The sequence below is a fragment of the Pecten maximus genome, chromosome 5, assembly GCF_902652985.1.
Source record: "Pecten maximus chromosome 5, xPecMax1.1, whole genome shotgun sequence".
NCBI classification, from domain to species: Eukaryota; Metazoa; Mollusca; class Bivalvia; order Pectinida; family Pectinidae; genus Pecten; species Pecten maximus.
The window spans coordinates 7,196,559-7,340,737 of NC_047019.1; the positions used below are offsets into that span (position 1 = coordinate 7,196,559).

Genomic DNA, 144,179 nt, shown 5'->3' on the forward strand with positions numbered 1-144,179 from the left:
ACAACTCCAGCATTAACAGTGACATGGACAACTCCTGTATTGACATTAACAGGGACATGGGCAACTCCTGTATTGACATTAACAGTGACATGGACAACTCCAGCATTGACATTAACAGGGACATGGATAACTCCAGCATTGACATAAACGGACATGGACAACTCCTGTATTGACATAACAGGGACATGGACAACTCCTGCAGCATTGACATAAACAACTCCTATATTGACATTTAACAGGGACATGGACAACTCCTGTATTGACATTAACATGGACATGGAAAACTCCTGTATTGACATAACAGGGACATGGACAACTCAAGCATTGACATTAACAGGGACATGGACAACTCCTGTATTGACATAACAGGGACATGGACAACTCCTGTATTGACATAACATGGACATGGACAACTCCTGTATTGACATAACAGGGACATGGACAACTCCTGCAGCATTGACATAAACGGACATGGACAACTCCTATATTGACATTTAACATGGACATGGACAACTCCTGTATTGACATTAACATGGACATGGAAAACTCCTGTATTGACATAACAGGGACATGGACAACTCAAGCATTGACATTAACAGGGACATGGACAACTCCTGTATTGACATAACAGGGACATGGACAACTCCTGTATTGACATAACAGGGACATGGGCAACTCCTGTACTGACATTAACAGGGGCATGGACAACTCCTGTATTGACATAAACAGAGACATGGACAACTCCTGTATTGATATTAACAGTGACATGGACAATTCCTGTATTGACATTAACATGGACATGGACAACTCCTGTATTGACATTAACAGTGACATGGACAACTCCTATATTGACATTTAACAGGGACATGGACAACTCCTATATTGACATTAACAGGGACATGGACAACTCCAGCATTGACATAAACAACTCCTGTATTGACATTAACAGTGACATGGACAACTCCAGCATTGACATTAACAGGGACATGGATAACTCCAGCATTGACATAAACGGACATGGACAACTCCTGTATTGACATAACAGGGACATGGACGCATTGACATAAACAGACATGGACAACTGTATTGACATTAACAGGGATATGGACAACTCCAGCATTGACATTAACAGTGACATGGACAACTCCAGCATTAACAGTGACATGGACAACTCCTGTATTGACATTAACAGGGACATGGGCAACTCCTGTATTGACATTAACAGTGACATGGACAACTCCAGCATTGACATTAACAGGGACATGGATAACTCCAGCATTGACATAAACGGACATGGACAACTCCTGTATTGACATAACAGGGACATGGACAACTCCTGCAGCATTGACATAAACAACTCCTATATTGACATTTAACAGGGACATGGACAACTCCTGTATTGACATTAACATGGACATGGAAAACTCCTGTATTGACATAACAGGGACATGGACAACTCAAGCATTGACATTAACAGGGACATGGACAACTCCTGTATTGACATAACAGGGACATGGACAACTCCTGTATTGACATAACATGGACATGGACAACTCCTGTATTGACATTAACAGGGACATGGACAACTCCTGCAGCATTGACATAAACGGACATGGACAACTCCTATATTGACATTTAACATGGACATGGACAACTCCTGTATTGACATTAACATGGACATGGAAAACTCCTGTATTGACATAACAGGGACATGGACAACTCAAGCATTGACATTAACAGGGACATGGACAACTCCTGTATTGACATAACAGGGACATGGACAACTCCTGTATTGACATAACAGGGACATGGACAACTCCTGTATTGACATTAACAGGGACATGGACAACTCCAGCATTGACATTAACAGTGACATGGACAACTCCAGCATTGACATTAACAGGGACATGGACAACTCCAGCATTGACATTAACAGAGACATGGACAACTCCTGTGTTGACATTAACAGTGACATGGACAACTCCAGCATTGACATTAACAGTGACATGGACAACTCCTGTATTGACATTAACATGGACATGGACAAATCCTGTATTGACATTAACAGGGACATGGACAACTCCTGTATTGAAATTAACAGGGACATGGACAATTCCTGTATTGACATTAACATGGACATGGACAACTCCTGTATTGACATTAACAGGGACATGGACAACTCCTGTATTGACATTAACAGGGACATAAACAACTCCTGTATTGACATTAACAGGGACATGGACAACTCCTGTATTGACATTAACAGGGACATGGACAACTCCTATATTGACATTAACAGGGACATGGACAACTCCAGCATTGACATTAACAGGGACATGGACAACTCCAGCATTGACATAAACAACTCCTGTATTGACATTAACAGGGACATGGACAACTCCTGTATTGACATTAACAGGGACATGGACAACTCCTGCAGCATTGACATAAGCAGGGACACGTATCTCCAGGGGAATCCCCTTCCCACTTTGTAGGAGATCTGATAAACAGTACAGTCCACCAAGTCAAACAAATGCAAAAATAACTCCAGATGGCTCAACTTCTTGGAAACAATATTTTATTGTTTTAAATATTAACTGATTAATTTGTCACATTACATAAGATATGGCTTTGTTTCATTAATTGACACAGAAAATTATGGAACAAATTTTTGTTTTAACATACATTTTAATCGGATGCTCCAAGAGATAAATATTAAGACATTTGATGTTCTTGCATCACAGGAGACCTAACTGAAAAGCTTCATCATGGCTAGGCAAGTCTACCAGGCAAGTCTACCATAATATTATGAATGAATAACTCTCTACAGACATTAAACCTCATGGTTTATATTTAGCTATCTTTTGTTATTCTACCCGAATTTGAATCTGAATTTTCATATGCCGGAAAAGAAAAAAGGACAAGGAACGAAGGACACTTACGAAAAATACCCACTCAATTTAGATATTAATTGGGTATAATTTTGTTTGTGTTAAGTATTAAAACAGCAAATGTTAAATATCCAAACTTCCCCAAGATCTGTTTCTGTTTCATATGTTATCAGTTTACCAGTTGTTACCACACATCAGAATATTGGCATGATAATGCAACATATTGCATGCTGCTTGGGCATTTTCGATGCATTCTACAGCACTCTAATATCCGAACATCATTTTCTTTTTGTCAACAATTACCTGTACAGCACATGGCTACTTAAACCAGTTTAAGATTGATTAACTCAAAAATCTTTATTTCTTTACAATAAAATTGTTTTAATTGATATAACTTTATTATGTGTAATGAACATACAAGACTTTTTTTTATCTTGAATATATAATCCGAGAACTGTGATCTTGTATATTGAAAATCAGTAAGTATTATCTGTGTGATAATCATGAGCTTGTGGAAAAACAATAATATCTCCTTAATTTGATCATAATGGTGAAAACAAAACAATGTAAGGTATTTTTAAAATTCATTTATTCAACTTGAGAGTCATTTCCCTGAAAACTGGACATTTATTTTTGACGTGAATATCGTAGATCCTATGACTTTAAAAGATTAAAAAGTTAAAAAGAAACCTGGGTAGGGTCAGAAGCTATTGCATATATATATAAAGTTATTCTCAATCTGGTTTTATTTGTTCTCTTTGTACTATCAAACATCCATCAATCACAGTACTGTCACATGACAATCATGTGATGTTACAAAAATCATACAATTTTTAAATTAATATACATAAATTAACACATTTTACTAAAAAGTATCACAGTATTGATTTTAAAACACAGAAAAAGCATAAAATGCATGTGAATCGTTAAAGATATGACTTTTGAACCAAACATTATAGCAGGTTGAAGATTTGTCAAAACAATGATATGTTGATTCAAGTACTAATTAAAGGAATTTGATTTCTGTCAAATTCATTCTTCAAATTTATAGATATCAGTAATTAAATGTTCAAGTTGACTATGTAGTGATGGCAACAATGATCAAACAACAATAGCTTACAGAGGAATTAATGGGGAAAGTATAAGATGCAGATAACTTATATTATTTCTGAATGAATTGTAAATATAGCATATCATTTTATAATTGATTTTCAAAATTCAGAAGAAAACTCAAAAATCAAAGTATGGTTCTGATTTAAAGGCTAGAATACAACTTGATATCAGATCTTATTTCTTTTCATTAGTGGAAAATAGTAGTGTAATACATGAAATTCCCCTTGAACAATACAAAATGGCATAACTCTATTCAGTATAGCTACATTCACAAGAGATGCAGAAAAAACTTGATAATACAGTCATATTTTCTTTGTGTACCCACATTAGCTTCCTATCTACCATTTCGAATCATCAAAATCCGTTAAGAAATGTAGGTAGAGCTGTTTTACGATATCAAAATCTATACATGTACATTGTAATGCGTAAAACTTGCAAAAACAGTCAAACCCACAATTACTTACTCCACATACATCTACCCACCATTATCATCCTTTTTATCAACTTTCACTGAAATCCACAAAGAAATGATGGAGTTATATTCAAAGGGCTTACAGACCGTAAAACTCTCACAAAATTAGATAAAACCAAGTTGTTCCTTCATTCATATCTACCTACAATGATGGTGTTCATTTGTACCAACTTTTGTCAAAACCCATCAAGAAGTGACAAAGGAGTTGCATTCACAAAGAATAATGGACAGACAGACATCGGCTGTTTGGCAGAGGGGCAAAATGAATTTTCGAAATAAATCTTATCTAAGCTATGATTTTCAGCACATTTTCATCATATCACTTCTGTTGCATGGGTAATAGTGATGATCTTGTATTGTAGAATATCTAGGACAAGGGGAGATAACTATTTGTCAATGGAAAATAACTAAATGAAAAAGCTGGCAAGGACAGCATACTTTACAGTTAATTTCACACAGCTAATATGTGGCAGTTGACTAGTTGGCACAATACGAATAAATTTCGTTTAATACCGCTTAACAAATTTTGCTGTCATGACATGGATTCTTTTGTTCAGTCAGTGGCCCTGTTTAGGGGCAGTCTAGAAGTGGGATGTACAGGCGAGTATTGTCATCATTTAATAATACGTACATAATCTGAAAGTGAATTGTTTTAGTGATGGCTATTGCAGCAAACTTGGTAGGGTAGATGGTAGTTTTTCATATCAAGATGGCAGTAGGAACAGCTGGTTAAAATTGGGTTGACTTGGTGTGGTCAACACTGTCATTGCCATGGTTACCATATAAAACATTGTTTACAGAATGATGAACATGGTTAATTTCCAATGGGTGCAAGTTTCGAACACCTTCGAAAATCAAAATAAATATGCAGCAAATACAAATCCTACAATCCTGAAAATTGTATGAAAATCACAAGATAGCCAGTGGAAATGGCCCAACCCGGGGCAGCAAGAATAGAAAGAAAGATCTGCGCAATGTATTGAAAAAAGATTTCCATGTTCTCCAAATAATAAATGTAAAACATCATCTCCTGAACGAATGTTAAATTAGGGCTAAATATAATCTTGTGAGAAAGTTCATTAGACAGTTATGGGAATCGGCTTTTGTGGTCAATACTCAAAACTTATAATTAGCAATAGCAAACGATTGTTAAAGGAAACAGGGGTCCTGTAGCATTGAACAAAGATTAGGCCAAATCTCATATGCTACGCATGGGACTTTCAAAGCGAAAAAGCAACAAAAAAATGCAAAATACCTGATAACTTATGAGAGGTAATCAAACTCATATAAAAAAGGTTATAGAGGATCGTGAAATCCAGATTAGTTAGTAATTAAACGGGACCAGACTGGAGCGAACATAATTTCCTATGGCAACTGGGCAATGGCTAAAACAGGAAAATACCAATTGTAAATTATGTACATGTATATGATAATGCATGTTAACTTATCCCATAAATTTTTTAATAATGTCCATTGAATATCATTAATGCAAGGTATACCCCAGAAAAAAAGTCTCTGGTAAATGGTAATAATCAGGGCAGACAGAATCTATTTTTAGCATCAGTGACTTAATTTGTTTATATTCAATAGAGTTCTGCGAATTGGGTTACAACCACCATACCAAGTCAGTGTTAAAATTGTGTGACGATGTGCTATTGAGATACATGACAAAACCTTTTTTTAGCAACGATGACCTTGACTTTTAGCTGACCTTGACCCAAATACCTTAGGGGAAGCCACACACAAAGCTCAAACTCCATCTGACAATTAATTTGCAAGTTATCATTTGGCAAACTAAATTCCAATTTTGGGTAACGGTGGCCTTGACCTTTGGCTGACTACGCTCCAAATCAATATTGATTTGCTCTGTTCCTAAGTTTTAAGTATCGTTTCTGAAGTTATCACCCAGACAAGTTTAGTCTCAGTAAGAGTGACCTTGACATTTGGCTGACCAAAGCACCAACTCTTAAGTGTTCTTTTAAACTAGTTAATTACCCAGGGGGAAGCCACCCACCAAGTCTAAACTTCATTCGAATATCAATTCTCAAGCTAATACATGACCAGAAATGGACAAACGACCAGCAACATTCCTGGTGGCAATTATATCGTCCAAATTATGTTTTTCTGGAAATAAAAAACTTGCTTTATTGAGCAGCCTGCTTTATGCTAGTCTGTTTGTCAAAACCAATTTTCTCTTAAAGCCGAGACAAAGTCAAAGAGATGTCATTCTGAAGTTGGAACAAAACTTCTGAGTACCATGGACCTGTGGTGTGACAGTTTGGCAAATCTGGGATGTCCTAAATAAGCTACATATATATATATTATCAAACATTTCTCTTAGTGACTGCACCCTTCTTGCATATCAACATACCACCTACTGGATTGTTTAAGTCAAAAATACATTTATTTTTTAAATACATTTTAATTTACCCAAATAAGATAAACAAGACATTTTAATTATTCCTTATGAAATTAATTGCATTACAGCGAAAGCATATTATCACACATTTTCCCATACAATCTAATTTAATTTAAAATATAACTCTGCTAACACTATCATATTAATTAATGGTTGAAATACCATAACAAAATAATTAAATTAAAATAGTTAGGACAATAGGAAAATCTAATTTTTCATATAAAAACCAAAACATAACAAATAATAATTCTACAGGGGCAGCCATCAGAGAGGTGGATGGTCCATGTGTCGATAGTCTGGAAATACTGGGATGGCTTGGCTTAAGGGAAGGAAGGACATGATGATGCTACACAGGGCCATGAAGAAGACGAGACCAGCTAACATCATCCGTAGCCGCTTGCCTGCTATCTCCCACTCCGGGACCATTTCCCATAATTTCTCCATCACAACTTCCTTGAATGCCCTATAAAAACAAAAGGCTTGTATGAACGTTCAATCTAGAATGACATGGAAAATGGAAAACATGGTGGGTTCACAAACATGTCACAAGAAATAGTGCTGAGAAAATGTGTTAAGTATACAAATTAACAAGACTTCATATCTTAAACAACAACACTGCATGACCTCGGTGTGTTTGTTTATTATTCAATAAGTTTAAAGCTCTGTCAGAAGTGTTACAAGGCATCACTGAACGATTCTTGTCTCTCAATTTTTGATTTTGTTACTATACTAAATCTGGTAGGTGGGAATTTCTCTTTAGCTTTATAAAGGGTTTCCACATTGAGCGCAATATGTTGCCAGTATGCGCAGAACAATTTTTCATTTCTCCATCCTATGACATACCTGTATGTTTAAATCAACCATATCGTTTACAATAGAAATGCAGTTGTATAGTGAATGGATGTGTTATCTACCGCACGGGGGAAGTAGTGATTTCTTGAATATCAAATCACCAACATGTGCTTTTATGGAACAAATGTGTTGAGATGTTACAAATATTTTTGACCCCTGACCTTTCCTCTTCCTCCGGTGGACTGTCATAAGTGTCCATAAGTTCCTCCAGGTTCTGGTTGATGGAGTTCTGGTGTTCCCGTAAGGATGAAAGCTCGCGTCCCATCTGTGCCTTGTAACCTTGCTTGAACCTGCATTGTACAATATCAGCATGATGTCAACAATTCTCCCACTTAATCTCAACCAGTAACCAGCAGAGAAAAAACAAGAGCTGTTGGAGAACAGCATAGCTCGTCTCCCAAATATTTGTCAATAAATATTTAAAATATATTAATTGGAATTGTTTCGCAAATTGCATTAGAAATATTTATATTATTTATTTGATCAGATTGTGTATTGTGTATTCATGCAATTTTCAAAACCATTTCCAATTTATATTTATATGCAAACTATTAAATTAAGCTATGCTGTTGTAGATAGAATTAATATATGAAATAATTGCTTTTGGTCCTATTTCTTCAATTTTTTGATAAAATATTATCCTAATGCGAGTTGTCTCCCTTGACAAATGTGGAACGGTATAAATTGTCTAATGTTAGCATTTTCACATTGTTTTTTTGTAGTTTTACTCCAGAGGAACTATATTGCCAAATATCAACACCCTAGTACAATTATAAAGTGATGCATTAAAACCTTTACTTGCTTTACTTAAAGCAGAAATATTATAAGTCCAAAAATTTAAAAAATCTGGTTTTAAAAAAAAAATCTTTTAGTTTAAATCTGGCAAGGGATAGTTTAACCCTCACAGGGACCATATTACCCTAAATTACTATGCCTTTCAACACTTGCACCAAAAACTTAACATTTGAAAAACCAATGCCGACGCCGAAGTGACAACATAAGGTCTCCCTCTTCTCCGAAGAAACAAGCTAAAAATTAATCCACACTTAAAATCTCCCTCTTCGCCGAAGAAACAAGCTAAAAATTAATCCACACTTATCAATAAATTCAGATTTTAAAGAAAAAATTCTTCTGCTTCTATCACACTCTTCATTTAGCTGTCCATTTATAATTACTTACTGAGTACACTCCTGCACACTTACATGGCAAGAGGCCCATGGGATTGTAGATTCAAAGTCTTTCAGCTAATCATAAGATGTTGCTTAAGAAGTATCTTAACAAAATTTGAACTCCTTTTAAGTCCATAAGTTTAGGTCAAGGCCTTTGCTTTTCACAATCTTTGTCAGGAATCATCCTGGGAACCTACTGGACAAATATCTTTAGTGTTTTAACAAATTTAACCCCTGCAACTTTGAAAATGGGTCAAGGTCACTTCTTTTTGTGAAATTTTTGGGTGTCATCCCAGGAACTCACTTGCTATTATCTTGACCACTATGACCTTGAAAGTAGGTCAAGGTTGTTCATTTGAGCAAACTTAGTATCCATCCATTCCAGCATAGTACTGGCCCAATATCAAAACCCTGGACCTCTTGGTTATTAAGATGTTGAAAATGTCAAACGTTGAAGAATGGACGGTGCACAAAAATCGACAAAAAGATATTGCAATAGGTCGCTTGAGACTTGGTCACAGGTAACCTTAAAAGCAATTCTACAAACACTCACCCCTTTTGGAAGGCTTCCTCCTCTTTAGAATTCTGCTTACTTGGTGATTTGTCCTGAACCTCTTTGCTTGAAATGAGAACAACGGTAGTAAATTTGTATGGATTGTCAATGAAGGCAGTCAATTGACATTTTCACCGAATAAGTGATGAAAGTTACTCTTAAACTTCTAAGTTACTATTCTCAGAATAAATTGACAGGAGTTCTGGTTGTTCCTAATACACATTCTTGAATAAACAAAATATACTTTGAGTACACAGGATTTTCCAATGCAGTTTTTATGATCAGTGAAAATGGAGTAAAAGCTAATTGCATAGTAAAGATCATTGAATATCTTATTTATCACCAGCTCGACACAATCTTTGAACCAAAACCAGGGAAAGGCTAATTGTAGGACCATAAATACTTCATTTTAAAGCATTTTTACTAAACTGAAATAAATATGGATGGGCTTATTGTCTAACAAAACTATTTGTGTTGTTTTTTTGTATTCATGTCACAAATCTGACCTATTCATGACAACAGACCACTGACCATGACTGTGGTCATTCTGACCCTTTACACATACTGACCTTTCCGTTGAGTTCTCACGGGATTTCGGAGGTGTGCCACTGACAGAGGCCTGCTTCCCCAGGGTGGCAGAACCTCGACGAAAAGTGTCTGTAACAGCGTTTTTCATGGCCATAGATGCCACAGCACACTGGAATCGGGATTTGGCATCCTGGACATCAAATAATTATTGTTGTAAGCATTAAATGATATCAAAATTGATTGGTTTGGTTTATTTTGTTAAACCTCCTATGTTAAACGTACTATTAACAGCCAGGGTCATTAAAGGACATGCCAGGTTTTTGAGGTGGAGGAAAGTCGGAGTATCTGGAGAAAAAACACCAGCCTACGGTCAGTACCTGGCAACTGCCCCACGTGGGTTTCGAACTCACAACCCAGAGGTGGAGGGCTAGTGATAAAGTGTTGGGACACCTTAACCACTCAGCCACCGAGTCCCTTATAACAATGGAAACAGAATGGCACACCATCCTACCTGTGGATATTTTGGTGAGCTTCTTTTAAACCAATATTTGAGAAATATTTGAACATGTACTAGTTAACAACAGGAAAGTTTAATGTGGCATTTGGTATGTAAGGCTGTTTAAATTCAAGTTAATAAAAAAAATTGATGTCCATTTTAACTGTAGGATTTAAAACAGATAAAATGAACATAAAACTTTCATTAGTCTTGTTTTAATTCATCATAAATGTACATGGTGAAGACCCTTTTACTTATGTCATGGTATGGCAAAAAAATCGGCACATGGAAACAAGATCATCACTCGATAAGGAACACAGGACATTGGATTGTGTTGACTGTTAACAAGTGATACACATTCTACAAGTTTTAAAACAAAAGTTGTGCATATTTTTTTCATTTTTTTTACTAGGTCAAAATATTACACATACATGTATGATTTATTTAATATCTAAAATCATTATCATATCTATAACACATCATTTTCATACAGTTGTTTATAGATAAAAAATACCATTACAATACGTGTATATCATATAAGGGGTATATCAGCAATATTGATGGTACGGACCATCTTCATATGGTTCCTAATATTCCTGTGTTATAAATTTCATTTCAACTGGTTCACAATAGAAGTAGCCTGAACAAGATTCATCCAAATAGAGGGTTTCTTTTGGTTACCATGACAACCTAATATTCATGTGCCATAAGTTTCATTTCAACAGTTTCATAGCAGTGTCAAAATTAATAAACCGTACATAAATAAATAATGAGGATTCAGAAACAAGAACTGGTACCTTTCGGAAGGTGAGCTAGCAAGAGGCCCAATGGGAAGACTACTGAACATCAAATTATGTGTAATACAATTTCTCTTTTTCAGTAACTCATGTATTATGTCAAATATCATGACCATCACTTTAAATATTAGTACTTTTGTTCCTTGTGACATCAAGCATTAAGTTTTATCACTTTCAACAAATTTGATAAACCTTCATCTAAGCATGATTTTAGAAAACTTGAAAATTTCTGTAAGACGTAAATGTCCCCCGCTGCCACTTGACACCCTGAAACATAGTTTGGTGAGAATAACATCAGCCGTTCCTGAGATAAGATAGTTAAATTGCATTGGGACGGGATGGGATGGGACGGACATGGGTTACACTATATTTCATGGCGGGGGCATAAATATCATGACCCTTAGCATTTTGGATATTTGGAAAAAGTAATTAAAAAATAAGATTTTAAACCATTTTATTCCTGTGATATTGAAAGTAAGTCAAGGTTATATATTTCAACAACATAATACTACTTTGTAGCCCGACATTCTAGCATGTTACTTGCCAAATATTTTGACCCTGTGATTCTTGGTCATTGATCATAACAAGAGGCCCAGGGGCCTTAACGGTCATCTGACTCTAAATTAAAACCCTTATATTATTGTAGTATGCATTCTCTGTAGCAAGTATATAGTGGCACTGTTGGCTATGGTAGCCATCTTGGAATTCTGACCGACCCAATAAATAACAACACTTGGTCTGGACCATCTAAGGATAATTTCTGGTAAGTTAGAGCTGAATCCCACTGGTGGAATTTGAGAAGAAGTTTGAAATAGGTGTTGTTCAGGAAAAGCATGATTGCGCAATCATGTTACAAAATGGCCGCCATTGCTGCCATGTCAAAGTTTTTACGAGACCGAAAAAATAACAACACTTTGTTGGCCCTCCTTCCTTAACATCCTCACCAATTTCCAGCTCAATGGCACCAGTGGAACTGGAGAAGAAGTTTAAAATGTGTTTTTCAAGATGGCTACCATGGCGGCCATCTTGGATTTCAGACCAATCTAAAAAATAACAACACTTGGTCGGGATCATCTCAGGAACATTTCAGGTAAGTTTCAGCCCAACAGCACTGGTGGAACTTGAGAAGAAGTTTAAAATGTGTTTTTCAAGATGGCGGCCTCAGCGGCCATCTTGGATTACCGACCGACCGGAAAAATAACTACACTTGGTCGAGATCATATCAGGATCATTTCAGGCAAGTTTCAGCTCAATAGCACTGGTGGAACTTGAGAAGAAGTTTAAAACGTGTTTTTCAAGATGGCGGCTATGGCGGCCATCTTGGATTTCAGACCTATCTAAAAAATAACTACACTTGGTCGGGATCATATCAGGATCATTTCAGGCAAGTTTCAGCTCAATAGCACTGGTGGAACTTGAGAAGAAGTTTAAAATGTGTTTTTCAAGATGGCGGCTTAGCGGCCATCTTGGATTTCGGACCGACCCGAAAAATAACAACACTTGGTCGGGATCATATCAGGATCATTTCAGGCAAGTTTCAGCTCAATAGCACTGGTGGAACTTGAGAAGAAGTTTAAAATGCGTTTTTCAAGATGTCGGCTATGGTGGCCATCTTGTATTTTGGACCGACCCGAAAAATAACAACACTTGGTCGGGATCATATCAGGATCATTTCAGGCAAGTTTCAGCTCAATAGCACTGGTGAAACTTGAGAAGAAGTTTTAAATGTGTTTTTCAAGATGGCGGCTATGGCGGCCATCTTGGATTTCGGACCGACCCGAAAAATAACAACACTTGGTCGGGATCATTTCAGGATCATTTCTGGCAAGTTTCAGCCCAACAGCACTGGTGGAACTTGAGAAGAAGTTTAAAATGTGTTTTCAAAATGGCGGCTTTGGCGGCCATCTTGGATTTCGGACCAACCCGAAAAATAACAACACTTGGTCAGGACCATCACAGGATCATTTCTGGCAAGTTTCATCTTAATCCCACTGGTGGAACTTGAGAAGAAGATTGAAATGTGAAAAGTTTACGGACGGCGGACGGCGGACGGCGCACGATGCACGGCGCATGGCGCACGGCGGACGACGACGGACGAAGCATGATGGCTATAGGTCATCCTGACCCTTCGGGTCAGATGACCTAAAAAGCCATTGAAATATTGAACACATTTGAACCCTGTGATCTTGAAAATAAGTTGGCATGATTCATTTGAACAAACTTAGTAGCCTTTAATTCCATCATGCTACTGGGCCAATATCATGACCCTTGACCTCTTGGCCTCTTGGTTATTGAGATGTTGTTCAAAGGGCTGCCGGCCAACCAGAAGAAGGATAACTTCCTTCCCGTTTTATTTTCTAGGGAAATGCTCTGCTGAAGTAGGAATATCTGCATTGAGAATTGTAACTTTATCATCTCATTTACATATGATATAGCCTTCTCCAAGGTCACACCAAAGTTTTACTGTATGCATATCGTACCATTTTGTATACGGTTAACCTTTGGTCAGCTCGAACAAAATTAAATATATATTGATGAAATTATATAAAAATTATGCCTCAGAAAATAAGCGTTAGTTCAAAGTATCAGAGTCAATATCAACAAAAATCTCAGCACCATATACCATTTTCTTTCTCATACCAGAAGTGAAGACACTAAGCACCGGAAATTTTTCTATGATTTCCCAGGGGCATACAACATTGAGGATATTATCCTTTTACAGATGGACAAAAGCTGGGGAAGCTGGTAAAATCATGTCCAGCACATAAGGCCTAAAAAAAGGTTTAGTTTCCGGTAACCCGCCACTCCCTATTTTTAAACCCCTGACCCCGTAGTTTTTATTGACTAAAATACATAAAGAATCAATCCGGTCCGGAAATCAAGATCCTATTTGAGAGATTTAGACAATTAAAGTTAAAGTATCACCTGTACGCTTTACTTGTAAAAAACGGCCCATATGCGATTCGAGTGTCTTTAGTTACTTAGAATGTGTAAAACAATCATGGCGGGATGCTGTCTAAATATAAATATAAAATGTAGATTTACATGTTACTTTATGCACATATGGATCATATTCCAGTGTTTAATTAATCAAATTAAAGATATGAAAAATAAAGAAAGAAACGACAAACAGAATAAAAAGCTTTTCCGACCTACCTACCCCCTTTTTTTTTGGGGGGGGGGCTAAGTATCATTATTTGTTTTGTTCCCTGACCTGACTATCTAAGGATCTTTCCTTCGACAATCTATATCAATAACATAAATCCGATGAATGAATCACCTCACACAACACAGCCTAGTTGTCCATGATGGCCTTGTCTTTTCCGTTTTGCCTTGGGGTTGTAAATTTTGTTTGAGTTGATTAAAACTATATTAAAAGTTATGTAACACCTTTAAATATTTTGAATAGTTATATTCATGCAGCATTTTCAGTGAAACAAGCTAAACCATTTCTGCCATTCGATAAATAAATCATGGTTTATTTCAAACTACAAAATGCCCTGCATTCATGCACTCTTTGTGGTACACGTCTTTTCTTTATTATTTATCTTTTGGTAATTGACAATCAGTCAATGGGGAGTGCATGGAATTCTCACCTCCGTGTCTGGCGAGTCTTTCCTGGGCCATGTTGGTTGCTTGCATTCCAGAGACAGAGTAGAAGCATCCTATCGAGACATGCCAAGATTATATACATTACTAGAGCTAGCAGTGTGAGAGATCTGGCCAAAGCTGACAGTTGTGTCCCCTTAATCTCAGATGTGTAGGCCATATTAACCAATAAGCCACTCCCACTCCTCCTCCAGTTGATTTCCCTATTTGTGACCCCTACCCCTTGGGACCTCACCTGACCCCTACCCCTTGGGACCTCTCCCGACCCCTACCCCTGTCCCCAGGGTCAGACCAACTTATTTACAAATTTTAGAATTGACTGCCCTTCAAAGCGATGTTGCAGACTGGTTGGAATCAGTTATTTTTTTACATTGGGGCTTTGCTTGGCCTTTTGTCAGGGGTTATTGAACCAGTCCTATTATTCACTTTTAAGGACTTTACAGTAGCATTTTAAAGAAAATGTGGAGAAATGCTGGACGCTACACCATGGCTTAAAGCTCATTGGTATGAATCTGACCTTTTAGACCAATGTTATGAGTGATATAGGATGTTGGATAGCCATAACAACACTCCTCCCCCACCCATCTGAGGCACAGAGGTGATGCTGAATTTGTTTAAAGAGCAAAACCGAGGTTTTTATTTATTTAGCCATAAAGGACAAGTTATCAATAACAGAGAAGTGACCAATCCAAGACAAGGATAGAGAGAAGTGACCAAACACAGACAAGAATACAGAGAAGTGACCAATCACAGACAAGGAGACAACAACTACAACAGCTTTGGTACAGGAAGAGGTCAAAGTTCACAGAAATATATTTACATGAGCTTATATAAAAATATATATTTGCATTGATATAGTGTATATGAAAAAATAAATATAAATAAATGCATATTCTAACAGACAATGAAATACTAGCAATGATGTTTGATGAGGAATTTTGATAAATTGTCTGAAACTTGTATCTACAATATAATATAGTCTACTGAAATAGGATGAATCATGCTGAAGCTGCCGCTCGAAACAGCCATATATAAATATCTTCAAATGAATATTTTGTAAACCGTGACCTCTTATAAACAAAATTAGTGAGATTAAAAAAAAAAAAAAAAACAACACTGTGTCATTGAAAACTTTAAATGTTGAGTCAAAAATAATAATTAATGTGCAAAAAATACATAGAAAAATGGTAAATATTTTCAAAATGTTATGCAATCATTAGACAATTCATAAATCAGAGCCAGTTGTATATATCACAAGCAAGGTGCATGTGGCTGGTCTCTGCCTAGTAAAATTTTGCAAAATCTGACTATATGGCTACAAAATTGTACATTAAGAGAAAGAATATCCCGATGTGTTAGATAATTATAATGACTGATTAAGCTGAAGATTATACCATGGACGATGAGTGGGTGAAAGTTGGAACGCCTGTCCCTCCCAGTGCCCGAGGGATCGCTACCTCACTGACACGACGACCCTTCATCTGAAAAAAAAAAAAAAACATTTTTCAAAGGTCATTTCAAATATGATTTTTAAATGTTGAATTATATTGTAGGACACAGAACTATTTAACAATCAAGGAAACATGTCCTTTGTACAAAATGATGACGTAAAGTCTGAATGTACTCTGAATCTTGGCTCTATTTTCAGCAACATTTGACCTTGACAACTTTCTAAACCCCTTATTGCATATCTGAAAATGAGTGTATCATCCTGTGCTATTCAGAAAGTGTGGCATTCCATAAAGGCTTCTTAAGCTGTATTTTGACAGTTCTATTTATAGTAACAGCTACATGATCATTTACAACTTTATAAACCCCTATTACTGCATTTCACCACTCGTCATCATGTGAAATTTCTGAAAGCTTGGCCCTCTGCAAAAGTGTCAGATGATATATTTTTGATAGCATATTCTCGGCTCTAGTTTTAGTAATAGCGACCTTGAAATTTGGAACTTCTTAAGTCCCTACCGCACAACCTCACATCACAGAGTAAAACAGAAAGTTTTACCTTTCAGATTTGGCGATAATCTCTGGAAATAGGAAGTGCTGACAGATGGACACCATGATTATCATAGCCCACCCACCTTGCAAAGGTGTGACGATTTAAATAACAAAGAGCTATAAGCCTGCATGGTTGTAGTGCTTTTCTGTGACTGGAAACTCTACTTCGCTGGGAGATAGACAATGACTACTTACTCATGACTTGACCTTGACTGGAGACCTTGACCTTGCTGGGAGAGGGACAATGATCGCTTACTAATGACTTGCCATGACTGGAGACCTTGTTGGCAGAGGGGCAATGATCATCATTCTATTGTGACTTACCCTTGACTGGAGACCTTGACCTTGCTGGGAGAGGGACAATGATCACTCATGACTTACCCTTGACTGGAGACCTTGACCTTGCTGGCAGAGGGGCAATGATCATTCTATTGTGACTTACCTTTGATCGGAGACCTTGACCTTGCTGGGAGAGGGACAATGATCACTCATGACTTACTCTTGACTGGAGACCTTGACCTTGCTGGGAGAGGGACAATGATCACTCATGACTTACCCTTGACTGGAGACCTTGACCTTGCTGGGAGAGGGACAATGATCACTCATGACTTACCCTTGACTGGAGACCTTGACCTTGTTGGGAGAGGGACAATGATCACTTACGAGTTACCCTTGACTGGAGACCTTGACCTTGCTGGGAGAGGGACAATGATCACTCATGACTTACCCTTGACTGGAGACCTTGACCTTGTTGGGAGAGGGACATAGACCGCTTACTCATGTGTGGAAAATCACCTGCAAAATCATGAACCAAATATTAAGCTTAAGCTATAGTGGATTTTCTTCTAATGACATTTGAAATTATATATAAAACACGGACAGAGTAGAATTTGGGAAAAAAAAACTGTTCCATGGAATCATACAGTATTTTTAGCAATGCTAGCTTTGACTCATTGAAAAGAACATATCTGAGTCTGGAGAAGAAACTTGTTAAAGTTTCACTGGATTTTGCTCATTTTGGCTTCAGCTATCTGGTTCGCAGGAGGTTAGCCATGATCAATATTGTGCATACATCAACCACCATCTCACATTATTAATTCAAAGCAAGACTGGTTTAATTCCAAAGGAAATTGAACAAATCACAGTAAAAGAATATGATTAATATTTGATATAGCCATTCAGGACAAGTAGCATTTTTAGCAAATATTTGAAGGATGGATAGCAGATGGATGAAGGATAGGCTGCCAGGGTTAACTATAAGATAAATATGACGTCTTGATATATCAAGAAAACAGCATTCCATATTTACACAAGAACACAAGTTCAACTTACCTATATCTAAACCCGCACTTCCAAATGGACGACTGTCTTGTATAAGTTTTCTGGAAAAACAGTTTTAAATTATAGCTTGGAAAGAAGAAACTATTAATAACTGAACTTTGCCATGAAGTACATATCAATTTTAGGATGTACGCGAATTAAATTTGATAGGAAAAAAAAATAAAGTTAGAAAGAATTCACATATTGCGAGTATTTGTACATACAGTTATTGGCAGAAATCTGTAATTGTCTCTATTAGCATTAAAATCTATGGTGAAATTTCATACATTTTCGATTTTATAATATTTATAATTTTTTGAAAGAAGATGATGACGATGTTGCTGAATTAATTTATAATATTCAATAAAATTTTTGAATGTTAATGACGATGTTGCTGAATCAATTTATGATTTTCAATTAAATTTTTGAATGTTTGAATATCAAAATTGTAAGAGAAGGTGACGGAGAAGAGTGTTGATCCTCACCTAGCTTCCTCAAGTTCTGCGTTGACACGCTCATGGACCATACGTATAGTATCTACATGTGTTATCATTATCTCTATTGCCTTGCTCATCCTCTTCTCCTACAAAATATCAAAACACACATACTGTTTTCTTAGATTTCACAAAGGATGCCTTGGGACTTGTATTTGTGAAGAATATAGTAAAACTTAATTATCATGTACCAGACGTGCTCTACATATCGAGATCTCTAGTGCCCAAGTTTGTTATGGAATCAATGAAGGAATTTGTTTGAATAATTCCGACTAAAATGGAAATTTAATAGCAAAGAGGTCTAGTTTGATCTCTGCAAATTTGTAATGCATACAAAAAATTTCAATGATGGGAGCATTTTCAGCTGATTAAAACATAAATTATATTGATACTTAATATTTTGAAGGTTAGGAAAGGAGGGAACAAATTTTTCACCAGATAAATAATGCATACACTTTGAAATATTTTCATGCAAATGAATTACCTAGTACTTATTATTCAAATAATTTTGTTGAATGAATTAATTCCATGGGCTGGTGTGCTTATTTTTAGATCAGAATGTCACTTTCTTTGTACTGTATATAAGTTCTTCCCAATATCATATTTACCTGTTGTACTGCCCCGAATACCTCCGCCCGACTCGACACTCGGGCTGCAGCTTGTTCGAGGATGTCTAGGTGTGCCTGTATTTTCTTGAGGACATCTCGTACCTGTGAGTCTGTACATAACTGGTTCAGCGTCTGTAGGACAGGCAGAAACCTAATATAAGTACAGTTATCACTTACCAATAATTCCAATACTATAGTAATTAAGACCTCAATCTGATAATATGATTACAAAGCAATTGAGCAATCAAGAGTATTTGTATACAGCTTATATTGGTCTAAAGATGAAGATTGAGGAAATGCTAATCTTACCATTTTGGGCTGCATCCCTCAGCCCCTTGTAGTCTAGAAATTATCAAAGTATTAAACTGTTTTCACAGAGTAATAATTAATCAAGTTTTAATTATTTTCTATCCAAAAGTATCATTCCCTTGGATAAACTATATATAGTAAACTTCATCCCCACCCAAGGGCAATCATGAAGCCCAGGAGTATATAGTAACATAAGGCGATTTGAATAGCCCACCATCTGATGATGGCCTTTGGGTCAGCTGAGCTAACTACATTAAGATTTTTCCCTTCCTACCTCCAGATTTTCCTTGAGTCCTTTTAGTTCCGTGTCCACGTTTTGTTCTGCTATATCCCGTGACCTTTCCTGTATTTCCAGACGTTTTTCCAAAGTTAACTTGTCAGTTTTGAATGCCAAGGACAGGCTGGTGAATTTTTTCTAAAGTAAAATCAAACAAAAGTTCACTTTAATTGAACAAACAAACAGACCACAAGTTTGTTAGAAACTTGAACTGTAACCAGTGGCTAACTAACTCATACGCTACCAATCATTTTAATAAAACAATTGTTAGGAGTATCAAATTCATAGATACATACGGTTGTTAATACAAAAACCTGTGTATATTGACAAGGCTACTATGACAAAAGGACAACCAAAAAGGCCTATGGACAGATGGACAGGGGCAGACAAAGTGATTTCAGCATACCCACTTCATATCAGTAGGTTATGATAACCAAAATGTAATAATTGTAGTTTATTTGTTTTTGCTCAACGTCCTATTAACAGCCGGGGTCATTTAAGGACGTGCCAGGTTTTGGAGGTGGAGGAAAGCCGGAGTACCCAGAGAAAACCACTGGCCTACAGTCAGTACCTGGCAACTACCTAACGTAGGTTTCGAACACACAACCCAGAGGTGGAGGGCTAGTGATAAAGTGTCGGGACACCTTAACCACACGGCCACCGCGGCCCCTCAATAGTTGTAGTTTAAAAGTAACAAAACAAGGGCGAAAGATTAACTATGTTGAAAAAACAACACAGAATGCCCTTGTTAACAGGCAATTGTAATTCTAACTCAAATAAAAAAAATAAGATTTGAATGAGGACCATTGAAAGAGGAGAAAAGACCAGATGATCCAAAAGTGTAAACGTCTCCTGTGTCATCCACGACAACGCCATACAAATACATTATGTATGCAGTTGTTCAAATTCTGGTGAAGTCAAAATTTTAAACTGAGAACTTAAGTTGGTGACAATTTAACCACTAGGCATATAAGCATCAAACACGTCAAACTTCATATCGTGAAAGAGTTTATTTTCCAATTAGGTCATGATGTCCATGAAACGTCGCCATTCATTATAAGTTTGTCCGTAAAAAGGTTTATATCTAGATGGATCAAAGAAATTATGATATTGGTCTAGAGCTTTTGCAGTTCAGTCATTCCAACCTATTGGGTCCCGTTTTATTTAGTCCCAAAGGAGCCAGCCCTTCATTTATACAACATTTGAACTCTTTCAACCAATTGTGTTCCAGATCATTTGTTAGAAATAAATTCAATCAGAGAGGGTAATTAGCGATTTAAAGGATTTACCTCTATTTCCCCTATTTTGGCTCTGCCCTTTTGGCACCAAGGGAGTCAATCACAACTTCCCTTCAAGCGGGGCATATTAATTGTACCTCCTTTCCCTATTTATAAACAACTTCTTCTTCCTAGTGTCTCCTTTGACTGACACTGCCTCACTTTTGGCCTTTAGTTGAAAGTTAGCCTCTGTGAGAAAGTAAAGTGTGTAATGAGGGGGTAACATGTCTAGTACCTGCCCTGGGTGACAGGTAATCTATAGTATGATTCTATCTTCCTTGCTGCGATTAAGATGTATTATCCTAGATGTAAGACATTGCAGAATGTTGATATAAATATAGGGTTAGACACAGCTTGAAGCCTCAGACATTGTCGCTCAATGCGCAGCATGCATAGCTGTTAGAGGCCCAAAGAAGGGGAATAATTTACTGTTACAGGGACCAAACAGACTTCAGACCTGGGACAATAAGTGTAGAGGTATCAACCTATTTTTTATGTAATTCAAATTTGACCTTTGAGTGACCTATACACTGACTTTTGCATAAATTTATATAATTACAAGATATACCAATGGAAGGTATACTCTAATGGTAATTGATTACCAATATGACCGTTGACCTTTGGTGACCTATATTTTGACCTAGGACATAACATATGACAATAGAATCTACAAGGTTTATCATCAAGAATAAATGATGACCAGTTTGACCTGTGAGACCTTTGACCACCTATCTATTGACCTTTAAAATTGATATCAATAAGAAATGGTCAAGAATGTTTTTCAGCCAAGACCACCTCATATTTGGCCTCCATACACAGTTAACCTGTCAGACATTTTGTTTTCTTGATCAGACTAAAACATAAAAGGGCAAAACTAGGGACCAAGGGGAACCTGAACATGCAAAGTTTGAGAAATATCCCTTTTGTACTTCTCAAGAAATATTGATAACAAGGACTGTTTACGGATGGACAAACAGCAATTTAAATACCCTATCATCACCAAAATTCAGAAAACACCTCATTTTGAAGAAAATCTATACACATGTAGTTATTAGAAATTATATAATAATAACTACTCATTGTTTCAACTACCTTCAGCTCTCAATTCAGCAGTGTTTAAAACAATATGGCATGTCTCCAGGTGTATTTTACTTTACTTAATATTTTTAAAGTGTGATGTAGATATGACAGCCTTATTATATTATCTTAAAGATTCAACATCTACATACCTCAATTTCCAGTTCACTAGCTTGCTCTGACCTGAAACATACAAAACAAAAAATAAATTTTCTGCAGCTTTGTTGGGTAAGAAAAGCATACTCATACAACACCACATTAGTCTCAAACAATCCACGTCCCTCTAAGGTGATAATGCAGATATCAGTTTTTACTCAACCAAAATCAACCCCCCCCCGCCCCCCAAAGTGATGATACAGATGTACTTTGATTCTATCTAATATAATAATAGATAATAAAATCTTTTATTTAGACAGGGTAATATTATTTAGACTAAACTTGATTTATTTTAAAACAATTGCGAAACAAGTTATATCAACTTTATAAATTACTCTTGTTGACCTGGATTGAAAGGTACAAGGGGTTTCAGTGTAGGAGGAAGTGTGTGAGGGGTTTCAGTGTAGGAGGAAGTGTGTGAGGGGTCTTAGGTGTGGGGGGAAGTGTGTGGGGGTCTTAGTGTGGGGGAAGTGTGTGAGGGGTTATGGTGTGGGGGGGGGAAGTGTGTGAGGGGTCTTGGTGTGGGGGGGAAGTGTGTGAGGGGTCTTGGGTGGGGGGGAAGTGGTGTGGAGGGGTGCTTGGGTGGGTGGAAGTGTGGAGGGTCTTGGTGTGGGGGGAAGTGTGTGAGGGGTCTCTGGTGGTGGGAGGAAGTGTGTGAGGGTCTTGTGTGGGGGGAATTGTGTGATGGTTCTTGTGTGGTGGGGAAGTGTGTGAGGGGTCGTGGTTGGGGAAGTGTGTGAGAGGGGTCTTGGTGTGGGGGAAGTGTGTGAGGGGTCTTGGTATGGGAGTGTGTGAGGGGTCTTGGTGTGGGGGGAAGTGTGTGAGGGGTCTTGGTGTGGGGGGAAGTGTGTGAGGGTCTTGGTGTGGGGGGAAGTGTGTGGGGGTCTTGGTGTGGGGGGAAGTGTGCGAGGGGTCTTGGTGTGGGTGGAAGTGTGCGAGGGGTCTTGGTGTGGGGGAAGTGTGCGAGGGATCTTGGTGTGGGGGAAGGGGAGGGGGTGGGGGGGAGGTGTGGGGGGGGTCTTGGTGTGGGGGGAAAGTGGGGGTGGTGGGGGGGTTGGGGGTTGTGGGGGGAAGTGTGCGAGGGGTCTTGGTGTGGGGGAAGTGTGGCAGGGTCTTGGTGTGGGGGAAGTGTGGCGAGGGGGTCTGTGGGGGGGGGGAAGGGTGGGGCGAGGGAATTGGTGGGTGGTGGGGGGGGAAGTGGTGGGGGGGGTTTGGGTGGGGGGTGTGGTGGGGGTCTTGGTGGGGGGAAGGTGTGAGGGGTCTGTGGGGGGTGTGTGAGGGGTCTTGGTGGGGGGAAGTGTGGAGGGGTCTTGGTGTGGGAGAGGTGGAGGTGGGGTCTTGGTGTGGGGGGAAGTGTGGAGGGTTTAGTGTGTGGGGGGGGGGAAGTGTGTGAGGGGTCTTAGTGTGTGTGGGGGGGGAAGTGTGTGAGGGGTCTTAGTGTGGGGGGGAAGTGTGTGAGGGGTCTCAGTGTGGGGGGGAAGTGTGTGAGGGGTCTTAGTGTGGGGGGGAAGTGTGTGAGGGGTCTTAGTGTGGGGGGGAAGTGTGCGAGGGGTCTTGGTGTGGGGGGAAGTGTGTGAGGGGTCTTGGTGTGGGGGGGAAGTGTGTGAGGGGTCTTAGTGTGGGGGGGAAGTGTGTGAGGGGTCTCAGTGTGGGGGGGAAGTGTGTGAGGGGTCTTAGTGTGGGGGGGAAGTGTGTGAGGGGTCTTGGTGTGGGGGGGGAAGTGTGTGAGGGGTCTCAGTGTGGGGGGGAAGTGTGTGAGGGGTCTTAGTGTGGGGGGGAAGTGTGCGAGGGGTCTTGGTGTGGGGGGGAAGTGTGCGAGGGGTCTTGGTGTGGGGGGAAGTGTGCGTGGGGTCTTAGTGTAAGAGGAGCTGGAGTATCCAGGGAAATCCCACATAGTCAGGCAGGTGACCCTAAATTTCATGTTTGATTAAGGAATCTAACACGGTTGCCTAGGTGAAAGGCAAGTGTATTTCTCACTGTGGCACCTAATCATATTGACACATTTTTAAATTTCACACAACAACACTTACATGGAAACGAACTATGTAAACAAAGCCTTTTTATGCTGACCAATACATCAGGTTGTCTTTATGTTATACAAACATTGAGGAACAATAGTTCATTAGTCAAATATACATTGCACTGTTGTTTACTTTGGTGCCATATATCACAGTTACCCAGGTATATATTAGTAAAATACATGTACATCAGATATAAAGCCGGTGTCCGGGATCAATCTTAAATAGGGATCGGTCACAAATAAAACATAGGGATGGTAAAACTATAAGTTAAAGACAGAGTATGATTAAAGCGTACAGACAAGAGAACAGGTGGTTGTGACAGCCCCTACCTAACAAGCTCTCTTGCTGTAGTCCATAATTTATGGTAAAAGGTGGTTTCCTGGTTGTTATGGATAACATTTTTTCTACGAGATTAAACCTAATACTTTACATCCTTCTTTCCAAGTGTTGGGCCACTCCCTACCAATCTGATCAATATGTCATCACTATGGTATTCTCAACTATAACATATCAATGAAATCAAGTCATGGACAAATGGTAGTATCAGTTTTTTGAAAATGAGTTTAATTGGGAAAGATATCTACTGGCTTTTATGTCTCTCATTAGATTTAGATATGAAAAACTGGCCTAAACCTGATACTGATCTTCAGGATTATAAAGCATATGTTATAATGAATCCCTCCATTTACTGTTGAAGAACTCTGTAGACATAACACACATTCTGTAATTCTTTCCTTGAAGTGAAATCTTCTTCTTCTTTTTTGTGAAATCATAAAATGTTCCCGATCCTGCTTCTGTTAGGGAAAGCTTGTAATTTTTTACTGTGCTGGTTGACTCAATGTCTGGAATGTTCATTATGCTGATTGACTCAATGTCTGGAATGTTCACTGTGCTGGTTGACTCAATGTCTGGAATGTTCATTATGCTGATTGACTCAATGTCTGGAATGTTCATTATGCTTGTTGACTCAATGTTTCCAATGTTCACTGAGCTGGTTGACTCAATGTCTGGAATGTTCATTATGCTGATTGACTCAATGTCTGGAATGTTCACTGTGCTGGTTGACTCAATGTCTGGAATGTTCATTATGCTGATTGACTCAATGTCTGGAATGTTCATTATGCTTGTTGACTCAATGTTTCCAATGTTCACTGAGCTGGTTGACTCAATGTTTCCAATGTTCACTGAGCTGGTTGACTCAATGTCTCCAACTTCGACTCAATGTCTCCAACTTCAAGTACATTACACTATTTACTTCTTGCTACAAATTTACCTTGTCACATATCTTCATTATCAGCATTAAATAAAACATACTTCATTAACAATGGACTTGCAACACAAAAAAACTCTTTGCATAATCAATCGCCCATAAACAAGACATGTATATTACATATTTATAATAATTGCACTTTACAGCTCGTTTTAAAACCACTTATCTTCATCATTTGCATTACATAACTACAAGATATTTACATTCCGGATACTTATTGTTCATGTTGCATTTTTGATCATCTGCACAATACAAACAAAAGGCTTATAGGCATAAACGCCAACCTGACTGGGTTATTATAACTAAATTATGTGCTCATTATAAGTAATTATGTACAGATCTGAAATTTCCTTTAAATAATTGAGATCTATTTACATAATCCTTTCTATACTTCGTTCCATTCCCTATGACCCAGGCAAACAACAGAAATGTATGCCAAATATTAATACGCCATATAAAGGTCAAAGGTGAAATTGGTCATCAATTCTCATAAATGTGGTACATTTTTCATTTTAATATCATAAAACACTTGCACCAATGGTCAATATGTAGGTCACCAAAGGTCACTGGTTAATCTATTCATCAATTCTCATCAATGTGGTACATTTTTCATTTGCATATCTTATAACAATGACAGGTTATGCCAAAGATCAATATATAGGTCACCAAAGTTCATAGGTCAGATTGCTCATCCAATATGATCATGTGACATACTTTTCATTTGCCTATGTTGTAGCATTTTAAGTTATACTAAAGTTCAATATTTAGGTCACCAAAGGTCATAGGTCAAATTGATCAGCAACAATGACCATTTGGAATACTTTTCATTTGCATACGTTAAAGTGTTTTAAGCTATGCCAAAGGTCAATATCTAGGTCACAAAGGTCTTAAGTCAAATCAATCAACAATAATACACCATAACTGTAAATTAAAATGTTTAAAAATTACCTTAATGTTACCTGTGTTACCACTTTGCTAGCTATGACAAATACCAGGCGGCCATAATTCATAAAGTACACCCAGTGTTACAGAGGTGTCTCCAAAGGGAAATGGGGGTCACCACAGGTATATATCACACCCTCAATGACAATATATAAAGCTTCCTATCAGTATCTCATACATTTAGGTGACAGCCTTTTGGAAAAAAGTAAATGAATAAATAATTGCTATTATAAACAACACACATAGCAAGTGATAAAATATACCAGTCCTGTGACACTGATTCTTCTACACACTGCTCTTAATTTCATTTTTTTACCCTGTTGCAAAGAAATTCCAAAACATATTAGTCATGCACACTTAAACAAATTTTGCTGGGCATCTGCTGATAAATCTACTGCATGGATCCCTTAGGGTTATAACCGATACTTATAATGTAAAGATTGCTGTAATGATCTAAGGATAAGATTTAAATAAATCCATGGCCTTAAGTCAACACTGTACACTTTCAATTCAAACTGCAATATTCATGATTTAAAACAGTTGTTTAGGTGTAGCTTTCTGAAAAACAAAAGCACCTGTAGCATATGTCTTGTCTCTTCAGTTAGAAAGGTCAATGTTGTTTATAAGAGTAAACCTTACAACAGTAAGTCTGCCCTTTTAACTCAGCCACAGGCCCGGTATCATGACCCTAGACCTTATTGAGAAAAAGTTATTTTAAAGATTTTAACACATTTGACCACTGTGACCTTGAAAATAGTTCAAGGTCATTGGTATGAGTAACCTTCATGGCACTTATAGCAGGAACCTACTAACCAACATAAGCACCCTTGATATTTTAGAATTTGAGAACAAGATTCTTTAAAGTTTTAACACATGTAGCAATGAAAACATCTTGCTGATCCTGTGTAGTGTAACAGTCACATATTTCATATTTCACAATAGTAACCTTGAAAATAGGCCAAGGTCATTTGTATGGCATATCCTTATAACACCCAATCCTAGTAACCTGCCATCTAAATATCAGACATATGGTTCTTCTGGAAAATCCTTAACGTTGTTAACATATCTGACCACTGTGACTTTGAAAACAGGTCAAGGTCATTGGTATGAGAAAACTAGCTCCCAATAGCAGGTACCTACAGGCCAAAGGTCAGAACCCTGGACAAACTTTAACTTTGTGGCCCTTGTGACCTTGAAAATAGGTCCATGTCATTCATATGAGAAAACTTCACACCAATTTGTCGTAGGTACCTTCAGGCAAAATATCTAGCCTCGGAGCCTGCTAGAACTTGAGAATTTGATTCTTGATGTTTTTAACATATTTGACCCCTATGACCTTGTGAAAAGGTCAAGGTCTTTCATGTCAGGAAACTTCAATGTACTTTTCCCTTAGCAGTGTAAGGAAATGTGGAATAATTATTTGTTTACATCCTTTATAGAAGCTAGGGACATTAGGTTTCAGCAATATATTTTAAAGATTGGTTTCAATTGATTAAATCTGAGGGTTTAGATTTTAGATTAGAGACAAGGGGATCTCAACCCAAGGGGGAAGATGCTCAAGTTGCTAAACACGAGGTTTGCCGAGAGTTTGGCAGCTTCATTATCCTACCCCGATGGTTGAGATTCCCCAGTCTCACTTCCATGGGGGTGAATGATTATTTTTCTCTTACCCTTTTACCCTCTTATAAATCTAATATTGATGTTACATCAATGCAAGGGAATGTTGACGTGACGTGATTGAATTGTCGATGTGACGTCATGGTACTGTTGCAGTGACGTCATGGTATTGTTGACGTGATGAAATACAATTGTTGAGAATGTGAGAAGAGCATGTGTAACTTGTCTTTTCCCTAGGGTGAGATAAGAAAATCTCACCCCGGTAAAACTGCAAAATAAAATCTCAAACCGGTAAAATTAAGGATATCCCTGTACAGGGTAAGAGAATAAATTGATCACCACCAGGTGTTCCCAGGACACATGTGACATTCTATCGAATGACTTTGGCTATAAATCTCCATTAAACATGATATGACCTATTGTGGGTTTGGTTACAGTTGTAATAAATATTTCTAATATTTCATTGTAATTAGATAACCCAGTATTATATAAACATTACCTTTTGTCTGCAAGTAAATCCCACACTAGATTTGTAAACACGGTTTGGCCATCCTTATGATAACATGTACAAACTTTTCTGTCTCACCAAATTATTTAAAGATTTCCACATCACTCGATTTCCAAGTTATTCCAGCATTTGTCCATCAGTTATAATCCACAATTATAAAGATATTCAAATGACAATGGATTATACAACTGAAGAAAATCCAAGGTATTCAAAGATTCTTGCCTTTGGCAGGAAACTGATCAAGTGTAGCAAGCAAATAAAAGACAGCAAGCCAGTCTTTACCAGACTCGCACATTACACCACACTTGCCACCCAAACAATTCAATTTCCACTTTCCTCTATATCTAATTAGCATATTTCCAAGTCATGGACAAACGGTTGTACAAAAACGTTGAAAAATTTCCATGTAACATCACTGCTCAGAGACGGAAACCGATTCCAAGGTGTAAGTAAGTTAGTAATTCATCGCCAAGTTAAATCATTTGTCCATTAGGTATCTCCATCCAAGTTAGTCTCAATCTCCACTGTACACATATAAAGCTAGAGGTGATCTGGATACCTGCTCTATCAACCAACCATGCACTTTTATCATCTGTGGTGTATGTACTACAATTAAGGTAACGTGGGAGTCAATCTGAAAAAAGAAAAAAATCTGGCAACTTGCCAACAAGCTAAATCAGCAGGGACAGATAAAATCCCTAATAGGGCTAGGGGAATTAACTGGGCCCTGGCTGGTCATTATAATGTCGGACAAATCACCAGGTCCAGCCTTTTATCATCAAAGTCTGTGGTCACTTCCATTAAATCACAACATCGTGTTACTAGAGATTAATATATCAGTATTTTATCAGGGGCCAAGTTTATTTAAGGAATTTGTACAAGTTTCTATTTCTATCCAAATAGCTTTAAAGTATAGGCCTTGATAAAAAAAAAAAAGAGATGTGTTTCAAATGTTTGGCATTTTGACTGTCCGTAAATGCATATTAAATGATGTTTCACAATAGCTGGGGACGACAGGTAAAAGTTTTCTATAACAGTTGGTAACCAGACAATGAAGTAAAATTTCTCAGTCTTGAGATGTTCTTATCAATATTTATAAATCTATTATGCAGAACATTTATTCTCTTGGCCTTAAAACACTTGCTTTATTCATACTGACAGACACTGAATACATTGTACTTTGATTCTAACGCGTTCCTTCATATATTAGGAAACATTAAATGTTTTATCTGTAATTGTTGTGACAGATGGGAACATATCAAATTTATAACAAGCTATATATCGTTATTTTCCATTCAGATAAGATATTGGCTTAATTCATGTAAACAATAATGCCCAATCATTTTCCTTAGTTCTAAGAAACAGTCTTTGTTCAATTTTTACCCCAATTTATACAGGTACTGCACAGCTTTTTGACGGTTCAAACTTTGAGTTTTATTACATTTTTGAAGCTAAACATTTTTTTTCGCTATACAATATTAAGTCAGTAGAATACTTGTGTTTGATAAGTAAGTAAATTTACATAATGGAGGAAAAAACAGAGGAATCTGGTTCTGAAGACCTTGAAAAGGCAAAATAGAAATAAGAGAATAAAAGCAGACATCTGTTCTGTGTTCTTGTAGGAAATGTTTATTTTGAAGTTCGAGGTATTCTCATACTTGACCATCATATAAATTTTCATCAAAATCTGTTTAAAAATGAAGTTTCCAGAGTGCTGAGGAAGATTTTCTATAAATAGTAAAAGTGACCTTGTACTTGACCTTGGGAACTCTGAAATATGAACTCTTTCAAGGTTTTAATACTCATACTTGATGACTATGTGAAATTTGAGAAAGTGTTTTAAAATGAAGTCGATAGACCAATGGAAAAGGTAAACAAACAGAATGTTTTATCGCTTCCCTGCATGACTTTATCGCAAGAGAATGATGATAGTGATGCAAGTGTAGTTAAGATATATCTTTGTATGTTGAGGATTTTGATGCTATTTTCTGGGGGGGGGGGGGGGGGGGGGGGGGACAAAAAAATACAGCAATTGGAAATAGTAAAATGCATAAAACATCCATTAATTATATATATCTGTGTAGTTCAAAGGTTTAATATGGCATATAATATTTTAAGGTTACAGATTGACAAAAATATTAGAATTATAGAAACAAGCACATTATTTTCATTCATGTACAATTTTTTGACAGGGCCAGTTTAGACCTTTCATGGCCCTACCCCTTTATAGCCTGTCATAAGGGCATATCGGCCAACATTAATCTAAATCGATGAAGGGGTGCCTCTATGGCAAGAACAAGACCCCATCAGGTCAATATAATGTAAACCTTAACCATGAAATTACATGAAAACTTCCGAATCAAACATCCTCCCATTACCAACTGTTTTGAAAAAAAAAACCCAACTCATTCTTACCTTTTGGCTGATAGGAGATTCCAAACAATATCCGGCATAGAAGGCTTACTCATCCTTGTATATTGATGGCACACTATAGCAATACAGTGCTTCCAACAAGCAAGTAGCCTTTGTTATGGTAGTGGACACAAGCCTACAAGGATTCTAGGATAATAACATCCTTGACCACTTGTTGTAGGATAACAATAGAGCTTTGACCAGTGGTATTCCAGAATAATAGAATCTTGACTGTCGGTATAGACTCTCACAAGCATAATAGATCTCTGTTAGTGAAAGTCTTGTGTTAACCCCAAAATCTATAATTGAAGACTGTTACAAGTCCAGCCATGACATTTGCCCCATGCTGTGAGAGGCACTGATGCAGACAGATGCCACAAAAGACTTTAGAAGTAGAATATGAAATGGCCAGGCCACCACCAAAGTTGTATACACAGGCCAGTTTATTTGCATCCTTGTCCACAATACTTCAGTTTAAATAATATTAAGTCCATTATAATGGCCCTTATACTTGCTACCCGAGGCACTTCAAAGTGAGCGGAACTACTCAATCCAGGGGTCCAGGTGAGGAAATATCAAGAATCCAAACACATTCATGGAGGAATGACAGCTGGCGCTGCTAGTTGTCAACAAGACGTCCAAACCAGTGAAACCTATCTAATTTAATATTCATTTGTTTTTCGTAACAATGTTATTTCAGCTAACGAAAATGTTCCTGTGTTGCATTCAATGTTGTAGTGGTGAAGTAAGTCGTGTAGTTGTGACAATTTTCAGTGATGAGAGTCATACAAAATACATTTATCCGTGACAAAATCTCGTTGAAAAATGCAGCCGAAGTGTTGTTAACGATTTCAGTAACCAGAAACTCTTACACTTGTAGGAAGTTATTTGATACTTTCCACCAAAGAAAATGACACATATCTAAAATATAAAGATTAGATAGAAACTTCATGCACTGTCATCATACTGTTTGAAGTTTATAATCCAATCTGAGAAATCGCCATGACAACTTGACAACAACAAAGTTGGGGATGTCGAAAAAAAAATCTTTCAGCATCTAACACGATCAATTAGCACCAATGTTTTATTCCTCTTCCAGCAATGTTACAGCTTACTAGATTGAATTTTACAGGTAAATTCAAAGCTAGTTACGAGATTCTCACCTACACCTACCTCTAACTATATACATGCATGTCTACCCTGTGGGCGTCCGATAGGGAATTACTTTCTCAAGTTATCATGAATAAGCCACCATGGTATACTCAAGTATCATACTGCTTGGGTGTATTCAACCAGATTCTCCAGCTAAGATGTAATAAACACTTACATTTTAGATGTTTAAACAGGTATAGGTTACAGCTGTCGTGAATCCATGAATATCCTACTTTCTATTGAAGTCATCATATATACCTTCGTATAGATGTTCCATTTCTTGTTGTCATGATAAGATATTGTCTATAAGTTACAGGAGCTTGTGTGTAAGTAAATACTTCCTGGTCAGGAAATAATGAACCAATTATCATGAAAATTGACATGAGTGATCTTTGCTCCACCATTTGCTTTGTTGTAATTAAAACCTACTATGCCTTTTCGTGCAAGTTTTCTTGATATAGAGATATTGAAATTAAACATGCAAAGGAAAATAGAGATATTGAAATAAAACATGCAATGTTTCATTAAAAGCAATGTTTGACATTTGATCAGAAATCTTTTATTTTGGGAGAAAGCATTTTATGAGTTTTCTAACAGAAGGAACTTCAGCATTCCTTTTGAAAGGTGAGCTAATTATTATAAGATTATATATCTGGGGTTAATCCTAATTCTCTACAATATTTAGTGACTCTATCGGAACCTTTTATAAAATACCATCGCCACAACATATATAGCTAGACATGTTTGTGATATTTTTCCAGCTATAATTGTTACATTGCCATATCATATAACAGTGTAAAACTATTCAAGCACAAATCACCTAAAAAATAACTTATTGAAAAATATTTATCAAAATTTATCTTTATATTAGTTATAGCTAGATTTGTCTAATTTACAATTAACATGTTACAATAATTAATATCTTGATTTTGGATACAAAGAAACTGCATTGTGGACAGACACAGTGTATTAATTAAACGACCAGCATTCAATTTTTATTTCCCTTTCAGTATATCCCTCAAACTTAACAGGAAACCACCATACTGTACACAAATTTCTGTTGTACAATACCAGTGTATACTGTCACCAACACAACCATTAACAATAGTTATCAAGGGTTACCAGGTATACGTTATGAAACAGAGGTCATGCAGAGGTCACTGACTTCTCAAACAATGAGTCAACAAGGGACTGATACCTTTCTTGAATATTATTTATCCAGAGAGTGGAAGTAAAACGCCCTGAAGACAACTGTTACTTGAGAATTTAGATTACATTTAAATGTACATTCAATTGACACAGGAACGCTAGATGGTTCTCCACACACAGCTGATCAGACAGAATGCTTAAGTACAATGAATATGCTTTCTTACTTCTCAATTTGGAATTCAATTCCCATGATTGGCTTGAATTTAGAGAAAAACAATAAATTTTCACTAGAAAAACAAAAACTTCTCAAGTTAGGGTTATAATGCCTGATGTGGAAACATCTTAGAAAAAAATAAAGATAAGAACATGAATTTGGCCTGAAGACTTTTAAGATTATTGCTCAGGGAAAGCAATTTTCTACCTTTTGTTTCACTTCATACGAAAATTCAAGGACATCCAACACAAAGTTTTTCAAAATCCAATTTACCCGCGATAAAGATAAATCGACTACCAGGGTTAGAGAGGCTTGAAGTCAGACCCAAGGTCAGTTTGTGTCCTTACACAGGAAGACTTTATCTAGGACAGTTTGTGTCCTCACTGAGGAGGGCTCTCAAGCCTATCATTCAACACTCTGCCCGAGTTGGAGAGGCCTGAAGTCAGTCCCTAAGACAATTTGTGTCCTAACACAGGAGGTTATCACTCAACACCCTGCCAGGATTGGAGAGGCCCGAAGTCAGCCCCTAAGACAGTTTATGTCCTTACAGAAGAGGGTTATCAAGCCTATCATTCAACACTCTGCCCGAGTTGGAGAGGCCTGGAGTCAGCCCTTAAGACAATTTGTGTCCTAACACAGGAGGTTATCATCCAATGCTCTTTCAGGGTTAGAGAGGCGTGAAGTCGTCCACTTAGGACAGTTTGTGTCCTTACACAGGAAGACTTGATCTAGGACAGTTTTTGTCCTCACAGAGGTGGACTCTCAAGCTTATCGTTCAACACCCTGCCAGGGTTGGAGAGGCCTGAAGTCAGCCACTAAGATAATTTGTGTCCTTACAGAGGAGGGCCATCAAGCCTAAGGCCTGAAGTCAGGCCCTAAGACAGTTTGTGTCCTTACAGAGGAGGGCTATCATTTAACACTCTGACACTATTTTAACTTCTACAGATTTAGTCTGAAATGTTTCCACTTTGTAGCCCTTGAATCATTTCTGTAAATTATTTAACTGTCAGTAGTATTAACATCAAAAAGAGAACATCTATTATTTTAAAACGTGTCATTGAGAAAGATCTCGCTTACATACCAGTTGCTAGGATTCAATACTGTACTTATGCTCTGAAAATCAAGCAATTTCATTATCTACAGTTTTTATCAACAAAAAATTGATACACAGCATGATGCCATGGCAACAATCCAAACAGTTACATATGATGGTGTCATTTGATTGATTGACTAGAGGAATATGGCCACTATATTAAACTTGGTACAGACGGCTACTATATCAAACTACAGACAAAGATATCAATGTTTCCCTTATAAAAACATATGCAGTTTTTTTTGGCAAGGTAGGAGTTTCGTGTTTAAGTTTAATTTCAAGACATTATTGCAGTTTCTCTTGAAAACAAGAGGCCCAATGGGCCTGTATCGCTCACCTGGCTCTACAGCAACTTTTAAGTTGATTGAGGTCATGTCTAAAGATACTATGTTGATTACCTCTTTATTCAAATATCATTGTAAGCTAGTTTTATTCATATCAAAAATTTTCTAGTCCTTCATTCCAGCATTCTATTGGCCTAATATCAGGTCTTGGAGGCTCTTGGCTATCGCAAAATTATTGTTTACATATTTAAGCCGATTTCACCCCTGTGACCTTGAATGTAGGTCAAGGTCATTTATTTGAACAAAATTGGTAGCCCTTCACCCCAGCATGCTACAGGCCCAATATCAAGTCCCTGGGCCTCTTGGTTATGGTTAAGAAGTCGTTTGAAGACTATAGCCTATTTGACCCATGTGACCTTGAATGAAGGTCAAGGTCATTTATTTGAACAAACTTTGTAGCCCTTCACCCCAGCATGCTACAGGCCAAATATCAAGTCCCTGGGCCTCTTGGTTATTGAGAAAAATTCGTTTGAAGATTATAGCCTATTTGACCCATGTGACCTTGAATGAAGGCCAAGGTTATTTATTTGAACAAACTTTGTAGCCCTTCACCCCAGCATGCCACAGGCCAAATATCAAGTCCCTGGGCCTCTTGGTTATTGAGAAGAAGTCGTTTGAAGATTATAGCCTATTTGACCCATGTGACCTTGAATGAAGGTCAAGGTCATTTATTTGAACAAACTTTGTAGCCCTTCACCCCAGCATGCTACAGGCCCAATATCAAGTCCCTGTGCCTCTTGGTTATTGAGAAGAAGTTGTTTGAAGATTATAGCCTATTTGACCCATGTCCAAGGTCATTTATTTGAACAAACTTTGTAGCCCTTCACACCAGCATGCTACAGGCCCAATATCAAGTCCCTGGGCCTCTTGGTTTTTGAGAAGAAGTCGTTTGAAGATTATAGCCTATTTGACCCATGTGACCTTGAATGAAGGCCAAGGTCATTTATTTGAACAAACTTTGTAGCCCTTCACCCCAGCATGCTACATGCCCAATATCAAGTCCCTGGGCCTCTTGATTATTGAGAAGAATTCGTTTGAAGATTATAGCCTATTTGACCCATGTGACCTTGAATGAAGGTCAAGGTCATTTATTTGAACAAACTTTGTAGCCCTTCACCCCAGCATGCTACAGGTCCAATATCAAGTCACTGGGCCTCTTGGTTATTGAGAAGAAGTTGTTTGAATGAAAAAGTTGACTTTGGGCAGGTGAGCTAAAAATTGGAAGAATCGTTCAAATAAACTTGACTTTCAGAAATATGTGTCATCAGGTTGACAAAAGTTCCAAGCATAACTTTCATCGAGATCTGTTTAAAACAATGTCAGAACTCAAGACAAGATTAAACTACAGATAGAATGCTGACACGTCAACGAGAGGCCTGCAACGTGTCTGACTCTAAACCTTTAACAGAATGTTACTGGTATGCTTCGAATATACAAATTACAACATTTGGCTTTTTTTAAGACTTTACATGACACTTTTTTGGCAGTATATTTCTGGTTCTATTTTCATGAACAATGGCCTTGATCTTAAGGCTTTTATCATTTAATGCACATCTGCATTTCAAATTGGATCATCATGTTAATTTGCAGAAAGTTTGAAGTATTTTGTAGGTAGAACCTTGACCTAGTTTGTTTATGAATGGACCAACGATAGAACATGGATGAAGAGCAATTTTTTAAACAGATAGTGGGCTAAAAACCACACCCATGAAAAATTATCAATATCGTGTCATACTTCTGAAATAAAAGTTTAAATAACTATTCTGTATAAGAGGATATACTGTGGTTCTGACAGGCAAACTTACAAAATAGATAACTTCATATATTTATCCTAAAATAAGCACTCCCTCCCCCCCCCCCCCCCCCCCCCTAGTGTCAAAGTTTGAGGAAGGCTTTTTTGTGAACCATTTTCATCTTACCATTATGAAGGTAGGGGTTTATTTGTGGGCAGGGGTTTATTTGTGGGCAGGGGTTTATTTGCGGTTAAATACGGTATAAAGTGAAGACCCAGCTGATGGACAGATACTGGGGTTTCCTTCAGAGTCATCCTGCAGTAAATCCTGGCTCTTGTCAATAAACCATTATCCCATGGCTTGATCACACCAAGAGAGAAATTGCAGGTCGATGGAGGAAAGGGGAAAGGTCACAAGTTGCAGACTAGGCATATCAATCTTTCATGCTTCCTCTTCTCTATTTCAGGATCTTGAATTTATCTTAATTACACTAAAACATCTCCCTTCGCTTCTTTTTTTTCCCCATTTTTTTTCATTTTTTTTTTTTTAATTTGAATCAGTACTTTCCTGTATCTCGAGCATTAGTTCTATCTTGTGTACATGTATATATGGCCAAAGATACCTTTTATAGATTTTTACAGGACAATTACTTTTGGTTACAGAAATATTACCAAAAATGAAATTTACCGTAAATAATTCATTAAAATACATAATTAACTGTCTTCTTACATTAATAAAATTTACAACCCATTAAAAATGTGGTGGATTTATATAATATTACATAACTTTATATTTAAGTTGATACAAGGAATTGTCAACATGAGAAAAGTGATATTGTGACCACAATTATATATATGTTTAAGAGTGTCAAACAAAATGTGTTTTCAATACCAAGACTGTATAGGAATCCTTCTCACACAAACTAACGATACTTTAAAGTTCATTATAATTACAACCGTGACTTTTTCATTTTTGTCTTTTTAAATGTAAATCTATGGCATGTCAAAAAATGTAACATGCTAGTGCGACTGTAATGATCTGAACATGTCTGTGCACCTTGTGTATAGACATTACCTGTTACGTTCCTGATCTGCAAAAGTTTTGTTAATTGAATCACACAACTGTCGAAATTCTTCCATAGGTAAATCCCGCATTTCCGATATAAGACTGTCCAAGAGTAAGTAAAATTATAAAACCATATTAACAACAGCGATCAGCTGTTAGAATCACCAAAGCTGATAACCTCAAGACCTGTGAACAATTGGTCAATATTCTACTGATGATCCTAGACCAGGAAGCTTGTCAGTTCTTTTATCAAATTGAATCGAATCCAGGCATGATCCAATGGTGTACCTGTACAGGCCACCCAGTGATTGAAGATTAGGAAGCCTGTACATATATATATATATATATATATATACATTCAAAAGGTCCCTCTTACCTGTGTAACGTTGATATATCTACCTCAACTATCAACACCTGTTAATATTGCAACACTTTCCACCCCGAAAATGGATAATGGATTGTCTGTTCCTATTGATCTGGACTGACTGATCTTTTCTACAGGGAATAACAGTAGCCAGGTTTTTAATTTTTATCAAAGTTAACTGTTTGATTTAGCGGTCTTGAAAGTCCAATATTGACTTGATGCACGATTTGCACACTGTATGTTGAAGTGGAGACTTGAAAAGTTCTCAGACATGAACAGCGTACCAGTAGGCCTACGCGTGTATATTGATTTACAAGTCTTCAAACATCACCAATACAACCCAACTGAATTCTTTGAACACATTTGATCATATCAATTTGTTATTTATTTGACTATTAAAGTCGTTTATGATTGGTCCTGTATTACAGCCCTATCGTCAGAAAAACCCTTAAACACATGGTGATAAATTACAATTGGAATCCTCTGTTATCAATAACATTGTTTTCTTAATATGTACAACAAAATGAAAAGTTAGTCCGATAGATATTGAGATATGACCAAGGCCAAAAACTAACATTTAAAAAAAAAAAAAATAAATTAAACCTCATTTATCCAAGACTTTAGCTTTAAGACTTTATGATATAACTTTGAACAGAATTGGGTTGCTATGGGAAACTGAGATAAATGCGACTTTATAATGTTGAAGTGCACACTCATTCAATCTGTAGATACAAAGGCAGTCATACTATCCATGTATATTTTTTTTGGATGAATAGTAGTTGTAGAAAACCCATGTGGCCGGCAAAACATGGATGAAGTGTACAACTTGCCAAAATTTTACAGATATATAAGGAAAATGTATTCTCAAAATACTGAATTCAATATTAATACTAAAACTTAATATCCATACTTGAATAATTCTCAGCATCCCTAATTTCCAGAGTCATTGGACCATAAATTCTGGATGATATTTTATAAATGAGGACTAATGTACTAACCAAGCTTGGTTAACGTTGAACTTTACTTGTAAAGTAACACCAAAGTCTCATTTCAACAAGACTTCAGGCAGGATGGAAAATCTAAGCTAAACAAGTATTCTGGTAATGCTAATGCAATACATGTCCCCTACCGACCCCTACTAAAAGTAGTAACTGTGACCTTGACCCCGAAATCACTGAAACTCGAACTTTTAAAAATGTTATGGTCCTTTATCATTGTATTGTGTAAAGTTTGATAAAAATCTCTCAAAGAATGAAGCCACTTGTGGGCAGACAAACTTTTATATTGGTACTGTAACCCCCCCTTCCTTCCAATGGTTTCATGGGACTATTATGTCAGCAGCCTCAGTAAATATGTTCACACTTAACCAAGCATAGAAGTTGAGATAGACATGAATACCAATTACCAATTAACACCAATCTAGTTTTACCTAAATGTGATAATTAATTAGTTCAGTTGATATATAGAAATATATTTGTACAAAATTAAAAAGATAGCCTCTGGCATTAATAATGAATTCCAGTTCAAACTGAAAACCATAATTGGGAATTCTTTATTAAGACTTTCAATTCGAAAATTTTGTGAAAATCAAAGAATTTGATAGAGAGGATGTCATATAACAACCTTTGTTCAAGCACTTTAGGAAATCAAACAACAGGTGGCCATATCGTTCATTGTTATTGCAGAAGTTTGAAACAATTGGTTTAATAACAACGGAAAAACCAAAGACGATTCTTTGAAATTTAAATATATTGGTCAAATGTGAATATTTACCCATCGTCGTCTCCATTGACAGTGTCCGAGTTGAGCTTGAGATTATGTAGGAATGCGTTGGATATGCTAGGGAAGGCTGGCTGGTTGGAGGGTGGCGGAGGATGGATCACCCCTCCATTGCTCTCTGGTTTCATAGTTCCGTTTAAACTGCCGACTTCCTGTGTCTCCATCAGTTCTGGCATTTTCACATGTTTCATCTGCTCTCGTTTCTTATTCAGGTGATCCTGTGAACCGAAACAAAGATTTTACACTACAGAGATCAATCTACCAAGTTTTACATCCACGCAGTGTAAGCTAACACAGCCTAATGGATGATGATGTGTTACAAACGATTAACACCATCCACTTAATGGAGTCACACACCTTAACACTAACCGTGTAATTATTTTCAAAGTGAAAGTAATTACACAAGATGCATGACAAGTTAGTAAGGATACTGAAGATGTACCAATTTTAGTGTAACCAAATTTTAGCGCATTATCAAACTTTCACAAGTATATGCAATGATGAATTTGTACACCTGCGTAATTTGCTATTAGCATATAGAAAGTGTAATCAACACAATTATACTTACCGTGATGCTTTTAGTGAGAAAATCGTTAAATAACTATACTACTAATATATGTACACCTGCAGTATAAACTTTTCTTACAGTGATCAAAATTGTCTTTAGTAGATTATATATTGTGGCAAACTAGCATTATCTAACAAGTCAGGTCTATGCTTGTTTGAGATTGATATTAAATATTACTGAAGATAAAGTTCATTGACATAAAAATGTATAAACAAAATTCAGTGTTCAGTTGAAACATATTAAAAGCGATTATGCTAGAGTCTTCTTTTCTTTTAATGAAATTTTCTAATCAGTTTTTTTTTCACATGACAATTTATGTATTTAAAAAAAAATTTTGATAAAAAATGAAAAATAAATTTAAACATGACATGATTTGTATGCACACTCTCATTCGAATCTAACCCAAGTATTGTTGACATCTTAACTCTATCAACAGATGCTCTTTTTTGTATTCTAGTAACAGCACATGTCTATAAAACACACTATATCAACATATTTCTAAGGACAGAATCATATTAATCAATTTATGATACTGTTTTTGACTCCTTCTGTGCATTGTAATAAACCTCCTGTCCTAACAATAGGTGTGTGACCTCTCCTCCCGTCCTACCTACAGTTATAACAATAGGTGTGTAACCTCTCCTGTCCTACCTCCAGTTATAACAATAGGTGTGTAACCTCTCCCGTCCTACCTCCAGTTATAACAATAGGTGTGTAACCTCTCCTCCTGTCCTACCTCCAGTTATAACAATAGGTGTGTAACCTCTCCACCTGTCCTACCTCCAGTTATAACAATAGGTGTGTAACCTCTCCTCCTGTCCTACCTACAGTTATAACAATAGGTGTGTAACCTCTCCTCCTGTCCTACCTCCAGTTATAACAATAGGTGTGTAACCTCTCCTCCTGTCCTACCTACAGTTATAACAATAGGTGTGTAACCTCTCCTCCCATCCTACCTCCAGTTATAACAATAGGTGTGTAACCTCTCCTCCTGACCTACCTCCAGTTATAACAATAGGTGTGTAACCTCTCGTCCTGTCCTACCTAGTTATAACAATAGGTGTGTAACCTCTCCTCCCATCCTACCTACAGTTATAGCAATAGGTGTGTAACCTCTCCTGTCCTACCTACAGTTATAACAATAGGTGTGTAACCTCTCCTGTCCTACCTCCAGTTATAACAATAGGTGTGTAACCTCTCCTCCTGTCCTACCTCCAGTTATAACAATAGGTGTGTAACCTCTCCTCCTGTCCTACCTAGTTATAACAATAGGTGTGTAACCTCTCCTCCCGTCCTACCTCCAGTTATAACAATAGGTGTGTAACCTCTCCGGTCCTACCTACAGTTATAACAATAGGTGTGTAACCTCTCCTCCTGTCCTACCTACAGTTATAACAATAGGTGTGTAACCTCTCCTCCCGTCCTACCTACAGTTATAACAATAGGTGTGTAACCTCTCCTCCTGTCCTACCTACAGTTATAACAATAGGTGTGTAACCTCTCCTCCCGTCCTACCTACAGTTATAACAATAGGTGTGTAACCTCTCCTCCCGTCCTACCTCCAGTTATAACAATAGGTGTGTAACCTCTCCTCCCGTCCTACCTACAGTTATAACAATAGGTGTGTAACCTCTCCTCCCATCCTACCTCCAGTTATAACAATAGGTGTGTAACCTCTCCTCCTGTCCTACCTCCAGTTATAACAATAGGTGTGTAACCTCTCCTCCTGTCCTACCTCCAGTTATAACAATAGGTGTGTAACCTCTCCTTCTGTCCTACCTACAGTTATAACAATAGGTGTGTAACCTCTCCTTCTGTCCTACCTACAGTTATAACAATAGGTGTGTAACCTCTCCTCCTGTCCTACCTCCAGTTATAACAATAGGTGTGTAACCTCTCTTGTCCTACCTCCAGTTATAACAATAGGTGTGTAACCTCTCTTGTCCTACCTCCAGTTATAACAATAGGTGTGTAACCTCTCCTCCTGTCCTACCTCCAGTTATAACAATAGGTGTGTAACCTCTCCTCCCGTCCTACCTCCAGTTATAACAATAGGTGTGTAACCTCTCCTCCTGTCCTACCTCCAGTTATAACAATAGGTGTGTAACCACTACCTCCAGTTATAACAATAGGTGTGTAACCTCTCCTCCTGTCCTACCTCCAGTTATAACAATAGGTGTGTAACCTCTCCTGTCATCCTACCTCCAGTTATAACAATAGGTGTGTAACCTCTCCTCCCGTCCTACCTCCAGTTATAACAATAGGTGAGTAACCTTTCCTCCTGTCCTACCTCCAGTTATAACAATAGGTGTGTAACCTCTCCTCCTGTCCTCCCTCCAGTTATAACAATAGGTGTGTAACCTCTCCTCCCGTCCTACCGACAGTTATAACAATAGGTGTGAAACCTCTCCCGTCCTACCTACAGTTATAACAATAGGTGTGTAACCTCTCCTCCCGTCCTACCTACAGTTATAACAATAGGTGTGTAACCTCTCCTCCTGTCCTACCTACAGTTATAACAATAGGTGTGTAAACTCTCCTCCTGTCCTACCTCCAGTTATAACAATAGGTGTGTAACCTCTCCTCCTGTCCTACCTCCAGTTATAACAATAGGTGTGTAACCTCTCCTCCTGACCTACCTCCAGTTATAACAATAGGTGTGTAACCTCTCCTCCTGTCCTACCTCCAGTTATAACAATAGGTGTGTAACCTCTCCTCCTGACCTACCTCCAGTTATAACAATAGGTGTGTAACCTCTCCTCCTGACCTACCTCCAGTTATAACAATAGGTGTGTAACCTCTCCTGTCCTACCTACAGTTATAACAATAGGTGTGTAACCTCTCCTCCTGACCTACCTACAGTTATAACAATAGGTGTGTAACCTCTCCTCCTGTCCTACCTACAGTTATAACAATAGGTGTGTAACCTCTCCTGTCATCCTACCTCCAGTTATAACAATAGGTGTGTAACCTCTCCTCCTGACCTACCTCCAGTAATAACAATAGGTGTGTAACCTCTCCACCTGTCCTACCTCCAGTTATAACAATAGGTGTGTAACCTCTCCACCTGTCCTACCTCCAGTAATAACAATAGGTGTGTAACCTCTCCTCCTGTCCTACCTGCAGTTATAACAATAGGTGTGTAACCTCTCCCGTCCTACCTCCAGTTATAACAATAGGTGTGTAACCTCTCCTCCCGTCCTACCGACAGTTATAACAATAGGTGTGTAACCTCTCCTCCTGTCCTACCTCCAGTTATAACAATAGGTGTGTAACCTCTCCTCCTGTCCTACCTCCAGTTATAACAATAGGTGTGTAACCTCTCCTCCTGTCCTACCTCCAGTAATAATAATAGGTGTGTAACCTCTCCTCCTGTCCTACCTCCAGTTATAACAATAGGTGTGTAACCTCTCCACCTGTCCTACCTACAGTTATAACAATAGGTGTGTAACCTCTCCTCCCGTCCTACCTCCAGTTATAACAATAGGTGTGTAACCTCTCCACCTGTCCTACCTCCAGTTATAACAATAGGTGTAACCTCTCGTCCTGTCCTACCTCCAGTTATAACAATAGGTGTGTAACCTATCCTCCTGTCCTACCTACAGTTATAACAATAGGTGTGTAACCTCTCCACCTGTCCTACCTCCAGTAATAACAATAGGTGTGTAACCTCTCCTCCTGACCTACCTACAGTTATAACAATAGGCGTGTAACCTCTCCTCCTGTCCTACCTCCAGTTATAACAATAGGTGTGTAACCTCTCGTCCTGTCCTACCTCCAGTTATAACAATAGGTGTGTAACCTATCCTCCTGTCCTACCTACAGTTATAACAATAGGTGTGTAACCTCTCCTGTCCTACCTCCAGTAATAACAATAGGTGTGTAACCTCTCCTCCTGACCTACCTACAGTTATAACAATAGGCGTGTAACCTCTCCTCCTGTCCTACCTCCAGTTATAACAATAGGTGTGTAACCTCTCCTCCTGTTCTAGCTCTGTCACACAGTGTTTATCCCCTCCTCAGCACACACTCAGGCACTAAAGAGAATCTGTAGCGTGTTGTCTTCTACTTGGCAGGAGTTTAATGCAACCACAAACTGGACTATAAGTGCCTTATTGATGATAATCTATATACCTGATGGTGGCGTGTGGGAAACAGTGTTGCAGTGGAAGTAAGTATAAACAAAGACAATGTTTGGTTAGAAAAACACAGTTGGGAGTACATGCCTCTGTTTACATGTATGTTGGAGAGGAAACAGCTGACTTAAACAGGAAGGTAATACACCAGTACAGACACTATACCTACATATTTACACAAATCCACATATATATATTACCACACACATGAAAATTAATCCCATCTAATGATTTTTAAAGCTACCCAAAGAAAAGCCTGTATGAAGTAATCCAGTTATTGATAGTTACAAAATACTTGAAGACCTACAGTAACTTCCATTTGAAATCAATACTTCTGTTTCCATTTTACAAGATGTTTCATTTAAAATGACCGTTCACATTATTACAAATCAATTAAACATACCATCAATCAAGCAGTAATCATTTTACATTTTCAAAATGATGATCCAAATAAACGGTTATGGCATTAAATGATGAAGTTTTAACAAGAAATTTGTTTTTGTGAATAAAAATATATGCTTCCAGTTATCCCCTTACTACCAACAAGAGGTCCAAAGGGCCTGTGTTGCCCACCTCATATTTAGTTCTCTGCCCTTCAGTTAATGAAGAGTTTTTTTTTAAAAATGTTTTCCATTTAAAAAAATATGATCCACGAGACCTTGACTATAGGTCTAGGTCAAGGTCATTTATTTGTGGGGCCTTTGTTAGATGTCATACCAGGAATCTTATACATACCAGCCAAAAATCAGAAAAAGTTGTTTAAGTGTTTTAACTACTTTGACCCCTGTGACCTTGAATTTAGTTGAAGGCGATATCTTTTCCGAAACTTTGTTAGAACTAAAGAACCAATCTGCCAAATATCTTGATTCTAGGCCCTTTTTAAATCAATCAGAAAGAGTTGTTTTAACAAATTTAACCCCTGTGACCTTGAGCAGGTAAATAAAATTCTTTTCCCAAACTTTGTTTGGCATCATCTTAATAACCTACCAGTAAAATATCTTAATTCAATGCATTTGGGTTTTTTGAGAAGAAGGCGTTTAAGGAAAAAAAAGAAGATATATACCACCTCAAAGCATAAGCTCATGATCACTTAGCCTTTTGGGTAAGGCAAGCTAAAACAAGTGATGACAGTTAAGTTATCTGCCAACTTGAGATAGTCTGGAAAATAGTTCTTTGTTTACAGTAACGAAGTGACCTTAACCTTTGAAATTCTTAGTAACAAGCAATCCCTAAAAAGCACTCCATACAATGGCCATTGAGCAAATTCTGTTGTTAGTGTTATTACTTAAAAGTATGATTCATGCCGTTGGCATTTTTTTATCATAATTTCATAAAAGTAATTGTTAACCCACCTTGGCAGAAACATCTGTTCACACGTACGCTTTCCATGACACTGATGCACGATAGTCTTAGGCGAGATGCTGGAATGTTGCAGCACCTAGTGCACTTCTGGATGCAAACTTTTTTTCAGAGAGAATCTTAGAGTACATGAGGCACAATGGGCCTGTATCATTCACCTGTTCTGCTGCTTATTAAATGAAGACCCATTGCAACACCAAAGTACAATTTCTTGTCAGTAACTGGTATATACTAAATATCATAACATTGGCACATTTGACTTTGGTGAGTAGGTCAAGGTCATTTATTTGAACAAACATACTACATGCCCAATATCATGACCATGGGCCTCTCATTAAATGAGAAGTTGTTTAAAAGTTTTATCACATTTGACTCCTGTGACCCTGACAGCAGGTCAAGGTCATTCATTTAAACAAACCTTATAGTCCTTCATATTTGCATGCTACTAGCCCAATATCCTGACCCTGCACCTCTTGGTTATTGAGAAGGGTGGGATGTCAGGACAGATGGACACTGCCTTTGCATCACAATTATATGTCCTCATAAGATAATGACAACTGTTTGTGGGGAGCTTACATATAACTATTTCAAGAAGAGCCTATGACAATATGCTAAAGTCTTCTTATCATATTTATCCTCAAATAAGCCCCTTCCAATAGTGTACAAATTTAGTATTACATTTATCCTCAAGTAAGCCCCTTACCTTATTGTAAAAATTTAGTATTATATTTATCCTCAAATAAGCCCCTTCCAATAGCGTAAACATTAAGTATTATATTTATCCTCAAATAAGCTCCCTCCCCTAGTATAAAAATTTAGTATTGTATTTATCCTCAAATATGCCCCTTCATTTAGTGTAAAATTTAAGTATGAACATGTTGAGGAGGACTTATTCATGAACCATTTTCAAAATTGATGATTCCGCAAAAGAAGATAGTGTACAAATATGACATGATGTGATAAGGTTATTAAAACAATAGACACTAGCTGTGTTGGACATTTGTGTCCAAAAATGACAATGAGCCCATTTTCTCACTAGTATACATAAATATTTATGTTCTGTGCAAAGTTTTCTTAATTCTATATTGCCTCCAAATTTTCTACTATCTTCTCAAAAGAATCAATTTGAAAATTACCTCCAAAATTTTTTTCAATCTGAAAATTACCTCAAAAAATTTCAACTATCTTCTAAAAAGATTCAATTTGAAAATAACCTCCAAAATTCCTCTCAAAAGATTTAATTTGAAAACTTCACCAAGTTTTTTACCATTAAATAAAGTTCTATACAATAAGTCTAGTACCATAATTTGTTTAGGTGTATAAAGTCGTAGTAAAATGTGGCTATACAAGTAGAGCAATGCAGTCTGATCACCTCAACAACTGATAAAGTCCTTTATACACCATAGTGGTGACATTTATAGGGTAATAAACCTACACTTCTTGGACTGTTTCATATAGCTAATTGGAGAAAAAATCGTGTTTGCATCATTTGACATCCCAGACCAAAATAATCCTAGGTTTCACTGATGACATTTCCATACTTACACTGTAAAGTCCTTCGACACCTAGGTATCAGTCACCACACTCCATCATGCCTGAAGTTATTATCTTTATACTTGACTTGTATAGATTAACTGTTAAAACTGACCAGTTCATAGCTCACAAGCTATACAGCTATCAACATCCACTCAAGGACAAGAAATACTGAATTAAGTACACACCTATGGATACACGTATATGTATATCAAACCCAATCTACCTATATTTAACAGATGGTAAATATAATTTGATTTTATCTGGATCAAATCTTCTCACAGTCAAATACATAAATCAACTACAGAATTTTGTCAGGTCAAATAAAATTATAATGTTTATGTTAATTGAAGTCATTATCCCCATAAATTTTTTGTTTGTTTGTTATTTTTACTGTATATGTATCCAAAGAAGGTGCTGCAAAGTGTGGCATTATCCCTCTGCTGTTGGTATAAATATATTACCTTATTGAGAAACAAGAGGCCTGAAGGGCCTGTATCGCTAGCTGTCCTGCTACTAATGAAACATTAAAGCTGACCTGTTGGATGCTAAGCACAATACCACGATCTTCATTCCAATATGAGAGCAAGCTCAGTTGATTCATTTGAACAAATGTTATAGCCCCTTATTCCATCATGCTACTGGCCCAATATCAAAACCCCAAGTCTTTTCATTATTGAGAAATTTTCCAATGATTTAAACACATTTTACCTCCTGTGACCTTGAAAGTGAGTCAAGGTCATTCATCCCAGCATGCTACAGGTCAAATATCAGATCTAATATTCTCTTGGTTATTGAGAAGATAATAATTTGAATATTTTAGCATATTTGACTCCTGTGACAATGAAAGTTAGTAAAGGTTATTTGAATAAACGTGGTAGGTGTTGAGGTGGCCAAGTGGTTAAGGTGTCCTGACACTTTATCACTAGCCCTCCACCTCTGGGTTATGATGTGGGGCAGCTGCCTGGTACTGACCGTAGGCCAGTGGTTTTTCTCCGGGTACTCCGGCTTTCCTCCACTGGACAAGATGAAATTAAACTTAAAAAAAAAAAACTTTTATACCAGCAAGATTTTTCCCCATTTCTGAATAACAACTTCTCTTCATCCAAAATATCCAAAAACACTCTAAAGAAGTATCACAATAATGACTTTTCTTCATTCAAAATATCCAAGAAACTCACCATAGCCTGACCGAACTGCCTTACATGTGACGTCACTAGATTTGATCTAAACTTTGAAGAAAGCTCAGAAGATATATTTCTCCGTACTTCATCAACATCCTGGTGTCCAAGATATGACAAAAACTCACGACGCAAATGTGAATCGTGATTAACAAATACATGTGTATATAACACTCCAGTTCCAAACAAAATAGCACTAAAATATGACAAAAACTTACAGGCGTCACTGGTCCTGATGGAAGTGTTAAAGTATGGAAAAATCTTCTTATCTCTCTAACCTTAGGCTAACACACATAAAACATTAACCTTACCACCGCAGGAAACCAACAGGATGTCATCCCATCTACAAAGTCAAACAACCTAGTCAAGCATTTCCACTGTCATGATAATTTATCTACTGAAATCACCAGCCATACAAAAACGGACTTGGGAGGCAGTAGAAACATTAAATTATTGAGAAATCACTTTTATGGAGAAAACTATGAAATATTCATCCATTTTCAACCAATCAGAAAACCAGCTTTAATCACTAGTGTAAAAGCTTTTAGAATACCAATATGATTAAGCATTGAACTATTCCCGGATGCTGGTACGTGTATACATGGCATGTATAGAGTCAATATCAATATAATTTGAGTGAAAGAAAAATAGAAAGTCGCCTCAATCACTGTAAATTGTAGTATACAATCTCATAAACTATAATTTGGTTTACTAAGGACACATAGGAAAATGCCACAAAGAGTGTAAATATAAACCTATTTGTAGACAAAAATCTGTTAATACATCAAAATTGAATTTCAATTCATTTGAATACTTAAATCTGAGATATGCTTTGACGATAGATGCTTATAGATTTACAATTGGTAGCAATATATTATAATTTATATGAATGATTTATAACCCAGATTAAGCCTATATTTGTCTACCTGGATAATGTTCGGCTGTTTCCTTCTCGCATAACATAAATGATTGAAATATATCAGTGTAGAATATTCCTATCAAGGACGTGAGGGATATTTCTGTCTGATCACAGGACAATAAAACCTGAACAATAGTTATATTGAGGGGTCATATCTATCAACAGTCAGCCATATTGGAATCCTCAAAATGTTTCCTCAAAACTTTCTGTCCAAACAGAATCCTCTTTAATGTAACAAGAATTCATGGACCTATATGGTCATCTGACAAGATATACAACAGGGAGAATAATTACATTGACATTCACATCAGTTTCAGTAAAATCCCACAAGAATCCAAGACGGTTACATATCAGGTAACTTCTTGTTAGTATAGTCACCAAAAAGTATCTAAAGCCAAATTTTCACAACTTTCCCTTTTGAGGTCCCTGCCCCTTGTCCCTAGGGGTCAAACCAACAATACCCTTTTTACTTCTGAAAAGTGAATTGAGACCAAGGCCCTCTCTGTCCAAAGAGCTCTAACCAGCTGAGCCTTATTTATATAGATTATGATTGTCCTTACCCAATGGGGATTTCAAACCAAATTGAGGTGCAATCCTCTTAGGCATTCAGGATAAGTAGCATTTTAAAGCAAAAATTTAGCTAAGTTCCTCTTTTGGGACCCTCCCTTCTGTCCACAATTGTCAAACCAGTCTCATTTATGCCCTCCTCAATATTTCAAACCAAATTTAGTTTTTGGTATCTAGAGGACTGTGCACAAAAAAGAATCATGTGGCATAACAAGCAACCTAAAGGGAGCTTGGTTCTATGATCTGCTTTAATGATTTGATAGCAAGGGGAACCTACATATGAAATATTTAGAGAGATTTAGGAAGAACTTTCAGTGAATTAAAAATAGCAATACCAAACTTCAACTGTCTACAATTTTGTTAAGCTGAATCAGACTCAAAATCAAATGGACACAACTTTAAGTCACCAAGGGGAACCAATACGTGAAGTTTGAGAAAAATCTTTCCAGTAATTCTCAAGAAACGAAGATAACAAGGTTTGGTTTACAGATGGTCAGATGTACGACAGAAAAATATTGATTTAAATAATCTACCATCTAATGATGGTCGGCAAATAAAATTACAAACCGATGTTGACACGGCACCACCTGTTACTACACACACTATAAAGTCATTACACAACATCAGGCCTCCAGCTTTAACAGCCTATTTCAATAATTATAATGAAACTTCAATCTTACTGGACTAATAGTTGTTCCTGGTTGTATGGAGACATATGGATATACATTGCATTAATCTTCGAAAATCAATATAATCAAAATATAGGTTGAAATGCTATGTATCTAATTAATTAAAATTAAAAAAGTTTTTAAAACAAATTCTTCAAAATGCAGTTTTTTCTAAATATCTGAAAGTCAATGAATATATCTTGTCTATAAATGGTAAATTTCGATACCAATAAATGAAGAATGGATTTTATTACATTTTTACCAGTGAAATATCAAAAATGATTCATTCTATAAAAGTGATATTTTTCACTAGTGAAAAATATCACTTTTGCTGATTTGACCAATCAAATTAATGATTAGAAAATACCAAAATAATTGACCAATAAGAAAGCCTGACATATATGTCAGCACCTGGACAGGGGGAACTACTTTTTTGTTTACAAATTATCGCTGTAGGCCTAGTTAGCATATGGGGTAGGTTTTTCGTTGATAAAAAATGTAATAAACAGAATATCAAACAGTGTCTTCAGTGATACCAAATATATTTCACTCGTGTGGCTAATATTTTGATATTTTTCACTCGTGAAAAATATCAAAATATTAGCCCACTCGTGAAATATATTTGGTATTACTGAAGACACTGTTAGATATCCTCTATATATTATTATAAGACCTTAATGGTCACCTGAGTTTTGAAATATTTCTGTCAATTTGACCCTTTTGACCCCACCCATCAGCCCCTTGGGGTTCGTCGGGCCAACATTTGCATACCACCAAACTGCTGCCTTCCAAAACTGCTAATTCTATCCACATTCGAATCAATTCCAAAAGAAATCCAACAAATAATAGTAAAAAATGTGCTTTCTTTATATAAAATAGAGTGAAGTTTACTTCCTCCCCAGGGGTAAACATGTGACCCCAGGGTCATGAAATTCACAATTTTGGTAAAATACCTTAACACCCTTCCATCTATCAAGAGAATATGATTCTTGAGAAGAAGATTTGTGAATTTTCAGTCAATTTGACATCTTTTTGCCCCGCCCCTCAGCTCTCAGGGGAGTGGGGACCATATAATTCACATGTTTGGTTCACCTTTGGCCATGGAAGGTTTCGTAAAATTTGGTTCAGGGGTTTCTGAGAAGAAGTCGAAAATGTAAATTGTTTACAGATGCACGATGACAGACAGAAGGCATTTAGAATACGTCACTTGACATTTTGTTTAAGGTGACCTAAAAATAGCATCATGTTGCACATTAGGACAATGGTGTCCTTTGTGAACCATATCAACATGATCCCTTAGTAGAATGAATAGCAATGATGTTCAAAGATGTGCACCAATCTGAAACATACTGTATTCTGATGAAATAAAATAAAGGGCCAAAGGCCCTGAGAAATGTCAGTGTGTGTAATTGTTCAGAATCTACAATTGGATGTTATGGTGATCGAGACAGGTACCTGACATAATGTCTAAAATCTTGTCCCTAAGTCCGGCGGAAACCTGAATTAATCAGTTATAAGTATCAATGATGTAAAAGAATCCAATGTCCACCTACGTCAGTAATCTGAATAGATTTAGCAAATCATCAAACATATTATTACTAGACATTTCCATCTGCGTTGTAATTCAACCCTCAGCCCGATGGCAGCTGCATTGGTTTGTATAGTTATGGCCCTTAATGCTGAATTAATTGTGCAATATCTGATAAAAAATTATTGTTGATCTCAAATTATCAAAACTTGAAAAAAATATTTGTAACATGTTCATAAAAGTTATATAATAATTACTAGCTGCTGCCGCCTCGGCTGTCGGAAAAGTAACACCGTAGTCGCAGGCGAGACAAAAACTGCAGTGGCAAATATCCAGCATACAGATTTAACACTGTAGACAGGCAAGCATGTCGGGTCAGATAGTAAAGGTCAAATGCATGTAGTATCTAACCATCGTCTCAAGCCTAATAATAATACATGTACTATTAATTCCAACCCTTTCTGCATCTCAAACTGAAAATTAACGAAAACATTATTCCAAAGTAACACTTCCCCATATAGTAAACTGGGGGTGACACAATTCAAATTTATTTGGATGATCTTTATGTCACAAGAACTTAAGTACTTAAAACTACCACTGGTTACTATTAGTGGGAAATCATTTGAAAATTAATTAGTAAGATATTATTCAAGAACATTAAAGACAATTATAAACATTACCGGCTATTTTTACCTTGGTTTGAAATTGAGTTTCATGATAATTTTGAGACAGAAAAACAGTTAAATGACATGATATCATTTTAGTAAAGTATTATCAATGATCCACTGAGAATTCTGTTCACCTATAGTGTTATAATCTGTATGCATACCTGGACTGTTTCGACTGGAAATCGGCCATCAAACTGTATAACCTCTGGTACTTAGATTAGGGACTGGTCGAATACACATCCGAATACACAGTCGAATACACTGTCGTATCTACATAAACAGTGACAATGGTCTGATGTCTATTCACGGTAAATAATCACATCATTGTTCTTTGCTTTGTCTTTTGATCAAGGCCATCGGTACACTCGTGTCAGACGAGAACCTACCTAACAGGACTGCAAAAAATATATAAACTATTTACTTCTTAAACATACAGATATATCGTGTGCATTCATGCAGTTATTGCTGTAGGCTGTGTACCCGAACATTGACAACCTTAAAGCGGAACTTAATGTAAACATCGTCATAATTACCAGAAGACAGACGGGCCACAAGGATCCTGCTATATGTCTGATAATGTAAACATCGTCATAATTACTAGAAGACAGACGGGCCACAGAGATCCTACTATATGTCTGATAATGTTAAACATAGTCATAATTACTAGAAGACAGACGGGCCACAAGGATCCTGCTATATGTCTGATAATGTAAACATCGTCATAATTACTAGAAGACAGACGGGCCACAAGGATCCTGCTATATGTCTGATAATGTTAAACATAGTCATAATTACTAGAAGACAGACGGGCCACAAGGATCCTGCTATATGTCTGATAATGTAAACATCGTCATAATTACTAGAAGACAGACGGGCCACAAGGATCCTGCTATATGTCTGATAATGTAAACATCGTCATAATTACTAGAAGACAGACGGGCCACAAGGATCCTGCTATATGTCTGATAATGTAAACATCGTCATAATTACTAGAAGACAGACGGGCCACAGAGATCCTGCTATATGTCTGATAATGTTAAACATCGTCATAATTACTAGAAGACAGACGGGCCACAAGGATCCTGCTATATGTCTGACAGTGTATCTCCTCTATAAGCACCAAGAAAAAGTGATCGTTTTTGATTTAGGAAAATGGATATGAAAATCACATAAATTCTGAAAGTTTGACCTTCTGTAAAAAAATTAAGTTTTTTGACAGCATATTCAGAGTTGAATTTTTAGAAAAAATGTGACCTTGACCTCATGAGCTTTTTAAACCCCTATTGCACATCGTCATGTATCAACATTTACAATTTCAGTATTCTGGGGAAATCTCTGAAAAAGTGCCGACCCATTGCTGATTTAAGCAAGAGTGACTTCCATGACCTCACGAAAATTCCAAGTGCTTTTTTGCACACAGTGCATTATAGGGGGAGTCATGAGGGCTGTATGTGTGGTGTATAGGTGTGTAGACTGGAGGTGTGGTCTGTGGGGAGTCCTAAGGGCTGTAGGTGTGGTGTATAGGTGTGTAGACTGGAGGTGTGGTCTGTGGGGAGTCCTAAGGGCTGTAGGTGTGGTGTGTAGGGGGTAGACTGGAGGTGTGGTCTGTGGGGAGTCCTAAGGGGCTGTAGGTGTGGTGTGTAGGGGGTAGACTGGAGGTGTGGTCTGTGGGGAGTCCTGAGGGCTGTAGGTGTGGTGTATAGGTGTGTAGACTGGAGGTGTGGTCTGTGGGGAGTCATGAGGGCTGTAGGTGTGTAGACTGGAGGTGTGGTCTGTGGGGAGTCCTGAGGGCTGTAGGTGTTGTGTATAGGGGGTGTAGACTGGAGGTATGGTCTGTGGGGAATCCTGAGGGCTGTAGGTGTTGTGTATAGGTGTGTAGACTGGAGGTATGGTCTGTGGGGAGTCCTGAGGGCTGTAGGTGTGGTGTATAGGTGTGTAGACTCGAGGTGTGTTCTGTGGGGAATCCTGAGGGCTGTAGGTGTGGTGTATAGGGGGTGTAGACTGGAGGTGTGGTCTGTGGGGAGTCCTGAGGGCTGTAGGTGTGGTGTATAGGGATGTAGACTGGAGGTGTGGTCTGTGGGGAGTCCTGAGGGCTGTAGGTGTGGTGTATAGGAGTGTAGACTGGAGGTGTGGTCTGTGGGGAGTCCTGACGACCGTAGGTGTGGTGTATAGGGGTGTAGACTGGAGGTGTGGTCTGTGGGGAGTCCTGAGGGCTGTAGGTGTGGTGTATAGGGGTGTAGACTGGAGGTGTGGTCTGTGGGGAGTCCTGACGACCGTAGGTGTGGTGTATAGGGGTGTAGACTGGAGGTGTGGTCTGTGGGGAGTCCTGAGGGCTGTAGGTGTGGTGTATAGAGGTGTAGACTGGAGGTGTGGTCTGTGGGGAGTCCTGAGGGCTGTAGGTGTGGTGTATAGGGTTGTAGACTGGAGGTGTGGTCTGTGGGGAGTCCTAAGGGCTGTAGGTGTGGTGTATAGGTGTGTAGACTGGAGGTGTGGTCTGTGGGGAGTCCTAAGGGCTGTAGGTGTGGTGTGTAGGGGGTAGACTGGAGGTGTGGTCTGTGGGGAGTCCTAAGGGCTGTAGGTGTGGTGTGTAGGGGGTAGACTGGAGGTGTGGTCTGTGGGGAGTCCTGAGGGCTGTAGGTGTGGTGTATAGGTGTGTAGACTGGAGGTGTGGTCTGTGGGGAGTCATGAGGGCTGTAGGTGTGTAGACTGGAGGTGTGGTCTGTGGGGAGTCCTGAGGGCTGTAGGTGTTGTGTATAGGTGTGTAGACTGGAGGTATGGTCTGTGGGGAATCCTGAGGGCTGTAGGTGTTGTGTATAGGTGTGTAGACTGGAGGTATGGTCTGTGGGGAGTCCTGAGGGCTGTAGGTGTGGTGTATAGGTGTGTAGACTCGAGGTGTGTTCTGTGGGGAATCCTGAGGGCTGTAGGTGTGGTGTATAGGGGGTGTAGACTGGAGGTGTGGTCTGTGGGGAGTCCTGAGGGCTGTAGGTGTGGTGTATAGGGATGTAGACTGGAGGTGTGGTCTGTGGGGAGTCCTGAGGGCTGTAGGTGTGGTGTATAGGAGTGTAGACTGGAGGTGTGGTCTGTGGGGAGTCCTGACGACCGTAGGTGTGGTGTATAGGGGTGTAGACTGGAGGTGTGGTCTGTGGGGAGTCCTGAGGGCTGTAGGTGTGGTGTATAGGGGTGTAGACTGGAGGTGTGGTCTGTGGGGAGTCCTGACGACCGTAGGTGTGGTGTATAGGGGTGTAGACTGGAGGTGTGGTCTGTGGGGAGTCCTGAGGGCTGTAGGTGTGGTGTATAGAGGTGTAGACTGGAGGTGTGGTCTGTGGGGAGTCCTGAGGGCTGTAGGTGTGGTGTATAGGGTTGTAGACTGGAGGTGTGGTCTGTGGGGAGTCCTGAGGGCTGTAGGTGTGGTGTATAGGGATGTAGACTGGAGGTGTGGTCTGTGGGGAGTCTTGAGGACTGTAGGCGTGGTGTATAGGGATGTAGACTGGAGGTGTGGTCTGTGGGGAGTCTTGATGGCTGTGGGTGTGGTGTATAGGGGGGGTAGACTTGAGGTGTGGTCTGTGGGGAGTCCTGAGGGCTGTAGGTGTGGTGTATAGGGATGTAGACTGGAGGTGTGGTCTGTGGGGAGTCTTGAGGGCTGTAGGTGTGGTGTATAGGTGTGTAGACTGGAGGTGTGGTCTGTGGGGAGTCCTAAGGGCTGTAGGTGTGGTGTATAGGTGTGTAGACTGGAGGTGTGGTCTGTGGGGAGTCCTAAGGGCTGTAGGTGTGGTGTGTAGGGGGTAGACTGGAGGTGTGGTCTGTGGGGAGTCCTAAGGGCTGTAGGTGTGGTGTGTAGGGGGTAGACTGGAGGTGTGGTCTGTGGGGAGTCCTGAGGGCTGTAGGTGTGGTGTATAGGTGTGTAGACTGGAGGTGTGGTCTGTGGGGAGTCATGAGGGCTGTAGGTGTGTAGACTGGAGGTGTGGTCTGTGGGGAGTCCTGAGGGCTGTAGGTGTTGTGTATAGGTGTGTAGACTGGAGGTATGGTCTGTGGGGAATCCTGAGGGCTGTAGGTGTTGTGTATAGGTGTGTAGACTGGAGGTGTGGTCTGTGGGGAGTCCTGAGGGCTGTAGGTGTGGTGTATAGGGATGTAGACTGGAGGTGTGGTCTGTGGGGAGTCCTGAGGGCTGTAGGTGTGGTGTATAGGAGTGTAGACTGGAGGTGTGGTCTGTGGGGAGTCCTGACGACCGCAGGTGTGGTGTATAGGGGTGTAGACTGGAGGTGTGGTCTGTGGGGAGTCCTGAGGGCTGTAGGTGTGGTGTATAGGGGTGTAGACTGGAGGTGTGGTCTGTGGGGAGTCCTGACGACCGTAGGTGTGGTGTATAGGGGTGTAGACTGGAGGTGTGGTCTGTGGGGAGTCCTGAGGGCTGTAGGTGTGGTGTATAGAGGTGTAGACTGGAGGTGTGGTCTGTGGGGAGTCCTGAGTGCTGTAGGTGTGGTGTATAGGGTTGTAGACTGGAGGTGTGGTCTGTGGGGAGTCCTGAGGGGCTGTAGGTGTGGTGTATAGGGATGTAGACTGGAGGTGTGGTCTGTGGGGAGTCTTGAGGACTGTAGGCGTGGTGTATAGGGATGTAGACTGGAGGTGTGGTTTGTGGGGAGTCTTGATGGCTGTGGGTGTGGTGTATAGGGGGGGGTAGACTTGAGGTGTGGTCTGTGGGGAGTCCTGAGGGCTGTAGGTGTGGTGTATAGGGATGTAGACTGGAGGTGTGGTCTGTGGGGAGTCTTGAGGGCTGTAGGTGTGGTGTATAGGTGTGTAGACTGGAGGTGTGGTGTATAGGGGTGTAGACTGGAGGTATGGTCTGTGGGGAGTCCTGAGGGCTGTAGGTGTGGTGTATAGGGGGTGTAGACTGGAGGTATGGTCTGTGGGGAGTCCTGAGGGCTGTAGGTGTGGTATATAGGGGTGTAGACTGGGGGGGGTTGGTTTTTGGGGGGGGAGTCCTGGGGGGCTTGGTGTGGTGAAAGGGTGAGGGGGTTGGTTTTGGGGTTAGACTGAGGTGTGGTTTGATGGGGTGTGGCGGGGGGTTGGGCTGTAGGTTGGGGTTGGTTGGGTGTATTTTGTTAGGGGGTGTAAGGGAGGTGTTTTCTGGGGGGAGCCAGGGTTGTGGTGTTTGGTATAGGGGGTGGACTGGAGGTTTGGCTGTGAGGATCCTGGGGCTTAGGTTTTGTTAGGGGGGTGTAGACTGGAGGTGTGGTTGTGTGGAGCCCTGGGGGCTGTGGGGGTTTTTATGGTGTTAGACGGGGGTTGTGGTGTAAAGGGGTGTGATGAGGTGGGGGGGTTCTGTGGGACCCTGAGGGCGTAGTGGGTGTATGGGGGTGTGATGGGTTGGTTTTGGGGAGTCCTAGGCTGTGGTGGTTATAGGGTGTAACGGAGGGTGGTCTGTGGGGACCCCGAGGGCTGTAGGTGTGGTTAAAAGGTGTTAGACTGGGGTTTGGTTGGGGGGGATCCTGGGGGCTGTGGTGTGGGGTTTGGGTGTAGACTGGAGGTGTGGTCTGTGGGAGTCCTGGGGGCTGTAGGTGTGTTAAAAGGGTGTGACGGGAGGGGTTGGTCTTGGGATCCTGGGGCTGTAGGTTTGTTTATAGGGTGTAGACGGAGGTGGGTCGTGGGATCCGGGGTAGGGGGGAAAGGGGAGCGGGGTGGGGGGGGAAAGGGCGGGTTTTTGTATAGGTGTGTAGATGGGGGGTTGGGGGGAGTCCTAGGCTGGGTGTGGTTAGGGTTAGACTGGGGTTTGGGTCGGGGGGGGAGTCCTGAGGGCTGTAGGTGTGGTGTATAGGTGTGTAGACTGGAGGTGTGTTCTGTGGGGGAGCCCTGGGGCTGGGGGTTTTGGGGAAGGAAACGGAGGGGGCGGGGGGGGGAGGGGAGGGGGAAGGGGGTGGGGATGGGGGGGTTTGGCCGGGGGGAGCCGGGGGGGGGAAGGGGGGGAGGGTGGGAGGGGAGGGGGGCGGGGGGCCGGCTTAGGGGGGGTTTATAGGTGGTGATGGAGGGGGTCGAAGGGACTGAGGGCTTTATTTGGGTGTAGGGGGGTAACGGGGAGGGGGTGTGGGAGGATCTGGGGTTTTTGTGGGGGTAAGGGAGGTGTGGTCTGGGGGGTTTTTTTTGTGTGGGTGGTGTATAGAGGTTAGATGGGGTTTTGGTTGTGGGGAGGGGTTTAAAAGGTGTGGGGGTATAGGGTTGTGTGGAGGGGGGTGGTTGGGGGGTTGGGGCTGAGGGGGTGAAGGGAGTAGACGGAGGGGGCCGGGGGACGGACGAGCGGGGGAAAGGGGGAGAGGAGGGGGGGGGGGGTCGGGCGGGGGGGGGGGAAGGGGGGGGGGGGGATTTTTTGGGTTTTTTGGGGGGAGGGGGGTTTTTGGGGTGGGGGGGGGGAGGGGGGGTTGGGGGGGTTTTGAGGGGGGGGGGGGTTGGTGTATAGGGGGTGTAGACTGGAGGTATGGTCTGTGGGGAGTCCTGAGGGCTGTAGGTGTGGTATATAGGGGTGTAGACTGGAGGTATGGTCTGTGGGGAGTCCTGAGGGCTGTAGGTGTGGTGTATAGGGATGTAGTGTTGTGTATAGGGGTGTAGACTGGAGGTGTGGTCTGTGGGGAGTCCTGAGGGTTGTAGGTGTTGTGTATAGGGGGTGTAGACTGGAGGTGTGGTGTAGACTGGAGGTGTGGTCTGTGGGGAGTCATGAAGGCTGTAGGTGTGGTGTATAGGGATGTAGTGTTGTGTATAGGGGTGTAGACTGGAGGTGTGGTCTGTGGGGAGTCCTGAGGGTTGTAGGTGTTGTGTATAGGGGGTGTAGACTGGAGGTGTGGTCTGTGAGGAGTCCTGAGGGCTGTAGGTGTTGTGTATAGGGATGTAGACTGGAGGTGTGGTCTGTGGGGAGTCCTGAGGGCTGTAGGTGTTGTGTATAGGTGTGTAGACTGGAGGTGTGGTGTATAGGGGTGTAGACTCGAGGTGTGGTCTGTGGGGAGTCCTGAGGGCTGTATGTGTGGTGTATAGGGATGTAGACTAGAGGTGTGGTCTGTGGGGAGTCCTGAGAGCTGTAGGTGTGGTGTATAGGTGTGTAGACTGGAGGTGTGGTCTGTGGGGAGTCCTGAGGGCTGTAGGTGTGGTGTATAGGTGTGTAGACTGGAGGTGTGGTCTGTGGGGAGTCCTGAGAGCTGTAGGTGTGGTGTATTGGGATGTAGACTGGAGGTGTGGTCTGTAGGGAGTCCTGAGGGCTGTAGGTGTGGTGTATAGGGGTGTAGACTGGAGGTGTGGTCTGTGGGGAGTCCTGAGGGCTGTAGGTGTGGTGTATAGGGGTGTAGACTGGAGGTGTGGTCTGTGGGGAGTCCTAAGGGCTGTAGGTGTTGTGTATAGGGATGTAGACTGGAGGTGTGGTCTGTAGGGAGTCCTGAGGGCTGTAGGTGTGGTGTATAGGGGTGTAGACTGGAGGTGTGGTCTTTGGGGAGTCCTGAGGGCTGTAGGTGTGGTGTATAGGGGTGTAGACTGGAGGTGTGGTCTGTGGGGAGTCCTGAGGGCTGTAGGTGTGGTGTATAGGTGTGTAGACTGGAGGTGTGGTCTGTAGGTAGTCCTGAGGGCTGTAGGTGTGGTGTATAGGGGTGTAGACTGGAGGTGTGGTCTGTGGGGAGTCTTGATGGCTGTGGGTGTGGTGTATAGGGGGGTAGACTGGAGGTGTGGTCTGTGGGGAGTCCTGAGGGCTGTAGGTGTTGTGTATAGGGGGTGTAGACTGGAGTTGTGGTCTGTAGGGAGTCCTGAGGGCTGTAGGTGTGGTGTATAGGGGTGTAGTGTTGTGTAGACTCGAGGTATGGTGTGTGGGAAGTCCTGAGGGCTGTAGATGTTGAGCAGTATCTGAGTTCTGCGAGCTAAAGGTGTTGTGTATATGTGAGTCCTGTGAGCTATAAGTGTTGTGTATATGTGAGTCCTGTGAGCTATAGGTGTTGTATATATGTGAGTCTGCCAGTCCTGTGAGCTATAGGTGTTGTGTATATGTGAGTCTGCGAGTCCTGTGAGCTATAGGTGTTGTGTATATGTGAGTCTGCCAGTCCTGTGAGCTATAGGTGTTGTGTATATGTGAGTCCTGTGAGCTATAGGTGTTATGTATACGAGTCCTGTGAGCTATAGGTGTTGTGTATATGTGAGTCTGCCAGTCCTGTTGTGTATATGTGAGTCCTGTGAGCTATAGGTGTTGTGTATATGTGAGTCTACCAGTCCTGTGAGCTATAGGTGTTATGTATATGTGAGTCTGCCAGTCCTGTGAGCTATAGGTATTGTGTATATGTGAGTCCTGTGAGCTATAGGTGTTGTGTATATGTGAGTCTGCCAGTCCTGTGAGCTATAGGTGTTATGTATATGTCAGTCTGCCAGTCCTGTGAGCTATAGGTGTTATGTATATGTCAGTCTGCGAGTCCTGTGAGCTATAGGTGTTATGTATATGTCCGTCTGCGAGTCCTGTGAGCTATAGGTGTTGTGTATATGTGAGTCCTGTGAGCTATAGGTGTATATGTGAGTCCTGTGAGCTATATGTCAGTCTGCCAGTCCTGTGAGCTATAGGTGTTGTGTATATGTCAGTCTGCCAGTCCTGTGAGCTATATGTCAGTCTGCCAGTCCTGTGAGCTATAGGTGTTATGTATATGTCAGTCTGCGAGTCCTGTGAGCTATAGGTGTTATGTATATGTCAGTCTGCGAGTCCTGTGAGCTATAGGTGTTGTGTATATGTGAGTCCTGTGAGCTATAGGTGTATATGTGAGTCCTGTGAGCTATATGTCAGTCTGCCAGTCCTGTGAGCTAGAGGTGTTGTGTATATGTCAGTCTGCCAGTCCTGTGAGCTATAGGTGTTGTGTATATGTGAGTCTGCCAGTCCTGTGAGCTATAGGTGTTGTATATAGGGGTGTAGATTGGAGGCTGTAATACACTCTGTGTAAATAATACTATTGTAAAGTTATCAATGAATATTAAATGATCCTTGAATAAAGGACCATGAAGTTCATAAATACACTGCTGGCATGTAATCACTGATTCTCAACAGCCAATAAGTCTATGTGAATGAAGAAATGATTGAAATGTGCAACTCTATTCATTCATCACTTAATATAAAATCTGTACCCCTCCCAACCTACCAAGTGCCCTCTCCCCAGCCTATCCTCTGTACCCCTCCCAACCTACCCCCTGTACCCCCTCCCAGCCTATCCTCTGTACCCCTCCCAACCTACCCCCTGTACCCCCTCCCATCCTATCCTCTGTACCCCTCCCAACCTACCAAGTGCCCTCTCCCCAGCCTATCCTCTGTACCCCTCACAACCTACCCCCTGTACCCCCTCCCATCCTATCCTCTGTACCCCTCCCAACCTACCAAGTGCCCTCTCCCCAGCCTATCCTCTGTACCCCTCCCAACCTAGCCCCTGTACCCCATCCCATCCTATCCTCTGTACCCCTCCCAACCTACCCCCTGTACCCCCTCCCCAGCCTATCCTCTGTACCCCTCCCAACCTACCCCCTGTACCCCCTCCCATCCTATCCTCTGTACCCCTCCCAACCTACCCCCTGTACCCCCTCCCCAGCCTATCCTCTGTACCCCTCCCAACCTACCAAGTGCCCTCTCCCCAGCCTATCCTCTGTACCCCTCCCAACCTACCCCCTGTACCCCCTCCCCAGCCTATCCTCTGTACCCCTCCCAACCTACCCCCTGTACCCCCACCCAGCCTATCCTCTGTACCCCTCCCAACCTACCAAGTGCCCTCTCCCCAGCCTATCCTCTGTACCCCTCCCAACCTACCCCCTGTACCCCCTCCCAGCCTATCCTCTGTACCCCTCCTAACCTACCAAGTGCCCTCTCCCCAACCTACCCCCTGTACTCTCTCCCCAACTTACCCATTGTAAAGCATTATTTTTGCATTTGTTATTCCATTTTTATTTTACAAATCAAGCAATAAAATCTACATATAATAATAAACTAGATGTTTAAACCAGTATAAAATTGCATTTTTCCACATAAACATAGAAACTCCCAGGAGAAATCTATTTTCAGACTTATGTAATTTGATTACAAACCAACTAGCTATGAAACAATTTCCTATATATTAACAAAGTCCAACAGGAACCTTTAAACTACTAGGAACAGCTAAAATTACAGGTACTTATCGGCTGGTAAACAATTAAAACAAAAACTACCTTAGAAGCTAAGGTCAAAGCAATCTAATTTTGTTCCATGCAAACAAACACCTGTGACCAAATTCAAAGCATTTTAAATCAACCTACCACTAACGATGTCTTACCTGGTGAGGGGATGTAGAAGATCACATAGCTTCTTAGCCTTGTATTTAAGTCCATACAAATCAATATATTACATGAACAGGGATACATTGGAAGGGTCTCCACCTTAAGTCTGTGACCTCTGTGATGAAAGGTCGTTAAAAGGGAAAACTAGACACTTCTACCTGGCCTGTAGCTGGGACAATACAATTGTAATGCCATTTACACACTGGATATAAATAACAATAGACAATTGGCCAATGGACAGACAAATACACAACTGGTCAACCTTTGAAAGTCACCGGACACCACAGTGGCTTCAGAGTAAATATCAGGGCGGAAAACATTGAGCCGTTGCCAGGAAGGTATGACATGTTGGGCAGACTGACAGGTACAGGTAGTCTACAGGGAAACGACAGAAACTTCTCCAACAAATCTTCTTAATCCTGTAATTAATCAAACACAAAGAGATTACAACATCTCACCCAACGCTGTTCAACCTTCGCAAGGGATCTCTGTTTTGAAGAATCAATGACCTTTTTACTCTTCTGACAGCAAGTTCACATTAGGTCATAATAAATGATACTTTATTCTCACATCATAATCATGAACATCTCACATAATCACCAACATCACATCATAACCATCAACATCCCACCTCATAACCATCATATCTTACATGATAACCATCAACATGTCGCATCATAAACATCAATACCCTCATCATAAGCATCAATACCCACATCATAAACATCAATACCCACATCATAAACATCAATACCCTCATCATAAACATCAATACCCACATCATAAACATCAATACCCACATCATAAACATCAATACCCACATCATAAACATCAATACCCACATCATAAACATCAATACCCATCAAAAAATAAACCCCACAGAAACATAAATACCCCACATAAACAACAATAACCCACATCATAAACATACAAAACCACAAAATCAATACCCATAAACATCAAACACATCATAACTCATACCAATAAACATCAATACCCACACATAAACACAATACCATCAAACAGAAACAAGCCACATAACACACACAACCCATCATAAACATCAATACCCCATCATAAACATCAATAACCCACATCATAAACATCAATACCCCATCATAAACATCAAACCCACACATAAACAATACAATAACACCCATCATAAACATCAATACCCCATCATAAACATGCAAATACCCCATCATAAACATCAATACCCCTACATCATAAACATCAATACCCGCATCATAAACATCAAATACCCACATCAAAAAGCAATACCCACATCATAAACATCAATACCCTCATCATAAACATCAATACCCTCATCATAAACATCAATACCCACATCATAAACATCAATACCCTCATCATAAACATCAATACCCTCATCATAAACATCAATACCCTCATCATAAACATCAATACCCTCATCATAAACATCAATACCCACATCATAAACATCAATACCCTCATCATAAACATCAATACCCTCATCATAAACATCAATACCCACATCATAAACATCAATACCCACATCATAAACATCAATACCAACATCATAAACATCAATACCAACATCATAAACATCAATACCCTCATCATAAACATCAATACCCACATCATGACCATCATGTTTGTTTATCCTCTTACTGATTACATGTTCTGAAATTAATTCTGCTCTTTGGAAATTATCATTTTAAAGTGAGTATGGTAATTTGCTACTGATTTTCACAATAGAATGCAACTGGGTTTGGCTGGAATACAAACATACTGTAAACGAGACTCTTTTCTTGGGGGTTTATTTCGAGATTTCAATTTCAAAAGGACTCTGCGTAGTTAGCGTAAATTTCCCCCTCATGTAAATTTCCACGTTTACAGTTGACAGACTCTACCAGAGTTAACTGATAACTATAATCATCAGTATAGGCCCAAAACATCTTGGAAGGACAGTTCGTAGACATTCAAATCTGGAGAGGTACCATAGACAGCGCTTTCAAAGATAAATATGATTTCAGTAATCAATCATTGACAAAGAAATTTTCAAAATTGTTGTGGACAGTATCAGATCATTGGAAAATTATCTTCAGTGATGAGACAAAGATAGAGGTTGGAAAAATAAGAAAATCGATGAGTGGTGTAAAATGGATGAATGATTACCGTAGGGATAAGGACAAACTACAAAGATAAGTTTGCTGTCATGTTCTGGACTGTATTTCACATTATGGAGTAGGTACACTTGTTTCAGTGAATGGAAAAGCATATTGATATTTTAGATAAGAATTTATGACCTGTAGTAGCACAGCATTTTCTCACAAGACCCTATATCTTCCAAGAAGGCAATACCCTATATCATGTCTCTGCATGGGCAGTCGAATAAGTGTAAAACAAAACATGACATCCAAATTTAACCACAGCCTCCCCAAAGCCCTGATATTACGTAATATCATTGGAAATGTTTGGCAAGTATTAACATTTTAGGGTGTAGAGACAAATAATGACATTCAGAATGCAAATGGCTCGAAAACACTGATTTCTGAAATCAGGGCCTCTTTATAATTCCAGCTTCATTACAGTAGAGCTATTTTAAGAGCCAAAGACAACATGACAACGTTTTGATCATTTTCAGGTACGTTTCTTGCGTATTACAATTAACAAATAATTTAATTTCCTCACACGCAAAGCAAAAGTAAAGTAAAAACGATGAAAGCCACTTTGGGAACTTAGTTTTGTCACATGACTGTACTTGTCAGTATAGACATCAAAAAGCTTTTAAAACCACATTTGAGCTAATTTCCCCTTTTGGGGCCCCCTCCCCTCTCTCACAAGAGGTTGAACCAGTCTCATCAATGTATCTCATAGATCATAATTACCATTCCCCAATGATGTTCCAAGGCCAAATTTGGTTAAAATCAGCTTTGGTATTAAGGAAGAGTAGTGTTTTGAAAGTTTATGTGGACTGCAGCTGGTGCAAAGTGCATGTCAGCGGACGAAACATAATGGTGATAGGTCCCGATTCTTTGGGTCAGATGATCTAACAATACACCAAAAATGAAAATTCATATGATGTATGGGGCATGTTGATATGTCCATACTAAAATGCAACTTTAGGTTTGAAGTTGATACTTTTGGATGTTTGGCAGCTGAAACTCTAAAGTTTGATAACTCTTTAATCCAGATTCCCAGTACGCCTAAGTTCAAGCCACTGGATCATGAATTTGGGATGACATTTTGTAAATGAGGGATGTGTGTTGAAATGTCCACTTTGTGATATAACTATATACCAAGTTTGGTTAAAAAAAAATTTCACAATTTAAGATTGCCTGATGTTTGTGAAATCATTCTTAACCATAGGACACAAATACAAAAATTGTTAGAAGCAAGAAATTACAAAAACTAAACACATTCATAATCAATTTAGATACGCATATATTAGGTAAATCTTGGCGAATTTATTCCCTACATGTGATTTCCTGGTGTGAAACCTATGGAGGCAGAGGTACAATCATATCCAATATCAAGTTCACACCCAACCAAACTTATCAGTTAATTTCACGCTAACTAAAGAATTTAGCATACACATTTTTGATACACTCTAAACATATTCATAAATTCATGACTGAATCAGGAATCAATTATGTTTCTCAGTATGAAAGAACATTATCATTGTTCCTTATTGAAAATTTGTGCCCAAGATTTGAAATGTGTTGCATAAATAGGGAATTTACTTGGCCACTCCTGTGCATTACAAGAAGGAAGAAGGAACATTGCATATCAAATTTTCCTTAAAAAAAGTTGTTGTTATTTCAATTTCCTTTGTTCCTCATTTACATTATTGCATGTATCAGGCCAAACAAATTTAACCCATGTGACCTAAACTTGAATATGAGTTGAGGTCATTTTTGCAAACTGTTTAACTTCATCCCAGGAAGATAGTAGCCTATAGCTAGCTAATCTGTGATGGCTCTAAGCTTATATGGCATTTCGGTTATTGAGAAAAAGTCATTTAAAAGGAAAAAAGTTGAAGCAGGAGTGACATCAGCCCTTCAGGCCAGGTGAGCAAATCAAAGGTGCCTTTCAGTATACAAATTGCTACCTAAAATGGGATAAAAATTTTCGATAAAATAATGTTGGTGAAGTCAGTTGAGTCACTAAAGTCAAAGGGGAATAACTCCAGCAGTACAGACTGGTGTAGCTTAGACAGCGAGCCAAGAATTCTTTAACCCCCTTCCTCCCCTACAATAAAATTTTTTTATCAAGTTCCATATGTGTGCATTAAATCCTGATAATATCACTGGTCAACAATCTGCCACTCCACATAAAAGTTCTCTGACAGATGTCCCTTATTATGACAGACTACCAAGGAAGCTTTTGACATTGACCTCAATTAAGCTTATATTTTATGGCCTGCTCTGAATGCCTGGACCATATCATAGGTGTGTTATAGGATCATAACGCTGTTTTTGTTACTGGCACAAAATGTTACTATTCAGGACCAGAAAACATATCATGCTAAAAGTCATACAATCTATGATACTCACATAAAAAATATAAGCTGAGTTCTAATCACTCTCAAGATAAATAAACGAAAAAAAACAAAAACAAATTTGCATTGTTTTGTTTTCACCATCATAATCAAGGATCTAGATAGTGACGATTCTTTTCTGCCAACTCATTATCATCGAACTGATGACAACTACCTATCAATTTTCAACATACAGAAATCACATTTCTTGCAAAATATTCAAGGTAAAAGAAAGTTTCATAAGTTTTTTTCAAATTACTCATTATATGGTAAAATGGGCGATTTGATGAAATACTACAGGTACTGTGCCTTTATTGGAATTACATATTCTCCCTGGCATTTGATTATCAATTTTTACTGATACCAACTGTTTATTTAGCAGTAGTTAACAGAAGAAAATATCCAAAGCAGCCTATCTGTGAACTGACCTCATTTTAAAGTTTACTCAAAAGTACATAGCTTACAGTTTCTTGTAATGATAATAAGTTAACTCGTTCATATGATATATTCCACGGGACCAGAGGAAAGAGTCTGTTATATAATTATAAAATTTGTTACAGAAAATTAAAAGGTTGACCAAATTACTGGATTTTACTCTACTTTGTAATGAATATGAAATTTATATCAAGCCTGTTTGTCTAAAGAAAATGTCAATGTAAATTTCGTAGGATTTTGACACACTGATAGAATGTGACTTCTAAGGTAGCTAGTCTTCAGTACAGAGAATAACATGATAAATTAGCACTTCAGTGTTGCTAAGATTCCTTGTCTGAGAGTGGGTGTAGAATGAGATTTGACACCTGACGGTGTTGATTTTTACTTCATGGACACAAATTTATTATTTAGTTTTTTATGGGTCTTTTGCACCTTCACATCCAGATTTTTTTTTTTTTTTCTTGATTTGAAAAGAAATGGTTTTGAACCGCCTCCTATCATCAGCACTTTAGGCCCGTAGCATCACTGACAAATTCTAGAAGGATGAAACAGCTGTAAGGTGCAGTATGGTTAAATATGATTCTACTGTACTCAACTCTCAAAAAATGCCTAATATCCTGTGTGTCTTTTGTACAAGCCTTTAATGATTTCAATTATCAATGATATTCCGATTCGTGTTTATATACAGTGTTAACTATTAACTACCAGGGAACAGACATATATTAATTAAAGGGAGCACTTCAATGTTAGAAAAGTCCTAGCTAATCTGTGGCCTGTGTGTTGGAATGTACTGCAACACAACATTTTGAAATCATGTATTGTCAGTTTTTTCTCTAGTTTTCCATTGTTGTCAGTTTAAAGAGAGGTGGTACTGTAACACAGTGCTACAAGCATTGTCAGTTTACAATAGTTTCTAGTAAGTTTGTAATATCACAGTGCTACAAACATTGTCAGTTTAACACATTTCTAGTAAGTTTGTAATATCACAGTTCTACAAGCATTGTCAGTTTACCACAGTTTCTAGTTAGTTTGTAATATCACAGTGCTACAAAGCATTGTCAGTTTACAACAGTTTCTAGTAAGTTTGTAATATCACAGTTCTACAAGCATTGTCAGTTTACCACAGTTTCTAGTTAGTTTGTAATATCACAGTGCTACAAACATTGTCAGTTTAACACATTTCTAGTAAGTTTGTAATAGCACAGTGCTACCAGCATTGTCAGTTTAACACATTTCTAGTTAGTTTGTAATATCAGTGCTGCAAACATTGTCAGTTTTCCACATTTCTTTCATGCCTTTCAACATATGTCTTCAGTCAAAACCATTTAATGGCAAGAGGCCCAATGGGCGTGTACTGTTCACCTGGCAGTAATCAGAGAAGTGGGTGCCTAGCATGCTACTGGTTAAATATCATTACCCTTGGTCTCTTGGTTATCCATCAGAGTTTATTAAAACTTTTGATATATTTCACCCCAGTGCCCTCATCCCAGTATATGTGGATGCATGCAACAATCTTGGTATCTTGTAAAATATTCAGACAAGGTTCAGAGACAAAGATATTTTACCCCTGTGACCTTGAATAAAACTTAAGGTCATTCAATTTGACAAACTTGGTAGCCTTTCAAGGCAGCACTGTGCCTTAGCTCGTAGCCTTTTGGGTTTGTAGTTGTTTAAAGGATTTAAACATATTTGACCCCTGTGACCTTCAATATAGGTCAAAGAAAGTCATTTGAACAAATGCATTGACCCTTCATCCCAGCATGTTAATGGCCCAATATATTGTCACTGGCCCTTTTGGTTATTGAGAAGAAGTCGTTTAAAGATTTCAACATATTTGACCCCTTTGACCTTGAAAATGGTTGAAGGTCATTCATTTGAACACACTTGGTAGCCCTTTATCACAGCATAAGACAGGCCAAATATCATCATCCTAGACCAAATTGATTACTAAGAAGATTATCTAAAGTGAAAAGTTAGCACCAGACGGATGCCAGGCGCCCCACCATGTTGCCTTTTAACTTTAAGAAATAATGTAAACAAAGCATTACAGATCAAAGTATATAAAGTGTAAACTATAAACAGTTCCGATCATTGAATTAACAGTGGTATTGAGGCTATTCTCTAAAACGGTCCGAGCAATTCATTGACAATGGGTGAATCCAGATATTGATTTGAACTGACCAAGTAGCTGGCTTACCTTTGTGCACAATGCTTTTCCAAGTTTTGTCTTGAGGAAAACAAATCACAATCCCATACAGAGTTTGATGAAAACTGAAGCTGAGATATAACCACTGAAATGCTTTGCAATGAGGACACTTTGAAAGAGAAGTCATTTTTAATTTTGCTGTTCAATCAAACAGAATGGCTGATTTTTCTCCAGTCACGATCTCAAATATTATGTTCTTACCTGTCGTATCTTTGCTAGCTTGCAGCTCTTCGCAAGAGTTTCGGAGTCTGAAGAATTTTGGTCCTTCATCGTTTGTTCCGTGTTGTTCTGCACGACACCTGGGATTGCTTTGGTCATTGAAGGACTGAGATCTGTTTTGGCATGACCGACAGCTTTCTTGCCATCAGGTTTATCCTGGGTATGGTTAGCAGAAATTCCAGTCATGGTTACTTGATGATCGACTAAACCATCTTTTACGGTTGAGTCATTGGCTTTGACAGACTGGCTCGGGAATATCCTACCTGACAAAGGTGTCTTTGGAGAACGGTTTGGTTTTGTCAATTCTTTGGAGCTCATGTTGTCTGGTAATGACTGTAAAACAAACAGAAGTCATAGAATCGTAATCATTTAACTGTTTTAAAATGATTAGGTGTTGGTTTTATATAATAAGAGGACTATGGGCCTTAACGGTCACCTGACTTCTGACATACAGAATTTTATGTGAAGTGACCTCTGCTTATGACAATACCAAGCATTTTGACTATATAATGACACCAGTTTATGGTCATTTCGATCTTCAAGTCGATGTTAATGATAAGCTTTTGACATACATCATGGGAGCCGCCTCCCTTTAACCATGATTTATTTTTAATTTTTAGAACTAGCTCAGGTTTTTCCCATCATAGTTATTTGATCATTACAGTGGCCTTTTTGAAGCCTAGTCCTGGTCTCAATAGGAAATGATTCATCGTCGGTCATTGAGTGGCTCATTTTGGGATTAATGGTGGCTAGAGTTGGTGTATTACAATCCCATTCACCCAAATAATGCTCCAGACTAAATTTAATCAAAATCCATTCAGCTATTTAGGACGAGTAGGGATTAAAAGAAAATGAAGCTTCAAACCAGGTGAACCAGAGTAACAAATTGACATATTAAAGACAGCTATCCAAAATATAAAATCATAGTAGCTTTAGTGACAGTTTAAGAGCTAGAATGATCAGGCATACTATCAGGGCTGATATACGACAGAGCATTGTCATCAGCGTGCAGTCACCTCTCAATAACACTTAACATAGCTATTAAGTACAGGTGTTGTTTTCCTGTACTGTCCTAAGTGTCCAGCAGGTGTGTATCAACTGTAAATTATCCCACTCTAGAGAACACTTTCGTTTTCTATATATAACTGCATCTTATCGCTTCCCATAATTTCTCTGGCCTGTTTCCAGTTGAGAGTCAGAAGTTTAATGTTGTTTTACAATTAAATTGTTACAAATTTTTAGACAAATTTATGCAGAACGTGTTACCAGATAATCAGCAACTTGTTCTATTTGGACCTCAAGACATGTTAAAAGTTTCAGTAATGATTTTGGTGTTTTATTTAATCACTTGTTAAGTTTGGCAGGTTATTGAAAACAATTGTTCAAAGATTTTAATACATTTGACACTTGTGATCTTGAAAGAAGGTCAAGGTCATTCATTTGAACAAAAATTGGTAGTCCTTCATCCCAGCATGCTATACTGGCCCAATCTCATGGCTCTGTTTTTTTAATAATTTTTATTGAGAATGTTAACGTAAACGTAAATGTGTCATTCCTATAGAAAAAGGTGTTGAAAGAGTTAGCTATATTTCCCTTATTGGACCTACCCCTTGGGCCAAAAGCAGTTAAGACCAACCATTTATACAAAATTGTGTCCCCATCACCCAAGGATCCATATTAAAAACTATTTTTAGCAAAAGTTGATCAACCAACAACTGACACCAGATGCTGTCCCATGACATTATCTCTCTGCTTCCATCCAGGAGAGCTGAAAACTGAGTACACAAAAACAAATACATTGACACATTCACCCACTCACCAACTTTCCAACACTGTGGGCCAGATTGCAGGTCAGGCAATGCTCTTCCTCTTCTGTCACTTCCCCATCTCCACCACTGTTCCTTTGTTGGGGTGAGAGGGGTGGGTAACAGGCCGTCTGGTATAGGGTCTGGGTAGGTGTGTGGTAAGGCTCTACAATACCATCAGGTAAATCCTGTCTCCAATCCAGAGTTGTTTGTTCCTTACCTGGAAAGATATCACAAAGTTTGAACCTTGACATGCAGCAGAGACTTCAAATATGAACCTTATTGGTCACCTGATAGTGATATGTAAACTTGCATGCAGCAGAGACTTCAAATATGAACCTTATTGGTCACCTGATAGTGATATGTAAACTGAGGCTTCACATATCTCACAGATCCACAGTTTGTACCAAATTGGTTCCTTTTCACACAAGGATGCTTCAGTCCGAATATAGACCAAACAAAAGATTCAGACTGAATATGAAACAAAAGCCTCCATTCCTAGAGAAGAAGAAATATTTAAAAAAAATATTGCTATATTTCCTACTGGACTCCAACCTCATACCTCTTGGGAGCCAGATACAGAATTTATACAAAATTGGCTCCCCTTCACCCATTAATGCTTCTTACCAAATTTGGTCAAAATCTGCTATGTTGTTCATGACTAGTAGGGATTTATAGGAAAAGCTGACAGATGCATGCTGCTGCTATGGCATACTTAGCTCATTTGTCCTTCAGGCAAATTTGGAAGTCAGACATCTCAGCAATCATGAAGGATGGATGATTCATGTGCAGAAATAATATGTGTATGTAATGTGCAGCTTTTGCCCTTGCACGATAGTTGGGGTGTTGCATGGATCTTACGTGACTTGTGAGTGACAATCAATACACAATCATATTCCTGGACAACCTACCATCACAATGCATTACCATATAACTCTAGTGTTGTATTTTGCTTCTCATACCAGCAACATTATGCAACTATTTTTTAGTTTTATAAATCTTTCTCATTATGCAATAACGCAGGATTTTAAAATAACAAAAACTTCAAACTTAGCAGTTTTACTGTCTTCAACTCCATTAAATCTTCCCAACACACAAAACAAATTTACATCAAACTTCATGTCAGAATTGATAGTAACACACAAGACAATTTCCTCGAATCCCAAACCAGAGATCCATCACCATTTACAAGAGCATTATTCTTGGAAAATATATTACAGTTGTAGCATTTGTTCATAAATTCCAAAGGTTGGCAAGCTGGTGTAATTATGTGTAGACTGTGTAGAATCTGTATAACAAATTTCAAGGTTCGAGATTTCAAGGCTAGTTATGACTTATTGTTATAGGCTAGGTAAGGTTAGAGTCCTACAGACTAGATATGACTTATTAATACAGACTTGGTAAGGTTAGAGTCATTCAGACTAGATATGACTTATTGTTATAGGCTAGGTAAGGTTAGAGTCATTCAGACTAGATATGACTTATTGTTATAGGCTAGGTAAGGTTAGAGTCATTCAGACTAGATATGACTTATTGTTATAGACTAGGTAAGGTTAGAGTCCTACAGACTAGATATGACTTATTGTTATAGACTAGGTAAGGTTAGAGTCCTACAGACTAGATATGACTTATTGTTATAGACTAGGTAAGGTAGTCCTATCAGACTAGATATGACTTATTGTTATAGACTAGGTAAGGTTAGAGTCATTCAGACTAGATATGACTTATTGTTATAGACTAGGTAAGGTTAGAGTCCTACAGACTAGATATGACTTATTGTTATAGACTAGGTAAGGTTAGTCCTACAGACTAGATATGACTTATTGTTATAGACTAGGTAAGGTTAGAGTCATTCAGACTAGATATGACTTATTGTTATAGACTAGGTAAGGTTAGAGTCCTACAGACTAGATATGACTTATTGTTATAGACTAGGTAAGGTTAGTCCTACAGACTAGATATAACTTATTGTTATAGACTAGGTAAGGTTAGAGTCATTCAGACTAGATATGACTTATTGTTATAGACTAGGTAAGGTTAGTCCTACAGACTAGATATGACTTATTGTTATAGACTAGGTAAGGTTAGTCCTACAGACTAGATATGACTTATTGTTATAGACTAGGTAAGGTTAGAGTCCTACAGACTAGATATGACTTATTGTTATAGACTAGGTAAGGTTAGTCCTACAGACTAGATATGACTTATTGTTATAGACTAGGTAAGGTTAGTCCTACAGACTAGATATGACTTATTGTTATAGGCTAGGTAAGGTTAGAGTCCTACAGACTAGATATGACTTATTGTTATAGACTAGGTAAGGTTAGAGTCCTACAGACTAGATATGACTTATTGTTATAGACTAGGTAAGGTTAGAGTCCTACAGACTAGATATGACTTATTGTTATAGACTAGGTAAGGTTAGAGTCCTACAGACTAGATATGACTTATTGTTATAGACTAGGTAAGGTTAGACCTTCAGACTAGATATGACTTATTGTTATAGAGTAGGTAAGGTTAGAGTCCTACAGACTAGATATGACTTATTGTTATAGGCTAGGTAAGGTTAGAGTCCAACAGACTAGATATGACTTATTGTTATAGGCTAGGTAAGGTTAGAGTCCAACAGTCTAGATATGACTTATTGTTATAGACTAGGTAAGGTTAGAGTCCTACAGACTAGATATGACTTATTGTTATAGACTAGGTAAGGTTAGAGTCCTACAGACTAGATATGACTTATTGTTATAGACTAGGTAAGGTTAGAGTCCTACAGACTAGATATGACTTATTGTTATAGACTAGGTAAGGTTAGAGTCATACAGACTAGATATGACTTATTGTTATAGACTAGGTAAGGTTAGAGTCCTACAGACTAGATATGACTTATTGTTATAGACTAGGTAAGGTTAGAGTCATACAGACTAGATATGACTTATTGTTATAGACTAGGTAAGGTTAGAGTCCTACAGACTAGATATGACTTATTGTTATAGACTAGGTAAGGTTAGAGTCATTCAGACTAGATATGACTTATTGTTATAGACTAGGTAAGGTTAGAGTCCTACAGACTAGATATGACTTATTGTTATAGACTAGGTAAGGTTAGTCCTACAGACTAGATATGACTTATTGTTACAGACTAGGTAAGGTTAGAGTCCTACAGACTAGATATGACTTATTGTTATAGACTAGGTAAGGTTAGTCCTACAGACTAGATATGACTTATTGTTATAGACTAGGTAAGGTTAGTCCTACAGACTAGATATGACTTATTGTTATAGGCTAGGTAAGGTTAGAATCCTTGTGGCTAGCTATTTTTTTTTGTTACATCCTAGGTTAGGTAAGAATCTTCAGGGATCATCCTCTCACTGCCATACATGAAAGTCAAGAATTTAAATGAATTAACATTTAGCTTTCCAGTTCCAAAGATGATTCAAAGAAAATTCAGTTGAAAAAACTCTAACCAATTTTGACTATTCCTCTATTCCACCCCTCATGCCCAAGAGGAGCCACACTTTGGATATGCTTAACCCTATAATGCTGTGGACCAAATTTGATCAAAATCCATTCAGTGGTTCAGGACAAATAGCAATTTAAAGAATTCACCTTTTTTTCTCTATCACTACGTTTACAACATTGCATTTCTTCACCCAATAATATTACAGAGCAAAAATTCAGATGTTCAGGACTATAAGGATTTAAATGAAATGTTGACAGACGATGGCCACACCCGATGCCTAAGTTCACTCGCCGGTCCTTTGTATCATCTGAGCTAAAATTGGAAGCAAAAACTATTTAGCCAAAAGCATACGGAACCTACACGGAACCTGTATTGAGTCTGTATATACACAGATGGTTGGTTAATCAGCAGAACCATATCATCTTGTTAGTAATGTAAAATCCTGATAACACACATTCTAGTTGCTGGACACCATACTGGTACAGGAGAGATTCGGATGCATCGTTAGTGCATGATGAGCAATACAGAAGTGTTTACCCCTCCATATATTAACAGCATTACATCCTTGTAGATAAAGTATTTACGGAAGATAATATCCTTCCAGAATAGATGAACAGAAATGATATTCAACATCTTCAATAATTTCCCGCTGTAATATTAGGAGTTCAGATCTGCAGAATAAAATGCATAAACAGGAAGAAGATTTTTTTTTTCTGAAATTTAACAGATTTCTTAATTTCTGCTAAAAAGTTGGCAAATTATAACAAGTTTAAGTGCGTACAGTTCTGAGAAACAAAGAGTTTTATGGATTCAACATCTTTTAATTTACATCTGCTGAGTTTTGCTAACCCTTGAAGACAACTGTGAAACAGGCAAATTAAGGATTATGTGTGTGACACCATTTTCTTGACTTTTATATTAAGCACCAAAATATACACAGCTCACAGAAATGTATTCCTTAGATCTGTATTATAAGCCTACCCAACAGATTTAAACAAGAGATGTAGAGCTGATAACACATGTACAGCGAATGTTTAATTTTATGGTTCAGGATTCAAGAAAGCTATATATACACTGTACATGCATAATTCTTTGTTAACTGAGAAATGTTTTGACATCTCACAACTTAAATGTAGGATGATGCTACAGATCTGTCAGTAGCAATGTTATTAAATCCATAAATATATACTTTGAGAAACAAGAGGCCCAATGAGCCTTAATGTTCACCTGAGTACTAAATAAATTTCAGTCAATTTGACCATTTTGACCCCGCCTATCAGCACCTGGGGATCAGCTAGGGGCAATATGTACATACCACCAATCTATCTTCCCAAAATAAAAATTCTAACCAACTTTGAATCTTTTCTAATGGCAAATAAAGAAATGATGTTCAAAAATATGATTTCCCCATATAAACGATAGTAAAGTTTACCTCCTCCCAAGGGGGAAATGTGAGACCCCTGCAACGTAATGAAAATTGCAATTTTAGTAAAGCACCTTAAGACCCTTCTATCTATGAAGAGCATTTGATTACACCATATCTAGGTCTTGAGCAGAATGGCTTTAAAATTTCAATTAATTTGACCCTTGTTGGCCCTACCCATCAGCCCCTGGGGGTCAGTCAGGCCCAATATGTGCATACCATCACACTGCCACCCAAAACTGATGGATCTAACTAAGTTTAAATTATTTCCTTCAATTAATTACTTTGAAATTTGATTATATTTCTTCAATACAGTTGCAAGTGCATATCGGAGATTCTTTTAAACGGTTAAGAAATAGGTCAAAGTTCATATCATCCATGCCTCATTTCTAAGTTATCACATAATCATATTCATACTTTGACTACCATCTTTTACAAAATTTTTAGTTGTAACAGAGACAGCTCATCATTTTTGAAGAGTGGAGTATTAAATTGTGATCGAGAGCTTATATACAAATTTGAGAGCAAAAGAGTTAAATTCTCTAAACGTACTAGGAAATTAGCTAATATAATAACTTGCTGTGCCTTAAAGCTTTGGGGCGGGACGCTAATGCGGTAGCTAGGGAAACAGCCAGCAGTCAGTTCATAGTTACTCCTAACTGTCGAGCTAAGAGTGATGGTGCCGTAATAACCAGTAATGAATATGACCTTTCTTTAGATTGTAATTTAGTCCAATTGTATATACCTGAACTGGTAAACCTACAGCAATCCTGTACACACTGGTTAAACAACGACTTGGGGCTCATGTATAAAGGCAAAACTTGCAGGGAAACCTCATAAAAAGGTAATGCACAAGCGGTCCTGATGAGGAACAGATGTTGCTAAAACAAACTAAACAACCCATCCACATGTTTTTTGTCTTGAAATTTTTCAGTGCATTAAAAGAAGATATTCCAGATATTTAATGGTGATGGCAAAAACATGGAAAGCAATATTTTAATGATATTTGTTATGCACAAATTATGGAAACAATTCATACCAGTGTATTGATGTATAATTACTTATTAATTCATATTTGTATGTCATATTCTAATTATCCATCATATTATTCTTAGTGGATTTGGATATATGTGTATGTATTAAATGTTGTAACAATTGCATATATGATCAATAAAAATATATATGAGAAAATATAATTATTATGATTAAATTTCACTTACAGGTATATCGTTTATGCTAATAAATATCATCTTGCACTGTAAAATACTGCTTTGATTTGAAAGCATATAATACCTATCATTTGTACTGAATCTCCCGAGATGCTTGATCGGAATCAAATGATGTGGGGTGTGTGTGTTACATGCCAATCAAATATCTTTATTTGATGACTAGTGTGAAATGATATCATACTGATGATTAAATTAAAGGTTTGTCATCTTTTCTTTTTAAATATCACTTAGTACCATTGTTTTAATTTGAAAGAATAGCTATAATTACTGAAAGTGATTTTCCTTAGATGCTATATTGTATTGACCCGAGTGATATGGGGTGTGTATGTTAGGTGTCAATTATATATCTTTGTTTGATGACTGTGAAGCAATATTATAGTGATGATTAAAATCCACTTAACAGATTTGTCATCTATGATAATAAACATGACTGCTGTACTGTGTATAGGCAACCAACTGTAACATACAGTGCCCTCCAAAAGGCCTGTTACAGTTATTACGTAAAATACAGTGAAGTTATAATCTCAAAGTTTTCATTAGAATTTGTTGTATCATATAACTTCTTAGGATGTTTTTGTTCATGATTTCATATGTTCATGATCATTTTTCAACAGTGCATATGTTTTGTTACAATGGAAATCCTCAAAATGCAACATTCTGGAAATTTCTCTCTTTGTTTAATGTAAATTTCAAAAATACATTTCTTACATTTTTTTACTGTTCGAATCAGTTAAACAATTACTTTTATTTGTGTCAGTAAAAATACCCCATATTTTTATTAATTTTTGAACATTATGGAAAAAAGGACCCTCCATTCCCTCTCCCTGTAACTTCAAAGGTATTTTTCAAATAATTTCCAATCGTCACTTATAAATGGACTATCTTACGGATATTACAACACTTATTCTCAAATTTTGTTGGCTAGCCATTCGATTTAAACGTTCCAAGTGTAACAGAACTTTTGGAGGGCAGTGTATATTACAGTCTTCAATAATGGATGGAGGCAGAAATCAGGGATTATCATATTGCTCATATTTTGCTACTTGTAGATGGCTAAGAAGGTATATATGTGCCACACAAATTAAGATCCTTACATGTTGTGTCTATCTTCAAAAAAGAATTTTATCATGCGAGGCGCCGGAAAAATATATATACAAGATGACTGTAATTACAAACACATTGTTGAACCTGGCGGACCATTATATATGCTTTTTCAACAACCATAACACACAATAGATATCTTTAGCAATGTGGGTAAAAACAAAATTCTCTGTGACATTGAAAATAGGTCAAGGTCATGACATTACAATTAGGTTAAGGACATTCATCAGAACAAACTTGGTAGCGCATTATCCAAGCATGCTATAATTATGCCCTGGCAACATCAGCTGGGTCTCTATTTCTCTTGGTTATTGAGAAAAAGTTGCTTGAAGATTTGATCACTTTGACCTCTGTGACATTGAAAATAGGTCAAGGTCATTCATTTGAACAAAACTTGGCAGCCCTTTATCCCAGCATGCTACTGGCCCAATATAAAGACTTTAAGCCTTCAGGCAACTACACTAAAATTCCTACACCCCTGGACATGCGCTGACTCTAATTTCGTCCACTGTACCGACTGATTCAAACTATGGGCAACCGATGACCAGAGACTCTTCACCAATGATAAAACCCTATGTGTACTGTTGTAGTGTCCAGGTTACCACTGACAAGCTACCTGCCATGTCTAATCCTCACCAACAGATTGAATGTGAGATATCTGTCCACTGAAGCTCTAGAACTTGTCACTCCACTTACACGTAAAATGCATCAGCCTAATTCACTAACAAGGCACTCCATTATACTACACACATCCAGCATTGTGCAGTAACTTACTCATGCACATACAAAGTAACTAGTCTTGACAGCTGCCTTTCCTCCTGAAGAGGGAGAAAAGGAAGAACAAGAGTGCATAAAATACCCTGCTATCTCCAACAAATCTAATCTATAGGAAGATTCCACAACATCCAGATGGTAGAAATAATGATACCAGATAGCCACCTGACCTTTACAATGTTAACCCTGTTTTATTTATTGTGTTCTTCTAGCTTTCTTTAATGATACAGCATGGTAAACTGACCAAAGATTTCCACAAAAATTCAAGGAATTTCTTGAAAAAAGGGAGCGTTTCAGAATAGACTTGTATGAAAATGAAATGAATTATTATATTTCAGTAATAAGTCAACTGTATGAAAATGTACTAAATTATTGTTTCAGTAATTAGTCAACAGTATGATAATATAATAAATTATTATATCTTAGTAATTAGTCAACTGTATGAAAATGTAGAAAAATTATTATATTTCAGTAATAAGTCAACTGCATGAAAATGTAATAAATTATTATATTTCAGTAATAAGTTAACTGTATGAAAAATGTAATACATTATTATATTTCAGTAATAAATCAACTGTATAAAAATGTAAAAAAAAAATAAAATATTTCAGTAATAAGTCAACTGTATGAAAATGTTATAAATCATTGTTTCAATAATTAGTTAACAGTATTATAATATAATAGATTATTATATCTTAGTAATAAGTCAACTGTATGAAAATTTAATGAATTATTATATTTCAGTAATAAGTCAACTGTATGATAATGTAATAAATCAATGTTTCAATAACTAGTTAAGAGTATTATAATATAATAGATTATTATATCTTAGTAATTAGTCAACTGTATGAAAATGAAATAAATAATCATATTTCAGTAATAAGTCAACTGTATGATAATGTAATAAATCATTATATTTCCGTAATAAGTGAACTTTATGATATTGTAATAAATTATTTCAATTCAGTAATTAGTAACTGTATGATAATAAAATAAATTGTTCTATTTCGGTAACAAGTCAAAGCCATTCATATAAAGAAACTTTACAGCATTATATAGCAGGTACCTCTTGGTCAAATATCAGGTCTCTAGGTTTTCTGCAACTAGGGAAGAAGATTCTCATTTTTTCTCACATATTTGACAACTGTAACCTTTGAAATAGGTAAAGATCAATTATATGAGGATACAGCACTCTGTCCTAGAACACCATTGGTAAAATATAAGGCCTGTGTGTCTTCTGGAGCTTGAGAAGAAGACTATTAAAATTATTTTTTATCTATTTGGCCACTGTGACCTTGAAAATATGTTACCAGGTAATAATATGATGAAATTTTGCAGTACTCTGTCCTTGGTACCTGCTGGCAAAACATATCTGTGGGCCATCTGGAACTTGCGAGGAACATTAAAGTTCTTCACATATTTAACACTTGTGACCTTGTGAGCAGACCAAGGTCATTCATATGAGAAAACATACTCTTCCTCCATGTACCTTATGGCCAAATAAATATCAGTACCTGCAGTTGCATATAGTTTTCTAAAAGAAGTATTTTACAGTTGACAGACTTCTGAACCACACCATAACCTCACAGGCTCAAAGTGCCTTTTGAGCTGAAAATGAATGTTCAACTTTTTTTTAATCATATTTCACCCCAGTGACCTTGCATTTGATAGCACTCCATCTGAGATACATGATAGCACTCCATCTAAGGTACCTACTTGTAAAATATCAATAGCCTTGGTCTTCTAGAACTTGAGAAGCAGATTGCAAGGCATGTTTTACATTTTTGATCCCTTTGACCTTGAAAATAGGTCAAGATCATTGGTATGAGGAAAATTCATAGCACCCCATATCAGGTAACCATGTATTTCATGTGATCACATTGACTTAGCTATGTAAAGCAGGTACAAGCCAAAACCTATGTTAGCAACAGTGACCTTGACAAACTCGATCTAGTATTTAGCATTTGACAGACAGCGCCATGTGAGAACTATCCTCCCCCAACCATTGACCCCTTAACCTGATGCAGCCAAGAAGATCTTGCAATCAGTAAAATTTGTAATTCTGACTATCTATTTCATTTTCTTTGTAACAGAAAAATACCAGAAAATGAAATCTCACAAATAACAAAAGGCATAAATGGGGCACTAGCTCAATTTGTTATCAAAGAAAAATCAACTGAATGGTTTTCTATAAGTTGTTGCCCAGAAGAGTCTCTGCAGATGGATGGAGCCCGATCTAATATCCCCTACAAGCCATGTATCAATTTTCCCTGGGGTATAATGACAACCATTACTATATACAATAGCTACAGAAAGTCTTACCTTTCTCCTGATCCTGCCAGGATACTTCCCTCTCTGGAGTGACTAGTGAAACTTTACTTTGATGTTTACTGGCATTTTCCTACAAAAACCAAATAAAAGCTGTGTATACATCAATCACAAAGGGCTGTCAGTAAATTTCTCACTCGATAGAAGGATTCAGGAAATGTTGAGAATCAGGATGGCACAATAAATCACATCGGTACACTCCATAACAGATTTCCTTCACAGACAAAATCCAACTGGTAAACATCATCCCACTTATTGACATTATAGCTTCCATGCTAATTATCCTGGTTCTGCATCTGGCTGGGAGCCCTCAAGACAGAATTTATACAACATCCACCATCCGTAATTTACACACTATCACATGAAACTTTGAATGATAAAGATAAGGAAAACTTTCACAGTGTATATCTACATGCATGGTTTGTATACCTTACATGAGAGTGGGTGCAGTATATAAGTTCTGGTTACCCACTAAAAACTGTATGTATACATGTACACTGAGAGATATTATGTTGTGTGTATTGGACACAGGCTGTTGATTCTCAATGCCAAAGAGAAAGTAGAAACCCTATATATATGGATCCGGTCCAGTGGCCACACTGCAATATATATGTGTCTCACTTACAGCAGGGGTTATTGAGATGTACCACACAGTATACACATTGGGTATCTGCCAGAAAGTTTGCATGTATGCCAGTACAAAATGGATTTATTTATGTTTTGACAGGCTGTACCAATACTATACTGACAGGTTTAAGGGCATGGATATGGAAAATCAGAGAGGAGACTCAGGAGGAAAGAAGATGTACTAATTATATACATGTCTAAAAGGGCTGTGTATCTAAATCCCTGGTAATTGAACAAAGTATTGTCAGCTGAACTTCTAATATATTTATATACTAAGTATATATTAAAAAAAACAACAACATATATCTGAGCTTGCTATATATCAAAATACAATGTAATAAAGTCTAAAAAGAAAATACAAAAACCAAATCATTAAAAGGTTTTTTTTCTTTAAGATATTCAGCAGAAAATTGATTTGGAAAATTTTAACAAAATGATACAGATTTTTAACCTGAGAAGATTTGAGAGTACATTTAACCATTAAAGATAGGACTGTATCAAGGTAAGTAGAGTGCCAAGGTTACACCTCGGTGAATCACTACACATTTTATGTATGAGCCAAAGGCATGCATGTACAGAGTTAGTCAACATAACTTAAGGTATAGTACTAAAATTTTAGGTAATTGGATGCAGACTGTTTGATGCCCTGTTGGTGGGAGGACAGCTCTAGTGATAAATGCCAGTCATTTAGCCTTCATTTCAAATCTTAATTTATGAGGTCATGCTTGCTCCCAGCTATAAATGGCAGATAAAGAGACAAAATGTCTTAATTCAATTCCTTAAAAAGTTCATCAACATGAGGTCTAGAAATATTCAGACTTCTTTTTTACTTAAAAAAGATCATAGTCGCTGACTTGTGAATACCAAACATAGGACTTTAACTCCCCCCCCCCCCCCCCCCCCCCCCCCACCCCATCCCAAAATTGCAAAGTCATCAGTTATCAAGTTCATCAGTTGAAATCAAGTTATGAAAAAAAGACACAAGGTGAAAGGACAAAGAGTGTAAAGACAGATGAAATTACAGATTAAAGGAGTTTTTTGCAGAGTTTATCGTGCCGTGAATGGTGAAGGTCATTTTGAGGGGGTGTCTCGTTGTAGTAGTTGGTGACTACCTCATACGGGAGGCCCTTCGCATGCCATCCAGAGCAATTAGTGTAAAGTGTCTTACACAAGCACACACCACAATAGAAAACCTGGAAGAAAATCCCTGATTTTTCAGGGGCCTATACTTCAGTTGCATTCTATGATCAATATGTAGAGGGTCACCAGTGTCCCCTGAACAGAAGACAAAGAAGAAACCACCCCAAACCCTGGAGGAGGGCCCCACATAAGTCACCTCTTAAGACATGCAGTGAGATTTAGCAGACATTATTCTTTCTCGACTCCTGCATGTGTTTGTCTGTGAGCCGAATTTCCTCTATATGATACACATCCTGTTGATTGACATAAAATGGTCCGACATCTATCCTGGTTATGATATTTTTTCAAAAATGAATTATTTTAAGCTATTACTCGGGTTAGTTTTTGCGCAACTAATTATTGCGAGTGGGCCAGTTTTTACTAGCATGACAAGCAAGTGATGTCATCATGCTGGCATTTATCAAAGATGCCTGGATACTGTTATCACACTTCTTAAGATATTTATGACATGGCTGTACAACATTATAAGATAGCTATATGATAAAATCATCATCATCATCATCATCATCATTAGAAGCAGCAGCAGCTCCACCACCACCACCACAACCACAACCACCACCACCACCACCACAACCACCACTACCAGATGGGTTTGTTTGAGTACAAATGCAATTCAATCAAATTCATCTCTACTTCATAAATAACAGATTTACCTTCAGATATATACATTACGTGAGATACCATGTGTGACCATCTATTATATACTTGTATGTGGAATGCGGATGAGGTATAAAGCTCAATGCAATAAAAGAATTTGAATTTAAGATAGAGAACATGTGGCTATGCTATCTGATATATATACATACATAATTTATAAATATATACATGTACATTGTAGGTCCGGTTCTATGCTGCAGTCATTGATTGAAGACTAGTGTTTATGAAGTTTTAAAAATAATGATTAAATGAATACATTTACTTTAAAAATCACACTCGATGTAGTACATTATACCTTAGGCACATTTTTCTGAACCATGGTTTAAGGACAATCCCAAACCCATTAACATAAAACTACCCAACTGTGAACACTCATTTATGTCATAATATCTAGTGTTTGGAATTTAAATGTATCATATGATACCCTTTCTATATTTCCTCACAATCAAACTTGCTTAAGCCTTGAATAATTAAAACGGTATTGAATTTCAATTGATTTTTCAAACTTAAAATCACTGCAAAATATGTAATTCGTATTTATTGTCCAAGATATGACTGCAATATTATACTGTAAATGTACATACATGTAGAACATATTTTAGCGGTTGTCTTAATTCAACGCTTTTTGCTCTTGATGTATTGCACTTAATTATGAATGCGCTAATTACATATTTATCTGCTATTAATAATTCCTACAGAAAATATGAGATTGTGCTTGTTGGTTATAATTTGAAGACATGCAAAAATTTGAGTGCCCCAAATTGATATGTTTACAGAACTGACCTCCGGCATAGAAAGTATCCGGATACTTTTGATTACCCTCCTACCAAAAATCTTAAATTCTAACTTTATCAGTCTGAAATAGTGAAGATAAGAATAGACCACACATACATTTTATGCAGAGGAATAAAAATTATCCGGATACCTTTTGGTAGCATGACACTGGCCCTGAATAAGATTTCAAGATGAACATGAAAAGTTAAGTTACTCTCCAGAATAAATAGGTGTCGAGTCATATATGTGATTTAATAAAAAGCAAAGTGAGCGGGGGGCTGAAATAGATACACCCCCACCCCTCTCATCAGGGAAATAAATATGTTCAGGAGTTCATGATATATGATGTTTTTCAAAACAATGTATGCATAATAAGGAACCATTGAGTGGAACCTACACATGAAATATAAACTAGGGACCTAGGGGAATCTACATTGTAATATGAGAAATTCCTTTTGTGACATTCTGAGAGACAACTTGACTGTCAAAAATTAAGATGGTCATCTGTCAGCCCTTTAGTTTAATTGATGTCTAAAAATTTCATCGTGAACAAATCAGGTTAAAGGGTTGTATACACATATATACTTTGAGAAAGATCCATAAATATTTCCACAGAAATAGTGGTAAGAAATTTCCTTTGTCTAAATTTAAATCCAAGATGGCTGTTTGTCGAATATTTTTTTGTCTTCCCCATCAATCTGAAAATTTATCAGTCTCAAATTTGGACCAAGGGGATTTATGAAGACTATGACCTTGGAAGTCAGTTAAGGTCATTCATTTGAACAAACCTGGTAGTCTTTATCCCTGCTACTGGGCAAATCAATACCATGACCCTGGGGTTCTTGGTTTTTTGATAAGTCATTTAAAACATTAATAACCTTTGTGACACAGTATGTAGGTCAAGGTCATTTATTGGAACAAACCTGCAGGTAGCCTTCACTCTATAATGCTATTGGCCCAATATCATGACCCTGGACCTCTTAGTTATTGAGAAGTCTCTGAAAAGTTTTAACAAATCAAACCCATTTTTGTGACCTTAAAAGTAAAATATCAAGGTCATTCATTTAAACAAACTTGGCAGCCCTTTATCCCAGCATGTTACAAGCACAAAATCATAACCCTGTGCATTTTGGTAATTTGGAAGAATCGAAAAAGGCACATTGTTTAGGAAGTGGAAAATGCAAATTGTTTACAATGAAGGGTGATTGCAAAAGGTCGAACTCAGGTCACCTTGAATCAAATAGATAGGGTATATAGCTACCCTGTATGTTTAGAGGGTATATAGCTACCCTGTATGTTTAGAAACTGTAAGCATACATTTATATATCTTCAGATAATTGAAGTTTTGATTTGTGTTTGTTTATAATTGCACACCTGCATGCATCTGTAATAAATGACATTTCTTTTATTTTACTTTTATATGGATATAATTGTTCATGCAATCTTAAACAGCTTTTTGGGAAACAGTATCTGAAAGTTTAGTAAAAAAAAGTTAATATATATGCTCCCAGGTACTAATTTTGTAAATATATGTGTATGTCATCGAAAAGGAAAGCAAACATACAACATTCCAATGAAAAGAGAAACTTAGCTCAAGTCAGGCATATGCATTCCAATCTATTAGACTTGTCAGCAATCATGAGCAAATGAACAAGAGTTATCTCCCTTCTTGTGAATAAAAATAAAATCATTCTGGTAGTATTGGTGTTATTTGGAGAGAATTCTATATTATTACCTACAATGATAATAGATATTTCTATATCTTTATGACAATGTGCATTAGCTAATGAATATCACATATGGGTGAAGTTTTATTAATATATATTTTTCTTTAAGGTTTGGCCCAGCAGCTTATACGGACTACATTTTGTCCAAAATGCAGATGGAATGCAAACAAGTGGCATGTGAGGCCTGCATCATCACAAATGTCAAAACCCAATACGGTTGCCTGTAAGTCCTGTCCTCAAATGTCTTTGATTGAAGCTATTGTTAGGACAATAAACAGTACAAAAATGAAGCCTGTTAAGCATTCCATTGTCCCGATCAGACTCAAAATTGAATAGGCACAATAACAGAGATTATTAGAAGAACATCTAGTACTTTTGATGGCCACTCTGTCAACTATCTTGTTTTCCTTATCAGATTCAAAATAGAAGGGGCACAAATAGGAACTAAGGAAACCTACATAATATCATTAAGTTAGAGAAATATTTTTCCAGTATTTCTCCAGAAATGGTGATACCTATCTTAAACTGTCAAAATCAAAATCACTGCTGTCTATATGCCAGTATGCTTTCCTGATTGGTCTCAAATGAGCACAAAATTAATAGGGTTCAAGATGAATCTACGAATCAAGTTTTAAAAATATCTTTAGTATTTCTCAAGAAAGTTAATCTAGGATTTGTGGAATACTACCCATTATGAAAATTACGGGAAATGAATTAAGGGCCGCAATGTCTTATTTTTTTTTTTTTTATTTTATTTTTTTACAGCTATTCTTTGCTATAATTCTTACACATTTCATCAGATTGGGGAGATTTCCCCTGTTTTGGACATCTTTCCCCTGTTTTATTGGACATTTTCTTGATGGAGTGTTTGTTTTTCTTCAAAAAGGAAAACACCATCAGTGGGGAATACTACCTAATTTCGGTCAAGATTAACCTCTAAATAATTGTAACAAATCTTCAACTGTCAAAATCCAAGATAGCTGTTGGTCAAGTGGACACTACTGGGGACAGTGAACATACATATTAAGTTTGAGAAATATCCTCTCAAGAAATAGCAATAACAAGGAGGACAGCTATGCGTGGACAAAGGGCAATTTCAAATTACACTAATTTTTGAGAACACCAAGTGTTATATAGAAAAAAGTTTTAAATTGGTTCCGTGATTTAGACACAAAAAAAAATGAACTCTTCCATATATAAAGGGTGTGCACAATTTCCCCCTTGATGTTATTACCAGAGCTATGAACTTGGGGACAATGGATAGTGGTTACTCATCTCGACTGAACTTGGGGAAAATGGATAGTGGTCACTTACCTGAACTGGACATGGAGACAATGGATAGTGGTAACTTACCTGAACTGGACATGGAGACAATGGATAGTGGTCACTTACCTGAACTGGACATGGAGACAATGGATAGTGGTAACTTACCTGAACTGGACATGGAGACAATGGATAGTGGTAACTTACCTGAACTGGACATGGAGACAATGGATAGTGGTTACTTACCTGGACTGAACATGGAGACAATGGATAGTGGTCACTTATCTGAACTGAACTTGGGGAAAATGGATAGTGGTCACTTACCTGAACTGGACAACTGTGATGCACAATGGCTGCAGTTGGATGGACTTTGGATGGATTGCCATACTGTCCTCCGTCTGGCAGATGAACCAGTTTTGTCTTTCCCCTAGGTACAATAAAATAAAAGTAAATAAAGAAGTGGCTAACATAGACATACCCACAGCCCCCTTATGAGTACCAAGGGGCCAGGGTTATATGATTTAGGTTAACCCTAACCCAATGCCTTAACAGTTACCAAAGTCCTACCTATACAGATATTTGAATTTCAAACACAATGGACAACATCTTTATTGAAAGTGTTAAAAAGAAATAAAACTGTTTGTCCAATATCTAAAACATAAATTAAAGACAGAAGAGTCTTTGATTCTTGCATGTTTGGGTTTAAGCAAGGAAACTGCAGATATTTATAGTGTTGCCAATTCACCTGTTTTAGACCACCAAAAGTATAAAAACCAACAACGGCCCTGGATTTGCAAACTCCATCTCAAGTGACCTAAAAAGTGTTACAAGAGTTTTTACATGTTTTAGCATATTCGGTCCCTGTGACCTTGAATGAAGGTCAAGGTCATCCATTTGAACAAACATGGTTGGCCTTTATCCTAGCATGCTATAGACCTAATATTGGGTCTCTGGGCCTTTTGGTTATCAAGAAGACATTGTTAAAAAGATTTTAGCATATTTGACCCCAGTGACCTAATGAAGGTCATGTTCATCCATTTGAACAAACTTGGTAACCCTTCATCCCTGTATGCTACAGACATAATATCAGGTCTCTGGGCCTGTTGTTAATTGAGAAGTTGAAAATGTAAATTGTTTACGCCGGACGCCGCCGGACAAAAGGCAATCGCAATAGGTCACAGAGACTTTGTCTCAGGTGACTTTAAAAATACATTTAAATTTGGACAACCTGCCTAATGATGACATTAAGACTATAGGTGTTTAGTACATACCTGTCATTGCCTTGTGGGAGGTCAAGTGGTTTGGACTGTGGAGTTTGCAGACGATCCCTGATTTTATTACTGGTCAAACCACTTCTGATATTTAGTGGTGACTTTGGAACCTCAGCCTCAGAATTAGTGTCATCCTCCTCAATCAAAATTGACAGCTTCCTTGTCAAGTGTGGGGAGCTCCTGTGGAAATTCATGGACTTTTAAAAAAGATTTATATTAACAAGAGAAATATGGGGCCTGCATTGCATCATTCACCTTGATATTTCAGTGAATAGATTTTTTAAGTAAAAGTAAATCTGTTTTCAGCTCATTTTGATAGGATTCTATAGACCAAATTCTGGACCCTATCCCTCTTTAGGCAGGGGAAACAAAACCTCCCTTCATACAACATCATGTCTCCTTAACATAAAATTTTATATAAAAAAAAAGAAAACAAACATATACTTCTAATTCATCTCTAATATACATTATCACTATATTGGTTCCCCTTCATCCAAGATGATTCATTTTGAGAAGAAAGATTATAAAGAATATATATCCCCTATATTTGGACTGAATGACCTCTAACTGAAGCAGGAAAAGGATTTCAAAGAATTTAAATATTTCCACTATTGCCTCTCAACCCCTTAGAGGTCAGCCCAACCATTCATAGGGAGCCTGCCTCAGTGACTGTCTGCTGTATATGTATAGAGAGACTGTCACCAGATGTAGTGTGTCTCAGTGACTGTCTGATGTATATGTATAGGGAGACTGCCATCAGATGTAGTGTAGTATGTCTCAGTGGCTGTCTGCTGTATATGTATAGGGAGACAACCACCAGATGTAGTGTGTCTCAGTGACTGTCTGTTGTATATGTATAGGGAGACTGTCACCAGATGTATGTAGTGTGTCTCAGTGACTGTCTACTGTATATGTATAGGGAGACTGTCACCAGATGTAGTGTGTCTCAGTGACTGTCTACTGTATATGTATAGGGAGACTGTCACCAGATGTAGTGTGTCTCAGTGACTGTCTGTTGTATATGTATAGGGAGACTGCCACCAGATGTATGTAGTGTGTCTCAGTGACTGTCTGCTGTATATGTATAGGGAGACAACCACCAGATGTAGTGTGTCTCAGTGACTGTCTGTTGTATATGTATAGGGAGACTGTCACCAGATGTAGTGTGTCTCAGTGACTGTCTGTTGTATATGTATAGGGAGACTGTCACCAGATGTATGTAGTGTGTCTCAGTGACTGTCTGCTGTATATGTATAGGGAGACAACCACCAGATGTAGTGTGTCTCAGTGACTGTCTGCTGTATATGTATAGGGAGACTGCCACCAGATGTATGTAGTGTGTCTCAGTGACTGACTGCTGTATATGTATAGGGAGACTGTCACCAGATGTAGTGTGTCTCAGTGACTGTCTGTTGTATATGTATAGGGAGACTGCCACCAGATGTATGTAGTGTGTCTCAGTGACTGTCTGCTGTATATGTATAGGGAGACTGTCACCAGATGTAGTGTGTCTCAGTGACTGTCTGCTGTATATGTATAGGGAGACTGTCACCAGATGTATGTAGTGTGTCTCAGTGACTGCCTGCTGTATATGTATAGGGAGACTGCCACCAGATGTATGTAGTGTGTCTCAGTGACTGTCTGCTGTATATGTATAGGGAGACTGCCACCAGATGTAGTGTGTCTCAGTGACTGTCTGCTGTATATGTATAGGGAGACTGTCACCAGATGTAGTGTGTCTCAGTGACTGTCTGTTGTATATGTATAGGGGGACTGTCACCAGATGTATGTAGTGTGTCTCAGTGACTGTCTGCTGTATATGTATAGGGAGACTGTCACCAGATGTATGTAGTGTGTCTCAGTGACTGTCTGTTGTATATGTATAGGGAGACTGTCACCAGATGTAGTGTGTCTCAGTGACTGTCTGCTGTATATGTATAGGGAGACTGTCACCAGATGTAGTGTGTCTCAGTGACTGTCTGCTGTATATGTATAGGGAGACTGTCACCAGATGTATGTAGTGTGTCTCAGTGACTGTCTGCTGTATATGTATAGGGAGACTGTCACCAGATGTAGTGTGTCTCAGTGACTGTCTGCTGTATATGTATAGGGAGACTGTCACCAGATGTAGTGTGTCTCAGTGACTGTCTGCTGTATATGTATAGGGAGACTGTCACCATGATGTAGTGTGTCTCAGTGACTGTCTGCTGTATATGTATAGGGAGACTGTCACCAGATGTAGTGTGTCTCAGTGACTGTCTGCTGTATATGTATAGGGAGACTGTCACCAGATGTAGTGTGTCTCAGTGACTGTCTGCTGTATATGTATAGGGAGACTGTCACCAGATGTAGTGTGTCTCAGTGACTGTCTGTTGTATATGTATAGGGAGACTGCCACCAGATGTATGTAGTGTGTCTCAGTGACTGTCTGTTGTATATGTATAGGGAGACTGTCACCAGATGTAGTGTGTCTCAGTGACTGTCTGTTGTATATGTATAGGGAGACTGCCACCAGATGTAGTGTGTCTCAGTGACTGTCTGCTGTATATGTATAGGGAGACTGTCACCAGATGTAGTGTGTATCAGTGACTGTCTGCTGTATATGTATAGGGAGACTGTCACCAGATGTAGTGTGTCTCAGTGACTGTCTGTTGTATATGTATAGGGAGACTGCCACCAGATGTATGTAGTGTGTCTCACTGACTGTCTGCTGTATATGTATAGGGAGACTGCCACCAGATGTAGTGTGTCTCAGTGACTGTCTGTTGTATATGTATAGGGAGACTGTCACCAGATGTAGTGTGTCTCAGTGACTGTCTGCTGTATATGTATAGGGAGACTGTCACCAGATGTATGTGTGTCTCAGTGACTGTCTGTTGTATATGTATAAGGAGACTGTCACCAGATGTAGTGTGTCTCAGTGACTGTCTGTTGTATATGTATAGGGAGACTGTCACCAGATGTAGTGTGTCTCAGTGACTGTCTGCTGTATATGTATAGGGAGACTGTCCACCAGATGTATGTAGTGTGTCTCAGTGACTGTCTGTTGTATATGTATAGGGAGACTGTCACCAGATGTAGTGTGTCTCAGTGACTGTCTGCTTGTATATGTATAGGGAGACTGACACCAGATGTAGTGGTGTCTCAGTGACTGTCTGCTGTATATGTATAGGGAGACTGTCACCAGATGTATGTAGTGTGTCTCAGTGACTGACTGCTGTATATGTATAGGGAGACTGTCACCAGTAGTGTGTCTCAGGACTTGCTGTTATGTATAGTAGACTGTCCACCGAGAGTAGTGTGTCTCAGTGGCTGTCTGATGTATATGTATAGGGAGACTGCCACCAGATGTAGTGTGTCTCAGTGACTGTCTGATGTATATGTATAGGGAGACCGCCACCAGATGTATGTAGTGTGTCTCAGTGACTGTCTGCTGTATATGTATAGGGAGACTGACACCAGATGTAGTGTGTCTCAGTGACTGTCTGTTGTATATGTATAGGGAGACTGTCACCAGATGTAGTGTGTCTCAGTGACTGTCTGCTGTATATGTATAGGGAGACTGTCACCAGATGTATATAGTGTGTCTCAGTGACTGTCTGATGTATATGTATAGGGAGACTACCACCAGATGTAGTGTGTCTCAGTGACTGACTGCTGTATATGTATAGGGAGACTGTCACCAGATGTAGTGTGTCTCAGTGACTGTCTGCTGTATATGTATAGGGAGACTACCACCAGATGTAGTGTGTCTCAGTGACTGACTGCTGTATATGTATAGGGAGACTGTCACCAGATGTAGTGTGTCTCAGTGACTGTCTGCTGTATATGTATAGGGAGACTGTCACCAGATGTAGTGAGTCTCAGTGACTGTCTGATGTATATGTATAGGGAGACTGTCACCAGATGTAGTGTGTCTCAGTGACTGTCTGCTGTATATGTATAGGGAGACTGTCACCAGATGTATGTAGTGTGTCTCAGTGACTGTCTGCTGTATATGTATAGGGAGACTGTCACCAGATGTAGTGTGTCTCAGTGACTGTCTGCTGTATATGTATAGGGAGACTGTCACCAGATGTAGTGTGTCTCAGTGACTGTCTACTGTATATGTATAGGGAGACTGTCACCAGATGTAGTGTGTCTCAGTGACTGTCTGCTGTATATGTATAGGGAGACTGCCACCAGATGTATGTAGTGTGTCTCAGTGACTGTCTGTTGTATATGTATAGGGAGACTGTCACCAGATGTAGTGTGTCTCAGTGACTGTCTGCTGTATATGTATATGGAGACTGCCACCAGATGTAGTGTGTCTCAGTGACTGTCTTCTGTATATGTATAGGGAGACTGCCACCAGATGTAGTGTGTCTCAGTGACTGTCTGATGTATATGTATAGGGAGACCGCCACCAGATGTATGTAGTGTGTCTCAGTGACTGTCTGCTGTATATGTATAGGGAGACTGACACCAGATGTAGTGTGTCTCAGTGACTGTCTGTTGTATATGTATAGGGAGACTGTCACCAGATGTAGTGTGTCTCAGTGACTGTCTGCTGTATATGTATAGGGAGACTGTCACCAGATGTAGTGTGTCTCAGTGACTGTCTGTTGTATATGTATAGGGAGACTGTCACCAGATGTAGTGTGTCTCAGTGACTGTCTGTTGTATATGTATAGGGAGACTGTCACCAGATGTAGTGTGTCTCAGTGACTGTCTGCTGTATATGTATAGGGAGACTGCCACCAGATGTATGTAGTGTGTCTCAGTGACTGTCTGTTGTATATGTATAGGGAGACTGTCACCAGATGTAGTGTGTCTCAGTGACTGTCTGCTGTATATGTATAGGGAGACTGACACCAGATGTAGTGTGTCTCAGTGACTGTCTGCTGTATATGTATAGGGAGACTGTCACCAGATGTATGTAGTGTGTCTCAGTGACTGACTGCTGTATATGTATAGGGAGACTACCACCAGATGTAGTGTGTCTCAGTGGCTGTCTGATGTATATGTATAGGGAGACTGTCACCAGATGTATGTAGTGTGTCTCAGTGACTGTCTGCTGTATATGTATAGGGAGACTGTCACCAGATGTAGTGTGTCTCAGTGACTGTCTGTTGTATATGTATAGGGAGACTGTCACCAGATGTATGTAGTGTGTCTCAGTGACTGTCTGCTGTATATGTATAGGGAGACTGTCACCAGATGTAGTGTGTCTTAGTGACTGTCTGCTGTATATGTATAGGGAGACTGTCACCAGATGTAGTGTGTCTCAGTGACTGTCTGTTGTATATGTATAGGGAGACTGCCATCAGATGTAGTGTGTCTCAGTGACTGTCTGCTGTATATGTATAGGGAGACTGTCACCAGATGTAGTGTGTCTCAGTGACTGTCTGATGTATATGTATAGGGAGACTGTCACCAGATGTAGTGTGTCTCAGTGACTGTCTGCTGTATATGTATAGGGAGACTGTCACCAGATGTAGTGTGTCTCAGTGACTGTCTGATGTATATGTATAGGGAGACTGTCACCAGATGTAGTGTGTCTCAGTGACTGTCTGCTGTATATGTATAGGGAGACTGTCACCAGATGTAGTGTGTCTCAGTGACTGTCTGCTGTATATGTATAGGGAGACTGTCACCAGATGTAGTGTGTCTCAGTGACTGTCTACTGTATATGTATAGGGAGACTGTCACCAGATGTATGTAGTGTGTCTCAGTGACTGTCTGCTGTATATGTATAGGGAGACTGTCACCAGATGTAGTGTGTCTCAGTGACTGTCTGCTGTATATGTATAGGGAGACTGTCACCAGATGTATGTAGTGTGTCTCAGTGACTGTCTGATGTATATGTATAGGGAGACTGTCACCAGATGTAGTGTGTCTCAGTGACTGTCTGATGTATATGTATAGGGAGACTGTCACCAGATGTAGTGTGTCTCAGTGACTGTCTGCTGTATATGTATAGGGAGACTGTCACCAGATGTAGTGTGTCTCAGTGACTGTCTGATGTATATGTATAGGGAGACTGTCACCAGATGTAGTGTGTCTCAGTGGCTGCCTGCTGTATATGTATAGGGAGACTGTCACCAGATGTAGTGTGTCTCAGTGACTGTCTGCTGTATATGTATAGGGAGACTGTCACCAGATGTATGTAGTGTGTCTCAGTGACTGTCTGCTGTATATGTATAGGGAGACTGCCACCAGATGTAGCGTGTCTCAGTGACTGTCTGCTGTATATGTATAGGGAGACTGCCACCAGATGTAGTGTGTCTCAGTGACTGTCTGCTGTATATGTATAGGGAGACTGTCACCAGATGTAGTGTGTCTCAGTGACTGTCTACTGTATATGTATAGGGAGACTGCCACCAGATGTATGTAGTGTGTCTCAGTGACTGTCTTCTGTATATGTATAGGGAGACAACCACCAGATGTATGTAGTGTGTCTCAGTGACTGTCTGTTGTATATGTATATGGAGACTGTCACCAGATGTAGTGTGTCTCAGTGACTGTCTACTGTATATGTATAGGGAGACTGTCACCAGATGTATGTAGTGTGTCTCAGTGACTGTCTGCTGTATATGTATAGGGAGACTGCCACCAGATGTATGTAGTGTGTCTCAGTGACTGTCTGCTGTATATGTATAGGGAGACTGCCACCAGATGTAGTGTGCCACCAGATGTAGTGTGCCACCAGAGTAGTGTGCCACCAGATGTAGTGTGCCACCAGATGTAGTGTGTCTCAGTGACTGCTGTATGTGTGAAGTGTAGCTGCCACTTAACCTGACTATATAACACAATATCAAATGTGGAAAATACATTTTAGAAGCATGGAAAACTAAAGACTCGTTTAACCCAGAGAAATCAATATCCTTTCTCACGCACAGTTTAGGATCTGCCATTGTCAGTGGTTAAGAAAACATCTTATGCCTACATCACAAGTCATGCATTACATAAACAAAATACGTGCTTCCGCCATCAAATTGATCAAATGATTTGCTGAGGTGCCTAAAACGTCCCTCAAATTTTGGTAAAATTGCCTTAATTTTGTATATACTAAACCCTTCCAATTTCGTCCTCTTTTCCTTTTCTATTGAAACAAGTGATCCCAAAAGGATCTTCAGTTATTCTATTCTATGCAGGAATGATCTTTTCTCTACTTTCCCCTCTTTCCTCATTTTCTCTTAACAATGTGATAACAATAAAAACTTTCAAATGCAACCTAAAAAAAGGTCTAAGATCTTGTTGAGAAATAGCGATAACAAACTTGAACTGCCTGTTGGCCATTTTCTTTTCCCGGACAGACTCAAAACTGATTGGGTGCCAAAAGGGACCAAGGGGAACCTACACATGAAGTTTGACAAATATCTCTCCAGGGTGCTCCTGAAGAAATATTGATAGAAAAGTAATCAACTGTCAAATTCCAACACGACTGCCTGTCAGCTATGTTGCTATATGTATTCCTTTAATCAGACTCCAAATTGAGTTGGCACAACTTGTGACCAAGGGGAATGCATATACATGTGAAGTTTAGGAAATATTACTCAAGTACTTTGTAAGAAATAGCGATAGCATTCTTCAACTGTCAAAATACAAGTTGGCTGCCTGTCAGCCATTTTGTTTTCCCACCAAGACTCAAAATTAAATGAGTACAAGAGGCCCAATGGGCCTGTATCGCTCACCTGGCTCTACAGCAAATTTGCAGTTGATTGAGGTCATTTCTACAGATACTATGCTGATAACAACTTTATTCAAATATCAGAGTAAGCTAGGTTTATTCATGTCAATATATTTTTTAGTCCTTCATTCCAGCATACTATTGGCCTAAGATCGGGTCTTGGCTCTTGGCTCTAAGCATGCTACAGACAGGCCCAATATCAAGTCCCTGGGCCTCTTGGTTATTGAGAAGAAGTCGTTTAAAGATTTTAATCTATTTGACCCAAGTGACCTTGAATGAAGGTCAGGTCATCTATCTGACCAAACTTGGTAGCCCTTCACCCAAGCATGCTACAGGCCCAATATCAAGTCCCTGGGCCTCTTGGTTATTGAGAAGAAGTTGTTTGAATATTATAACCTATTTGACCAATGTGACCTTGAATGAAGGTCAAGGTCATTTATTTTATCAAACTTGGTAGCCCTTCACCCCAGCATGCTACAGGCCCAATATCAAGTCCCTGTGCCTCTTGGTTATTGAAAAGAAGTCGTTTGAAGATTATAGCCTATTTGACCCATGTGACCTTGAATGAAGGTCAAGGTCATTTATTTGAACAAACTTTGTAGCCCTTCACCCCAGCATGCTACAGGCTTAATATAAAGTCCCTGGACCTCTTGGTTATTGAGAAGAAGTCATTTGAAGATTATAGCCTATTTGACCCATGTGACCTTGAATGATAGTCAAGGTCATTTATTTTAACAAACTTGGTAGCCCTTCACCCCAGCATGCTACAGGCCCAATATCAAGTCCCTGGACCTCTTGGTTATTGAGAAGTCGTTTGAAGATTATAGTCTATTTGACCCGTGTGACCTTGAATGAAGGTCAAGGTCATTTATTTGAACAAACTGTACTCGGGAGTTACACAGGTGAAAATGAGAGGTTGTGATATTTACCTGTTATCATTCACTGACTCTCTGTACTCGGGAGTTACACAGGTGAGTATGAGAGGTTGTGATATTTACCTGTTGTCATTCACTGGCTCTCTGTACTCGGGAGTAACACAGGTGAGTATGAGAGGTTGTGATAGTTACCTGTTGTTATTTACTGGCTCCCTGTACTCGGGAGTAACACAGGTGAGTATGAGAGGTTGTGATAGTTACCTGTTGTCATTCACTGGCTCTCTGTACTCGGGAGTAACACAGGTGAGTATGAGAGGTTGTGATAGTTACCTGTTGTTATTTACTGGCTCCCTGTACTCGGGAGAGTTACACAGGTGAGTATGAGAGGTTGTGATATTTACCTGTTGTCATTCACTGGCTCTCTGTACTCGGGAGAGTTACTGTAGACAGGTGAGTATGACAGGTTGTGATATTTACCTGTTGTCATTCACTGACTTCCTGTACTCGGGAGAGTTACACAGGTGAGTATGAGAGATTGGGATATTTACCTGTTGTCATTCACTGACTTCCTGTACTCAGGAGAGTTACACAGGTGAGTATGAGAGGTTGTGATAGTTACCTGTTGTCATTCACTGGCTCTCTGTTCTCTGGAGTTACACAGGTGAGTATGACAGGTTGTGATAGTTATCTGTTGTCATTCAGTGGCTCCCTGTTCTCTGGAGTTACACAGGTCAGTATGAGAGGTTGTGATAGTTACCTGATGTCATTCACTGGCTCCCTGTACTCGGGAGTTACACAGGTGAGTATGAGAGGTTGTGATATTTACCTGTTGTCATTCACTGACTCTCTGTACTCGGGAGTTACACAGGTGAGTATGACAGGTTGTGATAGTTACCTGTTGTCATTCACTGGCTCTCTGTTCTCTGGAGTTACACAGGTGAGTATGACAGGTTGTGATAGTTATCTGTTGTCATTCAGTGGCTCCCTGTTCTCTGGAGTTACACAGGTGAGTATGAGAGGTTGTGATAGTTACCTGATGTCATTCACTGGCTCCCTGTACTCGGGAGTTACACAGGTGAGTATGAGAGGTTGTGATATTTACCTGTTGTCATTCACTGACTCTCTGTACTCGGGAGTTACACAGGTGAGTATGACAGGTTGTGATAGTTACCTGTTGTCATTCACTGGCTCTCTGTACTCAGAGAGTTACACAGGTGAGTATGAGAGGTTGGGATATTTACCTGTTGTCAGTCACTGGCTCCCTGTACTTAGGAGAGTTACACAGGTGAGTATGAGAGATTGGGATATTTACCTGTTGTCAGTCACTGGCTCCCTGTACTTAGGAGAGTTACACAGGTGAGTATGAGAGGTTGTGATAGTTACCTGTTGTCATTCACTGGCTCCCTGTACTCGGGAGAGTTACACAGGTGAGTATGAGAGGTTGTGATAGTTACCTGTTGTCATTCACTGGCTCTCTGTACTCAGAGAGTTACACAGGTGAGTATGAGAGATTGGGATATTTACCTGTTGTCATTCACTGACTCTCTGTACTCGGGAGTTACACAGGTGAGTATGAGAGATTGGGATAGTTACCTGTTGTCATTCACTGGCTCTCTGTTCTCTGGAGGATAATAGATGTGGGAGAAGCTATAGCTTGAGTAGGAATTCTGACCCATGTTATCATTCCAGCAGTAGTCGTCAACTGAACTAGTGTTTGTGCCATCCTGGCTTTCTTCAGAACTCTGAGTCTGTACTCCATGTTTACCCCCCAACACAATAGGTTTACTTATGTTGAATGTCCCGTTTGGTTTACCCATATCCTGTATTCTACCCTGCTGAAGTTTGTCTGGAGCATTCCTGGCATTACATTTAGCACATGAACCAGTGTGATCTTCACAAATACAAACATTGCCTTTTTTATACTTGTTTACCATTACCAGGAAATCTAAAGCCATCTGTCACGCTGTCTTTGTTATCACCAGGAGTCTGCTGGCCACTCTCAATGGCCGCCTGAAAACTTTGACTCCGACACCGAGGGTAATGCACCATATCATCAGAAGCATAATTCTGATTGGCTATTGCTGCATTGAAGCTCAGCCTCCGCAGTTCATTGGCTACTGGAGTGAGCATGTCACATGTCCTATTGTCGTTATGGTCAACTATCCTGCTTCCATCTGTATATCCCTCTGTTTGTCCATTCTCTCTGTCAAAGCTACTGGATGAGCTCTGGTACACTATATCATCACTCTCCCACCTAATTGTCTGAAACTCCTTCCGTCGTGTCCGTCCATCACAGCTTTTGAGGGTGCTAGTACTGAGATCAAGGTCAGCAGCGCCTGATGTACTTGAAGAACTCACAGACTTACAGAGGTTTGTCTGTGAATAGTTGTTGTTACTCTCTGTTGATGTTTGACCCTGTGGAGGACTGCGATTGGAGCATCCCCAACCATTACACACATGGTCTTGACATTTACTGTACCCCGACAGGTCCATCTCAGAGCTGGCTATGTATGGCCTTTTCTTGACACGATGTAGGGGCTGGTTACCATTGAAATAGTCAATGGCAAGGGCCTCTGAAATAAAGGGCAGAATTTTGTTAATGAGTTCCTAGAAGTTTACAACAGAGAATAAAAAGTAAGTCATTTGAAAACATTGCAGGATTCAATCTTCATGCACTCTGAAAATGCCCAGAAATCCAATGGGTTCAGCCTCGATAAAACACAGTAATTCAATGGTTCAGCCTCAATAAAACACAGAAATTCAATGGTTCAGCCTCAATAAAACACAGAAATTCAATTAATTCAGCCTCTGATAAAACACAGAAATTCAATAGTTTTTGCCTCTGATAAAACACCAGAAATTCATTGGTTTCAGCCTCTGATAAAACACCAGAAATTCAATGAATTCAGCCTATGATAAAACACCAGAAATTCAATGGTTTAGCCTATGATAAAACACCAGAAATTCAATGAATTCAGCCGCTGATAAAACACCAGAAATTCATTGGTTTAGCCTATGATAAAATACCAGAAATTCAATTATTTCAGCCTCTGATAAAACACAGAAATTCAATGGTTTCTGCCTCTGATAAAACATTAGAAATTCAATGATTTCAGCCTCTGATAAAACACAGAAATTCCATGGTTTCAGCCTCTGATAAAAAAAACAGAAATTCAATGGTTTCAGCCTATGATAAAACAGAAATTCAATGATATTTAAATTACCACAAATCAATGGTTTAAGACCCTGAAAATCGAAATTAACGGTTTAGTCCCTGGAACTTAATGGAATCAACCACTAAAACAAAAGAGAGTGGAAACATCTGAACATTTACATCACAGACGTTCAATAGTTTAAACCTTCGATAATAGCTGGATATCGCATGATTATGTAAAAACTTTGACAAATCATTGTAAAATATGTGGAAAAGCATATGACAATATACAACAGAAATGAAATTGGTAAAAGATTTGAAGGAAGAACAGCAGTTGAAAACAACATACAATAGCCAGGAAAATAATTTAACTTACATAAGTGATGTTAAGTCAACCAATTGTGCTGAAGAAATCAAACCTAAAATCCTTCACAACCATACATTCATAGACAAGAGTTTACCAGGGAATCAATAATCTTGAAATCAAATCCACATGGTGTCTTCGATTTGAACACAATACCAGGCCTTGTTCAATATCTACCAGAGATGTTATGTAATTAACTTGTATTGAACACAGCCATAACATTGCTGTCTCTCAGTGCATGTGATGCAACCAATGATATATATGGGGCTATAAACACCATTGACTTTCAATATTTGAAAATTTCATTAAAAGAACATGCAGCCCTCAGCAGTTTTCTAACAAGACTTGGATCAATATCATTGACCAGCATGATGGTGTAAAATGCCTATAAAGAACAAAATTAAGACTTCTAGCAAATAATTTGATGCCTAAAATAGCTAACAAATCTATAAATTACAGCGTAACACTATGAATATGTGTACTTTTATATTTTGTCGGAAAGATTATTGGGGAAGTTGCGACAAAGACTGTTAAAGGTCAATCATGTGTAAGCGTGAGGAGACATCAACCCACTCGAATCAAGACAGGCTAGCATAGAATTGATTTTCACTGTCAGCATGCCACTCTGTTCCCTGTGCTTTCTTCACACAAGAGGCCCTATGGGTTCTTCAGAAGAATTCATCGGAATTATCTAATGCTGACCCCTTTATACCTGTAATCTTGAAAAACTACAGGCTTTAACCAAGGAATCTACCCACCAAATAACTGATGCTAGACCTTTTGGTAAATCAGAAGTAATAATAAGTGTTCCAGCAAATCTGATCCCTGTGGCCTTGATGGTCATTTCTTTTCATAGACTTTATTGTGCTTGTCCATAAGACACCTATAAGCCAAATATCTTGATTCTAAGACTTTTAAAAGTTAACAACAGAGAGATGATGGATGGACATTGGGCAAGATGGGCTGATGAGAACCATAAAACTGAAAAAAAAAAAAAAAAAAAACACATCAAACCAATGTGACTTCATCTGCTTTCAAAGATGTATTTCAGAATCTTATAGACTTTTCCTGAAATTATATATATTTTGTACCGAACAATTACCAATGAAAATGAACAAGGGATTACAGACCTGGATCTAGACACTCTCCCCTGAATGATTTTTACTAAATCAATATTGAATCAATGTCAGACTTATATTTTCTCTACAACCTGTTCTCTTCTTAATGAAAATCAAGAGGAATCTAAATTATGAAATTTGAGCAATGTTTATCAGAAATTTCTGAGAAATAATCAAGGTGTTAAAATTTTAAATGTCCCTCTTCCCGTCGATTTTGATTCCCTATCAGTATCAAAACATCTAGGGACCAAGGGGAATTAAGTATTTGGAATCTGAGAAAGATCCATGAAGAACTTTTTAAGAAATAGATTATGATTACAAATATCAATTGTGACTTAATATGTTGATCCCCTGTTCTGATGACATAATTCTGTGTATATTAAGAAACTCTATATATATCTCAGTGTTCCGACTTTGTTTATTGCGTCACGTTATTGTAAACTGATGATGTCATCACAAGTGATGATGTCATACATATCTAAGCAACGTACAAATAAACAAATGTTCAGCCCGCCTGAAAAAGCCTGAGAGGGCAGAAAGGCCTAGTGGCAAAGTCTTGTTTTTTTTTGTTATTTTCTTTACCTCAGTATATATACAAAGTTTCTGTTCTAGTCTAAAATATATAACAGAAATATCAACTGGTAAAATTCAAAATGGTCGGCCATCTTGTTTTCTGATCTGAGCTATGGGCCACCAGGTGAGCTATTAAAAAGTAAGGTTTGTATGTTTTTTGTTTTTTTGTTTAACGTCCTATTAACAGCCAGGGTCATTTAAGGACGTGCCAGGTCTAGAGGTGGAGGAAAGCCGGAGTACCTGGAGAAAAAACCACCGGCCTACAGTCAGTACCTGGCAACTGCCCCACCTAGGTTTCGAACTCGCAACCCAGAGGTGGAGGGCTAGCGATAAAGTGTCGGGACACCTTAACCACTCGGCCACCGCGGTAAGGTAACCACACCTTCCAATAGATTTTGTAATTATTTTGTTGCATTTAATAGTTGCAATGTATTTTTATTGATTTGTCATTGAATAGAAATAAGAAGGCCAATAGGCCTTAACAGTTATATGAGTTCTGATAGATAGTTTATTTTTTTATTTTTTAAAAACATGACAATAGAAATATCATTCAAAGTGTTGAAGAAGAAAATCAACCTGCTTTAGCCAATAGCTACAGCAACAAATTTAAGACTGGAATGTATTTTATTCTAGTATTTCTCTGTGTGAGGAAGGAAATTGTGAAATTATTAGCAAATCCACCACTCCTTTTTGGCCCCGCATCTCAGCATATAACAATCAAATGTTCCGAGCATCTAACTATCTTCTAATGCATATAATTCCAACCTATTTTGTATTTCTAAGTGAAAATGAACAAAATGTACCCGAAATGTATTATTTAAATAACATAATAATTCAGTTCAGTTCTACAATATGCTTATACAGAATATGACTACCATTTGTAAAGTTGTTACATGCTATATAAACACAATTAACCAGTAGGATAGATGCTGTCATATAATATAATGAAATTTACATTTCTTAGAATAGAACTGTTTACTTTTCATTATAGAACACAATCTGATACTCACCCACAAGCGGAGAGCTGGAATTACTACCAGATAAGGTTCCGAAACAGCTACATGTACTGTGCTCAAGAGACAGATGGTCAGGCTTAGATTTACGGCTTGTCTGTCAAAAAATAAGTATTTTCTTATATATTTCCTGATATTTCTGTAACTCATGATTGTAACATCAGCAATATACATGTAGTATTCATGCAGTCCAGCATATTTATTTTCGTACATTCATATTTTTTAATATAACTGAAGTAAATTAACAGATTGGCTCATTGATAGGTTGATGCACTCACCCACTTTCTGTAGAAAAGCACAGTGAATACAATTAATCTGTCCAGGGTTTTGTGAGCTGTTTATTTTTAAGTTGTCAATTTCAGCCTTTGACATTTTACCCTGACTGAATCTTATCAGGTCTACATGAATTTGGATTATAGTAAATCACCACAACAATTAAAAATTGAAAATGAATCCAGACAAGTCTTCTGCTAAAACATCTTGCGGTCAAACTGTTCCGCCCTCAATAATGATTAATATCATGTCCTAACAACCATTTCATTTGTTTCTGACCAATTGCTTGGCTGACATTGACTATTACTACAATGACATTGACTTAAAATAATTATTAAAAAGACATTGACTATTATTTCAAAGACATTGACTATTATTACAAAGACATTGACTATTATTACAAAGACATTCACTATTATTACAAAGACATTCACTATTATTACAAAGACATTCACTATTATTACAAAGACATTGACTATTATTACAAAGACATTCACTATTATTACAAAGACATTGACTATTATTACAAAGACATTCACTATTATTACAAAGACATTCACTATTATTACAAAGACATTGACTATTATTACAAAGACATTGACTATTATTACAAAGACATTCACTATTATTACAAAGACATTCACTATTATTACAAATACATTCACTATTATTACAAAGACATTCACTATCATTACAAAGACATTCACTATTATTACAAAGACATTCACTATTATTACAAAGACATTCACTATCATTACAAAGACATTCACTATCATTACAAAGACATTCACTATTATTACAAAGACATTCACTATTATTACAAATACATTCACTATTATTACAAAGACATTCACTATCATTACAAAGACATTGACTATTATTACAAAGACATTCACTATTATTACAAAGACATTTACTATTATTACGAACACATTCACTATTATTACAAAGACATTCACTATTATTACAAAGACATGGACTATTATTACAAAGACATTGACTATTATTACAAAGACATTCACTATTATTACAAAGACATTGACTATTATTACAAAGACATGGACTATTATTACAAAGACATTGACTATTATTACAAAGACATTGACTATTATTACAAAGATATTGACTATTATTACAAAGACATTCACTATTATTACAAAGACATTCACTATTATTACAAAGACATTCACTATTATTACAAAGACATTGACTATTATTACAAAGACATTCACTATTATTACAACACTGACTATTTTTACAAAGACATTCACTATTATTACAAAGACATTGACTATTATTACAAAGACATTCACTATTATTACAAAGACATTGACTATTATTACAAAGACATTGAATATTATTACAAAGACATTCACTATTATTACAAAGACATTGAATATTATTACAAAGACATTGAATATTATTACAAAGACATTCACTATTATTACAAAGACATTGAATATTATTACAAAGACATTCACTATTATTACAAAGACATCAGCTATTATTACAAAGACATTGACTATTATTACAAAGACATTCACTATTATTACAAAGACATTCACTATTATTACAAAGACATTCACTATTATTACAAAGACATTGACTATTATTACAAAGACACTGACTATTATTACAAAGACACTGACTATTATTACAAAGACATTGACTATTATTACAAAGACACTGACTATTATTACAAAGACATTTACTATTATTACAAAGACATCAACTATTATTACAAAGACATTGACTATTATTACAAAGACATTGACTATTATTACAAAGACATTGACTATTATTACAAAGACATTCACTATTATTACAAAGACATTCAGTATTATTACGACACTGCCTATTATTACGAACACATCAACTATTATTACAAAGACATTCACTATTATTACAAAGACATTCACTATTATTACGACACTGCCTATTATTACGAACACATCAACTATTATTACAAAGACATTTACTATTATTACGACACTGCCTATTATTACGAACACATCAACTATTATTACGAACACATCAACTATTATTACAAAGACATTGACTATTATTACAAAGACATTGACTATTATTACAAAGACATTCACTATTATTACGACACTGCCTATTATTACGAACACATCAACTATTATTACGAACACATCAACTATTATTACAAAGACATTCACTATTATTACAAAGACATTCACTATTATTACAAAGACATTGACTATTATTACAAAGACATTCACTATTATTACAAAGACACTGACTATTATTACAAAGACATTCACTATTATTACAAAGACATCAACTATTATTACAAAGACATTTACTATTATTACAAAGACATCAACTATTATTACAAAGACATTCACTATTATTACAAAGACATTTACTATTATTACAAAGACATCAACTATTATTACAAAGACATTGACTATTATTACAAAGACATTGACTATTATTACAAAGACATTCACTATTATTACAAAGACATTCACTATTATTACGACACTGCCTATTATTACGAACACATCAACTATTATTACAAAGACATTTACTATTATTACGACACTGCCTATTATTACGAACACATCAACTATGATTACGAACACATCAACTATTATTACAAAGACATTGACTATTATTACAAAGACATTGATTATTATTACAAAGACATTCACTATTATTACGACACTGCCTATTATTACGAACACATCAACTATTATTACAAAGACATTGACTATTATTACAAAGACATTCACTATTATTACAAAGACATTCACTATTATTACGACACTGCCTATTATTACGAACACATCAACTATTATTACAAAGACATTCACTATTATTACAAAGACATTCACTATTATTACAAAGACATTCACTATTATTACGACACTGCCTATTATTACGAACACATCAACTATTATTACAAAGACATTCACTATTATTACAAAGACATTCACTATTATTACAAAGACATTGACTATTATTACAACACTGACTATTATTTCAAAGATATTGACTATTATTACGACACTGCCTATTATTACGAACACATCAACTATTATTACAAAGACATTCACTATTATTACAAAGACATTCACTATTATTACAAAGACATTGACTATTATTACAACACTGACTATTATTTCAAAGATATTGACTATTATTACGACACTGCCTATTATTACGAACACATCAACTATTATTACAAAGACATTCACTATTATTACAAAAGTAAATTTTACACATATATGCTGCCACAATATTCTTTTTTCTTAAACAAAGAAATAGCATGTATTTTCCAAAGAGGTTTCCACACTTTCCCACTCTTTATCAACTGCAAGGCGGAACATAGAAACCACAAAATAAGTGTATATTTTATAGATGCTGATGATCGATGTTTCTTCAAGATCAAACTGTGAGAAAAACTTGTAATATGTATGCTGTCATCAATATATTACATGTAGTTAAACAAGAAAAAGGAATCCCTACTAAGATATCCAGAACTGCCTCTCGCTTCTCGAGCTGTGCCTTCAGATTCTGTATCTCCTGTAAAATCTCGTTACGAATGTGAGATTGACTTTCAGATAAGGACACCTCTTTCTGAAAACAAACAGAAGAATCTAAAATAATTAACTTTCCTTAAAATCAATATAATGATATATCAACCACAGTATCATGCAATGTGTTAACAAGAGGCCCAAATGGCCTGCATGGCCCATCTGAATAGAAAAACACATTCGTTTACGTTTATAACGCAAATATTTTTCCATGGTACCGATGGAGCCACCTCTCAGTAACAGAATCAGTCAACAAGTTTTTTTTTCCAAATATCATCTAGCTTTCTGATTCCAAAGATATTTCAAAGCAATTATGGTAAAAAAAGAACTTAGCCTTAATAACCAATTTTGAGTTCCTCTATTGGACTCTGCCCTGATCTGCTTTTATGGGGATAATCAACAATAGTCAGTAATAGCTAAAGAATGTAATGCTGCAGACCAAATTTAGTCAAAATGACTTGAAAACACCAAAAACAAAAACACACAAAAAAAAAAAAAAAAATCTCCTAAAAAGTTTGAAAACTGAGGGTGAGTATCTACATGTAAAGACAAGATCAACAAGAATCAAATACATTTGTGAAATATATCAAAGTGCCACTCAATAAAAAAATACTTTTTATCATGGTCATTAAGCTGACTATCAAAGACGTCTGTTAAAAACTACAAGAGGAGATCTCCAAACGTTACAACAAACAGACAGACGACGCCATGCCAATAAATAATAAACCTGTCAAATTTTGTCTGGCAAATAAACATCTGTACGACAAGCTTTTCATATATATCACTCTAGAAGTCTGCGATTGGTGACTTTGGATAATATGTTGATCCAAAACAGACAGTACCTGGTCATCAGAACATTCCTTCTCCACATCTTTGTGCACCAGTCGCCAGATCTCCCTTCAGGTCCAATTCACATTCCAGCTTGCATGCGGATAAATTCTCCTGTAACAAGAAGAGTACAATATTTTCATCATAAACAAAGCTACATTACTACTAAAACTGTATGGATCATTCCTAGGCAAGTTTCAACTTAATCCTTCAGGTGGAGCTCCTGAGAAGTGGTTTAAAATATATTTTTCAAGATGGCATTCATGGTGGCCATCTTGAATTTCAAACCAACCTGTAAAAATAACAAGACGCTGTCAGCAAAATATCAGGATCAATCTAAGCAAATTAATCTAAATCCCATCGGCAGAAATAAGTGAGAAGTTTAAAGTAGGTGATTTCAGGAAAACCATGATTGCAGAATCATGTTACAAAATGGCTCCCATTGTTGCCACTTCAAAGTTTTGATGAGTCCCATGGATAACATTAACAGTTTGTTGGCTTCATATCCTAAGCATCCCCACCATTTTTCTACCTCAATGGCACCACCCAGTGGAACTTGAGAAGTTTGAAATGTGTTGTTCAAGATAGTGGCTATCTTTGATGTCAAAGAGACCCAAAAAATAACAACCATATCAGGATCATTTCACAAGAGTTTAAGCTGAATGCCAATCATTAAATTTGAAAAATTAAAAAAGAGGTCCATGGGCCTTAACAGTCACCTGAGATTTGAAATATTTCAGTTAATTTACTTGACCCTTTTAGGCCAGCCCCACCCATCAGTCGAAGGGGTCAGTCAGGGCCAACATGTGCATACCATTAAGCTGCCATCCTTTACTATTAATGTTAACAAAATTAGAATTAATTCCAATAGAAATCAAACAAATGATAGTCCCAGGGTCATGCAATTCACAATTTTTGTAAAGCACCTTAAGACCTTTCCATCTATGAAGAGTATTTTATTCTAACTTATTTGTGTCTTGAGAAGAAAAATTTTGAAATTTCAGTCAATTTGATCCTTTTTAGCCTCAGTCAGGGCCAACATGTGCATACCATCAAACTGTCATCCCATGCTGATAATGTTAACCAAGTTAGAATTAGTTCCAATAGAAATCCAACAAATGATAGTCAAAAATGTGATTTCCCTATACAGGTATAAACAATAGTAAAGTTTACCCCCTCCCCATTGGCAAATGTGAGCCCCAAGATCATGAAATTTACAATTTTGATAAAGCACTTTGAGACCCTTCCATCTATGAAGAGTGTTTGATTCCACAAAATCTGAGAGCAGAGAAGAACATTTTTGAAATTTTAGTCAATTTGGCCCTTTTTAGCCCCGCTCCTAAGGTCCCTGGGGGGGGGGGGGGGGGGGGGGGGGGGATGTATGGGGACCATATAACTCACAACTTCACTGCCAAATTTCATTGACTTTGGTTCAGTGGTTACGGAGCAGTAGTTGAAAATGTTAATTGTTTACGGACGCACAATGACGGACAAAAGGTGATTAGAATAGGTTACTTCGTCTCCGGTGACCTAAAAAAAACTTCAGATATGGAATTATGACACACAAAACATATGATGGCTATAGGTGAGAAGGCCTAATATTAATAAGTCAAAATACAAACTGACCTCCAGCTGGTCACAATGTGTATTCTTGATGTCAAGTTCCTCCTGACTGTGACTCAGGGCGTCTTCTAGGTCTCTCACCTTGACTGTAATGTACAATGTGATCAGGATTAGTTCCATTAAATGTGTAACCTTGTACTGAGGTAATGATTAATTATCATGCAGCAATCAAGATTTTTCATCATATACTATACCAGGATATTTATATTGGGGAAAGAAGTAATTCTAACAGTGTGGATATGAAAAATGTCAAATTTACAAGGCAATCCACCCCTTTGTCAAGACACAGCGAATACAAATATAATCACGTAATATATAAACAGTAAAAGAAAATACAATAAGATACAGTAAGAGTAATATTTTTGGTAGTAGTTGAAATAACAACCATGGACACTGCATGCAGTTCCGTCACCTCAATTTTAATTTAGGCTGCATTTATGAGCACATAGTTGCATTCAAGATCACATGACATGAATTTTACACTATTTTGATCAACATCATGTAAATGCTTCACATTGCAGTATGGATGAATCAAACAGATGGAGATTCTGATTGACAACAACTGCATTATCATGATGTCATATTATGGCATTATATATGTTTTGATCTTCGTCAGAGCATGGCTTTGTACTGGGTGTCAGATGGATATGTTGCGAATCAATCAGAATTGAATTTGAAGATGCTGTTCTTTCAAATGAACTTACACAGAAATGGGTAAAAATAATGCATGTATTTATTAAAGAAAGACAAAGTCCAACATATATATAAATGTAAATATAACAAACGCTTGTTAGATTTTATTCATTGTCAATATATCCAGTGGTACCAGCTCCATGGAAACATTATTTGCAATAAGGCCTTTGATTGGGCCCAAATTTCAGTCAGAACCAAATAGCAATATATACATTTGACCATGTGACATATGGGTCCAAATTAAAAATAAAACATTTGTAAACCATACACAATTATGATTTGTGAAAGTTATTTCTCCATGAAATTTTTCTTTCGTTTAGAAGAAGCAGCAGCAACAACAAAATTGTCAAAATGGTAGCCAGCTCAGGAAAACACTAACTACATATCACAGCTCAGAAAAACACTACTATATATCATGATTATATGACTATAAATTGGTTCCCTTCACCCAAGGATGTGTCAGACCAAATACAGACCAAATCCTTTCATTCCTACAAAAGGAAGATATATAAAAATTTGCTGTTTTGCCCATATCGGGCTTAGCGTCTCAGGCCAGCAGGGAACATGACCCATTATCTATTCAAAATTTATTGCCCTTTGATCCCCTAAGGATGCTTCTGACCAAATTTGAACAAAATCTTGTCATTTCTACAGATGTACGGACTACTAGATAATAAATTAGAGTCTCACCCTCAGTTCAATAATGCCCCAGACAAATGTATCCCAAATCCATTTAGTCGTTCAGTACTAGTAGTGATTTAAAGGATTTGTTGACGGATGCTATGCCATGGTATAACCTCAACGGGCCTTCAGAAATCGTTTATCACAACATTTATAGCAAATATGATAAATGCTCCTTTCTTAGTCGTTCGGTGGAATATTATGTCTATTAAAGAAGCAATAATGTGCAATAAACAACATTTCCAGTCATATCCACCTGAAAATTATCTCTTACCAAATATCACAAAGTTAGCAACACAACCTAAAGCATTCACATTGCATGTGCCTTACCAGTTAAGTATAAACATAATGAAAATACATAGATACCTGTGTGTTATAATGAATTTAACAACAGCATTATTGACATCCAGCAGTGGTCAGAGCAAATAGTAGTGTGCAGCCACGACATATGTGGAAAGACGAAGGTGTAAAGATGGAGGGACTATTTTGGATATATTCATTATTTTCAGTTTCACTTGTGAGCATATTTTATTTTGAGAGAAATTTTGGTGGATATTCAATGCTCTATAATGACCTCAGCTTAGTGATTCGTTTATTTTTAGGTGGTCAATTAGGTCAGGTAGTGCTGAATACTTATTACAGGTATGTTTTTGCAAACTCTGCATCAGCATTGGAATGAAAGTGTTCCTAACCATCCATGGCCACTTTATAGGCTGGGAGGAGTGTACTCATCTCCAAGCAGAGCACGAATTAAAATGTCGGCACTTCCTATCATACAATGACAGGAATATATTGTTATCATAGGGGAATATCTCGGAAGCGATTTCTAAAAACTGAAACTTGACTTTTTCTTTTCTTAAATCTCAATTAGAAGCTTTTGAGCTTACTCTCTCCGATTTAAGGTAGTTTGTGGAAGAGCCAGTTAGGTCATAATCGAGCTCCCTTTAATATCAACTACCAAAGACACAGTGTAGACCCATGATAAAAAAAATAGTCACTATTCTACTGCTAAATCAATCAATTCTTACAGGATGATGAATAATCAATCACAATCTTCTAGTATCAGAACTTTGCACATTAGCAAATTTTACTTGAAAATCTCATCTGTATCATCAAAAAATACTGAAGTCTGCTTTACATTGGCATTGTCTACTGATCTCCCACCAAGTATGGGCCAGACAAATTGGTTTTCCAAGGAAAATGGAATCTGTCCTGCATGCAAACACGATCAATATATTACTCACCCCCATCTTCAAATGTTTTGTAGGCCTCATCCCATGACCAGAGTTGTGTACCAGAACACTGTGATTCAGGACCTGTCTCATCCATCAACACACTCAAATTGACTTTCCCTCGTGTTATCAAAAATGAATCACTCCTTCCATTGTAATCAACAATGATGTTGTGTTTGATTCCACCTTTAGCATCTATGGTACCTGTACCACAGTCAGCACAGGGAAATGGTTTTACTCTAGGCATTAATCAACACAGGGACTTTGTGTTCTTTCTGGCTTCAATCAACACAGGGACTTGTTTTTACTCCAGGCACCACAATCAACACAGGGACTTGTTTTTACTCCAGGCACTACAATCAACACAGGGACTTGTTTTTACTCCAGGCACCAAAATCAACACAAGACTTGGTTTTACTTCTGACATCAATCAACACGGGACTTGGTTTTACTTCTGACATCAATCAACACAGGACTTGGTTTTAGTTCTGACATCAATCAACACAGGGACTTGGTTTTACTTCTGACCTCAATCAACACAGGGACTTGGTTTTACTTCTGACATCAATGAACACAGAGACTTGGTTTTACTTCTGACATCAATCAACACAGGGACTTGGTTTTAGATCTGACATCAATCAACACAGGGACTTGGTTTTTCTTCTGACCTCAATCAACACAAGACTTGGTTTTACTTCTGACATCAATCAACACAGGGACTTGGGTTTTTCTTCTGACCTCAATCAACACAAGACTTGGTTTTACTTCTGACATCAATCAACACAGGGACTTGGGTTTTTCTTCTGACCTCAATCAACACAAGACTTGGTTTTACTTCTGACATCAATCAACACAGGGACTTGGTTTTTCTTCTGACCTCAATCAACACAAGACTTGGTTTCACTTCTGACATCAATCAACATGAATGAACACAGGGACTTGACCTTATTCTAGGCACAATCAACACAAACAAACAAGACACAGGGATTAAGAAAATGAGTGTTCTGTTGATCTCTGGTGTCAACACGGAGATTTCACTTTCCTTGCACGTCAGATTGTGACAGTGTCAACATCAACTGTCTTCCATGCGATACTGATAAAACACAGGAATCTCAATATTCTAGCAAATGATTAATCACCAGCTTAACCAATACTTGACCTTGTCAGTAGAGTCAATGAAAACATGTCCAAGAACACTGGAGAAAATCCACACACTGATAGGCCAGTAAAACCAAGACATTTGTGTAAGACCTACGTCCTTTGGTCAGCATTGAATGAGTCTGGTCTGCTATCTGTACACTGTGTCACCAGAAAAACAGGCAGATTGATCAATATTCATCTATAAAACATTCCCAAGTATAGCTTTACATGTCTGCACCTTCTGATGAACACTTCAGAGAAAATGAAATCTTTCATGAGTCACCTTTAGCATGAAATCTAATTCTACCTGAAGCTTCATAATCCCAGTGGGATCTTGGCGTTCACACATGAATGATCTTTATAAGGTCTACATAAAACTTTTCCACTTTATTACTGGAGAAAAGGAAACCTACATCAGAAATTTGAGACAGAACTCTCTGAGATATAGTGATAACAAATTTAACTGTAAAAAAATCAAAATGGCTCCAAACTGATTATGCTCATCTAAGGACCACGAGGAAACTAGATAAATATCAATCTTCAGAAATTGCTTTCAGTAGTTGACAAGAAATAGCTTCAGAAATTCCCTTCATTACTTAAGCTTCAGAAATTCCCTTCATTACCTGGTGAGAAATAGCTTCAGAAATTCCCTTCGGTACTTGGCAATAAATAGCTTCAATAATTCCCTTCAGTACTTGGCAAGAAATAGCCTCAGAAATTCCCTTCAGTCTTTGGCAAAAAATAGCTTCAGAAAGTCCTTTCAGTACTTGGCAAGAAATAGCTTCAGAAAATCCCTTTAGTGCTTGGCACGAAATAGCTTAAGAAATTCCCTTCAGTGCTTGGCATGAAATAGCTTCAGAAATTCCTTTCATTACTTACATACTAAACTTTAAATGACAAAAACTAAGATGGCACATGTAAGCCATTTTATTTTCCTGATTAAGCTCAAAATTAAAAAGGCATAACTACAGGGATTAAGGGGAACATGCATATTAAGTCTAAAGAATATATATAGGTACTTGTTGAAATAATGATAACATGATCTTCAACTGGCCAAATCCAAGATGGCAACAGGAGGTCTATAGCGCTTACCTGGATATTTTTGTGAACATGAAAAAATGCTTTACTCAGTTTTGGATCTGGTACTCGCGGGTACCATGTAATGTAGTCAACACTTCAACAATTATCTTTCTGGTTGCAATTAAGAGTTGAAGCAAATTAAGTTGAAAATTGACATTTGAACTGAAAGTGAAGGGTGTAATGACCCAATCGTAGTACACTGCCCATCACTAGTGGGTGATGAGTATTATATGACTAAGTTTTATCAAGATATAATTAACTATTCAAAAGTTATGCCCCAGACAAGATTGTATAGAACAACATCAACAAAATATTATTAGAACCAGGAGAACAGTACTAATACAATATGTTTCCCTTCATTTGAAATTATTTGTCACAATGAACCATTGACAGAGCACTGCACATCATCTATGGGTGATGAAGGTCACAACACAGCAACTTTCATCACCAGACAAGAAATTATCCAGAAAATTTTAGGTCAAGGTCACAGTGCACTGCACATATCTATGGACGATAAAGGTATACAGCAAATTTCATCACCGGACAAGAAATTATTGAGGTCAAGGTCACCACAGTGACAGACAGTGTACAGCATATCAGCTTTAGGTGATGCAATTATACTACAAGATTTTCAATATATCTTTATGGTTTAGAAGTTATGGCCCAGACAAGGAATCATTTGAGAAACCAGAAGAACCAGTATCAATATGACTCCTATTCAGGAGGAAACAAAACAAGAATTTTTTTTTGGAAAGATGGACGAACAACAGAGGAAGAGCGATCTGAATAGCCCCAATTTCTGATGATTGATAGAGGGCTAAAAACACAATACAAGGACTATATCCAGCTTAGGTTTCATTTATGTTTGCATTTCTAGGCTTGAAATTATGCAATATTGTCATTTCATATGCATGAAGCAATTAGTATCATCCTCATAAAATCAGAAAACCAAATAAAACAACTGAGGAAGCCATAAAATGGCAATTAACACTTTGTTGGCTTCCTTTCCTTCATATCCCCTATCAAATGTCTGCACCTTGATGGCCATGGCAGCCATATTGGATTTCAGACCAGCCCAAAAAGTATGAAGTCTTTTCAAGACATATTAAGATCATTTCAGGCAATTAAGATCTGATCTGATCATAAATCACACTAATGGTACTTGAGAAGAAGTTGAAAATATAAAAAGCTTACGGGCAGCGAAAAGCTGCATGGCAACAAATAAAACACAGGGGCTATTGGTCTTCCTGACTTTTCGGGTAAAATAAACTAAAAACGTTTGTGTAATTTCCAACCAAAACAAAAGCAAAGTGAGCTTGGGGCCCACACAGATATACACCCATCCCCTCATGATTGAGTGTGTGAAATCTGAGGGGTTTATGAGACATCTTGTGGACACAATTTTTCTTTTAAAAGTTGTCAATTGCCATATAAATTTACCATTTACCTTGACATACAACATGTACGTTCACCAAACTCTGTTCAGGAGTAGAAATTGATGGTGTGATGCTATGGTGCAATTATTATCTAAATTTGTTCAGGGGTTCATAACTTAAAAGTGGTCAAGTACAACCTTTGACCTTTAACCTTGACTGCATGATGATCAAAATCTAATTGATAAATGGCTCAATGGGAACAAAACAGGCTAAAAATAAGAGTCAGACAGTAATGGCTATCAAATTTTTCAGCTGTCATGGTTATCAAGCTATTTTTGTTGTTATATGTTAATTTGTCAACAATTATTATAATGCAATAGATTTTTATAATTGTTGATTTTAACATCAAAATCTGCAACACAATGAATTTGGATGTCATGTCTTTCCATCAAATCATATATATGCATAATGAAGTTATCGGATTACACTTACTTTCTGTCTTCTGGCATTTTTCTTCCAAACAGAAATTCTCCCTGCAAAAAGAACAAACAGGTCAATTCATTCGCATTTTTATTTCAGAGATTTTGAGAACTGATAGGGACAATATGGGTTGATTCAGTAAAACTTTCATTCCTTCTGTGTGATACCAAAGTATAAATTGGTGTGGAATATGGCACTTTCCCTTCTGGTGGCAGACAAAATGAGAGGGTTTTCATAATCTATAAAAATAACTTGTAATGTCACCCATCCTCTCCTAGTTTCATTTGTAAAACCATTTCTGGATATCTGTTTCCATGACCTTTTGAAAATGTTTTTCTGATTTATAAGGTAAATTTTAAAAGCATAGATAAGAATAGATAGGAAAGGCTGAGCCTATAAATGGTGTGGTTTTGGGTCCAAAGATATTTTGCTTGAAGGAATTATACTGTTTTAAAATGCAGTTGTGGATTGGCTCATGAATCATTCTGCCCTAGAGGTGTTTCTTGGCACTTTGGTTATTTGAAGTGTGAAACTCTTGTTTTAAAAACGGAGTAAATGTGCTGGGTTAGCAGTGCTAGTGTATTGGCTGCACACGCCATGTGTACCACAGGCTAAATGTCATTAGAATTTATTTCCCTTAGCTTAGAGATGATTATAAGTGTAACAGTTTTAAGTGAATTAGAATTCAAGTAAATTAACCACTGTGTATTTGGTATATTATATGTTAATATTTTTTTAATTATATAAGAGTCCAGCATCCCTCCAATTGCCAGTGTTTCTATCTGAATTATATTGAGATAAACTAAGTGAAGCAAAAGCAGCAGTTAAACCCCGGGTAAAAATATGAGTAATATTGACTAGAAAAAGAGGAAGGATTTTAAAGATTTTGTTATATTTCCGAGTATTGGACACCACTCCTCTGGGCCCCTGGAGGTCGGAGAGGGGGCAGACACACTGTTAATACAAAATAAGTTCCTCTTTAATCAAGAACACTTCAAACCAAATTTGGTCAAAATCCAGTAAGTTGTTTATGACAAGTATACAACAATTTTTAGGAAAAATTGACAAAAAGACGGATGACGGACACTGCGCTATGTTATAAGCTCACCGGCACTTTCAGGTGAGATAAAAATCAGGAAAACTACCCACCTCTGTTTCAATGCTTTCTTCGAAAACAATTTTGAGAACATTTCCGTTCATTCCAGAGAGAATCTCACTTCTTGTGACTTAGAGAGTGACTGATATTGAAACAGGTTTATCACACGTGTGCCTCCTGTCAGTGTTGTAAACTTCATTAAATTTCCATCATTGAACACTATATATTGTGAAACAGTGAAAGACAAACACAGCAGGCACTAAAATCCAACATGACATACTACCATACACACTACAATGACACTTTCACAGATCTTTAGAGTGTAGCGTCTGCAAATGAGCATTGAACAAATTGCTTGTCAACTGCCAACTGTGTGACGCTTTCAGCTCCAAGACAACAGAACAAGACAACAATGTTATGTAATAAAACCCTCAGCTCTATAATATAGGACTGGAATTTATGAGTTCTCCACTAGCCCATATATATATATATATATCTGTATTAGAGGTCAACAGACCAAAAATCAAGCCCTTTCTTTGGAGAATTTACTACATACAAGTTAATTCCTTTTTGTTTCAGACAGGTTTACAATATAATAGGAATGATATATTAATAAAACTACAGATATTTCAAAGGAATTGAATGTCAAGGAGAGAAGATATTGTGAAAGACATACATAATACCAAAAAAAATATGAAAATCCCACTTTTATGAAGGTGACTTTGGTGTAGATGCTACGAAGAGCCATCCTAAAATCAATAGGAACTCCACACAACATACATACATGTACCACACACAATCAATACATTCATTCAATTACAGAGTGCTCAATATCATTCTGTTGCTAAACTCCATCAGGTCCAAATCCAACGTCAATCAAATTTTATTTGACACTGACGACTCTTTCAAGAATGCACTTCCAAATTAAAGCTATATATAATCATCTACATCAAATACTCCCTGTTCCAAAACAAAAACAAAAAAAACTCAATAGTAATTAAGAATCATCAACATTTCCTAAGGATTGTCAATGTGAAATTGAAAACATAACTTTATAATTTGAATGTGTAGGAAAGATGCTAAAAGATATATGTTTTACCTAAGGCCACAACTATATATATATAACTATATGTATAATTGTGGGTAGTGGACTGCCTAAGGCTGCCACTATAAATTGTATGTGTAGGAAGGCTGCCACTATATCTGTATATGTGTAGGAAGGCTATCACTATACCTGTATATGTGTAGGAAGACTGTCACTATACCTGTATATGTGTAGGAAGACTGCCACTATACCTGTATATGTGTAGGAAGGCTGTCACTATACCTGTACATGTGTAGCCTGTAGGAAGACTGTCACTATACCTGTATATGTGTAGGAAGACTGTCACTATACCTGTATATGTGTAGGAAGACTGCCACTATACCTGTATATGTGTATAAGGAAGACTGCCACTATACCTGTATATGTGTAGGAAGACTGTCACTATACCTGTATATGTGTAGGAAGGTTGTCACTATACCTGTATATGTGTATAAGGAAGGCTATCACTATACCTGTATATGTGTAGGAAGGCTGCCACTGTACCTGTATATGTGTAGGAAGGCTGTCACTATACCTGTATATGTGTATAAGGAAGACTGTCACTATACCTGCATATGTGTAGGAAGACTGTCACTATACCTGTATATGTGTAGGAAGACTGCCACTATACCTGTATATGTGTAGGAAGGCTGTCACTATACCTGTATATGTGTAGGAAGACTGCCACTATACCTGTATATGTGTAGGAAGGCTATCACTATACCTGTATATGTGTAGGAAGGCTGTCACTATACCTGTATATGTGTAGGAAGGCTGTCACTATACCTGTATATGTGTATAAGGCTGTCACTATACCTGTGTATGTGTAGGAAGGCTGTCACTATACCTGTATATGTGTAGGAAGGCTGTCACTATACCTGTATATGTGTAGGAAGGCTGTCACTATACCTGTATATGTGTAGGAAGGTTGTCACTATACCTGTATATGTGTAGGAAGGCTGTCACTATACCTGTATATGTGTAGGAAGGCTGTCACTATACCTGTATATGTGTAGGAAGGCTGTCACTATACCTGTATATGTGTAGGAAGGCTGTCACTATACCTGTATATGTGTAGGAAGGCTGTCACTATACCTGTATATGTGTAGGAAGGCTGTCACTATACCTGTATATGTGTAGGAAGGTTGTCACTATACCTGTATATGTGTAGGAAGGCTGTCACTATACCTGTATATGTGTAGGAAGACTGTCACTATACCTGTATATGTGTAGGAAGGCTGTCACTATACCTGTATATGTGTAGGAAGGCTATCACTATACCTGTATATGTGTAGGAAGGCTGTCACTATACCTGTATATGTGTAGGAAGACTGTCACTATACCTGTATATGTGTATAAGGAAGACTGTCACTATACCTGTATATGTGTAGGAAGGTTGTCACTATAACTGTATATGTGTATAATGAAGGCTGTCACTATACCTGTATATGTGTAGGAAGGCTGTCACTATACCTGTATATGTGTAGGAAGGCTGTCACTATACCTGTATATGTGTAGGAAGGCTGTCACTATACATGTATATATGTAGGAAGGCTGCCACTATACCTGTATATGTGTAGGAAGGCTGTCACTATACCTGTATATGTGTAGGAAGGCTGTCACTATACCTGTATATGTGTAGGAAGGCTGTCACTATACCTGTATATGTGTAGGAAGACTGTCACTATACCTGTATATGTGTATAAGGAAGGCTGTCACTATACCTGTATATGTATAGGAAGGCTGTCACTATACCTGTATATGTGTAGGAAGGCTGTCACTATACCTGTATATGTGTAGGAAGGCTGTCACTATACCTGTATATGTGTAGGAAGGTTGTCACTATAACTGTATATGTGTAGGAAGGCTGCCACTATACCTGTATATGTGTAACCCTGGTAAAATACTAGCCGCAATATACCGCTCGGCTAGAGAGATCTTCTCTTTAGCTCGATCGGTTGAGCGTAAGACTTGTAAGCCAGAGGTCCCGGGTTCGATCCCTAGCGGAGGCAGTTATTTAAATTTAATTAATCATGCGCTCTGTTACATTGGCGCCCATTTAGAGACTCGGGAATGATACTCATCGCTGCTTGCAAAAGCATCGCTGTTGCCCCTGGAATCTCGAGGACGAGTTCTTTCCTGGAGGGGGAGTATGTAACCCTGGTAAAATACTAGCCGCAATATACCGCTCGGCTAGGGAGATCTTCTCTTTAGCTCGATCGGTTGAGCGTAAGACCAGTAAGCCAGAGGTCCCGGGTTTGATCCCTAGCGGAGGCAGTGATTTAAATTTAATTAATCATGCGCTCTGTTACATATGTGTAGGAAGGCTGTCACTATACCTGTTTATGTGCAGGAAGACTGTCACTATACCTGTATATGTGTAGGAAGGCTGTCACTATACCTGTACATGTGTAGCCTGTAGGAAGACTGTCACTATACCTGTATATGTGTATAAGGAAGACTGCCACTATACCTGCATATGTGTAGGAAGGCTGTCACTATACCTGTATATGTGTAGGAAGGCTGCCACTATACCTGTATATGTGTAGGAAGACTGCCACTATACCTGTATATGTGTAGGAAGGCTGTCACTATACCTGTATATGTGTAGGAAGGCTGTCACTATACCTGTATATGTGTAGGAAGGCTGTCACTATACCTGTATATGTGTAGGAAGACTGTCACTATACCTGTATATGTGTAGGAAGACTGCCACTATACCTGTATATGTGTAGGAAGACTGTCACTATACCTGTTTATGTGTAGGAAGGCTGTCACTATACCTGTTTATGTGCAGGACTGCCTTTATATACCTATACAGTAAAACATGGTTTGGACAAATTTTTCACATATAACGAAATAAAAACCAACCCCTGACTGCAGCACTATATCTGGTAATATTAGTAATATAACCACATGTATTTTGTTCATAACGAACTCATTCTTGGGTCCCTTCAAAACACTTTCTTAGTAATTAAACACTCACATTATGAATCACCAATCAACTGTGAATTTTACCTGGACGAAGTTTGTTTACACTACTTGACCACATGCATGATCGAGCGGCCAACCTTTCAACTTTTCCGCGAGGAACACCTTGCATAGCCTGCCTATTTAGCATGAGGGCGTAGGTTTACAGGTAATTATACCTTGATTGCTAATAATTAAAAGATGTCCAGTTGAAATTGAATAATCAAAATGCTTAGTAAACACTGTATTTGATGATACACAGATGATTTCTTAGGTTGTCATACAGCATGTTATACATTGTCAGGGCCTAAAGTTCCAATCACCTGTCTCGCACGTAATGTATTTTTCAATGTAAAAAACTGAACCAATGTTTGAATATGTGACATATCATGGTTTTTCTGTCACGTACAGACAAACTGCAATGATTACATACAACCTATTACCCCTAAATGTGTCTGTTGATCAAACGTCTCAGCAGTTTTCCGATGTCGATTGCTGCGAGCTGTTACCGATTACCATCAGCTTTCAATAGAGTATGCCGAAAAAAAATCTTACTTTAACATTCTTCATTTGAGAAGTTAGGACTATTCGAAATAAGGTCAGTTATAAACATGCAATCATAGTTCGAACAAATACTTGCTAAAAAAATATTGGTTTTTTTATTAGAAAGAATATGTGTTCGACCTATCAGTCGATTCAAATTGAACGGAGGTTTAGCGTATCTGATTGATTGATTTCATTTGATATATATCAATTGTGAGTCTGGTATACATGTATAGAGGACTTTATGTAGTCCTGAATCAGAATAAAACTTATCTTTAACTGGACCAATACTATTTGATTAACATGTATAATGATGCTTCTATTTAAACAACGAACTACTTGTATAATGAATCAAATTGCCAGGTCCCTTGGAGTTCGCTATAAACAAGTTTTAATGTAAACCGTCAAAATTCAAAATGGCTGCCTCTCCTTCATTTTGTTTTCAGTCTTAAAATTTATCATGCACATCTTTGGACTTGCATATGAAATGCTAACAAACTCCATTGAGTACCTTCTTAGAAATAGCAGCAACAAGGACTGTTTACAGACCCAGCATTTGGTCGAAAGGCAATTTGAACAGTTCACAATCTGATGGATGATGATGTGTTAAAAATACAAAGCTTGAAAAGGCCATATGGGCAAACAGTATCTGAGCAAAGAAGAACATCAATGGCCAAATGATAAGTTTTTGATACAATGGGATTCATATAGCCTGCGATGCAGTGTTAAAATATAATCTTTCCATAAATCACAACCCTTTTGACAATTAACATTTTTCAAAGCAGTTTTTCGTATAAGAAAATGTATCCATTGATATTTAATTAACTGACTTTTCTCCACTTTCTCATCTTTCGTCTTTTTCTCTGACCTTTGACCTACATATGTAATCTGTGAAAAAATCATCAACATAAGATTCTCAGAAATAATAACAAACATCAATAAACTCAAACATAGCCACATATTGGCCATTTTGTCTCTCTGGACAGTCTCAGAATATAACATGAAGGCGCAACTTTTAATTGACCCAGTGGAACCCACACAAGTTTTAGAAATATCCTTCCAGTACTTCTCAAGAAATAGAGACAGTAATCTACAACTGCCAAAATCCAAGATGGCTGCATGTCAGCCATTTTGTTTTTCTAATCAATCTCAAAATGATGAAGGAGGGCAAAAACAGATTTCAATTTTTTTCCTCGTTGTAAATTATGAAAATCCTCTGTCTTTTTCATGGATTTTTCCGACATCATAATTTCATAGGATCAATAAACTTCTCATAAAAAGAAAAAAAAATCCTGGAAGAAACATTTCACTCGTCTAAATAAGAGAGACAATATTGATTTTTAGCGATGATCCCCAACATGAAAAATCTGTGATGATTTCTTGGCAGAAGGATAACCCAAAATTTGTAAATACAACCATTGATCCCCTTCACTGTAGCATTGAGCTCCACGATACAATTTATGATAATTCTAAAAATAACACAAAGTAAGGAAATATAGAGAAAAAAAAACATGACCCACCTCTGAACTCCATGTTTGGTGAAAGTGGAACTACGTTTAGATGCACAGCTGCCCATAGTTATATTTGTCGTGTCTTGTAACACATTCAACACATTGTAATACATTGCCCAGACAGTGATCCGTGGCTTCCCTGAGGGAGATTCATTCTCATAACACCACGATTTAGATAGACTACCATCACACTAAGGAAATCCGACCCTTAACAGAACGATCTGCATTACGGTTATTAATCAATAGTAATTACAATTGTTTTGCCAGCTCCAAAATAAGGGGCCCCAGTTCCTCCTTGGTGCGTTTTGGGTAAGTCAATAATGTCGTCAACCTACGCACAAAAAAATCAGAAGCCTTGTTAGCAGCTTGGAGCTCACAAAATTGGAGATAGTGATAATTCCTTTGAAAATTATATTAGCAGTCAGAAGCAGGCGTATTCCATTACAAGGAACCAGAGGTCAAAGCAAAATTACACTTTCAACAAATCCTCTGCTGAATCAGGAGATAATCAAGATATAGCTGTTAGTAGACCAAGTAACATTTTCAAAAACCTTTTTTATTGCCTTCAATTTCTTCCCAATTAAACAAGGCATATCAAGCAATACAAATCCTCTCGTCTGCCAAGTGTGCCCAGCTGAAATTTCCTGGAATTTGCCCTAAGGTCGACTTGTTTGAGGCATTCTCATACTTGACCAATAAATGAAGCTTGATCAAAATCTGTTTAGACTGAAAGTCTGTAATAGATGACAAAAGATTTTCTATAAATAGTAACAGTGACTTGCTAGTTCTTGATGTGGCATTCTGGAACACTAGTATCAGGAATTCTCAAACTTAACCACGTACCATATGAGTTTGATTGAAAAAGGAAAAACTATGATTGCACAATTATGTCATAAAATGATTTTCATACCATTTTAAAACGATAATATCACTTGATCAGGACCATATCAGGATGATTCTTGGTAAATTTCAACTAAAAAGTGATTTTCAAAATGGCAGCCATGGTAGCCATCTTGGATTTCAGATTGACTCTGAAATTAACAACACTTGGTCTGCAACATCTCAGTATTTATTGATACTACTTGGACGTCGCAGACTGCACTGGCAACAACTGAGTGGAATTATGTAATGTATGATGGAGATCGAGCCGATAATAATAGAATATAGGAACTTAAAACAATCATTTAAACTCATATGGACTGGTGGAGCAGGCATCTTTGGATAGGATAACTGGTTTTGTAGACATGCCTACATTGCAAGCCCAAATCAATTAGAACCTAACTGTAATGTCTGTCATCTGATCAGGAAATCAGTACCAAAATCATACCATAATTGACTTAACTCAATGTCTTTGTATTGTTTTTCATTTTATCTCTTTCCTGCACTGAAAAAGCTTTATAATGGTAATGAATGAAAGTCTTTGAGGATGCTAATATCAACTATTAAAGTGTACCTTTTATTTAATTGAGAATGTGTGAGTGTGTGAAAGATGTTTATATGTCACTTATGTTTACCATGCTTAATTCTGAAAAATAAAATAAATACAAACAAAACAATTGTCTCTGTATTAATTGCATATTGTTGAAACGCTCTCTGTTGTAGCAGGAGAAATTTCCTGGCCACTGGTCCTGACCCAGATGATTGATATGTTATATATTGGACTATTTAAATAATCTCATTTGAATTACACCCAACAGCAAGAAATAGCACTAGTGTTGATTTATAGACCATTTTCGTCAACAGAAAACAACATTTGGAATTAGGTGGCACCACAAACTGATCAGCCAACACAAATATCACTTAATTAAGCCTATATGGCTTCCATAAATCCTTGGTGCCTGCAGTATTCTATCATTTCAGAGAATTAAGGTCAAACCCCAGTCATTCTTTGCCGTTTTTGATGGTGATTCTTTCCCTAGTTGATTCAGACTTATTTCTTGTAGTGACAGAAATATACACCCTGTTGATAATGTTGTTTCAGTCTTCACATAAAAAAAAGAAAATCACATCTACCCAAAATATACCACACTGATCTATTATTAACTGGTTTTCAAATACTAATTGGCTCACTTGCCTATATTAGAACATCTCGCAGAACAGATATTCAAATAATGGGAGCTCTTAGTTGTTTTTTATTCAAATTCCTTTATTCACAGAAGTATATAACCTGCCTATTATGATAATAATATTTTGTTTTACACAAGTTTCCCCACCAAATGGGTTTAGAACAAGTGTAACTGAATTTGGTCTTTAAATCAGCTTTGCCTTTGATGAGTATTTTGGCATAATGGAGGCAGGAAACGAAGTTTGGTTGAACATGACTGAACAACAGGATTAAAGCTATAAAAATGAAGACCTTGAAAAGGTCTTAGCATAATCAACAAGGGTGAACATATAACTCTACAGGATAATGATCTAGCTCCTCCTAATAATTAACCTGGCAATTATGCGTAAGGTTTCAATTTCATCATTATCATTTCAAATTCAATTTCTATTACCAAAGATATATATATATATATATCATGGGATAATCAATCTCCTACAAACTCTGAAATAACTGCCAATAATTTTTTTATTATCAGGATTAATCAGCAATGATTTGAACCTGAAAAAAAATTGTGGGGACTTTTGACTTTGAGTAAATCCATATTCAGTTTAAGTCGCAGACCAAAGACATTCCTCAAAGACATTCCCCTTTTGAGCCATATCTTTGCCCTCCACCTCCAGGGGAGATGAACCCTCCATTTTAACAACCTGTTGTCTCCTTTATCCAATACCATCCATATATGATCAGCAATTCATGAGTAGTAGTGATATCTAGGAAAAGTTGACAGGCAACAGACGGATAAAAGGATGAAGGACAGATGCCTCACTATGAAATGTAAGCTCAGAGGAAGGTAATTTTAGTATCTCAGTAAGGCAGGGCTTTCTGCTGTCAATTATTGGCAGCTAAGACTAATGATCAACAAAGATGCGATTTCTGGATTTCCTGCCACCAGCAGGCAGTGTTAGTTTACGAAGTACAATAAGCCAGTAAATTGAACACCAAACCTTTTCAAGAGGTCAATTTCCTGGAGGAGATCTTCAATGGACGGACTTGATGTGTTACATTTCTCATTATGGCAAGCCAGATTGACATCTTTGTTCTGCTGAGCAAGCTGCCAAAATATGAAAATACAGCTTCTGACGTAACAGTTATAGTCACATTTGTGACATCACACGATGCTTCAAACACAGTCACATTTGTGACATCACACAATGCATCAAACACTTTCTAAATACACTTGAGCAATTACACCATGTACTGGATGATGTACTATCAGTGGTGCACAATGATAAAGTCTGTACATGTATCTGAAATATGAGCAATTTAGACTTATACTCAGCTGGACTCAGATATTAAGAACAGAACAACCCTCACCTACTTAACTTTTTTTAAATTACCATATAGCGGGTTTCTATAGCAAGGTATGAATTTCAAGCACTTGGTTATAAAATGCTGAAATATTACTGCCAAGTTTAACAGCACTAAAAATAAACTTGCAAAAATTACACCCCTACACATAGTGTGAAATGTTCTTACCTGGAACATTTAAGTGGTAATTGTCTCAAGTGGTGTGATATACATGAATGTGTTTATAGCACATACCGGTACATACCAACTACACCAATATTTATAGTGATTGGTCTAAACTGATGTAATGTCTTATTTCGTGATGAGGAATCATATTCAGTTTTTAATGCACAATTAAATTTTAAATTTTGCATACACTGCACATTGTGTCACTTTTCTTATAACTAAATAAGAGGCAAAATGTGCCTGTATCGCTCACCTGCAACTAATGCAACTTTAAACTTGATCATGATCATTTATGAGGATTCTAGCTAAGCTATGAACTGTTCATTTAAGTATATTTCATTCATGTAACAAACTTTGAAGCTAGGCATACATCATGGCTCACTTGCTATTCGGTCAGGTGTAGCTAAAAAATGTCTTTAGGACATGAAACCTCAACTTCTATGCAAAGAATGCGATAATATGATACTAGTCAGACCTGTTTCATGAAACCAACCAAGGGAGTCTTATCAGATAGGGTGACTCGATATACGGGTGATCATATGATCTCTGACAGAGAGAAACAACAAGCATACTGGGTATTGCTGAAACAATACATGTTCCCTACTGACACCCACTGAAAAAAGTAAGTGACCTTGACCTAAAAATCCACAAACTCTTAAAATCTTTTGAGATATCATAGTCCTTTATCATTGTGTGAAATTTTATAGAAATCCCTCAAGGAATGAAGCCACAAGAGTGATGACAAACTTTGGCATTGCAAACATATGCAACCCATAGCCCCCCCCAAATCCCCCTTTAATCTTGATCATTGACAACCGGAATATTATCAAGTGAAGAACTTGATCGTATGATACTTAAGTATAAAGATGAACCGAATTTGTTGAGGGGTTCTCAAGATATGTAGGAGTGACATAAAAAATGCCCCTTCCAATAACCAAGATTCTCTAGATATGTAAGAGTGACAAAAATAATGCCAGTAACCAAGAAGAAGTTTGATACTGTAACAGCTAAAAAAAGGCCCTGAGGGTCTGTATTGCTCACCTGGATATTTCAGTAATCATGGCACAATATTTCAATTAGTTATATTACAAATAGTTTTCCTAGTTTGTCACTCATGATAAAAATATTAAGATTAAAGAAGCAAATTAAGTAGAAATGCACTTATAACATTAATAACCACTTTTGACTGCCTTTGGGAGGGAGAAAGTCTTAAGTTTTAAGTACTTTCAGTTCATGTTGTCCAAGGATACTGCAGAACAAAGTTCCTAACAAGAGTTGACAGAAGACAACATAGCTCAATTAAAGAGTGGGTTGAAATTCAGAATTCGTTTTTTCAAAGAAGGTCAAAGGTCAAGGTCAAGGTAAGCAGGTTTGCATATCTATTAACAATGGAAAGGCCTCATAACAAAAAACACACCCCATCTATGTAAAAGCTGTATTTCATACATTTAACATACAGTGGCCAAGGTCAGATTTTAAAAGTTGGTCAAAGGTCACGGTGAAGGTCATTCATTCAAAATACATTCCTCTTCCCCCAAGGATGATTCGGACCAAATTTGGACGAATTCCTATCATTCAAACAGTAGAAGAAGGATTTCAAACATGCACCACACCAGGCAAAGTGAGAAACTTATCAACTTACAAACTTAGAGATCTCCATGGTAAGATCATTCTTAGATGAAGGAGACATGTCCCCACTCAAGCTTTCTATGAAGGGTGTGATGTCAGCAAACACTTCCTCGAAGAATTCCTTGGCACACAAGGGCATTGGCAGTAGTTTTCCACTCCCTCTCTGTTGACGACACCAATGATGGACAAAAATAAAAAAGAGGATGAGAAAACATTGAAAAGTATGTTTGAATGGACTTGACTCTTCAGAAGAAAGAAGAGGCTCAACAGGCCTGCATCTCTCACCTGGTATTCACTGCTTTGATGATTCTGGGTCATGCAGTTAATCAAAAGAATTGACTCATATAACCTAGAGTATATCACAGGGTCAAGGTCATTAATGTTGTGCAAACTAACCTGTGTGCAAAGACTTTGGTTTCAGGCATTTATGGACAGCACACGAATACAGACGAAGCATGATGGCAATGAATTTGTTGACCATTCAGTTACATAAACTAACAGACTTGGTACCTCTTCATCCAAGCATGCTGAAGGATCCTAATATCAGGTCTCTGGGGTATTTGCTTATGAGAAGAATTAGTTCAAAGATTTTAGCTTATTTGACCTCTTTGATGACCTTGAAAGTAGGTGAAGGTAACTCATCAGCACAAACTTGATAGCTCTTTATCCACATGTCCAATATCAGACTTGGGCATCTTGCTTATTGGAGGAAGTTGTTTAAAGGGTGAAGCTGCAGACAAAGGGATAGATGACAGCAAATGGACGAACATTGGTGGCATAAGCTCATTTAACTTGCCCTTCAGCAGATTACCTAAAAAGGACTACCACATGCCAGTTAAGACAATATCAATAGCTTGTGTGATAATTTAGTTCCAACAGTTGTTCTTACCATTTCCTTCAGCTCCATACAGATGGACTGGCTAGCCTTTAGGGGTGAATTACAGGAGTACAACTTAGTGGTCATCCCGTCTTCTGATGTTGGCAAGGTCTCATGGAAGGTGAATGCCTCCATCTCGGCCTGAACACTGTATATACAAGATATGACAAGGATGTATAAGGTGTACATACACAGTTGACCTAGCTGTGACCTTGGAAGTAAGTCAAAGTCATTTGAACAAACTTGATAGCCCTTTGTCCCAGCATACTACGGACCCCATACAAGCTCTCTGGGCCTCTTGGTTATTAAGAAGAAGTTGCTGAAAGATTTTAGCATATTTAACTCCTATGACCTTGAATATAGATGAAGGTTTTTCATTTAAACAAACTTTGTAGTCCTTCACTCCAGAATGCTACAGGCCAAATATCAGGTCTCTGGTCTTCTTGGTTATGGAGAAGAAGTTGTTTGAAGTAAAAAGTTAAAGCTGGATGGAAGGACGGACATTGTCCTTCGGATGCCAAACCACAGCATAAATTGTTCTTTATGCAGGTGAGTTAATAAAGCAGAAACCCCTCTGAAAGGAATTCACTACATAAGATGGTTTCATGTTATCATACATTGAAGTATGAATAAATGGGACATGAAAAACTTTATTTATCGTAAAGCCTTTCAAATTTAATCCTGATGTACCTGTCAGTGAATGCTCACCTTAACAATTCTAGATCCGAGTTCTGTAGTTTAAGAGCATCATTTTCCTGTCGAAGTTCCTGAAACATTCATGACTGTATTAAGAATACTTCATGAGCAAAACACAAACTTCATACAAAACAAGAGGTATTGTGGGGCCTTAAAATTTTTAAATGAATGTCCTTTATAAAAACTATGATTGCCCAATCCTGTTATGAAATTGCTGCTTTAATATCCATGGTGTACATCGGAATGACCTGAAAAATAGCACCTCTTGGTCAAGACCATCTCTGGATTATCTTGTTCAAGTTTCAGCTGCAACAGGTGAAACTTAAGAATAAGTTTATAAGGTGCATTTCAAGATGGTGGCCATGCCATAATGGATTTCAAACCCATTTGAAAAATAATACTTGTTCAGTACCATCGGAGGATCATTTCAAGCAAGTTTGAACTTAATCCTACTAGCTAATAGCCCAATATTATTAACTTACACCTCCTGATTATCATGAAGTTGTTTAAAGATTTTGCCATATTTGACATCGATTTGAACAAACTTGTTAGCCTTTCATCCCAGCATGCAACAGGTCCAATATCAGTGTTAATGTTTTTTTTTATATTTTGAGAAGTTGCCAAAGATTGCACAACTTTGTAGTACTTTATCCCTGCATACTACAAGCCCAACATCAAGGCTCTGGACCTCTTTGATATTGAAAATAAGTTGTACACGATTTTAGCATTATTGACCTCTGTGACATTTAATGTAGGTCAAGGACATTCACGAAAACAAACTTGGTAGCCCTTCACCCCAGCATGCTTAATAGGCCCAATATCCAATATCAAGTCTCTGGTCCTCTTCAGAAGATATTGTTTGGATGAGAAAATGTTGACAATGATGGACAACAGGCACTGCACCATGGGCTAGGTAGGCTAACAATCTAAATTCAAATCTACAAATGGTTACTATCATTTTTGTGCAGCTTCCTTGTAATTTGTTCAAAAGCTTAGGAGGATTTGTCCAGACACGATTTCTCAATGGACAGATAGACAAACAGATAGAAACAGATGGACAGATTGATAACTCTTAACTTTGTTACATGAGGTGGGGTGGGGGTATAACTACTGTATAGAGCTTTGGACCAATAGGTATCAATATAGATCTTGCACTCTATTGATACTCAGAGTTGCCACCAGTTTGCACCACTGTAGTATTACACTAGGGATAAGCACCAGCACAGTGTGGGTCGGGCTAAAAGCTTTTACCTATTGATCTGTTAAAGTACATCACCTTACCTCCATAGTTGTGGACATAACCTTCATTTCATTCTGCAGGTTTTTGAATTCATTAAATCTCTGAAATCAAAAGGAATCCTCTGCTTTTAACTTGAAAATAAAACAAAACTAATAAGATAATCTAACTGTCTTTTCAGGATTTAAAGTAAACAATATGGAGGCCAGTGGGCCTGATCAGCCAGCTGAGTTCTATTGTGTGTACTGATAGATGACATTTTGAGATAAATCTCAACTCCATGACCTTGAAAGTAGATGAAATTTTGTTCATATCATCACACCTGGTAGCTGTTCATCCAAGCACATTAATTACAAAACATTACTGATAATATCATGACACCAAACCTACTAGTAATTGGGAAGAAGACCTTGAAAGACCTTGAAATACTTTTACACATTTGAACACTCTGACCTTGAGTCAAGCTAATTTTTTAACAAACTTGGTAGCACTTCACCTCAGCATGCCATTAGCCTAAATTGGTGTATATTGAAATTGGAAAATCAAAGATGTAAATGCACACCTTATGTCTTAATCAAGAAAATCATGGAAATGAAACATTAAATGTACACACCTCATTAAGCTGGACTTCCTGCATGGTCTTCACCTCTAGAAGTTGTGACATTTTGTGCTGCTCAACGAAAATATAGCTATGTAAGTTACACTCAAAGCTTTGCCAAAACAAAACATGTCACTCATGCACAAGTACATAGTTAACCCTGTTATAGACCAAGCATTCCACTAGATTCTATTTATAGTTACAGTAACCTTCAATTGATATTTGAACTTTAAACCTGAATATTTTCTCCAGACCTGTTGAAGGAACTCAAATTATGGCATTTAAGCTAGAACAATCTGATGGCTGTGATACAATTGATGTTGAATTTTCAGACAATAACTTAACAACAAATATATAGTTGATTTGCCTGAAAATTTATTTTTGAAGTAGTCTGTGTTAATATCATAGAATTCGGAATGACTACAGAATACAGAATCAGTATAAGAACCTCCCTCCCTTCATGCACAAATACACTCCCCGATACTCATTCTGCCCAAAACCATTAATACATGATAGAATCAGGCAAATTGGCAGAACAGAACCATTGAAGCAAGCACATACAGGTCAACAGTGTACACGTGTGCTTAATAAACTGACTTATGATATGGTATAAATGATTTTCAAAACGTTTGCATGGAAACTCGTGAAAGAGCTAAGTTAAGACATTTAGGTTCTTTGTACAATACAGACAAAAGGGAAACTGCCAATAAATATTTAAAAGAGTTTCAAAACATTTAGAATAAAACTTCACGATGAGTTGTCTGGACTACATGGAACAAATGCTAAGGGACGTAACTGCAACACAAATGGTTCAATGCCTGGGTGTTTGCTGATTACATCAGTGAAGTTTCAGAATTAAAGCTGGAATAAAAACTGTAGGAGATAGGAGTGGCCTGGACAACATTCTGTCTACAAACAAATACACTGATCAAAAATACAAACACAGGTGGAAAATATCAGTGTATGCTGACTACATCAGTGAAGTTTCAGAAAGCTGGAATAAAAACTATAGAAGGGCTTGTACGGAGATGACACTAACAATTAACCAACATAGAAAGTAGCATAACAGCCATAAAAATACACAAATAAAAACAAATAAAAAAAATCAGCAAGCAAAGGTGTACATCATCAGTGTGTGCCAACTGCATCAGTGAAGCTTCAAATTCAATTAATGGATTACAGCACTAAATTTTCTAAATTTTCAGATATGAAATGTTGACCTTGATTTTTCTCCGCTGAGATATGAGATAATGTTTTCAAAGTAAGAGATTATCATGAATTATGTACCTTGTTTTCCATGCTTGAGATGTGAAGATCCTCCTTCTGAACTGACAAACTCTCTATCTGCCCACTGATTGTCTGAAGCTAAAACAAATTTATGATATATTAATCAAACTGATTTATAGTACTCATACTATTCTTCTAGTGGGACTCGCCCATTTGATCCTAGGGGAGCATCACACTCCATTCATACAAAATTGGATATCCTTCCCCAAATGATGCCCAAGACTAAATTTGATCAATTTTACCTCAGTCATTCAGGACTTATAATTTTAAAATTTCCAGGATTTACCTCTATTTGCAATATTGGGCCCCACCCCTCCAGTCCACGACAGATCACACCCTCCATTGCGCAATATTAAATATCCCTTGCCCAGTAATGATTATATTATTAGCTCCAGACTAAATTTGATCGAATTCCATTCAGCCAATTCAAGAGAAGTAGCAATTTAAAGGAAATGTTGATAAATGGCACTATTCTCTCCTTGGTTTGAATTCTAAGCCCCAATTTATTAAGTCACAAAATAATGTCTCAATACCTTGTGTTCTAAATTAATGATATGCAAGTCACACAATGATTTCTCCCTCTCCGTCTGATTGAATTTATTCTCCAAGTCCTTTCTGCATTCCTGTAAGCGAGAATTGGCACATCTAAGTTCCTCATTTTCTATCTGCAACACCTGCTTCAAGTCCACAATTTCCTGTAGGCTGAAAAATAAAAGCAAAGTGAGTGCAGGCTAACACATTTAGTTCATTTTCATAGCATCACACCAATAACATCTTGTTGTAAGTAATCATGCAACCTTGACCTTGGGAGGCAGCTAGAATCCTAAAGAGCCATTTTAGAATTTTATCAAATATACTGAGAACACTTTCTGAATTGAATCTGTAATATAGCCTAAAGATGAAATATTTCGAGGATTAATGCTGTGACTTTTAATTCTGACCTCTCATTGAGTACACGACAATCAGGTTGTGTAGCAAGTATGCAAGTTGAATGAAATAGTTCTGGAGATATTTTGGACAGTTGATAACAAGTACACCTAAAAGTAACATTTCAAGTTTCGATCTGATATTATTGTTATTTCTGGTCTTCTAATTCATCTTTTTTATTCAATCTGAAGACCCTTGACTTCTGCAATTTACATTGATTTTCATAAAATGCCTTTTGAGACAATACACACTTTCAGCCTTCCAATATATTTCTATATTAAGGGTCATAACTTCATAAAATATTACAGCCTCAAAAATAGTTTAATCAAGATCTCTTCAGAAATAAAGTAACTTGAGCAATGACCTTGATAGTTTTACTGGTAATATTTATATATTAAGGTCTAAAGAGCTATATATACCTTTTGATTTTCCTGGTTAGTTTGTCTTTTTCATTAGATGCAGCAGTCAGATTATCTTCCTGGGCAACCAGTTGGTGCTGTAGTTTAGCACTCTCCTCCAGTAGGCGTCTGTTCTGATGCTGAAGACCCTCAACTTGACCTTGTAACTCCATCTGCTCCCTACAACATACCAATTTAAATTTTCACTTTGTATTGCATAGTTATTACAAAATAGGCATTAAATATTGCACAAATGTGCATAACTCTGTATAATTATGGTACAATTAAGTTAATATGAGTATTTTACGGCATTAAATAGTGCACAAATGTGCATAACTCTGTATAATTATGGTACAATTAAGTTAATATGAGTATTTTACAGGGGCTCACATAGATACACAGCCTCATCACCCAACAAGAGGTCCAATGGACCTGTATCATTCACCTGCTTCTAATGCAACTTTGAAGTTGATCTAGATCATCTGCGTGGATGCTAAGCTTATTACAACTTTATTCAAACATAAGAGTAGCTTTGGTTAATATGGTTAATAATTTTGTAGTCCTTCATTCAAACATGCTACTGGCCTAAATTCAGGTCTCTGGACCTATTGGTTATTTAGAAGTCATTGTTTAAAGATTTTAGCCCATTTGACTCCTAGTTGTGACCTTGAATGTGGGCGATTCATTTCAAAAACCTTGGTAGACCTTCACCCTAGCATGCTACAGGCTCATTATCAGGTCTCTGGGCCTATTGGTTATTGAGATGTTGTTTTATAGTTAATTCAACCCTTGTGACCTTGAAAGACATTCAAGCTCATTTATTTGAACAAACATAATAGCCCTTCATCCAAGCATGCTACAACCCCAACATAATGTCTCTGGGCTTCTTGATTATTGGACTGTAATTTTGTCAAACTGGAATTATTTGAAGCACATTCCAGACAAAAAAATTGCAATGAATCCCCCTAAATGATGGTTCATAGGATGACAAGCATGAAGTATATATAGCTCTGAAAAATGTACTTAAGATATTTTCTTTCGTTCATTATAGAAGGCAGTATTGATCAATGCCCTTTCCCCTAAATACCTTGATATACTTACATTTGACAGGCGACACTGGAAAAGATCTCTGCTTGACAGTAGGGTGTTGTCATTGAATCAGAGTCCAGTAACACTGTAACAATCAAGATGGGACAATTTCATTGGCAATAATTTTGTTAATAAAGGTATTGATTATATTGGTTTTTACAGGTAAGCTCCGATATATTCACAACACTATATATGCTACACCTTTGCCATCTGAGTAAATTACAGTCTTTTTTTCTACAGGCAACTGCACAAAAATCAAAGTACTGAAAGTACTGTAAATTGACATTATTGTTAAGTGCAAAAAAGTAACCTTATTAGTTTAATGCTTGTAAATCCTTTCGTTTTGAGCCAGTAATACCTTAACAAATAAGCAAAACATTTAAGAAAACTGATGTTTATAAAGCTAAAATATTGATTGAAGAATGGCTTGCATGACTAGATGTGAAATCAACTGGCTTGTTTTGGGAAATTTTGAAACTCCACATCCAGTCATTCCTGTGAAGTATTGAGTTCTGTAAAGATGGGAGGATAGTGATAGTGGTCTATGATGCAGAGTCTATGATATCCTTTACTTAAGGAAAATATTGATGACAGACAACAAACAATTAATGGATGGATGATAACAACTTAGTGACAGGTCAATCCAAATTCCCAAATTCTGATACAATTGATGAAACAATGAAAATCTAATCATTATAAATTTACAGAAATCAATATCACATGATCAAATGTCATTATTCAGCAAAAATTTAAACTCAATATAGTGATGTTGAACAATACTGAGGAGTTGAATATTCAGCCACAGGCTTCATTGTTGCCATATTCCAAGCAGCACTCGCACCCCTATTGAGATTGAGTATTTCTTGCATGATGGACATAATTAGGCAATTAAAACAGGTCATTTCAGCTGATTCAAGTTTAGACATAGCAGGGTTTACACAACGTTTCTTATATGTTAAAACTAATTAATAGCCATAACTTTTTATCATACTCTGGTACACGACCTACTTTTTATGTGTGATGCAATGTAATTCTAAGATACACCCACACGAAAAACCCAGCAGTTGTAGATGAGGTAGACAATTGATAGTTCTGCTTTAATATTTCCTAATGAGTTTATTACAATGGTGCACTTATTATATTGATCATTTACCTGCATTTCCAGTTATGTCTGAAGTATCTGTTGAACACTCATCAGAACTGTAGACTTCATCTTGCAATTCCTCTATACAGCTGCAACAAACAGAACAATGTTTAAATCATCAACAAGAGGTCCATGAGGCCTGCATCACTTACCTGTCTATTACAGTGATTATGGCAAAGCACTAAGTTATATCACAAATACATTAACTGTTCTCATGTTGGACCCTGCTCTTTGTAGATTGTATTGTAGTCAAAACTTTCTATTAACTAACATTTAAGTTTCTGGTTCTTAAGAAGACTCAATGCAAATAAAGTTGAAAATCACTCTATGAAAATATAAGGGATGGGTAGGATTGGGTTTTCTGAAGCATGGACATGCAGTCACTAACATGTTGGTGCTGGAAGCCTGGACTTGGTGTTTTGGAGACTGTAACTGGGTAGATCAGGTTATGTGTACCCTGCACACCTGCTAGGCTGCCATTGGCTAAAACTTACCAAGGCAAGGGTAATTGGTTGACTAAACAAGATTCCCCAAGGTCCCATTGCCATGCTAGGTTAGATATTAGACATGTTACTTGCCAACGGCAGTGCAAGGAGACATAAAACCAAATACCAACCAACCAGACAAGGCAAGCAGCCAGAATATAGAAACTGGCTGCGGATTTACCCAATAAATATATTGTGGCTGCCTAGCATGAATGACAGGCCATCTTATTAATGATGTATAAACTACTCAATACTTACTACTACAATGTAAATATATTCCAAGTTTGGTTGGAGTAGCACTGATACATGAACTAAACACAAAACTTCCTACCTCCCTACTTTCCAGTCACTGGACCATAACATTCTGGTTTATATTTCATAAATTAAGGTGTTGAGATGTCTATGTGATCTAACTACATACTAAGTTTGGTTAAATTTGAACTTATAATTTTTAGGCAGCAGATCTTTAACGAAAAATGTAAACTGAAAACCTGATGTTGACAGCACCGCCATCCCTGCTGTCTCCAGAAAAAATTAACACACTAGTCACGCGTAGGAGACAAAAATGGGGCCCAACAAACGTTTAGAAAAAACATATTTCTATATTCCATGAATTATTGACCTTTTAAAGCCCCAGAAGTTCAAATTATACAGGACATAGACAAAATATTGTTTTTGGTCTGATCTTTTCCATTTCCTTTGGTCTCCACTAATAGTTACCTTTGCTTCCGAATACTTTCAATCCAATATTTCATTGTACTGCGATATTTTTCTAGGTTGATACATGTTTCCATTCCTTGTGGATCCAACATTGCTGCCAGTTTCTTTAGATCTTTTTCATTCTGAAAGATCATGTACAATTTTAGTATTAAAGTTTTAACCATACAGCTTGGCGCATGCCTGTTACAAAGAATATTTTTCCATACTTCAGAATGAGATCCACATTACAATTATCCATGGCATATCTTTTCATAATTCATTATTCTAACCGCATACATGTCCAAGTGTTTAAAAATTTCACTAGTGTTTCAAAAGACAAATTATATCTTCTTTATAAAATGCAAAATTTTGTCTTCCAGTTTAGATTTTATAACAGAGATGGCCAGCTCAAGCTCAAGTTTGGCATGTCTTTTGATCGTGTAATGAGTTTTGTTTTTAGTTGCCTTCTATCATCAACACTTTAGGCCATTAGCATCACTGTCGAGTCCTAGAAGGATGAAACAGTATGGTGTACAAGACAATTGATTTTTGCTCTGCTGTATCTAGCTATCAACTTGCTTTGAAAAGTACTTGCTGATGTCTTGTGACATATTTCGTAATTAATCTGAAATACCTACCTCACTGATATTACAGGTAGTAACCTTGAGATATTCAATCAATTTTTGTACGTCGACCTTCCCTTGGTGGTCAACATCACACATGAAGAACAGACTGTCTATAATATCATCCTCTGTCACAAGACGACTGCTGCAGCTCCATTCCTCATTGTCTGATGACCCCAAGGAACACGATTCATTCTCTTTCAAAGATTCCTCACAGCAGGAATTATCCTTCACAGAAGGACTTCCGGAGGAAGGGTAGACTTTGTCCAAAGCTGTCAAAGGTGTAGAGCTCTTCATTTCTGGCGGCAAAATGTAATGTTGTCCCAGAATCACAGGCATTTTCTCTGGCACATGATAGGGACAATCTGTCATCTGTGGAATACAGGAATAACTTATTGACATCATATCCATGTAAGACAGTCTAATAGATGAGTTCTGATATACATGTATGCAATTTACATTAATAATTTCAAAATAAAAAAAAGACTGATTTTGTGCATTTCTATTTACTTGTTTACCATGTATGTATTTATCTTCAAAAGTTTAGTTTAACAGGGATAATTTTGCAAGTTTGAAAAAATACATTTTTCAAACCTAAAGGAGGGAAGTGAACAGGAAAGGAAGAAATTTCTGTAGCAAGTTATCTTTATTTAATTTGTGTCCTGTGTAAAGTGTATTGTCCCTTCTAAACTGCCCACTGAAGCATTTATTATCCCACCATAATTTTAAAAGTTCATAAGTAACCAAGCTGTAAATCCTAAAATATGAGGTCAGATACAAGGGCTGGTTAATATGTTGCTAGACACACATCGAAGGATTTGAATTTTGTCGGACATATTGCATTATTTTTCAACAAAATCCTCTTCAGTATCTATACAGTTTTGCCAGTGGTGTTGAAGGACCTAAATGTCACTTTTATAGAACTCCTTTTCTTGGCTGTTCAGAAAGTCATCCACTACATGTATGTCATCATTCAGACTGAAAGTGGGTGCCTGAAATAGCTGTTTTCAGCTTTGGAAAAAAGATGAAAGTCTGATGGAGCGAGATCAGGTGAATAAGGTGGATGCTCAATCAATCTATAAAGCCACAATCGTGAATGGCAGTCATGGCAAATATGACAGACTTGTGAACAGGAGCATTGTCCCGATGAAATAACAAACCTTTAGTGAGCTTTCCGCAGCTTAATTTATTCCCATACCTGCCCAGAAGTAAAGCATAGTACGTGCCATTGATTGTTTTTCCCTTTAGGAGATAATTTATTTACAGAAAACCATCTGCATCTCAGAAAACAGAGGCTATAACTTTCCCAGATGATTGAAGTCTTTGCTTTCTTTGGCGGGGAGAGCCAGGGTGCTTCCATTGTTTTGATTGTTGTTTGGCTTCTGGAGTAAAATGATGGGCCCACGATTCATCCATAGTGACAAATCTCCAAAGAAAGTAGGCAAGATCTTCCTCAAAAAGGTTAAGATTAGCACGCAATAATGTGTGCCAGGTGTGCTTCTGATCAACTGTCAGAAGTCTTGGTACTCATCGGGCCGAAAGCTTTCTCATTGCAAGATCCTCTGTCAGAATGGAATGTACTCTTTCCTGTGAAATGCTTACTCTATTGGCTATATATCGTTCTGTGACTCGTCTGTCAGTCATAACAATATCATGAATGTTATTGACCATTTCTGGGGTTGCAACATTGACAGGGTTTCCAGGACGGGGGCATCCTCAAGGCTCTGTCGGAGGCACTTAAATTCCGCCACCCACCTTTTCACTGAAGCATATGAGGGCATCTTTCCCTTGTGTTGCTACCATATAATTGTGGATATCTGTAGGTGTTAAAAACCTTTTTATGCAAATATTGGACCACTGAGCATTCTCTTTCACAGATTTTGTCCATTTTTGCAAAAGCTGCTTGTTTTCTTTGAGTGCTATCTCGTCGATATAAACTAACCAATTCAAATGAGACCAGTCCTTGGGTACACGGTCCTATAGTCAGAGAATAGTAGGACTTAGAAAGAACATCCTTGAGTGCCTCCTTCAATACGAGGCTCACAACATATCAATCATCCCTCGTACTACTACAGTTTTCAGACTATATGCTTTCTCATTATTATATTAGATACCTTGAAGGTCTATAGGCTAGTTCTACTGAGCTTCATTTGGCTTTTTGGATCCATCCATTTACGCCAAATGACAAGAGGAATTCAGCCTGCCGTCTGCTTCAGTCGAAGTGATGGGAACGAGGTCAAGAACTGAAGCTGACAGGTCTGTCCTACAGAACGAGTATGCAGTAAATTGAAGAAAAGCGTGTGGTTCGCCTTCAATGCGAATTCTGATCCTCTTCTATGATTTATAGTCTACTTCTCATGCATACAAAGTGAAATGCATCCTTCCATCTTCCCGATCGATGTCATTCGCCGCCGCCGGTGTTACATAACATTTGCATATTCCGGGAATAAGTTCCGGTGTCATGTCATAAATTGTATCCCACGTCATCAAATTATCCGGGTACTGTAACTGCCTAAACAAACTGTAAACGAAGTTACCAGTAGAAGTTTGGAATACTTTCCCCTGAAATAGGCGAAAATATACAGTAGGAGTACGGTTTTGTGTAGTGTGTTTGCATGCTTAAAAAAACATGCAATAAATTGAAATCGGCTAAGAATAATTAAATATAAATAAAATCCATTGAAAAACGCAGACATAAAAAAATCAAAATTTCTCAATGCCGAGTTACTTATAAGAGGCGGAGATAATTTGTCCAATAACTTCTCGTACTTGGAAGTTGTTGTCCGCCAAAATTTGAAACCTACTGGACTGTGCCGTATGTCATGCCCTGTATAAGTTCTCCTTCTTATAAGTTGTATACTCCTAAAATTTGTCTACCTGTATTTTTACCTGGACTTTATAAGCAAGAAAGTGTTGACATTAACCAACAAAGAAACATTTGGAGCTGGTACGATTGATCAGGCAATATTCAAAGTGTTGTTTACCATGCAATTCTGCATGAGAATTTCTCACCTCAAATATCGGGCTAAAACAAGGAGAAAATTGTTCGCCATTTTTATTCGCATTGTATTTCAGCTATTTAGATCATTACCTTTTGGAGAAAAGCATTGACTGTTCATTAAAATACTTTCAGGGTTACTGGGATTGAATGTAGCTACCCGTTTATTGAATTGTAAAGAATTGAAAAGAGCATTGTTAATACAATCTAGCCTGGTGCGGTGTCATCTGCAAAAAGCCTAACAGAACACTTCAGATCGATTTTATTTAATTTATTAAATAACATTTTGATTATATACATAATTTCAATATTTTATTTATCTATCAAATTAAAATTTAATTATATATATTAAAAATAAAGGCGTCCCTAGAATGGATCCTTGGGATACTGCAGCAATGATATTTATACTTAGGAACTCCGTTAAGAACAATGGGTTATT

At 37.8% G+C, this 144,179-nt stretch overlaps 2 protein-coding genes and 2 long non-coding RNA genes across 5 annotated transcripts; 1 reads left to right on the top strand and 3 right to left on the bottom strand.

Moving 5' to 3' along the window:
* The first annotated feature begins 1,808 nt into the window (after positions 1-1,808).
* Positions 1,809-2,495, top strand: LOC117326732 (putative uncharacterized protein DDB_G0286901). Its single transcript, XM_033883454.1, has one exon. The coding sequence runs from the start codon at positions 1,809-1,811 to the stop codon at positions 2,493-2,495; it is 687 nt and encodes a 228-aa protein (XP_033739345.1).
* Positions 2,496-2,561: 66 nt separating this feature from the next.
* On the bottom strand, positions 2,562-101,127 carry LOC117327005. Of its 2 annotated transcripts, XM_033883814.1 has the most exons (19): positions 100,669-101,126; positions 90,529-90,708; positions 89,582-89,684; positions 83,004-83,082; positions 72,706-72,911; positions 70,869-71,219; positions 40,076-40,299; positions 22,415-22,445; positions 19,906-20,046; positions 19,323-19,454; positions 18,706-18,803; positions 18,233-18,282; positions 17,628-17,695; positions 16,294-16,380; positions 14,887-14,955; positions 10,039-10,187; positions 9,470-9,535; positions 7,909-8,037; positions 2,562-7,358 (listed from the first exon to the last, which is right to left on the bottom strand). In XM_033883814.1, exons 1-19 carry the CDS (start codon positions 101,028-101,030, stop codon positions 7,160-7,162), a joined length of 2,724 nt encoding a protein of 907 aa, XP_033739705.1. In that variant the 5' UTR covers positions 101,031-101,126; the 3' UTR covers positions 2,562-7,159. The 2 variants fall into 2 exon arrangements, with proteins under 2 accessions (XP_033739705.1, XP_033739706.1); XM_033883815.1 differs by lacking the exon at positions 14,887-14,955 and having other exon boundaries at positions 100,669-101,127.
* Positions 101,128-101,432: 305 nt separating this feature from the next.
* LOC117327006 lies at positions 101,433-118,324 on the bottom strand. Its single transcript, XR_004532558.1, has 6 exons — positions 118,282-118,324; positions 111,591-111,673; positions 109,979-110,078; positions 109,069-109,179; positions 105,295-105,394; positions 101,433-101,648 (listed from the first exon to the last, which is right to left on the bottom strand). It is a non-coding gene; the product is annotated as an uncharacterized LOC117327006 (long non-coding RNA).
* An 18,405-nt stretch (positions 118,325-136,729) lies between these two features.
* On the bottom strand, positions 136,730-139,034 carry LOC117327007. Its single transcript, XR_004532559.1, has 3 exons — positions 138,945-139,034; positions 137,804-137,876; positions 136,730-136,882 (listed from the first exon to the last, which is right to left on the bottom strand). It is a non-coding gene; the product is annotated as an uncharacterized LOC117327007 (long non-coding RNA).
* Positions 139,035-144,179: the final 5,145 nt, after the last annotated feature.

Bases quoted from the DNA above. Each gene is read 5' to 3' on its own strand.
- LOC117326732 (XM_033883454.1), top strand. From the start codon at position 1,809: ATGGACAACTCCTGTATTGACATTAACAGGGACATGGACAACTCCAGC.
- LOC117327005 (XM_033883814.1), bottom strand. From the start codon at position 101,030: ATGGCTTTAGATTTCCTGGTAATGGTAAACAAGTATAAAAAAGGCAAT. The intron at 71,220-72,705 runs GTGAGTGGGTGA...TTTGTTTTACAG, and splicing joins CCCACAGTGTTGGAAAGTTG to TCATTACCAGACAACATGAG. The intron at 16,381-17,627 runs GTAAGTCATGAG...TTTTTTTTTCAG, and splicing joins GTCAAGGTCTCCAGTCAAGG to ATGAAGGGTCGTCGTGTCAG.